Source organism: Cryptomeria japonica, chromosome 5 (assembly GCF_030272615.1).
Source record: "Cryptomeria japonica chromosome 5, Sugi_1.0, whole genome shotgun sequence".
NCBI lineage: Eukaryota > Viridiplantae > Streptophyta > Pinopsida > Cupressales > Cupressaceae > Cryptomeria > Cryptomeria japonica.
In genome coordinates, this window is record NC_081409.1 from 9791207 (window position 1) to 9935385 (window position 144179).

Sequence of the window (144179 nt, forward strand, 5' to 3'; positions counted from 1 at the left end):
TACTCACCAGCTCTCCTGCATCTATTGGCCTCTGATATTGGCGAATGCGAACGAATCTATGAACCATTGCCATCACTGCTGACTGTTGCTGCTTTATCTCGCTCTGCACTTTGATCTCATGGATGTGTGGATGACAATGAGGATGTTTTCCCCTCGTGGTCTATTTTATAGACTGCCCTAGCCCTAGCCCTAGCCCTCATTTCCCGAGTCAGTCTTCTTTATCCCGTGACTCTGTCACTTTCTCCGGTCAATCCTTTCTAGCCATTCTTTCTTATCAAGAGATTGTCTGCGATCTTTTCAGACATTTTCATCCAATCTCTCGAGGGGGCATATCATTCCCATCTTGGGGCAACTTTGTATTAGTTCATATTATCTTCTTTGAAACAACGCGACAAGCCGCATTGTCTCAAAGAGGGGCAAAATGTAGACGCCTAAAATTGTCATGTCTAATTAAATAAATATTTTATTTATTTAATTACTTTAGCCTAATTCTTCTATTAATTAAATAAATCTTTATTTATTTAATTAATTCATTTATCCTCTGCTAGTCTTATTTCTCATTTAAATAAATACATTTATTTATTTAAATTACCCTTTTTGCTAAATTAAATAAATATCTTATTTATTTAATTGATCTCACTTCTTTTATTAATTAAATAAATCTTTATTTATTTAATTAAGTCATTAGCCTTTTCTACCCATGACACATGTCATTCATCTCTTAATTCCTACACTACCTACCCCTTTCATTATTTTATTATTTCCTCTACCTACCCTCTAATCATAGCTGACCTCTTTTACACCTCTCAATCTTATCCCTCCATTTCTTATAGTGTCTTCTATATAAGGAGATGCTTCCTTCATTATCAAACCCTAACTCAATCACACATTCGACTACACTATGCTTGTGATCCTACTTGCAACCACATTCCATTCTTTGTTGAGCTCTTGTGCACATATAAAATCTGAGAGCAAATATATCAAGCAAGAACAATGGAGATAGGAAGAATGGAGATTCAAACCCTATTGGATATGTGATGGTATAATCTTTGTGATTTCATTTGATTTGCATTGTCTTAGGTAATCTTCATATGTTATGGTGGATCTTTGTTGTTGTTATGCTAGGGTTTTGTGGTTGAATCCGTTTAGTCTTTCAACATTGTTGTTATCCATTTTCACCATATACACAAATAATTCTCTGATTCTATATATTTCATCTCTCTGGGTTCGCAATTCTTTTTGTTCATCGTTGCACTCTTCCTGAGTTTGTTGAGTATTAATTCCTTGTGTTGTTAAAGTTCGTACCTTTTTCTCCACTTAAGTTGATGGTGGGACATGTGCTTCTGATTTGATGACTTTCTTGGATCATATCCCAGTCTCGCTTTATCATTGGCAGACTTAGTTTGTAACTGAATAGGTTCAACAATACCTTCTTGACGCTTGCCTAGAGGACCGGTACCTAAATATCCCATGCGTTGAAGCATCTTATAGCTTGGACCATATTGTGTTGGGGAAATCTCACAATGTCGTATTTCTTTGTTTGCACTATCTTCTTTGAAAAGCGATTTGAGAACATCATCCTCTTCTATTTCATCTACAAGAGAAGTAGAGGACTATATAAAGAGACCATCATAAATGACTTTTGGAGTTGAATTTTATGGCTTCATAACCTCTGATGGTTTTCCTGTCTGTCTTGGTGATGGAGAAAGAGATGTTAGCAAGAGCACAGGCTCTATCTTGTAGCCATCCATGCCACTGTTTGTGATTTTCAATTTTTTTTCTAAATCTTTCAGCAAAGATTCTGATCTTTCAGCTGTAGAGGTTGCTCGATTATGAGGAAAAAAAGCATCAACACTCTATGTTAATGCATTGCAGGTATAGCTTGTATCGGCAAAAATACTGACTTCGACTCCATTATAAGGAAATTTCAAGCACTGATGATATGTAGATGGTACTGCTTTCATTTCATGGATCCATGGACTGCCCAGTAAGATGTTGTATGAAAGATGAAGATCAAGGACCTAAAAAATGACATCTCTTTCTATAGGTCCTACCCTGATTGGTACTAGTACCAGACCCTTAGAGGTTCTTTCTTCTTCATCATAAGCCTTGATTATTATTTTCTTTGTTGGATCAATAATGTTTTTAGAAAATCCCAGCTATGTCAATAGATTGTAGGTATAAATATTCAACCCATTGCCTCCATCTATCAAAACATGTTTAACTCGGTGTTTATGGATCATAGCTTTGATGTGTAATGGTTGCTTATGCGGGTGACTCAGTGAGTTATCATCTTCTTCAGAGAAAGTGAGGTAATGAGGTGAAGTCAGGTGACCCACCATAGATTGAAACCGATCCACGTCTAAATCTTTAGGGACACTAGTGGTGAGAAAAGCCTTGTCCAAGATCTCTCTATGAGCAGAAGAGATCTTAAGTAGTTCCAAAATGGAGATTTGAGCATTGGTTCTCTTCAATTGTTTGACAATACTATAACTAGGAGAAGATGATAAAGCCAACTATTTTCATTTGGTCGTCATTGTGTCTATTTGCCTATTTGGTAAATTTGATGTTGTTTGATCAAAAGTTGAGGAACTAGCTCCTTAGAGATTAACCTTCTTTTGAGCGCGAGTCACAACATTAGCAGTTTGTGTTTGATTTTGTTTATCCTAGATTATGATCACATTGCAATATTCATGTTGGGAAGATTCAATCATGTTGATCATGTTATCGTTGCTAGTGTAGGTATAACTGACTCTATCTCATCCCTTGGCTTTTGAGGAATCTCCTTGTTCATAAGTTGGTAAGGGATCTTTAAAGGCCTTATGATCAGCATTAGTCGTGTGGTTTCCAAAAATGATCTTTCCAGCATCAATGAGATCTTGGATTTCATGTCAGAGTTTCATGCAGTTGTTTATGTTATGTCCCTTGTTCCGATGGTAGTCACAGTATTCGTTTTCTCTCTAACATTTGGGTTTAATTTTTGGGTCATATGGTCTAGAATTGTCTGGCAATGTTATCAGATTATTTGCCAATAATGTTTTAAAAGCTGATTCATATGATTCATCTAGAGGAGTAAAATCACGCTTAGGTTTTGAAATCCAAGGCATTTCTTTAAACCATTATGTTGCTTTCTTCGGAGGATTTTCTACTGCAGTTTTAGCTGCCTTGAGTGCTTGTGTGCCACTAGCCAAGTTAAATATTGTGGATTTTGTTTTTGCTTTGACAGTATCTACCACTCCATCATTAACAATGTTTTTGTTGTTATCTTTGCCATATTTCTAGTATTTTCTCTTTTCTTTAGAACTAGAACCCTGTGATGTTTCTTTCCAAAGTGATATATCTCCCTTTTTATAAGCACATCTTCCATTTTGAGGGCATTATCTACCATTTTGTTGAATGAAGGATGTACTTGCATCTGGACACTGTATTTTAATTTAAGGATTAAGTTGTTGACAAAGATATCCATCTTCTCAAGATCTGGAATAGTTCGTGAATATCTAGAGAACATCTTTCTCCATCATTGGAGAAAAGTGAGAAAGGGTTCTCCTGTCTTTTGTTTGGTATTGCAAACCTCTATCATAGTGATTGGGTGATGAATTTTATAGGAGTATTGCTGAAGAAATAGTTGGATTAATTCTTCAAAAGTTTTTATTCCCATAGGTAGACTTGAGAACCATTCCACAGCTTGCCCCCCTAAACTTCTCGGCAAAAGGTGCATGAGATACGTTTGGTCGTGCATGAACTCCATACATAAAACACAAAATTCTCTGATATGATCTTGGGTGTCTGTATTCCCATCATATTTGTCAAACTTAGGCATTTCTACTTTTGATAGAAATGGAGGCGTGTAAAGATTTTTGTCAAATGGGAATGGGCATATTGTGTCCAAAGAATATTGTTTTGGTGATTTATCTTTGTTTTTCAGTTATGTGACCTCAGTTCGTAACGCTTGCATTTTTTTGTTTAGCATTCCCAATGGTGTCTATTCCTCTTTAGTGACTAGGGCCTCCACATTATAACCAGTAGGAAGTTTGGCACCTTGTTTTGCTAATTCTAGAAAATAGTCTTCTTTTTCTCTAGCCATGATGACCTTCATCATTTTTCGGAACTCTTTATCATTTTGACATCTATGTATTTCAACCTCGGGAGGTTTAGTGATTTCAGATTCAGTTGATGAGGACTCATTGTCAGTGGCATGATTGCTGAAGTTGTCATGAGTGTCTTGTTTACTAGCTTGTCTTTCTTGCCTTTCTCTAGACATGGTGGGAGATAGGGGACGACCAAAGATTGGTAGATTGTAAACTGGTATTTGTGATGAGGATGGTTTATTTGGAAAGAGGTTTTCTACAAAGAATGGATTGTCATTTGACGAAAAGGGTGTTTCTTTTCCTATGTCTATTTTGCCGCGAGAACTTCTAGTTTGAACAGGCATTTGCAACCGATGGGACTAAGAGCTAGATGTGTTGCAAAAGTCAAGATCAAATTATAGCTAGTTATTTGTTTAACGTAGTGATTGAGAGAAGTTACTAAGATCTTGTCTGGTTTCAGGAATGATCTATCCTGTATAAGACGTTATCTAAGTTAAATTAGGTTTTGATAAGATGTTGTTTGAACTAGCTTAAAGATGATCGACAAAATCGTGCAACGCAATAGCAGGGGTACACTATCAAGGTTGTTTATGCTTAGGGGGATGGTGACCAGTTTTATGCTCACTGTAGACTGATCTGGGCAGTTTTGACTATTCTGTACTAACAAAATCAGATATTCGTACAACAGGATTTACTAAGCCGGACGATAATTTAACAGTTCTAGGATGACAACAGTTTTGTTTTGTACGAGTTGCTACCTAGTACCGTATGACAGATGGGTATGTCTAGGACAATAAAAGATTCAGTGAAATTACATATTGTACGACGCATGATTTAGCTTCAGACGACAGACTATTGGGTTTCGTATGAGAGAGGATTGAGCTCAAATGACAAATAATCAAACTCGTACGACATAGGATATGGTGCAGGACAATAAATGATCAAATTCGTACGACTATTAACAAGACAGAGACAACAATTCTAAGTTTTTCAATAGCTGAATATGACAACTGAGTATGACCAATTCTAAGATCAACTAATTTTTGACCAGGATAGACTAGTTTCAAATAGAATTTCAACTTAGGGTAGACTAGTTCTGACACGAGCAAAGTTTTTGATCACTAAGTTGTTTCTTGTTTTCTCCAATTTTGGTATTCCACTTTTAGTTTGAGGGATGAAAACACAAAAAACACGCAGTATGAATAGTAACTCCAATCACAACATGCAAACCCTATGGAAGTTGCCTTAGAGAAGAAAACATTTTCTTGTTGGCTTAGGTACACACCCAATAGCTAATCAGAATACGGACGCTGAGTCTCATGCAATGGATTCTCAACGTCATATTAGCCAACTCCAAATGGTAATGGGGGCATGATATGGCAAGTGTCTTGGGAGAGTTACTATCTCTCTTGCACAAATATTATCAACCTTTTGGAGGTGAATCGGGTAGCTTCTAATTTTAATTGGATCTAGTAAGGCGTCTGTTCGACGCGTCGAGGTATAAACTCAATTAAGAGGTCTCCCAGCCTTGAAAACCAAGGTTCAATATACCCAAAGGTACTGAGGAGAGCTATTCCCGAGCACTATCGTTGACTTGATTTTCATCAAATCACATTTATTTTATAGTGTGTTGGAGTACTTGGCGTTTAGCCATTCCCACTTAGGTCGTTCCCCTCACACCGACAGTAATGGCTTTAAGAGTTTTTAAGCTCCTCGGGATGACAGGCCTACTAAAGATGTACAAATCTAAAAAAAAGAAAATGCCTCAAGGGTCTGGATTTCTGATTGTCTAAGAAGACAAGAGCATACTCTCCTACCTCTTAGAATTTACTTAAAACACAAAATACAGATTTGTTCTTTAACCAGATAGCAAGTTAGGTGCCTAAAAAATGAATTTAAAGAATACACAATGTTTGGTTGATTTTCTTTAGACAACCCCTAAAAAACAACATATCAGTAGTCATGTTGTTTTTATTCTTTGATAGGTGTATGTGTGATTGATAAATTCTTTGACAAGCGTTCTACAAGAAACTGGTTAAGCTGTGAAAATATCAGGCAGACAGAAGACGATTCAGGGTTAGCGAAATCAAAATTTGAAAGAAAACCTGAAAAGTGAAACTTGTTTTAACCCAACAAAATACAACATTGTACGACAATTATCATAAAGTGAAACGACAAAAGGATTTTATCGTACGAGCTAGAACTAAGCATAGGACGACAAAAGATAAAATGAGATAATCAGAACAGCATGTCATACGACACTATTTTTTGATCCGTACGACAAATCAGAGGCTTCTAAAGAATGTCGTACGATACAGTAATACCACTTGTATGATATTTCATAGAGATTGTACAGATGAAACCTGGAGGATAAAAAAATGATTTTGAGGCCGAAAAAGTAGTCTTCTACCCCACGGTGGGCGCCAAAAATGTGTGTGTGAAAAGTGGACCTGTATCTATATCTGGAATACACAACACTTCAATTAAGTCATTAGATGCATGGTTAGTAAATCAATAATCAATGAATAATAAACCATTACAAAGCAACCCATTGTCTTCTAGTAGATGTGAGTTTAGATTGCTCTTAGATTGGTAAGCTATCCAGTGACTAGACAACACCTAAACGAAAGATTTTTAAATCTATATGAACATGAATATGAGCTAAATGGATGCAAGATTTAAGCTAGATATGCAAGATTAATCTAACATGATTTAAGCAATATATGAATATTTAAGCTAAATGATTTAAGCAATATGAAATAACTAATATGCAATATCTCAATGCAAATTCTCAATGAACCTAGAGCAAAAACAACATAATAACAATATATTCTCTAGCATTTTTGAATGAGAGATGAGAGCCTAAATTTATAGAAAATTCAGAAAGAAACCAAAGGCTGAGATCAAATGATGATGAGGGGTCAAGATTTTCCAAGAGGAAGCACAATCCAGGTGAATTGATGTGATTGGATGCTTTTCTCAGTTTTAAAGGAAATTGAACTAAAATTAAAATAAAATCAGAAAAAACTGATTTATTCTCTATTTCATTCAATTTTAATATTTAAATGTTTTAATTTCTTTCTTTGAGATTATCTATAAATTTTTAATTTGTTTCTCAAAATTATCTCCAATAGATTTCTTTTTTTCAAATTTTAATTTCTTTTTTTGTCAATTAATTCCTTTTTTGATTTATTTCCTTTTTTGAAGACTTGTGCTCATAATTTTCAATTCCTCTTTCTTGATTTGTTTCCTTTTTTGAAGATTTGATGGCAAATTGATTTATTTAATTAAATATGCAAAAGATATTTAATAAAATAAATAAAATAATTGTTTAAAATGATTTACTTGGAATGATCAATTAATTAAATAAATATTTAATTAATATTGGGTGATTAATTTTTCCATGTGACATTTGATGATTAAATAATTAATTGTGTGCTCAAGATTCATTTAATTGCCTTTGGTTAGGACCTTGGTGACATTGTCGAGATTAGGGGCTCATGGTTCAGATGACCTTTTTAGGGTATTACAGCAGGAAGGCACACTGCCTAAAGCATACTGCTCATTACAAAAGAGTCTCACTGACTACAAAGAGGTTATAACCACCTCAAGATAAATGGACAATAATCCAGAATACTCAACTGCCAGAGATAGCATCTACCATGCCTGATTATAGTTCTGGTTAAGCTCAATACCAGAGGCCTTTGACCTCTTCCTTAAACCCAATTCGATCAGCTATGATCGACCAAATCTCCTTTGCATATGATATTATATTTCACGATCATGAACATAATCTACAATGAGATCTTACATCAATTTATACCAACCCTAAGGCCTAAACCAATTAGGTTGGCCACCTAAAAGATATTACAATAATATCATTACATACATCCATATTACAATGATATGCCATGTCGGCTTAAGACCAAAACAACAATAACCAATCCATAAATCATCTTGGTAACGTGTAGAGAACACATTAACATGATACCAGTCCATAACCTAGATAGGTACCGGACCTAATATGGGTCCACCACGCCAAAGCAATGTCTTCAAATAGTTGAGGCATGATCAAAGAACATCGTCAGCATCCTAAAATCCATCTAGAAGATGCACCAACACCACTTAGCATTCTGCCAATATTTCTCAGTGAAAGCTCTGTCGGTTAAACCTTAAACCCATGTCGGCAAGGGTTTACAAGAGTGTGTGATAGCATCTGATCACCAAGTCAATACCAACTGACCAAAACATGCTCCAGAAACATGTGACACATAAAACCAAACATACTCTATAGATCCAAATATGTCGGAAGTGTCCAACAGATAGCCCTTTATGTCGATAACACTAGATCTTCTACCGGTAATCAAAACCTGTCTGTCGGTAACCAACCATAATAGCTAGTGTTGACATCAATGACAAAACATCAATGCAACACATATCAATTCATCCATAATTCCAATAGAGAGTTCCATGGTAGAGGTATTAAACCCCCAAAGTCGCATCCCCCTAGCACCAAACCTGTGGTCCATGTCACAATCCCAGTAGCCCTGAAAGAGTCGATGGAGCTATAGACTCTTCAAGTGGCCACTGCATTGACTGATGTCATCATTCAACATGGGACATAGTTATCACACCCTCTTGGCCCATATGATGCAGTAGTTGAGCCATCTAGCCTTGGTGAGCCCATTTAGCATGTGTGTCCCAGTTGTTTAGGTATATGCTTTGGGATGGATGTTGAGGCTAGTGTAGATGGTTCCACATCCCATCTGTGTACAATTTGTTGGAGTAGATGTTAGACTACTACTGTAAAGGATGTGGCATTGACTGATGATTTGATGGACATGGTGTTTGGTGGTCACACACAAACACAAGTGTGTTGATTTGAATTGATAATATTATATTAATCAATCACTTAAAACTTGTAAATGTAAATAAATTTTTATTTATATATAGATGTAAATTGATACAAATAATATGCATTTCAAGATGCAGTAGTGGGTGTTAATACACCATCTGATATTACTCCCTCAATTGTTGTAGTTGCATCTTCGACACCTAAGGTATAATTTAGTAACATGTTAAAATAGAATAGTACCTTGAATTCAAAAAAAAAATTATAAGATATACTAACTCTCTTTAATGTATATTTATTTTGTGTTTTATAGGCATTGTCAAGGGATCAAATGTCCTAGATTGATAATGTCACACTTTCAGCCATCAATTTTGGCCTAGAAAGCTATGCAGTATCATATTTTGCACTCCTCTTTTTATGTATTCTTTTGATTGAATATGCAAGTCATTCAAATTTAGATTTGTTAAATTATATTTAATATTATCTACTGATATCTCTTGTGTTAATTTTGTTTATTTTAGGGTACCCCATGTGTGCCTAGGATACCTCCTTGGTGAAAGAAATCCTTGAGGACACCTAAACATCAAAAGGTAATTGAACACATTTTTAATTGAAAAAATTGTTTGAAAAGGTTGAAATTGTCTTAATTGAAACTTGTAGATTGATTATTCTTTTTTGTCTCTTTTATATACAAAGACAATTGGAATTTGTAGAATTGATGAATGCACTTGATACACCAAAGGATCAAGAGAGGGAAGAGGTATGTATCTCTACTTTATTTTCTTGATTTGATGATTATATGCACATGTACATGTGAACTTTAGATAAATCTTATCATTTTTCATACTGGAAATATCCATAGTTTCTTCATCAATGGTGAGACCTCCTAAGTCTACTAAAGAAGCATCTCAGGCTCCGATACACTTTTGTTCTATATATTATAGATTTTTAGTGTTTTTGATCTATATATGTTATTACCTTATATTAATTGTATTTAACCTATAATACTTATCATTGTATTAATTGTATTTAATCATCATTTTTCATATAGGAAATAGCCATAGTTGCTTCATGAATGGTGAGCCCTCCTAAGTCTACCGGAGAAGCATCTTAGGCTCCGGTACACTTTTGTTCTATATATTGTAGATTTTTAGTGTTTTTGATCTATATATGTTATTACCTTATGATGCTCTGCAAAAAGGATAAGAAAATCTGTTTGATGGCAACACACACAAGAACACAAGAAGTAAACATTAGTTTTAGCAACCAAAGATTATTCTAAACAAGCATATCAAGGGAGAAATTGAGCATGAAATAAAAAGCATACAAACATAGAATAGATAAACTATGCTCCTCCAAATGCTAAGAAAGATGCTCATAGTTGCTCCTCCCTTGTCCCTCTCCTCTCCAAGTTCCACATGAGTGTAGCTCTTAGTTGTGCACTGCTATGGAAGTCTTATGGAGATTCAATATTGTGATATGATTGTGAAAGTATGCTAAAGAGGGGAAAATAGATTTGAAGGTCAAATGATCAAAACATAATGAAATAAACATGCTATATGCTAAAATATCATTAAAAGACCATTTCACCTTGCTATTTTACCTTCTCCTTCAGATTGAGCTTGATGAAGTGAAGGCACCCCTTGATAATGCTCCACTTGATGTGCTCCTTTGATTGTTGGATGTGGATGGCTCTCCAATGATGTGCACAACATGAAAGGGATTTCAGGAGGATGATAAGGATGAAAATGATGAAGCTGCCAAGATGATTTCTTGGGTTCAAAAGGGCAGCATAAGCTTACTGGATTTCGAGATGTTTTGAATGAAAGGATGGAGCCCTATTTTATAGGAAGAGGAGAGGAAAACAGATGGCTAGGATGAATTCAAGATGAAGGGCTAAGATTTACTTGTGAGCTCACACAAGGTCCAAGAGAGGGTGTGGAGACCAAGAAATATGCCTTAAAGGCATTTCGTATCTCCACACTCCACAAGATGTATTGGAGGAATAAAAAATTATCCAAAAAAGGATATCATGGGGATTAGAGGAATAAAAAGGAATTAAAAATTCCTTGGGAGAGGGGATGCCTAGAGGAATGTGTGATTTCAAAAATCTTACATTCACCTAGGAAAAGAGCATTTAAAGCTAGTGGCTGGATGAAAAGGACAAAGAGTTGACTTTGTGGCTAATCATGATGATTAACCATTAATGACTCATTAGGAGGGGGATTAGAGGAAATGTTAGGTGGGATTAATATTTGTAGGAGAATTTGACTAGGAGAGAGAATGAGTGGAGGGAATAAAAAATTAGAAGAATAATGTTAAGTGAGTTTAGGAAGTTTCTAGAAGAATGAATTAAGAAGATGATTTGTAGGAATCATGTAGGTTAACTAATTAATTGAAATTAATTAACTAAGAGGAAGATTTGTGAGGATTTGATTTTTTTAGAAGAATAAAGAAAGGGATTGATTTATTAAATAAATCAATCATATGCTATAGTGACAATATTAATTATATTTAATTAATATTGAGAGGAATTTGAATTAACATAATTAATTAATTAATTATGCGAGGAATTAAAAATAATTAAAATAATTATTTTTAAGTGTCTACATTTTGCCCCTCTTTGAAGTGAGGTGTGATGACACATTGATTCAAAGAATAATCTTGTTTTGATGTTGATATTGGTTTGATAGGATGCCCTGGCTCTTGATTGATAGATTATGGTATGGTGATGTCCCCTCGGGAGATCAATTGAGGTATTTGATCTTTGGAGTTTTGCAAAATTGATATCCCGATAGATTTGATTTGATTTGATTGATAAGATCTAGATTCAGTTTGGTTTCAAGAAGAATTCATCCTGTATAAGACAAAGATGATCAAAGTGTCTGGTTTCAGGAAGGATTCATCTTGCATAAGACATGATTGATCACAATATCTAGTTTCAGGAAGGATTCATCCTGTATAAGACATGATTTGAGTGTCTAGTTTCAAGAAGGATACATCTTGTATAAGACATGACTGATCACAACGCCTAGTTTCAAGAAGGATTCATCCTATATAAGACATTATCAGAGTGTCTGGTTTTAGGAAGGATACATCCTGTATAAGACATGACTGATCACAACATCTGGTTTCAGGAAGGATTCATCTTGTATAAGACATAATCAGATCACAATGCCTGGTTTCAGGAAGGATTCATCCTGTATAAGAAATGATTGATCACAACGTCTAGTTTCAGGAAGGATTCATCCTGTATAAGACATGATCAGAGTGTCTGGTTTCAGGAAGGATACATCCTATATAAGACATGACTGATCACAACGTCTGGTTTCAGGAAGGATTCATCCTGTATAAGACATGATCAGATCACAACGTCTGGTTTCAGGAAGGATTCATCCTGTATAAGACATGATCGGATCACAACGTCTGGTTTCATGAAGGATTCATCCTGTATAAGACATGATCGGATCACAACGTCTGGTTTCAGGAAGGATTCATCCTGTATAAGACATGATCAGAGTGTCTGGTTTCAGGAAGGATACATCCTATATAAGACATGAATCAGAATCAGAATTGATTATGTGAGGAAAAAAAATAGAGGAAGAAAAATTAAGGTGGAAGGGATAGATGAGGAACAAATATGAAGCAGTCATGAGGTATTTGGAAAGAAGAGCGAGACCGCGGAGGAAAATGGGGGCAATTGAGAACTCCATGGGATTATTGAGTTTAGGATTTGATGGAATGATGGTGAGATTTTGTGCACAACAAATGTGGAGAGCCAATCTAGTTTGATATTTCCCTGAGTGACTTGCACCATTGATTATAGAAATTAGGATGCCATGAGAAACGCAGGGTGTGGACTGACTCTATAGACAAATGGGAATTTCTTGCACACAACAATGCAAGTGTTAAGAAACACTAATACAGAGTTGTGGGTTCGTGCAAGGAAACCCTCAAACACACCAATACCTCTTGTACACAAGAAGGTAAGTGTTGATAAACACTAGTACTAGGTCGCCGATTTATACAAGAAGGATCCAAAACATGCCATACTATGAAATATGCCCCAATATGCACCTATCATAACATACCTGGATATGGAAGAACCCAGGCAGTCGTAAATAGTGGCAGTCGTAGGGAAAAAGATGCAAGCCTATATGAAAAGATCTAACAAAATCTAACAAGTCTCTTCCTTGCGACCACATGATACCTCTTGCCAAGAGTAGAAATAGGATGGACTTGGGATTGTTTCTCAAGACTTCTTGAAGCTTACACACAGAGGCATAAAATCTCAATTTCAATGGGACATTCCTTGTTCATGACTCAGGCGAAGACTTCATCATCATACGCATGTTTTATTGGGAGGTGAAAAAGAAGGAATGTTGCGCATGGGTGGGTTGGATGGCAGATGATTTGTAGTATCGACATGATAGACAGTGGATCCGGTTATTTACCTTGGCGTCTGCACAGAGGTTTTCACCAAGGTACTTGTCCATAGCACCACCATGTGGTTTTCACTAATGGACGAATTGTTTTTTTCTTTCTTTTTCTAATTTTTTAATTTTTTTGTGTCATAATGTGCCTGTTTGCCAGGTTTTCACCAAAGTGACGATTTTTTCAGGATCTTTTTCTCATTTTTTTTAAATTTTTTTTCTTGATTTTTTTTTTGACAATTTAAGACTTTTTGAGGACTAAGCATAAAATCTTTTGAGGTGCATGATATTCATTAGATCATCCAAAGGATTGCCTTCAGGAGTAGCCAACTGATAAGCTCCTGATCCATATTTTGCTGTGATTACATATGGTCCAAGCCAATTAGGCTCGAACTTGCCTTTCTTTTCTCTTTCTTATAGATTTTTCTGATTTTCCATGAGGACAAGATCACCAACTTGGAATTCTCGGGTGTATATGGTGAAAATAGAAACAACAACAATGTTGGAAGAATAAATGAATTCAACCACAAAACCCTAGCATAACAACAACAAAGATCCACCATAACATATAAAGTTTACCTAAGACAATGCAAATCAAATGAAATCACAAAGATTATACCATCACATATCCAATAGGGTTTGAATCTCCATTCTTCCTATCTCCATTGTTCTTGCTTGATATATTTGCTCTCAGATTTTATATGTGCACAAGAGCTCAACAAAGAATGGAATGTGGTTGCAAGTAGGATCGCAAGCGTAGTGTAGTCGAATGTGTAATTGAGTTAGGGTTTGATAATGAAGGAAGCATCTCCTTATATAGAAGACACTATAAGAAATGGAGGGATAAGATTGAGAGGTGTAAAAGAGGTCAGCTATGATTAGAGGGTAGGTAGAGGAAATAATAAAATAATGAAAGGGGTAGGTAGTGTAGGAATTAAGAGATGAATGACATGTGTCATGGGTAGAAAAGGCTAATGACTTAATTAAATAAATAAATATTTATTTAATTAATAAAAGAAGTGAGATCAATTAAATAAATAAGATATTTATTTAATTTAGCAAAAAGGGTAATTTAAATAAATAAATGTATTTATTTAAATGAGAAATAAGACTAGCAGAGGATAAATGAATTAATTAAATAAATAAAGATTTATTTAATTAATAGAAGAATTAGGCTAAAGTAATTAAATAAATAATAAATTTATTTAATTAGACATGACAATTTTAGGCGTCTAAATTTTGCCCCTCTTTGAGACAATGCGGCTTGTCGCATTGTTTCAAAGAAGATAATATGAACTGATACAAAGTTGCCCCAAGATGGAAATGATATGCCCCCTCGAGAGATTGGATGAAAATGTCTGAAAAGATCGCAGACAATCTCTCGATAAGAAAGAATGGCTAGAAAGGATTGACCGGATAAAGTGACAGAGTCATGGGATAAAGAAGACTGACTCGGGAAATGAGGGCTAGGGCTAGGGCTAGGGAAGTCTATAAAATAGACCATGAGGGGAAAACATCCTCATTGTCATCCACACATCCATGAGATCAAAGTGCAGAGCGAGATAAAGCAGCAACAGTCAGCAGCAATGGCAATGGTTCATAGATTCATTCGCATTCGCCAATATCAGAGGCCAATAGATGTAGGAGAGCCGGTGAGTACCACAAAACCTCCTTGTACTTTGTTGCAATAAATGTTGTCATTAATGCATCTTAGGTAGTGCAATAAATGCACTTTTAGGAAAATGTCAAAAAATGTCCAAAACATGTAGGCGCGTCTGTGCTGGTGCTAGGCGCATCTATGCTGGCTAGGCGTGTCTGTGGTTGTGCCAGGCGCGTTTGTGCCGGAAAAGGTGTCTGTGTAGGATGTGATCGCGTTTGCATTATGCAGGCGCGTTTGTGCTAGGCAGGCACATTTGTGTCTTTTAGGTGCATCTATGCAGGGCATAGGCACGTCTGTGTGTTTCAGGTACGTTTATGTAGTCTCTAAGCGCGTTTATGTCATGAAAGCGCGTTTGTGTCAAAAATGTGCATTTGTGTCTTCTAGGTCAAATCGGCAGTTCTGTGATGAACATACGCTGTCGATTGGATAAGTTGCTGAGAGGATACACTCAAGCAGGTCCTCTAGGGAAGACTAGGATAACAGATAGGGCTAAGATTGACAATTCTGTGATAGAACATACGTTGCCAATTAGGAAACTACTCAAGAGGATTCACTCAAGCAGAGGCCCTAGGATAGGATAAATCAAGGCACTTTGTGATGAACAGTGAGTACCAAGACATAGTACTTTGTGATGAATAGGGAGTACCAATAGGAGCAGCACTTTGTGATGAACAGTGAGTGCAAATGTGAGAAGCACTTTGTGATGAATAGGGAGTGCCAAACATGTAGTACTTTGTGATGAATGGGGAGTACCACTAGGATAGAAGCAACACTTTGTGATGAACAGTGAGTGTCACTAGGATAGAAGCAACACTTTGTGATGAACAATGAGTGTTACTAGGACTGACATGATTGATTTGCTTGACTGCAGGAGTATTTGCCTATGTTGGAGTCACGGGAGAGATTCCCATCGACTCAGAGGTTGTGACCAGAGTTGACATTCGAGGATAGAGATGCCATTGAGGGCATGGGTTTACGCCACATCTTGTATGTGCCTAAGTTTCGAGCGAACATGGGTTTGCTAATTGCATTAGCTGAGAGGTGGCACTCTGAGACATGCACGTTCCATTTACCGATGGGTGAGATGACAGTCACCTTGGAGGATGTCTACAGGATTTTGAGGATACCGATCGATGGGGAGTTAGTACCCTATGTTCGAGATGGAGACGGGGATGCCTTGAGACAAGTATTCTGAGACCCGGGACTGGATATGAGGGCATGACATGTCGCATGGGACACGATGACAGCGACAGGACTAGCACTACTAGCAGTGCTAGGAGGAGTGATCAGTGCATTCCTATGTCCAAATAGGGCGACATGAGGGTTGGCTGTGGGATGGGGAAGCACCTCGGAGACTCTAGTTACACAGCACACCAAATATGCCTGGGCACCGTGCATGCTAGCACACTTGTATTATGAGCTGCATCAGTTTGTATATCATGGATTTGTAGGATTGGGCTGCGGAGTTACATTGCTGCAGGTATGGGCCTATGAGCATCTGCCGGTTACCTGACCAATACATTTCAGGGGCAGGGGTCATGGACGTAGTTTGGTACATCTGTATGATATCATTACCTCACAGCCACAGATTGGCAGATTGGAGTACTGGCGTTGAGTCTTCGATGAGATCGACATTGTGATATGGAGGTCGTACCTTGGGTGCGAGCAGTGGGAGGATGATGCAGTAGAGTTACCATACACCTTCCGGAGCAGATATCTGATTGGGCAGATGCCCTATGTATTGGAGAGGCAGCTAGTGGACAGAGTGGGTAGACAGTTTGGCAGGATTCAGCGGATGCCATGGGGCTCAGGTATGTATGCGCGGACAGTGCACAACCAGGCACATTTTGGGCCACTGCTGTCATATGATCAGGTCATGATGCAGCTAGTGGAGATGGTTCCTTTGCCATGGGATATGTGGCAAGAGATCGAGGATGCAGGGATGGATGCAGAGTATACTACATATTGGGTTGAGCATCCCTTCCCATGACTGATAGACCCCGGAGAGCTGATAGATGGGGATGGCGGAGGAGATGACGATGATGATGGAGATGGTGGGGGTAGAGGTCAACGGAGGAAGTGGGGTGCTATTGGAGAGAGGAGAGTGGTTCCATGAAGAGAGGGTGAGGAGGAGAGATAGGCTCAGGTGGTAAGGGGTCGCGGTGAATTGCCATTATAGGTGCCAGCAACACAGGGTCCTAGACAGGTGTAGGGATAGGGACAAGGATAGAGGCAGGCACAGGTACCGGCACAGGGACAGGCACAGGCACCCATATAGGGGGAGCCACAAGCAGAGGCATAGGGGGTTGAGGCGGAGGAGGATGAGCTGGTTGAGGTGAGGGAGATCTGCCAAGGATAGGCAGATGAGATTTAGGACTTGGAGAGGGAGAGGGATAGATTTAGGAGGCGGCTTAGAGATACTGAGCGGGAGTGAGATCAGGTTATACAGTGCTACATTGAGGCTGAGACAACACTGAGGGCTGGGAGACAAGCGGCAGAGGACACAGGGGCTGGATATGCCTATGTTCTGCGGGAAGGGGAGGAGATCGCTTACTGGCGGGATCTCTATTATGGTGTAGTGCCAGCCAATCAGCTAGCCAGGAGCTTTTGGAGACCATCATGTATAGCGATGGCCACTGGAGGGAGTCAGAAGAGACAGGCATCCAATGGTGGGGTTATGGGTCCTCCACCACCACCAGATAGAGGGGGCAGGAGAGATGATCCTGAGGCAGGTCCTTCCAGGGCTCAAATTCCATCGAGGCTAGGCACCTCTGAGGGAGGGAGTTCATCATCGCCGTAGAGGGTTCCCTATGTATCAGTATTGTACCATTTTTGTATGATGATGTAGACACCTACAGGTGATTGTAGCCATATGATTTTGACATCATAGTATCATGACACTTTATATATATATATGAGATGATTCATCTTTGCGGCAACTATATGCATGTGTACCTATGTGATGAGATGTTTAATGATGTATGTTTTATGTGATGGTTATGATATAGATGCAAATATGTACATGATGAAATGCAATATTTTTGTTCTTTTATGTTTTAAATATTTTGCAAATGTGAATGTGAATGTAGGAAATGAAAATGAATATGATAATGCAAATGATTATTTACATGATGAGAATGTAAAATGTGCTAATATGTGTTGTGTGCAGGATGTGATACAATTGTGATATCTATATGTATGTATGGAATGCTTATATGTGGTAATGCAGGTGAAACTACATGAGATGCAAATATTTTTGGCGTGTCGTTATACTCAGTCATGTGATAGCGAGCTACGCGGACTTGAGAAGGATGATGGAAGTCAATCAAGAAAGGAGGATGAAAGATAGAAGATATGAAAGTGAAAGAGCTTCTTGTGCGTTATCATCATTGAGCTTTATTATGGCAAGTAGGTTATGACAATCGAGACATGTGTTTGACCCAGAAAGTCATTGTACCTGTTTGCATGGAGATAAGACAGTCACAAACAAAGAATGCCCCAGTTCATACTAGACTCACAATGTCCTCATATCCTTGGACAAGTCATGGCATTACTAAGAGACAATCCGTAGATAGCAAAGAAAAATAGGTGACGATACCCCATCCTCACCTTTCTAGTCAAAGACATCCTAGAGATAGAATCTCTAGTCAGAGACATCCTGGAAAAGCTAAAAGACATGCCACCAAAAAGATAAAATCAAAAGAAAACCAAGACTCAACACCAACATCCACTGTCATCCTCAAGTTTAGTGTCTCTTCTCACTTGTATAAGTCTTATTTGATTGTGGTCACAATGTTTACTTTCACAAAAAGGATAGATAGCACTGAACCATATGTTGTCTGAGTCTGTTGAAAGATTTGATTTGTTGAAGCATATTGTTGCTGTTGTGTATCATCTAAAACTGACCGAATCCATGAAACTAGTATGTTATTGTGGAGAAGATGGAACTTTATTGCGGATTGGTGATGCAAGTGCTGTTTTATTGTGGATTGTGCACGAATAGACTGAAGAAAAGTGGAAGAAACTGTACTCCTCGAAACATGTGATGTTCTCAGTTCCACACCCATCACTAGACGTAGGATTTGCCTTAGCCACAAATAGGAGCTAATTTATTATGAATGGAAAGGGGTGAAAAGGGAGGTTTATTATGAATGGCTAACCAATCTTGGGTAGATCAATGACAAGCCATGATGGGAATGGGTAAGTTTATTATGAATGGATAGGATGTGAGTGTGTGCAAAGTGAAAGGATGAAAGTGAATCCTGAAGGAGGGAGGAGCAATGTCTCTACACATGGCACTGGTGACCCAATTTTCACCATGGTACTTTCCCAGGGCACCACCGAAGTGGTTTTCACCGTTGGATGAAATTATTTTTCTTTACTTTTTTTTTTTTTTTTTGAATTTTTTGAAATTTTTGATTTTTTTGTTTTTGGTGTTGAGTTACTTTGAAGAGCTATGTGTAAAACCTGTGAAGGTGCATGTTGTTGATAGGATCCTCCAAAGGTTCACCCTCTGTGGTTGAGAGCTGATATGCACCAGATCTATATGCTGTTGTGATGATGTAAGGACCAAGCCAGTTTGGTTTGAATTTGCCCTTCTTCTCTCTGTCTTGCTGATTCTTAGGATTTTCTCTGAGAACTAAGTCACCCACCTCAAATGTGCAAGGCTTGAATTTATGATTGTAATTGCATTGTTCCTTGACTGAATGATGTGTATCTTGAGTGACTATCTTCCTTGATGAAGGAACTGAGATAGAATTACTAGTGTGTGGACTATGTAGGTGCATATGTGTGTCACCTAAAGAAGTTTGGGCATCCCTGATAACAAAGTCCTTCGAGGAAGTTCCATTAAAGGTCCATGATGTATCACCAAAAGGGGATGGATGTGTGGAACAAGTGGATGAGTTATGAAGGCTTATGACTATGAAAATAAGTGAAAGTAGGATAGCATGATGGAGACTTAGGATCAACAAGTATTCTTTTTGGCTTAAAATTGTAGAACTTTTGCCCCCAGTTATTTTGATATTAGGGGAGATCAACTCTTGTTCCTTTTCTTTAATAGGATTTTTATCCTTGACTTTGATTTTTGTAGAGTCCAATATCTTTTGATTTTGATTTGGACTAAAGAACTTTTCTTTATTTTTGACTTTTAAATTTTTCTTTTCAAAGCTTGATTCTTGATCCCCAATGACTAAGGGCTTTTGTGATTCTTGTTGATCCAAGTTTGGGAGAGGAGTGGAAATGGAATGAGTGGATGAAATGGTAAAGCTATGTGAGTTCTTAAGAGGTTTGGTGATATGGTCAATAGATTCTTTGTCGAAACCACTCTTAGGATTATTGATATCAAGAGATGCTTGCACCACTAGAGGAGATTTGCATTCAAACTTAGTAGCCACAACACTAGGTGGTTCACATCCAATTCTTTGCAAATTGTTTATAGATTGTTCATGTTGACTAAATACCTTAGGAGATAGTGGGAGTTGATCGACATGAAAGATATACTCACCACATCCCATGTCTTTAAATGTGAACTTTTCTTTGAGATCTGTTTGTTTTGATGCCGAAGGTTTCAAGGATTCTGGATCCACATATGTCGAGGATGGAGTTGCTTCTCTATTAACTGGAATTGTTATTTCTGATCTAGGTCACAAATTGTTGCAATATATGAATGGATTTGGGTCATCTTTGATAGTCACTTCAACTCCATTGTGGGGAAACTTGATACATCGATGATATGTAGATGGTACTGCACTCATCTCATGAATCCAAGGACATCCTAGTAATATATTGTATGTGAGATCTAGGTCTAGGACTTGACAAACCACATCCTTTGTAACTGGCCCAACTCTGAGAGGTAAGGTGACTGTGCCTTTAGATGAACGCTCTTCGTCATCATATGCCTTGATGGTAATTTTGTTTGTAGAATTCATAGCTTTATCAGAATATCCCAATTGTTTAATAGTGCTCAATGTACAAATGTTTAGACCTGCTCCTCCATCTATCAGGACTCGTTTTATTTGATGTTTGTGTATGAAGGCTTCAATGTGTAGTGGTGCATTATATGGCTAACTTACAGAGGCATCATTGACTTCTGTGAATGTAAGGGAGTGTGGAATGGAAAGGTATCCCACCATGGCTTGAAACTGGTCCACGTTCAGATCAGTAGGGACAATAGTTTCTTTGAATATTTTATCAAGAATGGCTTTATGTGTGGGGGATATGTGTAGGAGCTCAAGGATGGAGATGAGTGCGGGTGTCTTCCCTAACTGTTCTACAAGGTCATATTCAGGCTTGGTTGATGAGGAAGCGGTGTTTTTGGTTGGAGCACCTTGCAAAGTGGATTTACCTTGAAGGGTTGTAACATGACATTCAGAGGTAGGTTCAGAAGAAGATCCAATTCCTTTTAGAACGATCTTGGGTCTCTGGATAGAATTCTCAGGGGTTTTGTCCTTGATGATAATGGTAGAGACATAATTGTCCATTGAGATGTGATTGATAGTTGAATCATAGTTATAGGATGCTCTGGTATAGTTGGTTTGGTCATCTGTGGCTGTAGCTTTTCCCTTGTCATGCTTTGGGAATGGTTCCTTAAACATCTCATGTTCTTGATTGGATGAGTGTCCTTCAATCTCAATGTCACCTCTATCAATGAGATCTTGTATGATGTTCTTTAGTCGATGACAATTTCCTGTTTTATGACCCTTTCTCTTATGAAATTCACAATAATCATCATCATTCCACCAATTTGGTTTGACCTTTGGCTCATATGGCGGAAAATATGGAATTGTGATTATCTTGTTTGCCACTAGTTTCTTGAAAACTGACTCAAGTGGTTCTCCCAATGGGGTGTACTTCCTTCGTGTTTTGGAAGTTGTTTGAGTATTCACTTGATTATTTGTAGAGCTTGATCCAGAAAAAATGATTTTGTGTCTTACTGTATTGGCATCAACAACACCATCATTAACTGTGTTCTTGTTTTTATTCCAAAATCTTGGCTTGTCTTTTCCTTTAAAGTCATCTTTGTTTTCTTTGAATATCTTAATGACTCCTTGTTCAATTAGGACCTTTTTAGTTGCTAAACCTTTTTCAATGACGTCCTTGAAGGTGGACAAACAAGCTTTCCTTAAGTCATAACCAATGTCTTTGTTAACATTCTAGGTGAATATCTCTACCATTTGTTTTTGTGGAATTTCCCAAGAGCATCTGCTGGCTAGATTTCGTAAAAATGATGAAAAGGATTCTCCATCCTTTTTCTTGGTATTGCACAAAGTAGTGATTGATATATCTGTCTCTATGTTGTAGGAGAAATGTTGGATAAATGCCTCTACTAAGTCACCCCATGACTTAATTCCAGGTGGGAGTTGAGAGAACCATTCCATAGCTTGATCACCTAAGCTTTGTGGGAATAATCTCATCAAATATGTCTCTTCTACTGCTACCTCAATGCAAGCTGTGAAAAACTATCTTATATGTGCCTTAGGATCCCCTTTGCCTCTGTACTTATCAAACTTATGTCTCACAAAGTGTGTAGGAAATGGAGGCATTGGAATGCTCTTGTCAAATGGATAAGGACATATGTCTCTCATTGTGTATGTTGGCTTCGGTGTATTTATGTCCTCCATTTTCTTTTGTAAGTCCCTGATTTGTTGCTCCAAATTGTTCTTAGGTGGAGATCGACTTCTTGGACCATACCCCATGCTTGAGGCACCAATTGGAGGAGGAGCATGTTGCATATATGGATGATATTGATCATACACATGTTCATATTGAGGAGGTCTATAATGATGCTGCGTATATGGACCACTTGGTATAGAGTTATGTTGAGGAATGAAATATCTATTTTGTCCATGTATACCATACTCTACAGGCATGTCATGTTCTAATGTGTTGCCCCCAAATTTGAATGTCATGAGTTTGTTCTAGTGTGTTGTCCCCAAATTTGACACGGGGTTTCCTTGTGTCCAAATTTTGAGCATGCCTTTGAATAGCCAATTGCTTTGGTGGTTGATCCTTAGCATTGGTATGTGATTGAGCATATTTTTCTGCATAAAACTTCCATAATGGTCTGCAAAGGTGAATATCATATGCTTGACCATGTGTGTATGGGACCTCTAGTTTTTGAAACAAAGATGATGGTGATTAAGGCACAAGATGTGGTCCTCTATTGCCTCCACTATTAGGCCTCCTTTGATCCATGTTGGAGTGAGTTTGTTGCAAAGGTCGATTTTCCATTATTTGAGACATGTCAAAATCATGAGGGATCTTGGCTCCACTTTGTGCCATCACTTGTAAGAAGTATTGTCTATCTCTCCTCATTATTTCCTCAACCAATCGATTGAAATGGGGATTCATAATGGTGTCTTCCACTTCTGCTGAATGTACTGAAATGTTGTCCATATTGTCATTGTGTGTATCATTGTTGTTTGTAATTTCCATGTTCTCAACATTCAGAATGTTTCTATAGGCATCCATGTTAGGTAATGTAGTATGATTAGAATTGAAAAAGATATCATTGTCATACTCATAGGAACTCATGTTTGCGGACTCTTGAGCCTCTTTAGCTTCTCTCCTAGATTTTTGGGAACGGGTTTCAACCATGAACTAGGTATTGACCAAGATGTGTGAGACTAGATGAAAAATGGAAAGAGTATGGAAGACCAAGAGTTGGATGGAATGTAAATGAATCTGAAGTGTACTTGCAATGTCCAAAGTGTAAGACCAAGTATGTATGTAGTAGAGTAGGTGTGGCTTCCAAAGAGATGACAGTTTCTCTTGATGAGGTAAGTTGACCTTGACTCTAAGTAAGACCAAATGAGACCCAAAGGTGATAGACCTTGATGAGGGACCACTTAGAAAAATGTTGTATGTATGTAGTGTGTTGACAAAGTAAGATGAGGACAAGCAAGTGACCTTTTGACTCAAGTTTAGACAAATGTGAATGTAATGTAAGGTGTAAAGAAATGATGGACAATGTGAGACCCAAAGATAGGTCGAATGCTAGATGAAACCCTTGAGAAATAACCTAGGAAGCTGAAGAATTCCGAAACTGACTGTGTGTGTTTGCTGGGCTGTAAAAGTTTTTCAATTCTAAACACAGATGTGCCTGTATACTGCACAGACGCAATTTCCTGACACAGACGTGGTTCTGTGTAACACAGACGCAAGTCTGAGATTTTTTAAATGCAATGTTGATTCTGAGAACACAGATGCGTTTCTACCCTTCACAGACGCAGTTATATGACACAGACGCTATTATGTCAGACACAGACACGTTTCTGCAAAATTTGTGCAATTTTTTCCAATCTGTGAAGTTGCTTTGTTGTGACCAAATCTGAATGTTGGACTATTTTTTTTCGTGACAAGATGACACACTGTTGATGAGGACTCAATGTTTGCAAGTGTCTAGACTCAAAAATATGACTCAAAGAAAGTGTGTTGTTTGATGTAAAAATGTTTTGCATACACTTGAAGACACAAAAGACACAATGTTTTGTTGTTTGGTCTCAAATGTTTGAATGTTTAAAATAAGTCAAGCACAATCCTAATGGCTGGCCAAGACAATAGTTGTTGATCCCACATGGGGTTTTACCCCCGAGGCTACGCTATTCAGAGCGGATACTTAGATGCTTGACCCCACTGGCTCCACCCTTGGCACTCACTTCTCGGGGTAGCCAAGCATCAGTCCCCACAAAAACTCCTTGTGGCAAACTTTGTATCTCTACTAAGAACCGTATGTGAGTGGGCCGCTACTAGAGGTCCGACCTCCTGCCCCAACAACTAGAAGGATTTGGGCTTCCAAAACAAAAAGGTGCTAGTAAGGGCATCTGCTTGTGTGGCCATACATGCGGCACTTTTAGCTCTATAAATACAGAAGGCTCCCAACTAGTAGGGGTTACACCCTACAAATGATCAAATAAATTTGATCAAATGGGTTTATGGGGAGACATAGTGTATGTATGAACTAATCAACACACGTTATCCATAGTTTTCACCATGGATACAGTTATTTATAGTGGTTTGAAAGAATATGGCTTTTCTTTTGCTACCACTTGGGTCATTCTCTCCTCACTAGTAGTCCTAATGACCACATGGGGAGACAGGCCCTCTAGAGATTAAACAAAAAGAGCCTATTGCTCAAGACACAAAAGACATTCGTTCAATTTTAGTGCACCAATTGAAGTGTTTGATAATCTATGAAAACAAGGCACACAATAAAGATAAAAAAGAAAACCCTTGTCAAGATCTTGTAATGAAGATTTGTTAGTAGTTTGGATTGTTTCAAATGATCACCCCTTCCTGCAAGCACACAAGTTAGGTAAATTTTAGATCCAAAAGACTTTGTGAAATAGGGGCCTTCAACAATGTATTTTTTTGACCAATTAAAAGATCTGATTCATCATAAAAAAAAGGCCACTTGTAAAATTTGAAGAGATTTCCAAACATGTAAGAAAATCCAAAAAACTTGTTGATTGGCTCCAAAAATTAATTTTTTATGAAAAATCATAAAAAATTCATATAAAATGCAAAATCGATCCAAAAAATCTAAAATTTTTATTGGAGAGTCCTGATGGTCTTCCAAACCTGCAAAAAAAAATTTCTGCAACAACTCCAAGCAGTTTGTGAGATATGAGTAAAATAATGCAAAACCCTAATTTTCAAAGATCTAATTTTTGAGGAATGATTTTGCATCAAATTTAAAATCAAAAAGAACAGATCCTATGTATAATTCTGAGAGATTTCCAAAAATGTAAGAAAATCTAAAAAATTCACTAATTTTCTCTCAAAATTATTTTTTTGTGAAAACTCATAAAAAATTCATATAAAAGGAAAAGTTGATCCAAAAAATTTGAAATTTTTGTTGAATCCTTCTGGTAATTTTCTTGACTAGTACAAAAAATTTGATGCCAAAATTTGAAGCTGTTTGTAAGATCTGATCAAAATAAGGAAAAACCCTAATTTTTAAAGATCCAATTTTTAGGGAAATATTTTGCATCAAAATTAAAATCACAAAGAACAGATCCTATGTATAATTATGAGATATTTCCAAAAATGTAAGAAAATCCAAAAAATTCTCTCATTTTCTCTCAAAATTAATTTTTTATGAAAAATCATAAAAAATACATAGAAAATGAAAATGTGCTCCAACAATTCTGAATTTTGGATTGAGAGCTCCTGATGCTTTCTTCAACCTGCAAAAAAAATTTGGTGCAAAATTTCCAAGCCGTTTGTGAGATATGATCAAATCTCTCCAAGATCTTGATTTTGTGTCCAAAACCCTAGCTGCACAAGGTTATTCTCCAAATTGTTTTACAAAACAACAATATAGGGTTAGAAAAATTTGCAAAAAACACAAATTTAACAAAAATCCATGTCCCACGGGGCGTGCCAAAATGTATATGGTGAAAATAGAAACAACAATGTTGGAAGACTAAATGAATTCAACCACAAAACCCTAGCCTAACAACAACAAAGATCCACCATAACATATGAAGATTACCTAAGACAATGCAAATCAAATGAAATCAAAAAGTTTATACCATCACATATCCAATAGGGTTTGAATCTCCATTCTTCCTATCTCCATTGTTCTTGCTTGATATATTTGCTCTCAGATTTTATATGTGCACAAGAGCTCAACAAAGAACAGAATGTGGTTGCAAGTAGGATCGCAAGCGTAGTGTAGTCGAATGCGTAATTGAGTTAGGGTTTGATAATGAAGGAAGCATCTCCTTATATAGAAGACACTATAATAAATGGAGGGATAATATTGAGAGGTGTAAAAGAGGTCGGCTATGATTAGAGGGTAGGTAGAGGAAATAATAAAATAATGAAAGGGGTAGGTAGTGTAGGAATTAAGAGATGAATGACATGTGTCATGGGTAGAAAAGGCTAATGACTTAATTAAATAAATAAAGATTTATTTAATTAATAGAAGAAGTGGGATCAATTAAATAAATAAGATATTTATTTAATTTAAGAAAAAGGGTAATTTAAATAAATAAATGTATTTATTTAAATGAGAAATAAGACTAGCAGAGGATGAATGAATTAATTAAATAAATAAAGATTTATTTAATTAATAGAAGAATTAGGCTAAAATAATTAAATAAATAAAATATTTATTTAATTAGACATGACAATTTTAGGTGTCTACATCGAGTTTTGACTTTTTTATGATAACTCATGCACAGACGGTTTTGATATACCCGAAGATGATTCAAGGCCTTGAGGCGCCTTTCATCTAACAATTCTAGCTCTTGTAAGTGGGCAATTCTGTATTCTTCCTCTGGTAGGATGTTTTGCAGCAATACCCTTAGAGAGGGGATCTCGATCTCAAGGGGAAGGATGGCTTCGGAACCAAATACTAGGGAATAAGGAGTGGCACCTGTGGGGGTGTGGATGGAGGTGCAGTAGGCCCACAATGCAGGATGGATTTGGAGGTGCCAATCATGGCCTGCTTCATTGACTATCTTTTTGAGGATTTTTATTAGGGTTTTAGTAGAAGCCTTAGCTTGGCCATTGCCTTGGGGGTAATATGGAGTGGAGAAGCAGTGTTGGATGTTGAATTTTTGGCAGAGTTCTTTGACATCCTAGTTCTTAAATTGTTTACCATTATCTGTGATGATAAATTTTGGGATGCCATATCGGCAGATTAGGTGGTTCAGGATGAATTTGGATATTTGCTTGTCGATGGTGAAAGTAAGAGGGATAGCCTCTACCCACTTTGTGAAGTATTCGGTGGTGGTGATAATGAATTTATGTCCATTGGAAGATGAAGGGTGGATTTTTTCAATGAGATCGAGCCCCCACTGCGAGAAGGGCCATGGTTTAATGAATGGCTGCAATTCTTGTGACGATGCATGAATCTTGTTGCCATGTTGCAGGCAAGGGATGCATTTCTTCACATAATTGTATGCATCTTCTTCCATTTTAGGCCAATAGTATCCTGTTCTCAAAAATTTTTTAGCCAATGTGAGTCCACTTGAGTGTGCCACATAGATACCCTCGTGTACTTCGCGTAATGCCCATTCTGCTTCTTGTTTATCTAAACACCTTAGGATGGAACCATCAAAATTCCTTCTGAAAAAAGGTGTCTACAAAGATGGTGTAACGGGCACATCGGCGGATGAAGGTTTGCTGTTGGGTTTTGGTGAGGTGTGGGGGAATGGTGTTGTCTTTGAGGAAAGCGAAGGTTTCTTGGTACCAAGGGGACTTGGGACCAATGAGAACACACACCATTTCAAACTCGGGTAGGTCGTATGCCAGTATAAACAATTGCTCGACCAAGAACTCGCACTTCTGACTGTGTGCTGACATTTGAAGGAGGGAGCAAATGGTGGCCATTGCATCTGCAACCCTGTTGTTTGTTCGTGGAATTTGGTCAAACTTGATTGTCGTGAAATGTTGCTTAAGATCTTCAACCATGGTATGGTAGGGAAGGAGTTTATCATCTTTTGTCTGGTATTCATCATTGACTTTTTTTATGATGAGTTGGGAATCGCCATAGACTTGTAATTCCTTTATTTTCCAGTGGATAGCCAAGCGTAAACCTGTGATGAGGGCCTCATATTCTGCTGTGTTATTGTACATGCAAAGGCTATCTTGTATGATTTGGGGATGCCATCTCCTTGAGGTGTGACCAATAATATTCCTACCCCCGATCCATTTTGAGTGTAGGAGCCATCAAAATACAATTTCCATGTGGAGGATGTGGTAACAGTCATAATGAACTCATCTGGTAATTCTGTGAGAAGAGGATGGTCACCTGGAAGTGGAGCTTCAGCCAACTGATCTGCAATGACTTGTCCTTTGATTGCCTTTTTGTCCATATATTCAATGTCAAACTCGCTTAAGAGCATGACCCATTTGGCGGTTCTGCCAGTGAGAGAAGCTTTGGACAAGAGATATTTAAGTGGATCAATTTTATCAATTAATTTTGTCTTATTATTTAGCATATAGTGTCATAGTTTTTGTGTGCTGAACACTAATGCCAAACATGCTCTTTCAATGGGGGTGTAATTGAGTTCATATCCTACCAACATCCGACTGATGTAGTAAATGGTGTGTTCCTTCCCTTGATCATCTATTTGCACCAATAATGCCCCCAATGCCACTGCAGTAGCACATATATACAAAATAAGGGGTTTTCCAGGAGCAGGAGGCATCAATACGGGAGGTGATACTAGATATTCTTTTAATTTCTCAAAGGCCTTTTGACATAGGCAATCCCATTTAAATTTTGTGTCTTTACGCAACAGGTGTGCAAATAGATGGCACTTGTCTGCTAGTTGTGAAATGAAACGCCTGACAGACTGGAGTTTTCCCTGGAGACTGCGCAGTTGTTTGAGAGTTTTTGGTGGAGGCATTTCCATAATAGCTTTTACCTTTGCAGGATCAACCTCGATGCCTCTGCGGGAAACAATGAATCCCAGTAGTTTTCCCGATGTGACGTCAAACATACACTTTTTGGGATTTAGGTGCAGCTTGTATTTTTCCAATCTTTCGAAGATCTATTTTAGAATGGGGATGTGTTCTTCCCTTGTCTTGGATTTTCCTAGCAGATCATCCACATAGTCCTCCATAATTTTGTGCAAGAGGTCATGAAAAATTGTTGTCATTGTTTGTTGATACGTAGCTCCAGCATTTTTAAGGTCAAAAGGCATGACTCGGTAACAGAAGGTACCCCATGGTGTTGTGAATGCAGTTTTATGTTGATCCTCATTTGCTATCCTGATTTGGTTGTATCCAAAAAACCCATCCATTAGCGATAACATTTCATGTCCTGTTTTAAGGTCCACAATCATGTCTATATTGGGGAGCAGGAAATCATCTTTAGGACAAGCTATATTTAGATCTCGAAAATTTGTGCAGATGCGGATGCCCCCAGCAGGTTTGCCAACAAGTACAATGTTGGAGACCCATTCAGCATAATCTATTGGTTTGATAAATTTTGCGTCTAACAACTTTTGGAGTTCCGCCTTGACCAGGAGTGCAATATTGTGAACCACCAAGGCAGGGTCTAGCCCTAGCATATCGGAATAGGACCGTGCAAAATTGATTTTTACCTCTGTAAGGAAGTTGATGAAGTCTTGTTTCTTGATTTTTGTGAGGGATTTGGAAATGAGCACATTTTTCGGAATGACCTTGGTGCCCATGTTGATGTTGTCTATTTCTTCTATCAACGAATTTGATTTGTCCTGTGGAAGGTAACCAATGGTAGGGAGGTCAAATCCCTAATCATCAAGTGCCTTTTCTAGGTTTTCACTTTCAGATACGCCCTTTGTTTTTATTTCTTGTTCATCCAAAGGCGCCTCAGGGAGGTTTTCATCTAGGGAATCATATCTTTTTCTTTTATTATCTTTTTTATGGCTAAGGGCATTGACTTGACTACCAAAGTATCCCTTTTTGTGTAGTTGAATACCCTCGATTCTGCTACAATCTTCCATATTTTGCATTGTTAGGAGAGAAATGAGAGCATTATCGTCGACGCAGATATCTAAAGTGGGTTTGTCTCGTTGGCCCCAATCAATGAGTTTAGGATGGACAAGATGTAGCTCATGTGAAGTGGGAGGGGTTACAGAGGAGATGGTATTGATGTAAGCATCCAAGAAGATATCTTTCTCATATTCATAAGGCATTTCGTGGAATTCCTCTTCATCAGTGCTTTCGATATCTAAAGAAGGACTAGAAGGGGCACCAGCGATAGTAATCTTAGGCACCAGGGTGTACCCCAAGCCTCTGTTGTATCTATAGAAGATAGGATTTATGGGTGTTTTTCTTCCTTTCTCCTCTGGTCCCAGGCCGTGTCATTTGTAACCCATTTTTTCAACTATGGCAGATGCTTTTGGGTACATTTCTTTGGATATTCTTGTTGGATCTTCATCTTCTTCTTGGTACAACCATGAAGAGATATCTGCTTCGAGGCTCTCGTTATCAAGTGGGCCCCATTGCTGGAAGGTGGTGTTTTGGCATTGCATGACTGGTTTTGGGTAATTTTTTATCTCTTTTGGTTTGCCAAATGACTTAAGAGAGAGAGGGAGGTTGCCTATTAATAAGACGTCCTCCAATTTGTATTCTCCATAGCCATTGTCCAAGATCTTGATTTGATTATCTGGTTGGGATGATGTGGAGGCAACATTTGATGTGTCAAATGGAGGTGTTGGCGAGGGTCTATTTAGTGGGCAATGATACATATGCTTCCCCTCTAATAGTTTGCAATATTGAAAAGGTTGGGGATCACCTTTGATAGTGATCTTTCTTCCATTATAGGGGAATTTGATGCATTGGTGATAGGTGGAGGGTACGGCCTGGAAGGAATGAATCTATGGCCTCCCAAGGAGAATGTTGTAGGGGAGGTCAAGATCTAGTATTTGGCAAGGGGTTTCAATTGTAATGAGGCTCATTTGAAGAGGTAAGGTGACCACGCCCTTTGAAATTCTTTCTGCATCATCATATGCCTTTATTGTGATCCTTCCTGATGTGTCTATTAGATCCTCAGAAAGTCCCAATTGTTTTATTAATTTGTATGTACACAGATTAAGCCCGGATCCACCGTCTATTAGGATACATTTGACCTTGTGCTTGTGGATAAGAGCTTCGATGTGCAAAGGTTTGTTATGGTCTTCATCTACAGGAGCATCTTTGGAGTTACATACAATGTGCTGCTGGGCAGCAAGGTTTCCAATGAAGGCTTGGAATTGGGTGGTGTTGATGTTATCTAGAATGCATGATTGGAGAAGGGCTTGTTCCAAAATTTCTTTATGGACCGGCGAGGTCTTGAGAAGTTCCAAAATGGAGATCTGCGTGGGTGTCTTCCCAAGTTGATCAAGGAGGTCATATCGGCGGGTGGAAGACATGGGTGGGGGGTTTGGTAGGGGAGGAACTCCTTGGATGGTGACTCTTCCTCAGCGTGTAGTTGCATTGTAGTCATTCTGGAAATGGGAGGTGGAAGGCGTGGCACCTTGAATGACTATCTGAGTAGGATTTGGTCTGCTATGGGAAGCAGGAGGATTAACTCCTTGGATGGTTATGACATTGACATTATTGTTTGTAGGTTCAATGTGACCTACCAAAAAATCAAAACCGGTTACGTGATTAGCGTAGTCATAACCCATTATGTTAGATGATGAGCCTTTTCCTATATCATGTTTTGGGAAGGGTTCCTGGTATATTTTGATTTTGTCATTATTGTTACCAGGTTTTGTATTTTCTATCTCATTCTCACCTCTATCAATGAGATCTTGTATGTAGATCTTCAGTTTCATACACTTTCTTGTATCATGTCCCTTGATATGATGGTATTCACAATACTCATTTTCATTATACCATCTTAGTTTAGGTTGATTGGGGTCAAATGGGCGAGTGATTGGAAAAACCACTATACCTGCTTAGACAAGTTTTTGAAACACCACTTCAATAGGCTCAACTAGAGGAGTGAAATCTCTTGGAGTCCTGTTATTCGATCGGGGTGGTCATCCCTGGATTGAGACATTGTTGTGAGGTTTTTGGGATTGATTTTGGTTGTTGAATTGATGATTGTTGGTGGTGGATTTTGGGGGAGCGGCCACGGTTTGGACCCACTTTGCATTAGTTATACCATCATTGACCACATTTTTGTTTTTGGACGAGAATTTTGGCTTGTCGTTATAATAAGAGGAAGAACTTTGTGTTGATTTCTGGTAATGTTTCAAGGTTCCTTCCTCCAACAAGACACGTTCGAGGGCGAGGCCCTTATCTGTCAATTTTCTGAAGGATTTGATACATTGAGATATTAAAGGTCTTGAAAATTCAGGCACCAAGTTCTTTTGGAATAGCTCAATTTGATGTTGTTATGGCATGTCCCACTGGAATTTCTTGATAAGATGTCATCATCTTTGTAGGAAATTGGCGAAGGTTTCTCTGGGCCTTTATTTTGTATTACATAAGTCTATCATAGATACTTCATTACCCATGTTGTATGCATAGTGGGCCACAAATTTTTCTGCCAAGTCTAGAAAAGAGACAATGGAACCTCGTGGTAAAGATGAGAACCATGCCAAGGCATCTCCCATGAGACTCTTGGGAAAGAGTCTGCGAAGATAAAGGTCACTATAGGAGACTTCTTGGCATAAGATGTGGAATTCTCAGACTTTGGTCGCAGGGATCTCCTTTGCCTTCATACTTGGTGAATTTAGGGATCTCAAATCCCAGGGGATATGGTGCAACTGATATAGACGGGTCGTAAGGATAAGGGAAAAACTCTTCGAACGAGTAAGTTTTCCTTTTATTAGTCCTTTGTTTCATATCCTTGATGATATTCTTCATGTCTTGAAATTCCTTGATAAGGTCTTGTTGTGGACTTTGATATTGATGAATTGTATTTGCCCCAAGAATTGGATGAATCAAAGAAGGTGCACCACCACCAATATATTGATATGATGAGGAGGTGGGAACATGGGATGTGATGATCGATGTCGCAGGGGTTTGAGGGATAGTTGGTTGCGGTCCGCCAACTGTTGTGACAGGATTGAATATGGCCCGGATAAAATTTGCAACATTGTTGGGAGGAAGGGAAGTTTGTGGACTAGAAATTTGTGGTTGAATAGAAGAAGGTGGTATAGAAGTTTGTTGGAGAATGGATGAGATCATATTTGATAGTGGTATGGATGGTAAGGAGGAAGAAGGTGGGATGGAGACTACGGTGGGCAGTACCGCGGGTGGCATTGATTGAGCCTGGATGATTGATGGGGCTGCAATTAATTGAGTTTGAATAGTAGGTGCAACACTTTGTGTGGAAACGAGGTCTCCTTGTGGTTGTTGGGTGAGAGCGGATCTATTAAATTCAAGTGGAAGTTGAGCTCCATGTTCAAGGAGAGTTTTCAAAAGTGTAGTAGGATTGTGTTTAATAAACTTATCCATCATCTCTTGGTTATAAGAATCTGCTAGGAAAGTTTGCACTTCCAGACAAAGTTCATCTTGGTTAACCATGTCAAGATTTTGACTTTGATCTTGATCGCTAGGTTGCCCACTTTGTGTATGATCTTGTGTGGGATCTTCATATAGGACACCAATGTCTGGCATGCCATATTGTTGTTCAGCCATCTTTTTCTTTTGGGATCGAGTTGCAACCATACACGATATTTGTGATGAAAAGACTTAGGAAAAATATGATGAAAGGACTTAAGAAATTTGTGATGAAAGGATTTAAGAAAATTGAGGATGAAAGGATTTAAGAAATTTGAGGATGATTGATGAAGAAGGTATGGTAGTGATGGTTTAGAAGAAACTTGATAACTAGGTTGTCTTTGACATGAATATGACTTAATGGAGGATCGATTTGAATGGCAAGTTGTATGAAGGGATATGACCACCCTGATTTGGACGATAATAGGTGTTTCAAAGGACAAACTTGAATGTTAACGTAGAGGATAAACTCTTAGCTTCTCTCTTGGACTTATGAAAAATGGGACAGACAGAGTTTTGACGCAATTTTGGACTTTGTGTGGGTAATGACTTGGAAAATTGTTTGTCTTGACAAATGTTTTTGCAAAGTGTTTGGGGATAGTGATGTGTTTTTAGTTTTCTCTTGGTAAGTATGTATCAAACAAAGCAAACACAATGATCAAATGCATATTATATCAAAGACACTCATGCTCATATACAACATTCTTAAGGCTGGCAAGGACAATAGTCATTGAATCCTAATTGGTTTCCCATCTACGCTTACCTAGAGTGGACACTTAGATGCTTGACCCCACTGGCTCCCCTCCACGGCACTCACTTCTCGGAGCAGCCAAGCATCAATTCCCATGAAAACTCCTCATGGAAAACTTTGTGTCTTTACTAAGGGCCGTAAGAATATGGGTCGCTTCAGAGGTCCGACCTCCTGCACCAATGACTAGAAGGTTTTTGGCCATTATGAACAAGGTGTTTAGTAAGTCTTCCCGTTAGGAGCTACCCTTCGAAGTTGCACAAGCGCAATTGAGGACTATAGCCCAACGAAGCACCAAGAAATTAGTAGTCACGCAAGCGTGATTGAGATCTCTAGGATCCTACTAAGTGCCCAATGTGAGAGTGAACTCTCATATAGCCCCAACCATTAACCCTTTCGTAGTCAATAGCCTATTTATTATAGTGAGTTGGGAACCCCAGGTTCGGGTGTACTCACTTGGGTCGTTCCCCTCTTACCTTCTCAAAGAGCAAGTTGGGAGGGCATGCCTGCTAGAGGTAAACACACAATCAAACAAGAAAAGGTTGGAGGGTCCGGATTTCTGATCATCTGGTAAAATGAGAGCATACTTTCCTATCTTTACGTTTTTCTTAAAGACATGTAAGATAATGGTTCATTCCATTTGAATTAATATCTAGGTGCCTAATTTAAATAAATGCACAATATTTGGTTGAATCAGCTAGGCAACCTGCAAAACCACTTGATTAGTAGTTTGAAAAATGGAGTCTTCAAAAAGCGTCCTGCAAAACAACTTGATTAGTAGTTTGAAAAAATAGTCTCTTCAACAAGCATCCTGCAAAAAACAACAAAATGACAAAAATATTAATTTTTTTGTTTTTTTGGAAATGAATAGAAAAACATGAATAAAAACTTTTTTACTAATGACAAATGTGGATTTGAAGAAAGCTTTGATGGGTAAATGGGGTTTGACTAGGTTTTTGCCGCTTTCCAAGGGATAGGCAAGTAAAAAATGGGGATTTTGAAGGAGAGATGAAGGAATGGGAAAATTTGTCCAAGAGGGACAAAGAAGCAAAAGTTGGAGATGGATAATATGAGAAAAATTTGGAGGTGATTGGATAAAAGGGGAAGGAGTTATGACAAACCCTAAAGATAGAGAAATATGAAATTTTGGGCTTCAAAAAGTGGTTTTTTGGGATAAGGCCTCCAAGGAAGGAAATGTGAAAAATGGCAATGCAGAGAATCTAGTGGAATTTGGAGGAAAATGGAGTCAAGATTTAATAAAGCAGACAGAAACCCTAGATTTAACAGAGTAGATAGAAACCCTAGATTTAACAGAGCAGAAACCTTAAATTTAACAGAATAAAAAAAAATGTCAAAGGTCCGGATTTCTGATTGTCTAGATAGACAAGAGCATAATCTCCTACTTTCACACTTTCTTGCGGTTAGACAAATTATATTTAAACAAGGCAGATAATAGGAAAAAAAAAAGAAATGTAAACTACAGTTAGCGCCTAAAAATTTCAGACAGATTAATAGAGCAGACAGTAGCACTAAATAGATAGAAAAGTGTCAAAGGTCCGGATTTTTTATTGTCTAGATAGACAAGAGCATACTCTCCTATTTTCACACTTTCCTGCGGTCAGAGCATACAGTCGCGCTAAACAGAATAGAAAAGTGAAAGGTCTAGATTTCTGATTGTCTATATAGACAAGAGCATACTCTCCTACTTTCACACAGATTATAATTAAATAGAGCAGATAACAGAGCAAATAACAGATCGAATAACGGGAATTCAAATTCCCACAAAAATGCTCATGCTAATCACAGAGCTATCGTGCTGAAACTGAAACAGAAACAAAAAAGAAGCTGTTGCGTAGAAATACAGAGCCGCTATTCTGGAACCTGCAAAAAAGTTTTTTTTTTGTTTGTTTGTTTGTTTGTTTGTTTGTTTTTTGTTTTTTCTGCAGTCGCGCTATTCTAGAACCTGCGTCCCACAACTCACAAAAATCTAAAAAAATATTAGTTCTTAGGGACGTGGGTCCCACCGGGTGTGCCAAAATGAAGAGGGGAAAACAGATTTGAAGGTCAAATGATCAAAACATAGTGAAATAAACATGCTATATGCTAAAATATCATTAAAAGACCATTTCACCTTGCTATTTTACCTTCTCTTTCGGATTGAGCTTGATGAAATGAAGGCACCCCTTGATAATGCTCCACTTGATGTGCTCCTTTGATTGCTGGATGTGGATGGCTCTCCAATGAGGTGCACAACATGAAAGGGATTTCAAGAGGATGATAAGGATGAAAATGATGAAGCTGCCAAGATGATTTCCTAGGCTCAAAAGGGTAGCATAAGCTTATTGGATTTTGAGATGTTTAGAATGAAGGGATGGAGCCCTATTTTATAGGAAGAGGAGAGGAAAATAGATGGTTAGGATGAATTCGAGATGAAGGGCTAAGATTTACTTGTGAGCTCACACAAGGTCCAAGAGAGGGTGTGGAGACCACGAAATATGCCTTCAAGGCATTTCGTATCTCCACACTCCACAAGATGTATTGGAGGAATTAAAAATTCTCCAAAAAGGGATATCATGGGGATTGGAGGAATAAAAAGAAATTAAAAATTCCTTGGAAGAGGGGATGCCTAGAGGAATGTGTGATTTCGAAAATCTTACATTCACCTAGGAAAAGAGCATTTAAAGTTAGTGGCTGGATGAAAAGGACAAAGAGTTGACTTTGTGGCTAATCATGATGATTAACCATTAATGACTCATTAGGAGGGGGATTAGAGGAAATGTTAGGTGGGATTAATATTTGTAGGAGAATTTGACTAGGATGAATCAAACTTGCCGTGAGCACCTTTGGACTCTTTCCATTTGTCCCATAGTAGCACCTCATATCCTACTAGGAAACCTCTTGGTCGAGCTCGCATGTCAAAAATCCTCTTTACTCGACTCTGATGCTCTGAAATCCTATCCACCAGCAAGTCTCTCTCTTCTTCTAACCTTGTCAGATACATGATTCTTTTCTCCAAAGCATTTTGAAAGAAGGAATTTTCCACTACTGTTTGCAGCTTGGTTGCTGATAATTCTAGTGGCAAAGAAAGTTTCACTCCTACACCATACAAAAGTTCAAAAGGTGCCATCCCAATAGCCCTCTTGGGTGTGGTCCTGTCTGCCCATAAAGCCTCATATAACTTCTTATGCCAATTCTTAGCATTCTCGTCAACTAGCTTCTTCATGATGACTATCAAATTCTTGTTGCTAGATTCGGCCAAACCATTGCCCTGTGGAAAATAATCAGAAGAATGCGAGAGTGAAATTTGATGATCATAGCAAAACACGGTCAACTCCTCAGAGGAGAAATATGATGCATTATCTATCACAATTTTTTGGGGTACCCCAAAATTAACTAGGATGTAATCCATGAGAAAATTACATACAATCTCTGAATTGGACTTTTTGGTGGGAATGGCTTCTACCCACTTTGTAAAGTAGTCAGTAGCTGTCAAAATGTATATGTGACCTGCACTAGAATGAGGGTTTATTGGGCCTATGAAATCAATGCCCCACTGTGTGAAAGGTTCATCCATCACTACAGGCCTTAGAGGTAGTGCTACTAAATGTGGCTTCCCAGAAAACAATTGACATTTTTCGCATTCTTTTACGTGAATATAGGTGTCCTGAAACATGTCGGGCCAATAAAAACAATTTCTTAGAATTTTGAAAGCAGTAACAGATGATGAAAAGTGTCCACCACAAACATCTCCATGATAAGCTTCCAGGAGCTTTTGTTGTTGAGGTTTATCTACACACCTTAAGTACGTTCCATCTAACCCTTTTTTGTATAGAACATCTTGCCAAATTACATACTTTGGAGCCTTTAATTTTAAATTCCTTTGTTCTTTAGTCGACAGATGATTTGGGCAACTACCATAAGTTAAATAGTAGGCCACATCAGAGAACCAAGTATCCTGCAATCCAACAAAAAGAGTTAATGGTAACTCCGCTTTAGTTTCCACCTCATTTTCCGCTATCAACTTGCATAAGCCCTGCCCTTTAATTGTCTTCGTAGGGTGAATATCTAAGTCATACTCTTGAATTTTCATCACCCATGTTGCTCGCTTATTTAGCCCAACTTCCTGTTGAGTCAAAATGCTTTTCACGGCTGAATCTGGAACAAAAACCACAGAGTGAGAATGCAGGATATAATATCAAAACTGTTTCATGGCTTTTACAACAGCATATGCATGTTTCTCCATAGATGAATATTTGAGCTCATGCTTCTTGAGCGGAGTACTCATGAACACTATAGGCATTTCAGCCCCATGTTCATCCAACTGCAACAAAATTCCAGACATAGTATGGTCTGATGCATAACAATATAGAATAAAATCTTTCATGAAATCTGGGTTAACAAGAGTGGGCGCATTTGCAACTGATCCTTTAATTTTCTTGAAATAATTTTTGGCTTCTTCGGCCCACTTGAAAGGATGTTGCTCACTTAGCAAACCAACAATGTGTTTTGTGGTCTCAGCAAATACTGGAACAGATCTCCTTAGGAAATTCACTTGACCAAAGAACGATCTTACTCCAGTCTGACTAGAGGGTAAACTGAGACTTTGAATTGCATTAACCCTATCGGGATCAATCTTGACTCCCTCTTTTGAGACAATATGTCCTAACAATTTGCCCTCAGTGACGCAAAAAACTAATTTCTTAGGATTCAGAGAAATCCCGTGTTCACGACAACGCTCTAATACTGCACTCAAATCCCGGAAATAATCTGTCCTTTTTTTTGAAAACACCATGAGGTCATCCAGATAAACTACAATTATTCTGTCTCGAAAATCCTTGAAAGAGGAATCCATAGCCCTTTGTAAAGTGGCTCCGGCATTTATTAAACCAAAAGGCATGCGGTTGTATTCGAATGTTCCCCATGGAGTGATAAATGTTGTCTTGTGTTGCTCATGTTCTGCTACAGATATCTGGTTATAACCAGAAAAACCATCCAACATCGACATCATCTCCGACCCAGACACTGTCTGTAATATGTGATCCATATTTGGTAAGGCGTAGTTGTCCTTTAGGCTTGCTTGATTCAAATTTTGAAAATCAACACAGATACGAATTTCCCTTTTTTTTTTCTTACGAGTACAATGTTAGCTACCCAGGTGGAATGGTGAATTGGATATATGATTCGGGCCTTAAGCATTTTCTTAACTTCCTTAGAAATTGCATCCACCATGATGGGATTAAAGTTCCTTAATTTTTGCCTAAAAGGAGAGACGCCTGGCTTCAGCGGAATTTGATGTTGACAATGTCCATTTCTAAACTCCTTCAAATCGTCATAAGACCAAGAAAAAACATCAATATACTCCTTAAGCAGTGTACCAAGTGTTCTCTTTTCCTCTGCAGAACAACACCGGCCAATTGTCACTTCTTTTGGATTAGCTTCATCTCCCAAGTTTATTTTCTCACATTTTCCTTTCCCATCATCCTTGGGAACTTTATTACCTATGAATGGGTCATCTCTGGTGAAAAATATCTCTAGAGTCACTAACCCCCTAGGAATTCTATTACCTTTAAGCTGAATAAAGCTATTTGTAGGATCTACCTCTGGGTCTGGACTGAACTCTTTGCAAACACTCTCAGAGCCTTCAAAATATGACTGAGAAAATGATTGAGCACATTCTAGGAAATCTTTGATCTGTGCATCTGCATCAAAAACCTGCCAATGATCTACATTATCGGGAACACTGGGCCTATAGATCATTTCGATCCTATATGAGCTATCTTTAAAATCCGGATGTGGTAATAAAAGTGAGGCAGACATGGCCAATGAATCTACCCTACTATTTTGTTCCCTCGGAATTGCTTCAATCGAGAAGGTGTCAAAGAATTCTATCTCATCCCAAACTCTATTCCTGTAATGCCTCAACCTATCATTCTTAACTATATAAACATTCCTCACCTGCCTAACAATTAACTCTGCATCACCTTTGACTTTAAGCAACTTAATTCCTTTACATTTAGCCTCACTTAATCCCAATAATAGTGCCTCATATTCAATATTATTATTAGTGTTTTTAAAATCCAACTTGAAGGAAAAGGGGAAAATATTACCAGTTGGTGACAGCAAAACCACCCCTGCTCCAGAACCGAAGTTAGCGCAGCTTCCATCAAACTCCATCTGCCATAGTCCACCAAGTTCATTAGTTGTCTTATCCATTTTCTTTTCACCAGGTGCAAGGACAAGATAGTTTCCAAACTCACACTCCTGAAATAGAATCTGGGCTTTCAGGTTATCTGAGGGAAATGCAGTATACTTATTCTTGGGTTCAGGTTCAAGCATGATTTTCTGGTTTCCAAGGGTAATAATAGCTTCAGACCAATCCATTTTGATTTCACCTCCAAGGTCCTTGCAAAACGTCCTACTCAGAAGCATTCCGTAACTCGCCGGAATATCAGCGACCAGTATAGTTAATCTTACTCTTTTGTTTGGGCATGCCACCAGCACTGCCTGGACATCCTTTACCTGACCAATAAGAGGAACCTGTTTTCCATCCATTGAAAAGAATCTTCCAAATGTTTTAGTAAGGGTTAAACCTAAAGATTTAGCCATAGAAGAAGGCATTATATTGTCTGAAGCTCCTGAGTCAATTATGCAATTACTTAACTTTTGACCATTTAGGAGAAGGGAAATATAGAAAGGTTCAGGTTTCGGAATCTCGACCTCATGCCCAGACCTTGTGTCGTGAAAAGCATAGGAATCTACCAGATTAGCTAATGAGCAGGGGATAGATGAAGACCCTTCGGCAGCACCTAAATCACTATTTTCCATACACCCGTGTACTTGAGACTCTGAAAAGGAATCCCCTTTAACGTATTTAACCAGTTTATCCAACTCTTTTGGGTTAAGCTTTAAGTACTCAGTGGTAGGTAGTTGAACAGTTGAGGCCTTACAGAATTCAATGATATCAAAGGAGGAAGAAGAGGAAGAGCTCTTATGATCTTCATGGTTCCTTTACAAAATTTTAACCTCAGGAACCTTTGAAAAACTATTACCTGGGAGATATTTTCTTTTGAAATTGTTTCCAAAAGGGTTCACAAAGGAAGAAGGCTGGGAGGTTCGTTGATTCCTTGTTAGGATCGTACATGAAGAACCTTCAAGAGTTGCCAAAATGTTACTACCCTTTTCTGAATCTGACTCATATTCAAGGTAGAATGTTCCAGAGTCGCTAGGTGCCTCTTGAATTCTTTCTGCTTCAGTGAACTCTCCTAATTCATCCTTTGTGTTTTGCATCTGAACGTGTCTTATCATATCGGGACATGAAACCCCATCATGATCAGTGGTAAGATGAAATGAACACATGACACCTTTGTCAGGAGGTGCTTCTATCTGTAATCTTTGTGGAGCTGCAGGAAGTTGCAATGGTCGTCCATAGTTATATTGATTTGAGGTTCTCCTGCTTATATCCTGATAAGGTTGTGGATAAGAGTTTCCAGGCTTAGGTATTTGCCTCTTTAGAGCAATCATATCATTGACAAGCCGTTGAACAACTAGATTGGTAGAGGACGTAGAAGCCTGAGATTGTCCTTGAGGAATTTGTACATCCTTCCTCCATTTGCCAGCTATTATCAGATCATCTTCAAGCTCTATAGCCTCGTTTTGTGCAGCTTCTAGGTTGGCCGGCCTACTTCTTCTGAGGTGAAATCCTACATCAAGTGGCATGGAATTTATGATGAAACACTGTTGATTATCTGCAGTTGGTCTCTTGGCTTGAGGAATTTTGTGAATAATCTTATTATATCTTGCTACATAATCCTTCATTGGCTCATGAATTTCTTTCTTCATCTGTGTGAGTTGAGCCAGTAGCGTGTGTTCATCATCAACACTTTGGAATATTTTTTCAAAAGCGGTTTTCATCATTTGCCAGTCAGTTATGGATCCTGCTTGCAATTGGCTAAACCATTCTGCTACCCCTTCAGTGAGGGTTTGGGCAAAAAGCCTAACAACCACGTCCTCATATTGAACTGCTAGGATTCCCATTGCTACATTAAAAGAGTTCAAATGCTCTTCAACTGAAATTTTTCCGTCACCTTTATATTTGGGTAAAACATCCTTTGCTCCTTTTGGTAGCGGATTATGGGCTGCGTGAGCAAGAGGTCCAATAGCTCCACCCCAGGGTTGAGCCATAATGAATACTGGATGAATGGTTACAAGAGGTGGAGCTTGAATTCCAGTAAGTGTTAGTGCTTGCCAAGGGGAAGAAGAAGATATAGGAGTAACTCTATCAGGAGATGAAGGTCTTCTTTTGGTCTTCCTTCTAAGAGTAAAACTTGGGGCAAATGACAGATTTTGCAATTCTTCAAAATAGTTATCAATTACTCCTTCTTTCCTTTGTGCTCTAGTATATGGACGAGAACCCAGGATGATTAAAAAAAAGGTTACTTCAATCAAGACTCAATCTCAACAATCTTCCTGCACTCCAAACACTTTTGCATATTGTGGGCTCACGTTTATGACATACTGGTCTATTGAAAAATTTGGTTTTCTCTTTGTTTCGTTTTCCCAGCAGAGTCGCCAAAAATCTATTAGTGAACAGATTTTGCTCTTTGCATTCAAATGATTAATTTTAGGACTCTGTTACCTTCTTTTAAGAACAAATGGTTCACTGAACAGTTGGGTTGGCATTTGTTCAATCACCTCCCTCTGAATTTTTGCCTAGGTACAGCTCCCTATCTAGATTTTTCATAAAGTATGTTTTTGTTTTTATATTTATATCCAAAATGAAAGCTTTTAACCAAAAAGTGTATAAGGCTGCCTATATCATTCTTGGATGAAAGGCTATAACTTTCTTCATATCTCATAAATAACGGAAACTATATTCTTAATTTTCAAAGTATGTAATTATAGTAACTGAAACAAAGTTCAATATACTTCTTCCAAATAAAGACGAACAGATTCAGAGAAAATGAATGCACCCACAAACATGAATCTTTTCCAGAGTAAACAACACATTCAAAGGAAAGAACATTAGAGGCATAATGAAAAACTGCAATGAAATAATCAAATACTGTTTCCTGATCGGATGAACATATGCAAAGACAAGTTATCCATTCGGATTCAAAATTCACAGATCTTTCTTCTCCCCAAAAACAATATCACCAGATTTCATATATATATATCTTTATGTAACCAAAGACATAACGATACATCTGCTAATCTTTTTCCACCATAGATTTCAACCATCTGATTCCTCCTTTGATTAGGAATGAGAAAATACAAAAACAAACACACGTTCAAGTTTCTTTAAAATCAGTTACTAAAAATCTAACCCTTCTACCATCGATTCTACTTAATTTATAGTCTAAACGGGGGGGGTCTCCCTGAAAACTTGACCACTCCCCGATAAAATAGTTACGAAACCAACAGAAAGTATTTTGGGATAGTTGTCCCGAAGTTTTTGCATAACTATGAAAAATGTTTTGTTTTTAAAAAAAAATAAAGAAAACAAGCCCAAAGCGGATGCACTATGTTATATCTCATCATCACCCTCTTCTTCGTCTTCGTGAGCATCATGAGCAGCCGTGAGTTCTTGGATCATTGATTGGCTTGGGACTTTCATTGCATTAAGCTTCGCCTTTGCCACCTCTTTATTCCACCTGTGTTGCACCATTTTCTCTGAGTGCTTCGACAGCTGATCATTCCCAATGAATACCATTGATTCGATCCTAGCCACTTTGGTTATATCCTCCAGCGTGAAACTATTCCTAACTCTGATCTTCTCCATGTTCAACTGGAACGACTTGACTGCTTCCTATGTACTTGCCCCGCAAATTCCTAGTTCCCAGTCATAATCGGGGTTAACCACTTTATTATCTTTGACAATACTGCTCTGCAAATCCTAGAGTTCATAGACGGAGGTTTTCGCATCCGCAATTACCGACTGAAAGGTGAGCACCCACCACATGATAGTCTTCTTAAGCATGAAAAGTTGGCATTCATTAGATACCAGCTTAATTGAATGTTTTGTGAGAAATCTGGTAGTTTCGTACTCTTCGATTTTGGTAAACAAAGGCAGGACATTTTGCCATTTGTGCTCTTCTTTCTCCCATGGTACAAGCTGATTTTGGATTTCGGAAATCAGGCCCTGTACCTCACCACATGACTTCTGGGAGTCGGTAATGTATTTTTCACCATCTTTGATTACTTGTTCAATCCATTTTTCAACCGCTTCAGCGATGCTCTTAGCCCATTGAACTTGATCCATCAGCTTCCTATTTTCTGGAGAAGTTGGGTCAAAATTCTCAGTGGCATGGGATATTGGCATTGCTCCAAGGCAACCGATGCTCTCGATGAACTGAGCCAAAACACTGATATGTCTTTTAAGTTCTCTTTTCTCCCGTCCATCTTTCTCTGACCAGGTAAGCATCTTCTTTGCTGACACTTGGAAAAAATGGTTATCTATATCCCTGCTCATCTTTCCCAATTCTATTTTTGTTATTTCAAAATCATCAGAACCGGCCTCTTTGTTCTCATCCCTCGGTTTGTAAGAAGCAATTTCTGTCGTCCACTTACCAGTTTCCTCGTCATTGTTTAGGTGCGCAGTGGTCTTGAACCTCTTTGGCTTTGGATTCTTCTCAGAGTACTTGGCAACCATCTCCTGAATTGGAATGGTTACAGGAAGAGAGCTCCTTTTCTTTTTCACTGAGGTTGTTAACCATTTAGGAGTCGCAACAGAATGAGAAGTTCCTTCAATCATCTTTGGGGGTAACGTCATTGCTACAGTCACCGTTTGGGATTCTAGAGCACAAGCAACTTCACCATCCAAATCTTCAATTTCAAAGATCTGAGCTTCAAGTACGGCATCTTTGGCTCCCATATCCTTGACCTGATCCATCCTCTTCTGGGTGACACTACGTGATCAAGTATGCTGAGGGGTACTGAAATCCAGAGTTGGGCTAGGTCTGCATCTAGGCTGAGCCGACTTGATTTCCTTACCTGCACGAACAGGAGCACTGTTAGAAGGATGTTTTGGTGAAGACATACTTCTCATAGAAAGAGGCTTGGCATCTGGCTTCATTGCTTTCTTCTTGGCCACCCATGCCACTGTTCTGTCCAGAACTCGTTCGGTTCTTGATTGAATGTCATCATTTTCCTCTTCATCCCAATTAATTGGGGGCATTTCAGTCTCTGTGTGGGCTAAATACCCTAGTTCAAACAGTTCAAGATAATCTTCTTCAAGCCCTTTAATATCTATCTTTATTTGCAGAGAAATAACCTGTTCCAGCACCAGTCTCATATTTTCTCTTTTGAAGACTTCAAGTTCATCTGAACAGTCTTCCCAGAAATCTTCTAACTGTGGCGTGGGAAGATAAGGCATTAAACCAAGGCTCCGAGAAAATCTTTTGTTGTCAAACCCTTTTCTTTTAGCATACAGAGAAAAATTAAAATTTTGAAGGTCCGCTCCTATACTTAGTGCATCAGACATTGAATTACAGGATAACACTCCCAAATGTATTAGAATATGACCTTCCCACTTGTCCTTTGGTTGTACCTTCTTGACCACGGAAGTCAGTTGTCTGCATACTTCTGCTAGGACAAAACAATCAAAACATAAATGCGGAAGCTTGAAGGGTTCCTCTTCAAAGCCTCCCACTCGTACATAATGCATTCCTCTTCAAAGCCTCCCACTCGTATATTACTGATCCATCCTCTTCTGGGCGATACTACCTGATCCATCCTTGACCTGTCTGCATATTTTTGTACCTTTCAGTTCATGACACATATCGCCCAGGAATGCATTATGTACCCTTCTGAAATCTTGTAGGGCATTGTCCTTTTGTAGCATTGGCTAAAACTCATACACCGGAACATTTTGCTCAATGGGCTACTTGGGTATGCCGGTTAACTCCTTAACACAGGCCAGACAATACAAAAGATACGAGGACATGAAGAAATTTTGTTGAAATTGCTTGGCTAGACTCAACTGCTCTTTCATCGAATCAGCAATTAACTCCGCCCAATCCAGATATTGTTTTCCTTCCAGAACTAATTGTACATAGCAATATATCCAATCATCAAAGCTATAAGCTTCGGCAGAACCTCTGGCTCGGTGTAACAGAAGCATTACATCGTGGATATGTGGCAACATGTGGTTCTTGTTAGGATTTTTAGGCAGTCTAGAACCACCTCTCTGAGGGACTTTCAACCAGTACTTCGCCACATTATTCCTATGTCCAGCTCTATCTGCATTGAACTCACTAATTGACTGAGTAGGGGAGAAATTAGAAAACTGATAATCTGGTATTTCGAACACCGAAGCAATCACTTCGCGGTTAATGGCGAGAAGGGTTTCGCCATTATCCCTTTTGATGGTTTCAGATACAGGGTCGTATCTGGCAATACACTCCCGAACAAGCTCTAGACAAGGGATTGCCAGAGGAAAGGCTACAGCTTCTAAAAGTCCACTACTCAAAATCTCTATACAGAAAGACTTATCAACACCCCTGAACACCCTTTCTTTCAAATCTTCAAGGTTCTCACCCTTGAGGTCAGTATCACTAACTATGGCTTCTGTGGACGCCATGCTCAAGAAGTTTCCAAACAAGTGCAGGGTGGACTTCATGATTTCAAAACAAGAAACCCAAACTTCATTGCAATGAAACCAAACCTCTGTATGAGAGAAAATGCAAGGGAAAACACTGGAGAGGATAAGGAAAAACTCACCTTCACAGCTGTATAATTGGACGATGGCTAGCGACAAGAAAAACTCCTATCCAGGGACAATATAAACACAAATCCAGCAGTAAGAGCAAACGCAGAACACAAATGATTTTCATACCTTATAAAGAAAGGTAATAATGCAGACACATTAAATGAAATGATTTCACAATTTCATTCAGAACGCGGCAAATTGATAGATTAGACCCCCGCACGCAATGCATGGCGGCGTACTTTAAGAAACTACCAATTCCCGCAATGTTCACTTACTTCAAAAAAACCAAAGAACAACATCACTTTACAATATGGTTCTGCCTCTCTGTATTTAGCAATAAATGCACTTCTCGAAACATTAGAAACTGTGGGACCCACCAACATTGAACCTGTGTGAACATCTTGAACCAACTTCTTGAGTGTTCAAGTAGTTCAAGATGTACGCCGCGTCAAACTGTTGACCACTTTGCCGTGTTGAACACGTTGAACATATTTGAACCCTTTGAACTTAGTTCAACAAGTTCAACACAAATATTATGTCACCGAACAAGAAAAACTTTATTAAAGAGCCGCTGCAAAAACTTAGAGAAAATGTCAGTACGAAGAACCTTTTCTGAACACTTCGGAACCTATTGAACCTAAATGAACATCTTGAACCTAGTTCAGAACGGTTCGACATGTTCAAGGAGTACAATGAATTATCCGAACTTGAATGAAAATGACTAGAGAAGGACTTGAGGCCACATTTAAAGACTCGAACCAAGGTAATATGGTATGAACTAGGAATCCAACATAAAAAAGGAAATTATGACCCATTCTCAGCATGAAGAATAAATGACACGGTAACAAAATTATACCTGTAATACCGTAAAATTGGTCATTTAAACCATGGGACCCCAATCTCGACAATATCACCAATGTCCTAACCAAATGCAATTAAATCAATCTTGAGCACATTATTAGTTCATTAATCATCAAATATCACATGACAAGTGAATTACTCAATATTAATTAAATATTTATTTAATTAATTGAATCATTCCAAGAAAATCATTTTGATCAATTATCCTATTTAATTTATTAAATATCCTAGCATATATAATTAATTAATAAATTTGCCATGTAATCATGCAAAAAAGGAATTAATTTATTACAAAAGAGGAATTAATCACAAAGCAAGAGTTAAATTGAAAATAAAATAAAATAATTAAATTGAGAGAGAAGTAAAACTTGAGATATTATATCTTTCTTCTAAATTGAGATTAACTTGAAATCAGAAAAACAATTAAAAGGAATTTAATCGCTTTCTCTAAAATTGGAACTCCAAGCTTTTGAAAAAAAGAAGTTCAGTTGCATTGAAAAGACTCTTTTCTTGAATAAATAAAAGAATTATCTATTTTTATCACAAATGCATGGAATTAATTATTTATTATTTCTAATCCAACTTGAACTTCTTATTTGAATGCATTTCAATTAAACTATAATTAGAGTCTATCTCAAGGTTAACTGAACCCGATTTCTCAACTATTTCAATTAATTCTAAATTGTGATTTTTCTTGATCTCTCTTGTGAATTTCTATAAATTCAACCTTCAGCTCTCATTCAAATCACCCCAGAGATACTTGAGAAACACCTTGGAGATTATTATTATGCTGATTTTGCTCTGGAATCATTGGAGATATTGTGCTTGCTTTTTTGAGATCATTGCATCTTAGTTTAGCTTCTTTTTTTTTATTTAGTTTATTTCATTATTACTTGAATCCATATTTCTTGAATCACTATTGCTTGAATTATTCATCCATCTTGCATCCATATAGTTTAATATCATGCTCATATAGATTAAATCCTTCGTCTTGGTGTAGTCTAGTCACTGGTATTGCTTATAAAAGTCTGAGAGCAATCTTATACTCACATCTTTTAGAAGGAAATTAGTCACTTTGTTATGGTTAATTATTTATTGATTATTGATTTACTAACCATACATGTAATGACTTAATTGAAGTGTTGTGCCTGTAGCTAACATTTATTTACATATGAAAAGAAACAAAAACAAACATTCATATTCACTTGCATTTACATACATCTATACTGGAAAAAAAATGCATACATATAGAATAAAGCATATAGAAGACATCTCATAATCGATTGAAACAAGTACTATGAAGTCCAACTAGATCTCGTATATATATAATCATCAGTATCTCAGGGTACAAATAATGTCAACTGACATGTACAAACTCCCATCAGAGCAAGAATCGTAAGGGCTACAAAAAATGGGTGTGTCTAAAAAAAATCGCAAAGCTACAAAAAGAATATCTAGCTCTCGGCCTCTCCCTCATCACCTGGTGGAGGAGATGGAGCTTGCTGGCCCGGATTCTGATGAGGTGCTTGAGCTCCCTAAGATTGAACCATGTACTGAGAATAAGGTACAACCTATTGTGCTACTGGAACTGCTATGCTATAAGCCGCAACATAATACGCTGCCCAACTAGTCTGATGAAGTACCTCCCGCCGCAAAGCATATGTCTCTGCCCTCCTCTCTGCTCTCATCTTTGAGACCTGACAATATCTCTTTGCTCTAAGCTCTGCTAGCTGTCAGTCTCGCTCTGCTAGCTGTGTCTGTGCCACTGTCAGTTGTGACTGTAAACTCACTAGGCGTTCTCTCATCGACCGCATTGTGTCAGCCCCCTCATCTCTCGCAGGATCTCTGCCTCCATCTCCACCTCTAGCTCTACTCTTCTCCTCTCACCTCTGCCTGACCTGTCTCAGAGCTACTCACTCCTCCTCACCTCCACCCTCTGGTACCCTTTCTCCACTCAGTCTAACACCAACAGCCCCTAGGGATCTATCCTCTCCTCTCTGCTTCTGCCTACCACCAGCTGGCATCCTGCTGCTGCTAGCACCAGGATCACCACCTACCCGCCTCAGAGCCTCATCTCTCTGTCCTATCTCTTTCCCTATATATGTCCCTACACAGGGGCATCATCCTTAATCTCCTCTATGCAAGGTGCCTGCTCTGCTGGATCTGTAAATCTCAAGAATGGATGCTGCTGAAACCAATCCCTATACTAGGGCAATATCCCCGCATCTGCAACATCATCCATATAGTCCCATCTGAGCTTTTGTAACCCAGTCAGCTCCTACATGCCTAAGGCATATGATAGCATAGGCCCCCATCCCTGCCTCTCCTCATCTGCATAACGCGCATATGCAGTAAACTCCTGCGAGATCCCCTAAGGTCTACCATACTGTCTCATCACTCGAGTAACAACAAACCAGTCGACAACTATCTATGATCTTCCTATGAGAGGCTGTGTAATGAAAAGGTCTCTACGTACAACTCTCCAATCATCCCAAGGCTCCAGAACCCTATACGGTCTCGATATGATGACTATCAAGTTGTCTAGCTATCACCTCCAATAATCTGTCTTGCCCAGATGGGGCTGAGTAACATAACCTGAATATCTATAAGTAATGGGTTGACCAGGATCCCTGCCCTCATCGACAATCGACCTGGAAACTGGGAGATTCTCCCAAGCCCATACCTATAAAATCAAAACTCCTATAGCCATACTCTTCCCCTCCCCATAGACAATCTCATGCATCTCGTGACACATGTGTGCCAGAATACATGAACCCCATCCTAATCTTTGGGGGTGCTCAATAAGTCTGTCCAACATCCTACCCCATCCACACAAAAACCCCTGATGTCCCCTGTCTGGCATCAGAAAGTAGCCAATAAAACCTGCAAAGATGAAAGCCAGTGGAAAGTCCTCACTGTACCTGGTCATCATCACGTCCCAACTAATAGAACATGTCAGAATATCAGGATCCCTGAAAAACCTATCTAACAGCTAGTAACCCAGGAAGATGCACTGCATCATAATCAACCTTCCCTCTAGCAAAAGGGATACAGAGAATCCTATAAACGTCCTCAAAAGTGATCGTCATCTCTCCAACTGAAAAATGGAACGTTTTATGCTCTGAATGAAACCTCTCAACTAATTTGGTGAGCATGCCATAATTCACATTTATATCAGGTAACTGTAAAAGGTGAGTCAATCTGCACAAAACAATATGTGCCTGATCAATATTAGATAGCTCGCGAACTAATGTCATGGTCGGTGGATATACACATCGGAATAACACATGGGGCAATCGAACCTGCAAAAAAATCAAACAACAGACCATCAGGAAACATTTCAAATTAGCCTATGAGAGAAGCAAAACATCACACAAATCCAACTACATCAACTTTAAAATCAAAATTTCAAGTTTGCACCTTTAAAAATGCTCACTGTGTTTTAAACAACATAACATAATCGAGGCAGCAATTTGTACGAGTCAGGAATAGGCCTAGTACGACAAAAGACTCTAATACGACACAAGATTATCTATAGGATGACAAAATGGGCTATTTTGAAGGTTCTTGTATGACACAAGGGTAGTTTCAATATGACAAAACTAGTGGACTTAAACGATAAAACAAACTTAATCAGATTGTCATATGAGACAGGATCCTATCTCGCACAACAAAATGAAAACGTCTAACTTCTACGTGCCAAAAATTGAAAAAATCAACAAAAAAATTCAAAATTGAAATGATTAATAGGCTTAAGATTGATCACTTACTGTTGGCTCATAGTTCTGAGGCCGATTATGTCGTCTCTGGCGCTCGAATCGATGATTCTGGATGGGAACCACCATTTTCTTCGCACAAGGATTTTTGAATTTTCAAACTTGGGAGAGTTAAAATGATTAGAAAAATGACACTTTTACCCCTTATATAGTCAAAACCCTAATTTTTCAACTTGCTCTGATGGACATGAAAATTGTACCCTTAGCTAATTTGCCCGTCCTGATTCCATTTTCAGGATCGAAATTGAAATATGAGATCATTTTCCTAGTCAATTTCACAATTTGGACCACTTAGAGCTTTTTCATTAGATGCTCATTCTCGCATCAATTTGCGCTCGTCAATCAACGTTGAATCTCAATTCAATTCTACATATCAACTTTGTGCTCAATTTCTCATCAATCAATGCTAAATTTCCAAAAATTCCTCTGAATCAATTTGTGCTCAAATAATTATCATCGATAAATAATTGTGTTAGTGTAAATAATTATTCATCTTCGATATTATTACACCTTACTTAAGTTTACTTAGGTACATGCATTTCATAGTAGTTTGGGTATGAGACACTTGGGTGTTTGTGCCACATTGGGATAGTGTATGTAGAAGAATTTCCACCTTTTATGGTGTGATCTTGTTGTTACACTCCACATTCAGTGGGTGATCCACCTCATGTGGACTATTATATTGTTTCTCCTACCTACCAACACCTATTTCCTACCTACCCTTGTTTCTTATTGAGCCACATGTCATGTTTCTGTGCTCACATATCCATATAGCCTTCCCTATATAAGGAGGCTCATATTCATTGTATGGAACAAACGATTGATGATCCAGTTGATCAGTATTTTCTCTTGATAGAATATAGTTTATTTCTATCATATATTTTGTCTCGCTTATTTATTCTTTCTATGGCCTCTTGATCTTGGAAAAATCTCACATGGTATCAGATCCATTAGAGTGTCATTGGTTTGCTAATTGAGAGAAATTTGATGTTATTTGGGGTTGTGTATTTTGGAGTTTTCTATTGCAAGTTATTATTGAAGCTTGATGGGTCAATTCTGAGGTTACCGTTGGATTGAGGAGGTCCAAGAAAGTCATTTTTGCCTTTTGTTTCATCCAAATTAGACTTCGGAGGCCAAATCTAGAGGCATTTGAAGTTTGACGCTGCAACGGAAATTTTTCCAGAAATTATAATTTTGCAGGCAATTTTCAAATAATGATATCTCACTCATCCGGACTCAGTTTTTCAAGTAATTTTTTTTGTTTTGGGGTAGAATTTAGTAACCTATACAATGATGCAATATTTGTCTGATTTTCGGATACAGGTGTTTCAAAAATTGTGAAATCCTAATTTTTACAACTTTGGAGGCTTCGTTTGGGCTCATATGGACTCCTTTCCAGGTGCCATTTTTTTTGGAAGTGCATATGTTTTCATCTACTTTCATAATCTGCCATCTATTTGCAGTGATTTTAAGTAGAAATTGTACTTTCTATATTTGACCATTTTCGGCATATTTGGTACTTGCATTTTGCTTGGATCTCAGTTTAGATCACTAGTAGTATTTGTTGAAGTCTCTTAGATCTCATTTTGAGAAGTTGTAAATTGAAATCAGAAGTCCACTTTGCCTTGTTTTGCAAGTGGCCCATTGTATACGCACTAAGTATAAAATGCCAAAATCACCATTTTGGGTGGATTTCTTGATTGAGTATATTGGGGGGTGTCTTGTGTGATTGCGTCTCTCTCTATCTTGTGTTTTTTCATTTTGGTGCTATGGGTGCTATGGTCAAGTTGATGAGATTAAGGGCTACAAGCTTGATAGTGAACTCACAACTTTGGATCCCAAGGATTTTGATACAATCCAAGATTATGTCACAAAAGCAACTGAGCTAAGAGCAAAGCTAAAGGATTATGGAATTGACAAAAAGGATGCTCAATTGGTTTATAACTTGTTGGAAAAGCTTCCTTTAGAGTATGCAGCTTTTGTATTTAGCTTTCACACCCATAGGTTAGCTCAAGGTTCCTTATACACTTCTCCCTCATTTGATTCATTCACGGAGATGTTGATACTTGAGCAATCTAAGTTGACCATGATGGGGATTCTCAAATCTTCAAAGTCACAAGCTTTGGTGGCTAACAAAGGGAATCAAAGTAATCAAGAAAAAGGCAAGAATTAAAAGCAACCTAAGTCTAAACCACAACAATATAGAGCACAATCTTCCTCTCCACAACAAGGTGATTCACCATTCTCACCTAAGAGGAAATCATATAAGGACAATCTTTTTTGCAGATATTGCAAGAAGTCGGGACATGATGAACATCTTTGTTATAAGAAGGATATTGATGAGTTGAAGAATCTTCTTGAGAAGAATAGAATCAACCTACCTTCTAGAATGTCTACATTGGCTTCTTCTTCCAAGGATAAAGGAAAGGATCACTCTTTTCGGACAGATAAAGGAAAGGGACAAGCTCTTTGTGATACTACAAGTCATGATTCAGGGAGATGACTTCTAGATTCAGGGGCTTCTCATCATATGGCATCTTCGCAGTCTATGTTTTCTACATTTGAGCCTTGCCACATGCCACAAATTTTGATGGGCAATCATAAATACATGGATGTGATTGGGAAAGGATCTATTGCCATTGGGGATAACTCCTTCAATGATGTGTTGTGTGTACCCCACTTGACAAATAATCTTATTTCCATCTATCAAATCACACATGGGGCAACTAGGAAAACTGTGGAGTTCACACCTGATTCAGTTATCATTAGAGACTTGGAGAGTGGAGATATCATTGCGACTAGGGTGGTTGATCATGCATCTCGGTTGTACTCTTTCAGATTTTGGTCCTATTGATGATGTTGGTTCTTCCTATGTTGATGATTCATATTTTGAGAACTTTGGGCATTTGAACTTGGGGATTCTCACATGTGACCCCGTTCTTGAGCCTTGCATTTCATCTCCTTATATTGATATCACACCACCTATTGCACATGATGATGTAGCTAGGGCAACAGTTTTGCCTTCTTATGATTCAGTGCAGCAGGATATTTCATGTCTTCCAGTTTCAGTTGATTGGGATGCCTACTTGACATAAATTGCAGATTTGTTTGTGGACTCCTACATTGCAGATTTGTGAGACACCATTGATGACATTCATCTTCTCTTTGATGAAGATGATCCTTCTTTGATTGTTGCGAGGGATCACTCTGACCCTCTTGTGCATTCTCTACATGATCAATCTTTAGAGGTTGACATGATTGTGGATACTTTTGTACAACACTTGGAGGAGGTCTCTTTATCTTTTGAGGAGACATATGAGTCTTTGGATATTGTTCTACATTCATCTCCACTAGATCTTAGAGTGCCTTTTTTAGCAGTGTGGCACAGTTTACCACCTTTGGAGGGGGTACCTTTCAGCATTGACATGGGGACACTTGAGCAATTTTCAAAGATTCCTTTCATCATGAGTATTTTTGCTTCATCTTCCCTTCATGGTTGGGGAGACTTCATGGATACACCTTTGGTTTTGTTTCTTCCTAAGGGGAGGAATGTGGTTCGACGTTCATGGAGTAGTTTCTTCATTCATCTTCAAGCTTTTATCATAGGTGTAGATTCTACATTGAGGGGGGGCTTCGTAGTCTCTCTTCTTCTTCTCTCATATGGGTGGGACTTTTTCCTCACATGGGGTTTTGTCCTTCACATACTTCTATGAGAGTTCTTTGTATCCATTTTTCATCTCTCTTTTGGGGGAGGGTTTTTTTCCATTGGGTTTTTCTCTCTTTCCTCGCTTTGTGAGAGATTTCCTTGCATTGTTTTGCATGCATTTGCATTTGTACATGGGTACCTAACATGGCTTAGTAGTCAGGACCCATCTTGCATTGCTTAGTTGCATTGTAGACTTAAGTGCATTCCCCTAAGTTGCACTTAAGGGGGGGTGTTGGTGTAAATAATTATTCATCTTCGATATTATTACACCTTACTTAAGTTTACCTAGGTACATGCATTTCATAGTAGTTTGGGTATGAGACACTTGGGTATGAGACACTTGGGTGTTTGTGCCACATTGGGATAGTGTATGTAGAAGAATTTCCACCTTTTATGGTGTGATCTTGTTGTTACACTCCACATTCATTGGGTGATCCACCTCATGTGGACTATTATATTGTTTCTCCTACCTACCAACACCTATTTCCTACCTACTCTTGTTTCTTATTGAGCCACATGTCATGTTTGTGTGCTCACATATCCATATAGCCTTGCCTATATAAGGAGGCTCATATTCATTGTATAGAATGAACGATTGATGATCCAGTTGATCAATATTTTCTCTTGATAGAATACAGTTTATTTCTATCATATATTTTGTCTCTCTTATTTATGCTTTCCATTGCCTCTTGATCTTGGAAAAATCTCACAAATTGCCTAATCATCACGTGCCCTCGTTATCTTTCGATTTCTCTCCCGAGGGGCATACTCATGACCTCATGACCTCACATCTTTAAAGTCGAGGAAATTTTCAAATATTCATCAAAGTCAAGCAAAAAATCTTTTCAACTAAAGAAAATCAATTTCTTATCGCTAAGGGGCATCTCAGCTTCATCGCTTCACATCAAGTTGAGATCTCTCAATCATCCAAATCGAATCAATCGCTAAGGGCATATCAGTTTCATCGCTTCAAATCAAGCTGATATTGTCTTCATCTAAATCAGTCTCTTAACGTTAAACAGTTTCATCGCTTTTCAGCAAGCTGATTATTCATTTAAACTCAATCAAGGGTTTAAAGAGTATCTTCGATCACACACTCAATCTAAGAAGGTGTTCAGTTTTATCGCATCAAATCAAGTTGGACAGTTTATCTTCACTCATCATATCTTGATCCATCAAGTTCAAGATCGATTTTATCTTCTCTTGCTGTGTCTAGATCAATCAAGTTCTAGATCAGTAAGATCTGCTTCTTGATCAATCAAGTTCCAGTTCGGTATCTTTGCTCTCTATCGTTCCTAGTTCAATCAAGTTCGGCATCGGTATCGTTTTAATCAACTTTGTTCAGCTTCATCGCTTCAAATCAAGCTAAACACCTTTCTCTTCATCTAGTTCATGATCAATCAAGTTTAGAACTGGAATCTCCTAGACATCAACTATTCTTTGAACCAACACGTTGTTCGTACATTAATTCAAAGAGGGGAAAATGTAATACCCTAAAATTGGTCATTTAAACCATGGGCCCCTAATCTCAAAAATATCATCAAGGTCCTAACCAAAGGCAATTAAATCAATCTTGAGCACATTATTAATTCATTAATCATCAAATATCACATGGCAAGTGAATTACTCAATATTAATTAAATATTTATTTAATTAATTGAATCATTCCAAGAAAATAATTTTGATCAATTATCCTATTTAATTTATTAAATATCCTAGCATATTTAATTAATTATTAAATTTGTCATGTAATCATGCAAAAAAGGAATTAATTTATTACAAAAGAGGAATTAATCACAAAGCAAAAGTTAAATTGAAAATAAAATAAAAGAATTAAATTGAGAGAGAAATAAAACTTGAGATATTATATCTTTCTTCTAAATTGAGATTAACTTGAAATCAGAAAAACAATTAAAAGGAATTTAATCGCTTTCTCTAAAATTGGAACTCCAAGCTTTTGAAAAAAAGAAGTTTAGTTGCATTGAAAAGACTCTTTTCTTGAATAAATAAAAGAATTATCTATTTTTATCACAAATGCATGAAATTAGTTAATTATTATTTCTAATGCAACTTGAACTTCTTATTTGAATGCATTTCAATAAAACTTTAATTGGAATCTATCTCAAGGTTAACTGAACCCGATTTCTCAATTATTTCAATTAATTCTAAATTGTGCTTTTTCTTGATCTCTCTTGTGAATTTCTATAAATTCAGCGTTCAGCTCTCAATCAAATCACCATAGAGATACTTGAGAAACACCTTGGAGATTATTATAATATTGATTTTTCTTTAGAGTCATTGGAGATATTGTGCTTGCTTTTTTGAGATTATTGCATCTTAGTTTAGCTTTTTCTATATTTAGTTTATTTCATTATTACTTGAATCCATATTGCTTGAATAACTATTGCTTGAATTATTCATCCATCTTGCATCCATATAGTTTGATATCATGCTCATATAGATTAAATCCTTCATCTTGGTGTAGTCTAGTCATTGGTATTACTTATAAAAATTTGAGAGCAATCTTATACTTGCATCTTTTAGAAGACAATTAGCCGCTTTGTTATTGTTTATTATTTATTGATTATTGATTTACTAACCATAAATGTAATGACATAATTGAAGTGTTGTACCTGTAGCTATCAAACTTCTTTTCACTTTTTCACACATACAATACCCCATATAAAAGACTTAACAATTGTCATCACGGAATATGAAGCATTGCAACTGTGGAATATGATTTGATAAGCTTTTTCAAATATTGAACTACCCCTAGAAAACTCCATGTCTCAATCACAATAAAAGTCTTGGATCACTTCAAAATAGCTTCCACTTTTACTAAATTCCTAACAATAGCTAGATCCTTGTCTAATAAATTTTGATCTAAGATTTATACAACTATTTGGTGTATTTCGTGATTACCCTTTTGTAAAGTTAAATGAATATTTTCCTATCTAATCAGAAATATGAATATAAACAACAAAAATCCATTTTCTATAATCATGGGTTAAACTAGCTATTTTATTTACTCTATATATCTCTATTCTGATTTTTTCAAAAAATCTTGTACTTTTGGATTTCTGATTTTTTCCCCAAACGATTTTTGTTTCTATAATATAAAGCATTGCAATTGTGGAATATTATTTGATAATATTTCTAAAATATTGAATTAACCCTACAAAACTTCTTGCCTCAATTACAATAAAATTCAATGGTAATGATCAAATTCGATCCATGGTAATGATCACTGGATGTTTTTTATTCCTTTCCTTTATATTTGTCAATGTGAGTGGTGTAGGAGCACCCTCATGCTTGCAATGGTAAAATTTTGGTTTTTGCCTTGTTTTGTGTTGTTTCATCTAAATAAGGTCATTTGGGACCATTAATGATCATTTGGAGTCATTTGTGAAAGTTTGGGGTCATTTGGATAAAAGATGTAAAAGTTGCTTAGTTGTTGTCAAAGTTGTCAAAGTTTGGTGTTGGATGATGGAAACCACTTGCGTGGTCATAAATAGGCATCTTCAACATGACCCAAGGGTTGAAAATCTTTGTATTGAAGTTTTGAATAAAGTATGATAGGCAAAAATTGTCAGATTTATGCAATGCAAGGTTGCAAGATAGGCTAAATTTGATTTTGTTCGTCGTGGGCACGAACTAGAAACACGAGCACATCTGGGTGGGCAAGTTTATGGTAAGAATGCTCCTTTTGTGCATCTCATCTCCCTGGAATGTCTAGAACCATACCCTATCGTCGCGATCTCTCAAGTGCCCTAAGTCCAAAAAATTGTCAAACTTTGATGGACTATTTCTCGCAATCAAAGACACATACAATTAATATTTTTGAACCTATAGGGTCATGTGACGCCCATCTACAATGGCCTATCTTAGTTTTTGAAGACTCAGAGTCATTTTCACATGGTAGCATTTTTTCAGTTGGTGCAAAAATCGTCAAATGCATGTAATGCAAGGTTGCAAGATAGGATAAATTTGTTGCCATTCATCATGGGCACAAACCACTAGCACGAGCATGTCCTAGTGGGAAGTTTTACGGTAGGAATGCTCCTAATGTTTCTCCCATCTTGCTAGAATGTCCAGAGCCATACTGACTCTACTGACGCAGTCTCTCAAGTGCCCTAAGTCCAAACAATTGTCAAACTTTGACGGACTGTTTCTCGCAATCCAGGATGCATACGATTCATCTGTTTGAACCTATAGGGTCATGTGAGGCCCATCGACAATGACTCATAATGGCCAAAAAGAAGCATATGGCCACCTAGGTGCACCTGCACCACATACTCATGTACGGAAGGCATACACATGTATTCAAAGATAGTCATAAATTAGGTCATGTACTCATAAATAGTCATACAAAATTTCAAGTATAATAAAAAATACAAAATGAATCACAAAATTCCATTTATGCACAAATTTAAATATACAAAAAATTGCATATATAAAAATTTACATATAGAGAAATTTACATATATTCAAAAATTTGCCTCTAAATATGGACAAATTAGCTCTTGGGTATTTAAATATACAAAAAAATTATTTACAAATCAGCTCATGGGTATTTATATATAATTTGGCATTTAAATATGCAAAATCCAGCTTATGACCATCTAAATATACATCAGCTCATGATCATTTATATATCCAAAATTTTGCCTCTAAATATGCACCAATGAGCTCATGGGTATTTATGTATACAAAAAATGAATATAGAACAATTCGTCGATGATATATACAAAATTCTCAAAATCCTTCTACCCTGAACCATAGAATCATTGTAATAATCCAACAATTGAACGCTTGTATATGACCCAAAATCAATCAAGTGAGCCTTTTGGATCGACTCTAATTTGTATTGTGTCAAGTATTGCCTCATGGTTAGATTCACAAACTTTTCCATAAATTCTTGTTATGAGGTCTACCAAGATACTTGCGATTTATCACGTAGTTTCAAAGAAAGAAAAATAGGTGTGAAGAAATATGCCCCATAAATATTAATTTAATGGGTGGTATGCCCACTCGAGAGATGGGTTGAGTTTTTTTTTTAAATCGCGTGATCTCTCGAAAAAGAACGAGAATTGGCGGGGAGGTAGAAGAGAAGAATTTAGCAATAACGATGAAAGAATAGAAGAAATCGGAGATAAAACGGAGAAATGGGAGGTACTAGAAGTTCATGGGGACCACGACGGTGAGTGGGGTAAAATTAGGGTTAGGGCGAAGGGTATATATGGTGGTGAAGGGGTTAAAACAGGGTCATTCGCATCCATCTCCACAGTGATTCAAAGCTCTGATTGTGACTTTGGTGAAAGAACGAGCAATAGTCAGGATGCCAGTACCGATAGCAGATCATCAACTAGAGTGGGTCCGTCGATTCCATTGGCCAGATGAATATGGACCAGTGCTATGCCAATTTGAATTTTTGTTTTTTGTGCATTTTTTATGTCTTTTTTCCAGTGTCCAAGTTGAGTCAAGACAATAGCACTAAAACTGTGTTTTAGCACTGTTGTCACTTTAACTAGCACTTTTGTGCCGCTATAGCGCTATTGTGTAGTGGTTTTAGCGATTTTGCAAGGTTTAGCACATTCGTACAGTTATTTTAGTGCGATTGTAGTTTTAGCACGATAGCACGATCGAGTCAGTCTTGTAGCGCTATTGCCCGAAAATGGTGTTGTTGTGTAGTGGTTTTAGCGCGATTGGTTTTGTAGCGCTAACGTGTAGTTGTTGTTGGCATATGTGCAGAGTTGCATGACATGATGATATTGTATGTTGTCATTGATGTCAATATGTCGAAGTATGAACTGGTATATTGAAGTAAGTGGTCTGGCAAGTGAACTAGTATGATGGTACAAGTGAAGCGGTATGGTGAAGTGTGAAGTGGTATGATGAAGTGTGAACCGGTATGATGGAATGAATTGGTATATGCAGAAAGTGAACCAGTAAATGGAAAGTTTGTATCGGGGTTTTTGGTTGATGCATTCTAAGTCTGTGTGATTCGATTGATGATATCCTGTGATGAGTTAGCATTGAAATGAAGAAGAGATCATGTTTCCACGTCAGCCTTGTGCACGTGAAGAATCTTCTTGAGGATCTTGCATGAAGAAGGTTGATTCTATCCACCTCAGGAATGTACAAAATATCAGTAAATGGTGGAGAGCGCGTGATGGGTTATCAGCTTCCAGAAGTGGTGAAGAATAGATGATGGAGAATGTCTTGAGATTTGTTCAAGATTGTTTTACTCTATGCAATGTGATTAAACGGTCAAGATTGAACCGACTGTATTGATAACCTAGATGCTTAGTGTTTAGGGTTTATGCTACCGACCTAATTGTTGTCTATAAGGTCGATGATGTTTTGCATTGTGAAATTGTTGGCAAATGTTATATGTGTATCCAAGTGAAGAGATACTTGATTCTTGCCAGACCGATGTAGTGAGTATAGATCTGCAGAGTGTGATTGCAGATGTAAAGGAACTAAAGTGGATCTGCCTTGGCATTAAGTGTTGTTATCAGATCAGTGTATTACCTATTTTGAAAAATCCCTTTACCGGGTAGCTTTAACAGGCTTTGTGTAAATCGTCTAATAGGGTGACTCAAAATCATTGAGTTCTTCAAATCCTCTTGCGAGGTAACCTTTAACAAGGTTCTAACCTTTAACCAGGTATTTAGCCATCCCTTAACCGGGTGATCCCTAGCAGGATCGGTTCCTAGCAAAACCTGTTGTAAAAGTCCTTAACCAGACTAGGCTCCTAACAGAGTGGACTTCAGAAGAGTTCAAAGAACAACTTTTGGGTATTCATCCCCATCGTGGTTTTTCTCAGTTGGGTTTCCATGTGAAATATTAGTGTGTTATGTGTGATGCTTTTTCATGTGATGTCTTAGTGTTTTTTGTTAAGTGGTAAAGCATGCTGATCCAGTGGCCATTATATTTTTGATGATGTATTACTTGCTTATGCATATGGGTGAAGTGGAAATGAGTTATTAGGTTTTGTGAAGATCTAAGTGTTACCGTTTTATGTGTTTCACAGTCTCACTGTGTTTTACCGGTAGTGCCCTGATTTAGATCGATGATGTTGTTTACCAGTTAGTGCAGTCTTTACAGTCAAAGTGGTTTAAGGAAGTTTTTGTCTATACTGATTCACCCCCCCCCTCTCAGTATCTGTTGATCATTTATTGTTCATCATTATTCATCAATTGGTATCAGAGCATCCTCAAGGTCCTCTATGTTATATGATTAACCGCTTGAGGGAAAGATCCTATTCTAATGATGAAGAGGGAAGGTCCTAAGTTCAACAAAGATAACTTTAAGATATGGAAGGACAAAATGAAGATATACATTAAAAACATGGGTGGTCAACATTGGAACTATGTTGAGAATACTTATGTTGTCCCTACCGGCACTCTCACTGATGATCAAAGAAGAGAAATTCAGGAGAATGGGCAAGTCATGGAAGCTCTTATCAGCAGTCTATCTGATGTTGAGTTTATAGATGTTCAGGAGAAAGACAATCCCAAATATGTATGGGATACTCTGGAGTCTATCTATGGTGGTGATGAGCATGTGAAGCAAGCTAAGGAAGAAAGCCTTAGGGGAAAGTTTGAAGACATGTAGATGGTTGAAGGAGAGACCATTCAACAATATGGGATAAGGATTAAAACTGTTGTTGGAGACATCAAGAGTGTAGGAGGTACAATGGATGATTCCACCATTGTTAGCAAAGTTTTGAGAACCTTATTACCCGTCTATGCAATAAGGGTTGCCGCTATTCAGGAGTTGAGATCTATTGACAAGACAAAGGTATTGCTAGATTCTATTATTGCTAAGTTGACTAGATATGAGCTAAATAGTTATGATGGTAGTGTTCAGAAGACTAATTCAGCCTTTAGAGCATCTGTTGCACTATCTAGAAAGGGAAAAGAAGCTAGTACCAGCTATGAATCTAGACAAAGTAGAGATATGGATGATGAGGAGATCCTGATGGAGTTTGAAGCTCTTCTTGCCAAGACACTTCCTAAGGGAACTGGAAAATACAAAGGTAAGATCCCTTTGAAATGTTTTTCTTGCAATAGGATAGGACACATTACTGTAAATTGTCCTAACAGTGATAATAAGGACAAACCGGAGAGGTTCAAAAAGTTCAAAGGAGGAAATAGGAGAAACCGTCTTGTTGCAGTTGATGAAGGTGTCACTGATGATGAATCAGAAGATGAAGAAATCGAAGACATAGTGTTTGTAGTCGTTAAGGAAGATGTGTCAGACAAGAAGGCTCTTGTCTCCCGCTTTGATAATTCAAATGAGTGGATTATTGACAATGGTTGTTCTCACCACATGATTGATGACTAGAGAAAGTTTTTGTCTCTAGAAGAGTATGATGGAGGTGTAGTCCGATTTGGTAATGATGCACCTTGTATGGTAAAAGGAAAAGGGTCCATTTCTCTAAATGGAAAAAGAAGTGTTGATAATGTGTATTGGGTAGAAGGTCTAAGGCATAACCTTTTGAGTGTTTCTCAGCTGAATGATAAAGGGCTCACTCTGGAATTTAAAGATGGAGTATGCAAAATAAAAGGAAAGAGTGGTGAACTGATGGCCACCGGTATGCAGACCAAAGGTAACTTATTTTAGTTAAATACAAATATCAGTCAATGTCTAATGGCTAAGTTTGATGATAGTTGGATATGGCATAAGAGACTCTGCCATTTGAATTTTGATAACATTGTGAAGGCCAGTAAGATCAAGTTAGTTAGAGGATTGCATGTGCTGAACAAACTAGAGAATCCTTTGTGTAGAGAATGTCAACTAGGGAAAATGTCTTCCTCAACCTTCAAAGGTAAATCTTTCACAACAGATAATTTACTTGATCTTGTGCATACTAATTTGTGTGGTCCTATGAAAACTAGGAGTGTTCAAGGAGATAGGTACTTTATGATTCTTACTGATGATTGCTCAAGAATGATCTGGGTCACATTCCTGAAAGACAAGTCTGAAACTTTTGGAAATTTCAAAGCCTTCAGAGAACTAGTTGAAAAGGAAAGTAGTAAGAGGATCAAATGCTTTAGAACCGATCAAGGAGACAAGTTCACCTCTGGAGAATTCAATAAGTACTATGAAGAAAATGGCATCAAGAGGAAACTGTTTGACCCTCGGACTCCACAGCAGAATGGTCTAGCAGAAAGAAACAACCAGACTGTAGTTGAAGCAACCAAAACTATGTTGATTCAAGGAAAGGTTGCTCACACTTTCTAGAGAGAAGCGGCGAGCACTGCAGTCAACACTATGAACCAGGTACTCATCAAGTAAGGTAAGGATGAAACTCCTTATGAGTATTGGACTAGTAAAAATCCAGTGGTAAGCTACTTTAGAGTGTTTGGCAGCAAATGTTATATCAAGAGGAGTGAACACCAGAGCGAGTTTGATGCAAAATGTGATGAGGGAATATTCCTAGGGTATTCCACCAAGAGCAAAGATCTTAAGTGTTTTAACGATAGGACTCAGAGAATTATTAAAAGTATCAATGTTAGAGTTGATGAAACCTGTGAGAAACCTGAGGAAATTGATAGTGAGCAAGCAGTAGATGAACCGATTGTAACCTTTTGGGAACTAGTTGCAAAACAACCACGTAACAGTAATAGTACTCCTACATCGGTAGATGCTGATGAAGATGAAGATGAGGATGAAGAGGAAAAGGAAGAGGAATCAGTCAAGACCATTCCTAGGTATGTAAAACTGCATCATGATCCAAATAAGATTACAGGAGATAAGGATGCAAGAATTCTTATAGGAAGAAAGGTCAGAGAAAATTCTTGCATGATTTCTGAATTTGAGCCTAAAACATTTAAAGAGGCACACAAAGATGAAGACTAGATTAAGGCTATGGAAGAAGAACTTGACCAGATAGAAAAGAATGGTACATGGTCTTTGGTACCCAGACCTGAGCATAAAAATGTTATTGGCACCAAATGGGTTTTTAGAAACAAGTTGAATGAAGATGGCACAATGGTAAGAAACAAAGCCAGATTGGTATGTAAGGGATATGCTCAAGAAGAAGGAGAAGACTATGGAGAAACCTTTGCTCCAGTAGCTAGATTGGAAGGAGTTCGAATGCTTCTTGCGTATGCAGCCTTCAAGAGATTCAAAGTGTATCAGATGGATGTGAAATCCGCATTCCTGAATGGAATACTTGAAGAGGAAGTGTATATAGAGCAACCAGATGGGTTTTCCCTATCAGAAGACAGTGATATGGTATGTAGGCTACATAAAGCCTTGTATGGATTGAAGCAAGCACCTAGAGCATGGTATGAACGTTTACACTCACATATTGTGAAGATTGGATTTGAAAGAACAAGTGAAGACATCAATATCTATCTGAAGTCAGAAGGAGATCAGATTCTGATCTGTGAAGTGTTTGTTGATGACATAATTTTTGGTGGAGATGACAAGATGAGTCATGCATTTGTAGATGAGATGAAGAAGGAATTTGAAATGTCACTAATTGGAGAGATTAAGTTCTTCATTGGACTACAGATTCAACAAATGAAAGATGGTATCTTTATCACTCAATCCAAGTATGTCAAAGAGGTTTTGAAGACCTTTGGCATGGAAGACAACAAACCGGTTGGTACACCGATGATGACTGGTTGTAAATTGTCAAAAGAATATGACTCAGTGTTGGTGAATGAGAAAGATTACCGATCAATGATTGGTAAGTTGCACTATGTAGTACATAGCAGACCGGGCATTGCACATGTAGTGGGCATTGTTGCACATTTCCAGAAAAGTCCAAGAGAATCCCACTTGGTAGCAGTCAAGCAGATTATTAGATATCTAAAGGGAACTATAGATTATGGATTGTGGTATCCATACAGTAATGATTTCAATCTCAAAGTGTTACTAGTGTCGGTTGGGCTGGTAATGTGGATAACCAAAAGAGCACAATAGGTGGTGTATTCTTTCTCGGTGGTAGATTAGTCTCATGGATGAGGAAAAAGAAGAGTTGTATCTCTCAATCCACAGTAGAAGAAGAATATGTAGCAGCATTTATGAACTGTACTCAGACAATTTGGATGAAGCGTGTATTAAGTGGTTTCAAAGTCCCTGTATCTTAACCGGTGAGTATATTTTGTGACAACACAAGTGCAATTAATATTTCCAAGAATCCGGTGTTGCATGCTAGAACCAAGCACTTTGAGCTCAAGTATCATTTCTTGAGGGACAAAGTTCAGAACAAAGAGGTTGTATTGGAACATGTTTCCAGTAAGGAGTAGTTAGCAAACATTTTCACCAAGCCTCTATTGAAGGCTACATTTACCTATTTAAGAGGTGAATTAGGGGTGCTACCCCTTCAAGAGGTGAACTAAAGGTATGTGATCCACATCAATCAGGTATAGCAGTGTCAAATCTTTTCAGGACTAATGTGTTGAAGGATGCTACTCCTCAGGGGGAGCAACATAGTGGAACATGGATGTTTGAGCCTCCATTTTGGCATTGTTGTCAAAGGGGGAGAAAATGAGAAGTAGAAAAAATATCTACAATATTGGCTACACATAATATGGAAGAGATTGGGAGAAGATGTGAAGCAGAGAGATATCTTTGTATATTGCCATGTATATTGCCATCAATGCCAAAGGGGGAGATTGTTGGCATATGTGCAGAGTTGGATGACATGATGATATTGTATGTTGTCATTGATGTCAATATGCCAAAGTATGAACCAGTATATTGAAGTAAGCGATCTGGCAAGTGAACCGGTATGATGGTACAAGTGAAGTGGTATGATGAAGTGTGAAGCAGTATGATGAAGTGTGAACCGGTATGATGGAATGAACTGGTATATGGAAAGTTTGTATTGGGGTTTCTGGTTGATGCATTCTAAGTCTGTGTGATTCGACCGATGACATCCTGTGATGAGTTAGCATTGAAATGAAGAAGAGATCGTGTTACCATGTCAACCTTGTGCACGTGAAGAATCTTCTTGAGGATCTTGCATGAAGAAGTTTGATTCTATCCACCTCGAGAATGTGCAAAATCTCAATAAATGGTGGAGAGTGCATGATGGGTTATCAGCTTCTAGAAGTCATGAAGAATGGACGATGGAGACATCTTGAGATTTGTTCAAGATTGTTTTACTTTATGCAATGTGATTAAATGACCAGGATTGAACTGACTGTATTGATAACCTAGATGCTTAGGGTTTAGGGTTTATACTACCGACCTAATTGTTGTCTATAAGGTCGATGATGTTTTGCATTGTGAAGTTGTTGGCAAATGTTATGTGTGTATCCAAGTGAAGAGATACTTGATTCTTACTAGACCGGTGCAGTGAGTAGAGATCTGTAGAGTGTGATTGCAGATATAAAGGAACTAAAGTGGATCTGCCTTGGCATTAAGTGTTGTTATCAGATCAGTGTATTACCTGTTGACTTCTAACCATTTCAGCAGTTGGAAAATCCCTTTACCGAGTAGCTTTAATGGGCTTTGTGTAAATCCTTTAACAGGGTGACTCAAAATCATTGAGTTCTTCAAATCCTCTTGCGAGGTAACCTTTAACAGGGTTCTAACCTTTAACCGGGTATTTAGCCATCCCTTAACTGGGTGATCCCTAGGAGGATCGGTTCCTAGCAGAACCTATTGTAAAAGTCCTTAACCGAACTAGGCTCCTAACAGAGTGGACTTCAGAAGAGTTCAAAGAACAACTTGTGGGTATTCATCCCCACTGTGGTTTTTCCCAGTTGGGTTTCCACTTGAAAAATCAGTGTGTTATGTGTGATGCTTTTTCATGTTATGTCTTAGTGTTTTCTGTTAAGTGGTAAAGTATGCTGATCCAGTGGTCATTATATTTCTGATGATGTATTACTTTCTTATGCATATGGGTGAAGTGGAAATGAGTTATTAGGTTTTCTGAAGATCTAAGTGTTACTGGTTTATGTGTTTCACAGTCTCACTGTGTTTTACCGGTAGTGCCCTGATTTAGATCAGTGATGTTGTTTACCAGTTAGTGTAGTCTTTGCAGTCAAAGTGGTTTAAGGAATTTTTTGTCTATATTGATTCACCCCCCCCCCCTCTCAGTATCTGTTGAGTATTTATTGTTCATCATTATACATCAATTTTAGCATGATTGTTAGCAGAATAGCGCTATTGTCTAAAAAATAGATGCCCCAGTGTTAGAAAAATAATCTCCTAATGCCGATGGTGGATGGATGGATAGGTTAGTTGTTTTCAACCATAGTAGCCCCATTGAGACTAGGTCATTATGATAAATGCCTGTTGTAGTCTAGGTGTGCCATGATTGCTTACCTGTTGAGACTTGAAGATACTTGATCAGAGTATTTGTTGATAGTCTAGGTTTAAACTTAAGAAAGTTTGAAAAAAAACAACTGATGATGATGCGGATGCGTGATGATTTGTAGGAGGATCTTCTCATCTTACAGATGCGCCAGAGGCATCCAGCCACATAGTAGTTGAGAGATCGGTTGATGGAGGCCAAGATTGATTGCATTGTAGCGACAGGCCTTTATGATGTGATGTACATGCTTGTGATTGAGATGAATCGCGGCCTAATGATAGCATTAGTGGAGTAGTGGCACAACGAGACTTGCACATTCCATCTAGCTATGGGGGAGATGACCATGACACTAGAGGATGTGTGGCAGATCTTAAACATCCCTATTCGAGGGGATCTTGTGACATATGATCGAGCATGGGGGACAACAACTGTGCAGCAGATTTTTGATGAGGATGTGTTTATTCATGATGGCTCGGTAGCGTGGTAGGAGATAGCTGAATTATATGAGCCACTTCCAGCTATACTATCAGGGATTGTTGGGGCCCTTCTATGCCCAGATCAATGATCACATGGATTGGTCGTGGGTTGGGGCCAAGTTATAAAGAAGATGGTGACTGAGGGGACCCACTTTGCATGGGGACCGTGCCTTCTGGCACATTTATATCGGGATCTACATGAGGTGGTGTACCGAGAGATGAGTTCGCTAGGAGTTGGGATCACTCTTTTGCATATCTAGGCATGGGAGAACCTACCCATGACACGACCTGTTAGTCTGAGATTTAGGGTAGTGGATTAGCCCTATGTGTATATGTATGGTGGTATGATGAGTCAGCCCCACCTGGGGAAGTTAGAGTGGTGGCGACAGGCATTAGATGATCTAGATATAGTGATATGGAAGCCCTATATTGAGTGTGAGCCCTGGGATGATGATGCAAAGGCCTTGCCTTATGTATTTATGACATGGTACTTGATTGTTAAGACATCCTACAATGTGGAGAGACAAGTACCTGACAAAGTGATGAGGCAGTTTGGTCGGAGGCAGGGATTGTCGAGTGGATCAGGGGAGTATGCACGGGTGGTATGGGAGAGATTCTAGTGGGGGCTAGTGTTATTGTATGATCAGGCCTTAGCAGAGTTTCAAACTTTACACACGAGACCATGGCATATGAGGTCGGGGGTTGTAGATGCAGGGGTTACAAATGAGTACACACAATACATTATTGCACATCCTATTCCACATATATCGAATCCAGCAGAGATGGTTCTAGATTTTGAGGATGATAGGAGAAAGAGATAGAGGAGGAGAGGAGGTAGAGGACCTATATTAAATGGATGAGGTAGAGGTGACGGAGGAGGAGGAGGAGGTGGAGGGGGTGGTGGTGGTGGATTTGGAGGTGGAGGTGGTGGGGGAGGATGATTATAGTGGAGAGGGAGAGGCGGGCAGTCGTTGCGACTGTCACAGGGGCCTTTGATGCAGGGAGGAGTTAGATTAGGTGGCAAGGATATGGGGGAGGGAGAGGCACCTATGGATACGGGAGAGGGAGATACTAGTGGAGGAGATATGCGAGAGCATATGCTAGTATATATGCAAACTCAACTTACAATAGTCGAGGCAAGGGTGGAGAAGATGGAGGCAAAGGTCGCATCTAGAGATGTTCAGCTGTTTGCACGAGAGTCAGAGTTGACTATAGTGCTGCGAGAGAGAGATGATGTGGTGGAGAGATTGATGGAGTTGCAGGAGAGAGTACGAGTTGGGGTAGGAGCACAGGGTCCTACTATGGAGGTGATGAGGGAGATACAGAGAGCGTAGGCAGAGATAGAGTATTGGCAGGGTTTATATGAGTAGGTGGTGCTATCCAGTTAGTGAGCACTGAGCTATTCACAGATGCGTCAGGCAAGATCAGAGTGGTCTTAGAGGATGCAGAGCCGTGGTGGTGTGATGGGTCCTCCACAAGGAGATAATGCAGGATGCAGGGGGTAGTGGGGGAGCAGGTGGTGATGGTGGTTCAGCATCTAGCCAGAGTGTCATTTGAGAGAGCTTTATGTATTTTATTATATTATCATTTTGGACTATGACTTGGATGGCTCTTGCTAACTGACATTTTTGACATCACTGTACTCTGATACATGTATTTTTTTGCGAGATGATATATGATGTGATATATGAGGAGATCCCATATTTTGTGATGATATGCATGTTGATGATATGCATGTTGATGATATGCATGGATTTACACAGGATGATGAGTTTATGATTTAGGCTTAGATAGATGTTTTTACTTGCTAGATGTATATGATGATGAGATGATTTCTATATGCATGTTTATGAATGTGATGCTAACATGTGGATGCAGGTTTAATATGTGTATGATTCGTTGTTGTAATGCTTTATGTATGGAATGCCATGATGATGATGTATGCATAATGAAATGATGCTAACTATGAAATAGATAGCACTTGTGTTTATGTTGATGAAATGATGATATGCAGCTATGTTTGATATGCTGAAAATGCAATGAATTGAATGGGTTATGTAAATGTGTATAGATGGTAAAAAATGAAAGCAAAATGGATAAACAAATGTAAAGTACAAATGTTTATGTGGTGGTTTCTAAATGAATGCACTTGTAAAATGAATAACCAAATGTTGAGACAAATGTTTATGTTATGTTTCTAAATGAATTAAAATATGACTAAGTGAAATGATAATGCAACTAAGGGGTAAGGAATAACTGCACCTTAATGCAAAAAGGATAATGAATGCATCTTTGAATGAATCTAGATGAATGCATTGTAAACAAACTTAAATGATGATGAATGTTGTTGAATGGTGTAAGGATGCTAATCTAAGTAAGTGATAATGAATTCAACGAAATGATATTAAATGCACTTAAATGAATAACTAAAATGGATGTAATGAACCTATATGTAAGTAAATGATAATGAGCTAGATGCATTTAAATGTAACTAAATGTAATGATAATGATGATATCATGCGTTCATGATAGATGAATGAAAGTTGGTAAGAATGCACTGATAATGTATCAGAGAACTTTGTCATGATTGTATCCAAGACCGATTGTTTATTTAAAAACTTCTCATTTTTAACTTGTTCACACTTGCATAAAAAAACATAAATATGAATAATGAATGGGCGATATGCAATGAAATGCAATATAAATAGATGAGATGAAATGACGATCCATATTGATTTATTGTTCATCATTGAGCAATGGTAGTATCAATCTTGGATGAGGCAGTAGGAACCAAGTTTGGAGCATTGTACTTGCAAGCAAGCAGCATAAATAAAGAATATGGACCCTCCATAATGGTTCATGTTCATATGGTCGAGGTATACGTTGTAGTCAGCAAGCCATAGTGATCCATGACTATATTTTGCATAAGATCACATAGCTTAGTTAACTTCCCACGTAGACACCATTAGTACATGCCTGAGAACTTCATTGGAATAATTCGCAGATAATAAACAAAATGATACTTAAGAACCATCTCAGCCACTCTAATCACTTGTGGATATCCCGGAGTAGCATAGGAACCTGATATAAATGAATAAATAACTTATCAAACTGACCAAGTACTTGATAGCTTAAACAAAATTTTCTTGTCAAAGAAAATGTTATCATGTCTTTGTTTTGGGTAAGGAAGGATGCATCCTTGTTAAGACAGTTGTGCGTACCTGTGTTGATTGTTTGGTTGATTTGATAAGTGATCATCATTTTGAGTAGCTTAAAATGTTTGTTTGATGTGTGTTTCAATGCATATGTACAATGGATTTTTTATTTGTTGCCATGTTTTTGATTGATTTTTGATGTTTTATGATGTTTTTGGATTTTGTGAGTGTTTTTGAATGTTTTTGGTATTTTGTGAGACAATTTTGAATGTTTATGAATTTTGTGAGACAATTTTTGAATGTTTTTGGTATTTTGTGAGATAGTTTTGAATGAAGAACTCAATGAATCATAAGTAATGTAGAATCCACTTCCATCAATAGGTTTAAGAGCGTTGCCCCCAGTTTAGACATGACTATGAAAAGCGGGATGCAAGATGCATGAAGTACTATCCTTGATTGCAGATAAATAACAAGCCATGGTTTGAATGATGGATGAGTGAATGCAATGAATGTGATTGCAATAAGTCTGAAAGACAATGGAGCCATAGATTTTATGAGTGGCGCCTGTTTGCCAAGTTTTCACCATCGCACTTACCCAAGGTACCATCGGAGTGGTTGTTCACCGTTTGGGTGCATGATTTTTCTTTACTATTTTGATTTTTTTGTATTTTCTTCAGGACATTTATCTGAATATTTTTGGTGTTTTTCCGATATGAATTGGAGTCAGATGCTTTGTATAGCTTATGTATGAAACCGTTTGAGGTGCATGTTGTTGATCGGATCCGCTAGCGGTTCACCTTCTGAAGTAGCCAAGTGATATGCCCCGGACCCAAATACAATAGTGATAACATATGGACCCAACCAGTTTGATCCAAACTTGCCCTAATGTTCTCTATTTGGTTGGTTACAAGGATTCTCTCTAAGAACAAGATCACCTACCTCAAATGTACGAGGTCTAACTTGATGATTATAGCTTTTGCTCATGCGCTGCTGATAGGCCTTGAGGTGGTTGTATGCAACTTGTCACCTTTCATCAAGTAGGTCCAAGTCTTGAAGACGTGATACTCGGTATGCTTCATCATCTATTAGATTATGCAAGGAAACCCGTAGAGATGGTATCTCGACCTCAATAGGAAGGATGGCTTATGTGCCATAGACCAGTGAGTAGGGAGTTGCGCCTGTATAAAGTACAACTCATTGCAATGAGTTGTACTTTATGTGTTAACAGGTAGTGCCTTAGTTTAGTGGCTGCTAAGATTACTGCTAGGCAAGCTTTCTCAATAGGTGTGTAATTGAGTTCATAGTCGACCAGTGTGTGAGAAATGTAGTATACAACACACTATTTCCCTTCTACATTATGTTCTGCTAGTTGAACACCCAATGTCGTATTTGTTGTTGAGATATAGAGAAATAGAAGTCTACTTGGATCAGGTGGGATTAGCAATGGTGTATTCATGAGATAGTCCTTAAGCATCTGGAATGCTTGCTAGCATCTGGCATCCCATTGAAAGCGGATGTTTTTGTGTAATAGGTGTGTAAAAGGGTGACACTTATCTGCTAGTTGTGCAATGAATCTTCAGATGGATTGAAGTCACCCTTGTAGTGTCCTTAGTTGACTGATGTTCCTTGGACGTGGCATGTCCATGATTGCTTTGACCTTTGTTGGGTCGACCTCAATGCCTTTGCTTGAGACAATGTATCCTAGAAGCTTCCCTGAGGTTACTCCAAAGACACATTTCTTTGGGTTGAGTTGAACATGATATTGTTCCAGTATGTCAAAGATTGTCTCTAATATTTCTAGATGACCTTCTCTTGTTAATGATTTTTCTCTTTGATAGGTTTCCCTTGCATTCTTTAGACCAAAAGGCATTACATTCCAATAGTATGTTCCCCATGGACATGTGAAGTCTATCTTATGTTGATCCTTTGGTGTGATCTTTATTTGGTTGTACCCTAAAAATCCATCCATAAGAGAAAGCATGGCATGTCCTGCTGTTAGATCCACGATCATGTCAATATTTGGTAGGGGGAAGTCATCTTGAGGACATGCCTTGTTTAGATCTTTGAAGTTAGTACAGATGGGGATGCCCCCATTTGGTTTGCCGATAGGTACAATGTTGGAATCCAATCTGTATAATCAATTGGTCTAATAAAACCAACATCTAGGAGTTTCTTAAGTTCTACTTTGACGAGTACCGCAATCAAGGGGTGCATCTTGTGAAGCTTCTATTTGGCTGGCTTACCTCCTTCTGCTATGGTGAGGTGATACATGACTAAATTAGGATCAAGGCCAGGCATGTCTGCATATGACCATGCAAAGTTGATCTGATGCTTCTGGAAGAATTCAACAAACTTAGGTTTTTCCTCTGGAGTTAAAAGAGATGCCAGATGTATGTGGTGAGGAGTTTCAGGAGTCCCCACATTGAATTCTTTTGTCTCCTCAATAAGAATCGTTGATCATTCTTGATTTGCATTAGAGGGGAGAATGTCAAACCTTTCATCCATAGGCGCCTCAGAGAGGTTTTCACCGTTGGATACGCTCTTTCTTTTTACTTTTTTGGGATCAAACAGTGCCACAATGTGGTTTTCACTGGAAGATCCATGTTTTATTGTAATATTTTTGCAGCTAAAAGGTTTGGCATCCGCCCCGAAGTATGTTGCGCTATTAAGTTCAATGGTAAATCCATCTTTGTGATCTTTGCTTGGTATGTTATCTCGTAGTTCCAAAACATTAATGATCGCCTCATCGTTTTGGAATTGGTCAAGGCATGGGGGATTAGGTTGGTTCCATTCGATGAGTTCAGGATGGATAATGGGCATTACCTCATCAATCAGGTTAAGTTCATAAGATGTGTTAGTGAGGGTTAAGACGTTGTGGTGAAGGTCATTGATGGTACTCTCCCTATCAGAATCAGGCATAGGATGTGAGGTAGGTTCTATGGAAGGTGTTTCCAATTCAGGAACCCAAGAGGTTTTAATCTGTCCTTCTCCGTAAATAGGGATTTTTTTGTGAGGTGGAGATGGTAATGCGTCTTCCTCATCTGAAGTATTGAGCTGTACGGAATCAAATTCCCACTCATGTGAGTCAGTCTCTGAGTTGCTTTCCAACATTTGATTACTATACCAAATCGGGATATCCTTTAAGTTAAACACTGCAGGTGTGACCGACTGATGTACCTTTGGAGATGGAATGGTTGGTGCTGCAGGGAAGATTATTGGGATCAGTGAATCTAGTACTAGGAGTATCAGCAATGTTGAATCTATTGTTTTTTATGGAATGATCAATGTTGTCGATACTGCTAGGGGTTCTAATACTGATAATGGTGTTGTTGATGCAGTTGTTGTTGTTGATGGAGTTGTTGTTGTGATTGGTGGGATGATTGGTACTCTAGATGGTATTGTTGGGATTCTGAGCCTTATTGGGGTAGTTGGTGCGGTTCTTGGTGTTGTTGTTATAATCAGGGGTGGCCTCTTTAGAGTTTTAGGCTGATATAGAGGTTTGTTGGGTTTCCTTTGAATCTGAGCTTAGGAAGAGTCTCCTTTTTAGAGCCTAATCCAGTGTTATCTTTAGGCTTTAATTCAAGCTACAATGATTCATGTCGTCCTTGCTTGTGAGGTCCCAAAGCACTCTGACCATCATAACCCATTCTTTTCATAATGGTAAGGCCTTTGCCATATTGATCCATGGGAAGCTTAGCTTGTGGGATTTGTGTGGTGATAGGGTTTTTATAGATCCATTATGCTAAGTCCTCATCTCTGGTCTCCTCTTCCTGACTCTTTCCAAGGATAAAAGATGCCAAAGTGCATGTTGGCTTGACCAGTGGTGCTTGAAGTAACCTTTGAGTCTTACCATGAGTTCTAGGGGAAGTGGGTAGTTTCCCAACACAAAAGAGTTGGCTTAGATTGTACTCCCCAGGACCTTCCTCTGCTATTTTCATCTTTAGCTTCTCTTGCTTTGGCATAGTGGTGTTTGAACTGGAAATAGAGGTTGGACTTACATAGAATGTGGATGGGATAGCTTCTCTATTGTTGGGAATGGTAATCTCTGGCTGATGGTTGATAATGTTACAATATGCAGATGGATTTGCATCGCCCAGGATTGTAATTTCTACACCGTTATGAGGAAACTTGATACATTGTTGATATGTGGATTGAACGGCTTGCATGGCATGTGTAGTGTCCTAAAATTGTGACACTTGCAATTTCGACTGCATTTGGGTCTTCACGATGGCGGCGCAATGTTGAACCTAAATGGAGACCCCGAAACCTGCTTGCGACATCAAAAACTACATCTTTCTGCACCTTGGCCTGATCCTCCTTGCACCCTGCTATCCCGGGAGGTGGGACCATGGCACCAAGTGCCCTGGTCCTTCAGGACCATGGCACCCAGCACCCTGGTCCCTGGCCCTATTTTGGGCCCGGTCTCTTGTTGGGCATCAGGTCTTCAAGTTTGCAATTTGGAAAATGATGTTCCTAGGTTGGCCTAAGGTCGGAAAAATCAGTCTCCTAACCCTAATTGACAAGTATATAAATTACATTTCCCCTCCCAAAAAGGGTGGTAGGAAAAGAGGAGAAAAACATATGTGTGCAAGACGCGGAAGCGATAGGCAAACATTCAAACATTCAAGCATTCAAGCATCCCTTCAAGCAATTGAGCATTCTAGGTCTCCATTCAAGGCTAGTTGTTGCATTCAAGACAAGGATTCAACCATTGAAGAGGAGATCACCTACAACATACAACATACAACATCATTACACCTTTGCATGTAAGAATACAAACATTCTTACAACAAGGTATCAGTACTTGATTACATTACAAACATTTAAATTTACAACATTCTCATTTCTTGGTTAATTCCAAAACTGGGGTTTGACCTGAAGGCAAACCCCTAATCCCTAACCCCCTAATCGTCCTCTCTTTTCTGTGTGTAGGTTGCAGGTACACGGCTGTAATTGAAGATCTGGAATCTTTGTGCAGAGACAAACCGATCCCCCTTCGTTTCGCGGATTTTTCGGAGGACCGTCTGCACTCTGGGTGCCATCGTCCTGTCAACTTTTGCTCAAACTTGCAGGACAGCATCGTCTCGACATTTTACTACTAATTTCAGGTTTTTAGCTTCATCCCATGTCCCAATCTCCGTCTACAAGCGAATCTTTCTTACTTTTACATACATTCCTAGTTCAATCCTTCTATCTACATTCTTTACAAAAGAGGGTATCCTTGTTGTCTCAACCCTTGAAACTCATTTAGAATCCAGTCTTGCATTGTGTGGGATTGGATCTTGTGGGTTTCAACCCCTCTTTTGAATGTAAAGTCTCTCCTAAGTGAAAACTGTCAATCCTAGTGACCTCCTTTCTCTCTCCATGGAGTGGGGGAACACCTATGTCGTGCCCAAACTTTAGGGCACAAAAACGGAACAAAATTTTTTTTTCTGACATCAAGAACTCGCAATATATCCTAATAATAATATTAACTTTATTAGAGTTTTGTCTTATCTAGGGTGAGAATAAAATTGTTTACTAAGGTTGGGTTAATTAACCAACTCGAACGAGCGACTAGTTTAGTGAAGATTAAATTAGTATCACGGATTATTGGCTAGCTCAATTACCTAACTCAAGTTGTCGCTAATTAAAAACAAAGGTTAATTGGTTATCTTCGTGAGTTTAATCATTCCCATTCATATAATGAGAATACCAATAATTAATTGATGCTCATGCAAAATTTATTATTTAAATCCAACCGATGAGGGTTCGAATTTCTATAAGGTCATTTGCCCACTAAGACTGACAAAAGCTAAAGCCAATTCTAATTTTTTTCTAACCCCTTAATTATGATGATTTAATTAAATTCGGCCCAAACTGGTCACCAAGGGCTTATGGTCCATAAAATTAATTCTACAATTTCTCCTTTTAAATTTTCCTAACGTCCAAATATATAGGGGAAAGTCCATTGATTAATTAAATATATTAATGGATTTAACGTATAGTTTATCCAACGATATTAATCCTTTCCTTTTAAACCCCTTGAATTAACTATATTAAAATTTAAATTTTCTAAAGAACAAAAAAAACATATAATAATTCCATCATAAAAATAACCCTATTTATTAATTAAAATTAAATTTTTATTTTTTTTAAACACCCTAAATCTCCCATCTCAAATTTTAAATTCCCTAACATAAAGACATCCTTAATTTTTAAAATGCTATCCCTAATTAAAACTACATTTTAATGCTCCCATATATATATATATATATATATATATATATATATATATATAAAATCCCTAAAATGCTAACCCTAACCCGAAATTGGGTTAGGGTTGCATTTCTATATAATCCCACTTGTTTTATTTTTCTTATTATTTTATGCCCTAACCCGAAATGGGTTAGGGTTTATTAAACTACATTTTTTTTTTGAATTGGGGGGAAAGTGTGTGATTGCAGGTACGGAGGCGAAATAGGGTACGGCAGAGGGTTTCGAAGCGGGGAGAAAGGAGGAAGTGTGCAGGGGAGGGGTTTTCCGTGCGCTGTTGTGCATACACACAGTGGCGGCAGCATTGCCCACTGTGTGTACACATAGTGGCGGACGGCATAACCGCCGCCCACTGTGTATACACACAGTGTCAGGCGCTGCTCACTGTGCGAAGCACAGTGGCGGGCGCCGCTCACTGTGCGTAGCACAGTGGCGGCCGCGACCGCTCCACTGTGTTACACACAGTGCGGTGCCCTTCGGCGCCACCCACTGTGTGTAGCACAGTGGCTCGGCCGTGGCCCGCGGCTCGGTGCCCATGTCTTCCCACATTTTTTTTTTAAATCTTTTAATATTTCGGGGGTTTAAATTTTATATGATGTGTTTTTTCTTTTTTTAAAAAAAATCAAATATATATATATATATATATATATATTTATATATATATATATATGGTGCACATCATCATATATGAATATGTAAATATATATATATATATATATATATATTTGTGTATATATATTTATATATACATATAAACACTGTTATGATCAGAACATAACATATATGTATATATATTTTCCAAAGGCTTCCACAGAGTATGTTTTCAGATGCAGGAATATATAAATATAGTTAGGATTAGGAAGCCTGTTCTGCAATATTTTTAGCACAACAGCATGCAATCTTTTGTATATTTTCGTTGTACAGGAATTACACAAGGACAAAACATGTTTCCTTCTCTCTTTTTTTGTTGCAGGGATAAACACCTAAAGGAATTTATATATATATATATATATATATATATATATATATATATATATATATATATATATATATATATATATATATATATATATATATATATATATATAAGTGTATATATATTTTTCAATATATATATATATATATACCTATATATTTACAGTTATATTCAACTAAATGTTAAGAAAATAGGGTTGGAAACCCTTATAATGTTTTGAGATTCTAACATCTTACATTCTGATCTTAGTCTCTTAACAGCATACGACTGAGTCTTATTTTTCTTCTCTCTCTTTTTTTTAACAGCCTTACAACATGTTTTCTACAGCGATGTATAAATGCTAGGTCTTTTATTTTCAGCTGTGCCTAAATAGAGTAAAAAAAGTAACAAAATAACAGTAAATGAACCTTGCAAGAATTTACTCCACATAATGCATCCCCCCTTTTTTTTTTTCTTTCTTAACTTATATTTGCAGAAATAAACATGACAACAGAATTCTTTTTTTTTTTGAGACAGAATTTGATACAATTTACAGCAACCTAATAAATGTTCAGAACTTAAATAAAAATGTATTTTGCCTACAGAATATTTGAATACTAGGGTACACATTTACAATGGGTGAAAGTAACCCCAACTAGTCTCTCATTCTTAATGATGAGGACTTGAACAAATTAAAAAAAAAAAAAAATTTCTTTAAATAGAAACAAAAGAATCAACTTAAGCCCTTTATTTACATTGTATTCCTTTGTTTTGCAACAATTCATAAATTACATTTTTTTTTGCTTTCCTGCATCTAAATAGAAATCTGAATCTGAATAAAGATCTGCAACCAAACAAATCTGTAACTCCTAGATCTTTTTCCCAGCAACCTGCATATAAAACTTTAGGACTGTGACCATGGGATGTTCACCTCCCAGCCTAGGCTTACCAGAAGCCACCCCCGAGCTAGGAGAATCAAGACCTAGACGGGGTTACAACCAAGCAATACAACAAGCAAAAGGGAAAGAAAATAACACAATAGAGACACCCTTTCCCAAGCTGAAACTCCATCACAAAATGTGATGCCTTATTAGGGTGGAAGTGGACCAAGTACCCTAGGGGAGAAATCTGCTAAATAAAACTTACAGCCAACTCATGGCACCCATGAATGCATAACCAGAATTCATCCTTAATCCCTACACCCTTATGACCCCCAAAAAGGCAACCATGCCATATTTGCACCCCTTATGACCCCCAAGTAGAAATAACACAAAAGAAAGCAGCAAGGGTCTCATGGACAGACCCTTGAGATCACTCTCAAAATGAGAGCCTCTCACCCTAAGGGTTGTCAAGCTCCTTCCACCCCCAAGACCAATCTTTCCTCCCAAGGAAAGGATGGTCTTGAAACACTCCCCAAACACAACATTACATAAAACAGATATAAACAAGAAACACATAAATTTTACAAATACAACACAATAAACAGTTACAGCAATTTGCATTCAAACATTCTATAACATTTCTACATTTACATAAGAGGGGAAAGGATAACACCAACCTTGATCTGCCAAGGGAAATCTATGGGAAGGCTTGATGAAGAGCTGCCCAATCCTCAATCTTTTTCTGCAATTCCTTAGCCCCCCCAAATTTGCTATCCTAAAACTGATTCTTTTTAAAATTTTCCAAGAATCTCCAAGGATGGAGAGTGGGTGATTAGCTCACTAAGCTTCCATTCTTAGCCTAAGAAGGCCTCTCTCACTCCTTCCAACCTCTTGGATAGAGTGAGGGATCCCCCATTGGATTGGTCTTCCCTAGGTCTTACACACTCCCTAACCTAGGTGTCTAGAGAAGGGAAATGGAATGGGGAAGATGGATTACTCCCTTCAAGAAGGTTCTCCTACCAAGGAGGGCACTCCTATAGATGGAATTCGTCCATCTTGGGAAAAGCACTTTTTTGGGTGGTTAAACAAGTGCTAAGGGAAAGACACATGGCCAATTTTGGCCTTCACCCATAGCTACCCCATGAGGCCTAATAGAAATGCTCTAAAATTGACTCTAGGAGTTGATTTGACCTTCAGAAAGTCCACCTGAAGTTAACCTACGGGTCAACTCTGAGTTGACCTTCCTTGTGGCTCACTAACCTAGATTTCTTGGTTCCTTCAAGGATAATTAGGAGATATAACAATTAACAAAAATAAAACTTTCCAAAAAAGTGACAAGACAAATTGCCAACACAACATACTACATAGGTGTCAAGTGACACTACAAAATAATTTCACATCACAATACACACATGGCAATTGTCCCTTACACAATTTAAACAATCCAATAAATACCATTTACACTCATGCAAACATTTACGAATAAAATACAGTACATACGGGGTGTTGTCTCTCCAAATAGACAACCCCTGGTTTTACTAACGCACATTGGCCTAGGCTTGATTCTCCTTAATATTTCCATGATCACATGGATAATTTCCTGCACATCTCAATTAAAGCATTAGTACTTCCCAAATAACCTCATATAATATATAACACATAATCAAAATACAATACATTCATTCTGCAAAGGCTCGTCATTATAAAATATGATTTATCACAAATCAAAGCAATTTATTATAATCCTCAAAATTTGATCCATCTACAAGATATGCAAACATTTTTCTAACATTATAACAAATTTTGAAATTCAGATAATAACCTGTATCATCACAATATTACCCTAATCTAGAATCATATAATATTCTATAATCCACAAGGCATAGAAATGCAGCATCCATATATATCCATGTTACCAAAATCATGGGACCATATAAAGTTCTCTATCCATAGTGTGTCAAAACTAGCATCTAAAATAGTTCCAAGATGAAAATAGCTGAAGAGATAGGATGGATCGGGGTAGGGCGTCACACCCTCCCCCTCTAGGCATGAACGTCCTCCTGGAGTTCATCAAAAAGATGAGGGTACTGTGATCTCATACGTGCTGCATCCTCCCATGAAGCTGTGACCTCATCATAGCAATCCCACTGGACCCTAACCTGGTCGAGCTCTCGACCTTGAAGGGCCAACGTCCGGCAAGCCAAAATGCGAATGGGCTCCAAGGTTAGCTGCCCGTCCAACTCCACCTGCAAGGCATCCCAATCTAAAATATGAGACTCATCATAGATATATTTTCTCAAAACTGACACATGAAATACATCGTGGATGCGTGATAGGCTAGGTGGCAAGGCTAGGTGATAAGCAACTGGTCCTATCCTCTCAAGGATCTTGAAAGGTCCGACAAAGTGAGGTGCGAGCTTAGAACCCTTTCCATAGCGGATCGGACTCTTATGCGGTCGCACTCTCAGGAAAACTCTGTCCCCAACCATGTAACTCCGGTCTATCCTCTTTGCAGCTGCATATTTCTTCTGCCTATCCTGTGCCTCTCTAAGACGCTGTCTAATCAGGATTACATGCTGCTCCATATCACGGACCATCTCAGGGCCTATGGCCACTCTATCCTCAATACGGTCCCAACTCAAAGGTGTCCTGCATGGTCTGCCATACAAAGCCTGAAAAGGTGGCATCCCCAAAGAAGTGTGATGCCCATTATTATAGGCAAATTCTACTAAATGCAGGTACTCCTCCCATCGGGTCTGATGATCCATGACGTACATGCGGAGCATATCCTCTAACACCTGGTTAACCCGCTATGTCTGTCCATCTGTCTCTGGATGATAGGCTGTGCTGAAGTTGAGCTTGGTGCCCAATGCTGCCTGTAATGCCTTCCAAAAGGAAGAAGTAAAGAGAGTGTTGGGTCTCAAATCAACAGATTGGATAGGTTCTAAAGAAATGCCAACTCCTATGATCAAACCCTCCAATTGACTTGGCCAACATATAGAGTGAACCTGTTTGGTTGCTAACTCTCTCACTTTAGGCTCTGCAGGACCTAGGCGGGTATACCTATTCACTGAATGTCTCCAATAACCAGTGCTTTTATAGCAGATGTATTATCCTAATCTGATATCTCCTGATCTTGAAATGGCATGAGTTCCTTGAATGGAGATATAGCAGATGAGTTCAAGATTGTTGTTGTAATAACCGTTTGCTTTATATTTCTTAATTACTTCTGTTGCTGTTAAAATAATCAATTATGAATTAAATGATGAGTATAACTTGTAATTTAGCCAGTGCCTTCTTCGTTGTTTGGGTTACAGAGTCATTACATTTTTCTTCAGGACTTATGGTGCGAACCTGTGAGACAGTTTTTTAATTCATCCCTTTATGAACCTGTCAGTTATTATTTCTTCTGGAACCAAATGAATGCTTATATTATATGCTGATTGAGTGAATTTAACCCTACCTTTAAGGGACCAGTCAATTAAGCTTTGCAAGGAACGATCACAATCCGCAAGCAAAACTTTTGTTACAACATTATGATATAAAGCATAGATTTGATCTTAAGAACATGAATAACCTTATCTTATCAGACAATATCACAGACGATTGCCAAAAGAAAGTGAAATGATCCACAACATATATGCAGAGAAATAGTTGATCAAAATTTGTATTCCATTATAGTTTGTATACAGAAGACTTACAGGCTGTCATCTATCGCTATCTTCATCTTATCTAATCACTATCCCCTTACATTACAAAAATCATTCTCATATATATATGAGGATGAAGGCTTTTCACGAAGAGACGCGACTTTTCACAATGCTAATCGTTAATTTGAATATTTCTAAACTTAAGCAAAAAGAGATTTAGGAGCCCCAAATGATGGATGTAATCATCGTCTTTGAAGGTTTTGATTCGAGGAGTTTGTTTCTTCAATTCATCTCCCAGCGACAGATACTTGAATATTATCTGGTTGACAGTAGGGGCCATATCCTTACTTCGATCTATCTCTGACAAGGCCCAATCCTTGACGCTGGCGAGCTCTTTTCGCAAATCCTCCAGGGATATCACTTCTCCTTTCCTTTTTTTGTCTCTTGGGCTTCTCTTCAGGGTTCAGCTCTTTTCCTTTCCTACTCTTTTTAGAAGAAGAAGACGAAGGTTCCATAATTACAGTAAATACGAGAGACAACACTTACTTGGAGGAATGCTCAGCTCTTCTGGTTATCATTCGCAAGTCTCCGCAAGTTCTTCGCAATTCTCAGTCTTTTAGCATCGATCTGGTTCTTACGAAAATTCACTCAGTTCAACTGTAATCGTATGGGCAACTTGTGCACAGTTAATGTTCTGCATCTACAACGGCTACTCAAGTGTTTAAACTTAATTGCAGATGTGACACTCTTCAATTGGGCCTTTAACTCTTTCGCGGGAAGTACAGTTCGCTCAAAGTGCTCATATTTCAAGTTATCGATGAAACCCTTGTCTTCGGCCGAGTGTTTAAATCTTCCATCGAAAGCTCATTTTCTTCGATACTATTGTTTCGGTGAATAGCTCATGTCGAGAAGCCGCTTTTAAGACTCATCGAAATCATTCTTTCATCGATAGACCCCTTTTTCGATAAGTCACTTGCAATTTCCATCGAAATCATTCTTTCGATGAGTTTCTCTCTTCGGTGAAGGCCTATGTATGTTCATCGATATCCCTTTTTCATCGATATCCTTTTTTATCGATGAAACGACTTTGCCTTTGTTCGAAATCATGTTCATCGATGAAAACTTGCATTTAGATGAATGCTTTATGAGTCTCTTCGGTAATGATATTCCCTCGAAATCACTTTTTCCCTTTTTGCCTTTTGTTTTCACCTTTTCGATGAAACTTAGAGTATCGATGAGTGATTTTCTACATTCATCGAAAGTAACTTTTTGCCGAAAATACCTTTGCTTAGTGCTTTACATACCTTGTTTCGATGAAAATATTCTTTCGATGAAACATCTTTTGAAGTGCTCGATACAGTTTGCTGGCCGAAACATCTTTTAGTCTTCACGCCTATGGGAATATACATTTTTTTTTATATTTTTTATTTTCAAATATAGTGTTCAACAGCGGCTCTAACTGAGGATGGAGGCATATTGAATATGTCTTCAAGAATTCAGAATCTCTAGTTAGCGCAGATTTATGATGGTATTTACAATGGAAATGGATCCTAATCCACTGTACATGTGATACAGGATGTTCAAGAAAAGAAGCTTTTTAAGAATTGCCCATGCATCGGCAATTCTTGGACCTTTCCTGTTGCGTTTTGAAGCAAATAGGAATCCTCCCCTTTTTTGTCTATAATCACATATGGGCCGATCCATAGGGCTTCAAATTTACCATGCTTGCCTTTGTCTTGACTCCTGGCATTCCACATTAAAACCCAATCACCTACACAAAATTTTCTGTTTGATGTCCTCTTGTCATATAATCTCTTCATTTGATTTTGAATCCTGATATTCTGCTTTTGAGCTTCTGCCCTGACTTCATCAAGTTCTACCAACTACATTATTCATTCTTGTGATGGATCTTCAACATCTATCTCTTCTTGAATCATAAATCTGTGTACAGGTAAGAGGTTATCCAAAGGTAGTCTGGCCCTTTTGCCATAAACCAGTTCAAATGGAGACTTTCCTGTAGATTTTTTCACAGTTATCCTGTCTGCCCATAGTGCAAGATTCAACTTCGAATCCCATGCTTTTTTGTTCTGTCCCAGCATCTTTTTAATGATCTTTAGGATATTCTTGTTGCTTGATTCAGCTTGCCCATTCCCCTGGGGGTGGTAAGGAGAAGAATGTGATATCTTAATGCCATATTCTTCACAAAAAGTGTTGAATTCCTCTGATCTGAAGGACATGCCATTATCTGAGATGATCCTTGCAGGAACACCGAATCTAGTAATAATGTTCTCCATTAAGAATTTTATCACCACCTTACTAGTGGCCTGTCTAGTAGGTATTGCCTCCACCCATTTGGTAAAATAGTCTGTAGCAACCAATATCCATCTGTGTCGTCCACTGGACCTTTCTGATATTTCCCCTATAAAGTCTATTCCCCACTGTTGAAATGGTTCCTCAGCCAACATTGGTCTCAGTGGGAGTGATCCTTGATACTTTGTTTTATTTGAAAACTTCTGACAAACTTCACACTTTCTGACATATCTATAAGAATCATTGAAGACACATGGCTAATAATATCCAGCTCTCAATATTTTATGTGTTGTAGTCTTAGCCGAGAAATGGCCACCACAAACCCCATCATGCATTTCATGAAGAACTTTATCTGCCTGGTAGTTGTCTAAACATAATAACAATATCCCATCTCTATTTTTCCAATATAATTCCCCATTGATAATTACATATCTTGCTGATTTTAGCTTCAGAGCTCTCTTCTGATTATCAGTCATGCCATCTGGACATTTCAAATGCTTGAGATAGTATATGATATCGGTGTACCATGTTGTTCTTTCAATACTGAAGTTAGCTTCTTCCCATCCAACCTGATTCAGACCAGACTCCTCAATTTTAGTTCCTGTCATGAGTTTGGCCAGCCCTTGTCCTTTGATAACCTGTGAAATTTTGAGTTCAATGTTAAATTCTTGTATCTGATTGATCCATTTGCATCTTTTGCCCGTGACCTCAGTCTGTCTGAAGATATCTTTTACTGCTGCATTCGGGACATAAGCTATAACTTCAGCCCCCACTAAGTATGGTCTAAATTGTTTCACTGCTTTGACCAAAGCATAGGCTTGCTTTTCATTCAGTTCATATTTTACTTCTGAAGGGCTCAAAGACTTGCTAAAGTATGCAATGGGCTGCTCATACCCTTCTGAATTTTTCTGTAACAACACTGCTACTATAGTGTGACAAGAGGCGAATGAGAATATCATAAATGGTTTACCAAAATTTGGGGAAATTAGTACTGGTGCCTCAGAAATTGCTCTTTTGATTGTCACAAAAGAATCAATTGCCTCTTCAGTCCAGTCAATTTGGGCCTCTTTCTTCAACATCCTTACTATAGGTTTTATTATGTCTGCAAAATTCAAAATGAACCTTCTCACAAAATTAATTTGTCCCAAGAATGATTGAATGGCTTTGATAGTTCGAGGGATGGGAACCTCATTGATAGCTGCTACTCTTTCAGGGTCAATTCTCACCCCCTCCTTGGATACTATGTGTCCAAGTAGTTTTCCCTCTTCAACACCAAAGTGGCATTTCTTGGGATTCAAGGAAATTCCATATTCTAAGGCTCTTTTAAATATCTTCTCAAGGTGTTCACAGTGATCATCAGCTTTCTTTGAGTATGCAGTCAGATCATCTTGGTATACCACCATGATTACATCAATCAATTCTGCAAAAGCCACATCCATTGCCCTTTGAAAATTAGCTCTAGCATTGGTCAATCCAAATGGCATTCATGCATAAACATAAGTGCCCCATGGGGTTGTGAAGGCTATCTTATATTTCTTAGTTTCTCTAACTTTCACCTGATTGTAACCTGAAAATCCATCCATCATAGACAACAGCTCACACCCTGTTACCCTCTACAGCATGTTATCCATATTTGGCAATGGATAGTTATCCTTTAGAGATGATATATTCAAATTTCTAAAGTCTACACATAATCTAATATCCCCATTTTTCTTCCTGACTGGTACCAAGTTAGAAACCCATGTGGAATATCTGCATGGCTCAATTATTCCTGCGTCTTTCATCTTTATAATTTCTTCCCTCATTTTTGGTAACAATGTAGGATTAATAGGTCTCTGCTTTTGCCCGAATGGCTTAGCTTCTGGTTTAAGTGGTATCTCATGTTGAAAGAGATCTTCCCTGTAAGCTTTGAGATCTTCATAAGACCATGCAAACACATGTTTGTATCTTTTTAGCAATATTATCAGTTGTTGCCTCATAGTAGGAGTTAATTTTTTTCCAATAAAAACATTTTTGGGGGCTTCTTTGCTTCCTAGATTGATTTGTTCAATATCATTCTCTTTAACAGCTGACCCTTTGGTTTCAATCACATCTTGAGCATTAAAAGTTCTTTCTAATGCTACTAGGCCTCTTGGTAATTTATTTGATTTTAGTTGTATAATTTCATGTCCAAATAAAGTTTCCTTACCTTCAGTTTTCTCCACAAAGTCATTAAAATTTATAGCTTGAGTCTGATAATGATCAACACACTGTAAGAAGTTCAACAGATCTGCATCATCTTGTAACACTTGCCAATTATACAAGTTGTCAGGAACAGATGGTCTTACTTTCACTTCCACTTCAGATATCCTAGTTAGTGTTATATCATTGCCTTTTAATGCAATATTTGCTAAAAAATCTGCCATGATGTTTTTTGACCTATCTATCCAGGTTATCTGAAAAGCATCAAAAAGCTCCATGGTATCCCACACAGCATTCCTGTATTGTTTCAGTCTTAAGTGTTTTGAGGCATATCTTTCCTTTACTTGTGAGACTATTAATTCTGAATCACCAAAGACACTTAGCAATTTGATCCCATGTTTGACTGCTATGTTAAGACCAGTGAGTAGAGCTTCATATTCAGCAATGTTATTTGTACATTCAAATAACAACTTGAAAGAATATTTGTAAGTTTCCCCTGTGGGTGAGATAAAAAGGATTCCAGCCCCACTCCCTTCTTTGCTACAAGACCCATCAAAGAACATTTTCCATATCTGACCATCCTTTTCAGTTAGACATGACTCAATGGGGATCCACTCTTTAAATTTAGGTTTTGTCAACTGTACCTGGAAGTTGTCCATATCAGTTTGTAAAAAACATACTTGGTTCATTGTTTCTTCCATGTCTTCTATGATATATGTGGACCGAGGTTCCCTGTCAATTTTTATTTCCTGTCCATTTATTGGAATTGTAGCATATGACAAATCCAGCTGCACATATCCACCAATCATATTCGACCATTGTCTAGACAATAACATCCCATAATTTGGAGGAACATCTACCACTGTGATATCTATTTTATATGATGCTTCTGGACAGGCTGCTAATCTGAACTCTACATCTTTCATGATACCAACCACTGGGACTGATCTATTGTCCATGGCATAGCATTTCCCAAAGGTAGTATCAACTTCCAATCCTAGTTCTTTCATCACCCCAACAGGCATGACATTTATGGCTACCCCTGAATCAATCATACAATTCTTCACCCTTTTGTTGTTTATCACCAAAGTGAGATAAAATGGGTCTACTTGTGTTGGGTTTTTAGTTATAGTGGACCCTAAGTATATAACTGGAGCCATTTGTTCATTGTTGTCACTTGTTGGGACCTCTTGTTTCTGTTCATTAGTCTTTTCTTCTTGGACACCTGAAATCATCTCCAAAGTTTTTTCTCTATACTCAGGAAACCTCATTATTTCCATCAATGGAACAAAAACTTTTAATTGTGTTAATGCAATTGAGATATCAAATGAGGTAGAGTGTTGTGATGAAGGGAGTTTTACTGTTTCTTCCTTTTGAACATTAGGACCCTTCTTATTATTCTTTGGTACAACCTCCTTAGTCATAGCTCCTTTGTTTATTCGCTTGAGTGTCTCATCAGTTTCTTTCATAAAAAGACTAGTAGGTTTACCTTGCTCTGGATTCACCACCCTATTCCTTAAATCATAAGTCCTTTTTGCTTGTGCAACGGCATAAGCTGTAATTCTTCTTTTTTCTTCTTCAGTAGGGATTCTGAGCTTAACACTTTCATTTTTGCTGGTGGTCACAGGTAAGACAGAGCATTGATCAATATTCATGGAATCTGACCTTCCTTCCTGACTAAATGATATCATATTAACAGTTGAATCATCCACATGTTCTTCGTAGCTATCCTCCTCCTCTTGCAATTCTTTTGCTACTGCACACAAAGAAGAAGCGTGTGGCATATTGCAAGCATAACACCACATGTCATCGTCTTGAGTATAATTTACTATTCTTTTTAAAGGATCTGGGATTTGTTGATTATCTCTGTGGTTCCTGTCTACTGGTTTTCCATCCTTCCATGTGGTGTTATAAGGCATGTCATGTAGTCTAGGTCTCTCAGGATGGTAGTATTGCTGCTTCTCTGTTTTGTTTACTCTTACAGATAAATCTTTCAGGACATTTAAAACTTTGTCAAGCTTATCTTCATCTCTATTAGCCTTGGGTGCTCTAGGATTGTATAACCTTGCATCCTCTCTCTTTCCCACTTTACCAGCAGCCTTTCTGTTGTTTTCTATAACAATGGCATCTTTCATAACATCCCGGAGGTCTCTAGGATTTCTGGTTCTCGGCTCATAGTTTGTTTTACTGTCATAAGCATTGATATAATACAGAATGCTCACCTCAGGTACTGATTTCATCCTATTGGGGATTTTGTTTAAAACCCTGTTAAATCTTTTGTTAAAATCTATCACTGATTCATTTTGCTCCTTCTTTATACTAATGATTTCGTGCAAAGCAAACTCAGGGCTGTTATGGTCTCCATACTGCTCAAGGAACAAATCTTTGAATCCTGCAAGATCTCTAATGGATGCGTCAGGCAACGTCCTAAACCAATCTCTTGCATCTTCTATTAATGATTGCATAAACAACCTGATCTTGACATCTTCATATGGTAACCCAAAATCCTCAATTACTGCATCAAAGGCTTTACAATGAGCCTCACCTGAAACTGCATTACTTCCTGTGAACCTTGGTATCGCTGTCTTGATTTCATTTGGGATAGGATATGGGTACACTATCATTCCTGAAAAATCAAACTGCCTCATTTGCTCCATATTTATTAGTCCATGCCCTCCATGAGGATTCCCAAAGTTTTGGTTCACATTACCATATAAGGGTATTTGGTTTTGATAAGGAAGAGGGTATTGATTCTGGTGTTGATATTGAAACTGATTAGGGGGTGGATGTTGGTTATAAAATTGACCAGGAGGTGGGTACTGATTATGAGTATGTGAACTTTGCTGGACTGGTGGTGCACTTGATTGCACATGATCATCCCTTTTGCTACCAAACAAGGGATTCTCATAAGCTTTGAAATCATTACCCTTTGTTTTACCCACTCCTTGAGCATATGTTTTCTTGTAGTTGTTTACATCTTTATTAAAGTCATCCTCACCAACATTTATGCCCAACTTAGCACACAGCTCCAAACATTCCTGAGTCCTTCCTGAATCTCTCATCTCAGCAGCTGCCTCCATCATTTGTCTAGTTAAATCTGTAAATCTATCTGCAGGGTCTGCCATACTTGATCCTGATGGAGGTGGTGTGTATTGTCTGGACCGTGCTTCGTGATTTTCAAAACCAGGGGGAATTTGGCACCGCCCCTTTTGAGCTTTATATGCTGCAACCAAATCCTCATTCACCGGGCTTGAAGTTGTTGTTCTATCTTGTTCTCTTAAGGGCGAATGTTGGCTACTTTCATGTTTATACTGGTTGTATCTTTCTCTCATGGAATCATTCATGGGTTCTTTATTTTTGTTCTTTCGTTGAGAGAAATCTAATTGGGATAAAGATTGTCCTTTTGTAACTGATCTTGTTCCGTGCATTGATATTCTTATTTCAGAGTTGCCACCTCTTTCCTAGAGGATATGTGTTATTTGGCTTTTTGTTTTTTGAGTTCTTTCCCACAGCAGAGTCTTAATTCTTCCTCCCCAGCAGAGTTGCCAATCTGTTGGGTCTCAAATCAATAGATTGGATAGGTTCTAAAGAAATGCCAACTCCTATGATCAAACCCTCCAATTGACTTGGCCAACATATAGAGTGAACATGTTTGGTTGCTAACTCTCTCACTTTAGGCTCTGCAGGACCTAGGCGGGTATACCTATTCACTGAATGTCTCCAATAACCAGTGCTTTTTATAGCAGATATATTATCCTAATCTGATATCTCCTGATCTTGAAATGGCATGAGTTCCTTGAATGGAGATATAGCAGATGAGTTCAAGATTGTTGTTGTAATAACCGTTTGCTTTATATTTCTTAATTACTTTTGTTGCTATTAAAATAATCAATTATGAATGAAATGATGAGTATAACTTGTAATTTAGCCAGTGCCTTCTTCGTTGTTTGGGTTACAGAGTCATTACATTTTTCTTTAGGACTTATGGTGCGAACCTGTGAGACAGTTTTTTAATTCATCCCTTTATGAACCTGTCAGTTATTATTTCTTCTGGAACCAAATGAATGCTTATATTATATGCTGATTGAGTGAATTTAACCCTACCTTTAAGGGACCAGTCAATTAAGCTTTGCAAGGAACGATCACAATCCGCAAGCAAAAATTTTGTTACAACATTATGATATAAAGCATAGATTTGATCTTAAGAACATGAATAACCTTATCTTATCAGACAATATCACAGACGATTGCCAAAAGAAAGTGAAATGATCCACAACATATATGCAGAGAAATAGTTGATCAAAATTTGTATTCCATTATAGTTTGTATACAGAAGACTTACAGGCTGTCATCTATCGCTATCTTCATCTTATCTAATCACTATCCCCTTACATTACAAAAATCATTCTCATATATATATGAGGATGAAGGCTTTTCACGAAGAGACACGACTTTTCACAATGCTAATCGTTAATTTGAATATTTCTAAACTTAAGCAAAAAGAGATTTAGGAGCCCCAAATGATGGATGTAATCATCGTCTTTGAAGGTTTTGATTCGAGGAGTTTGTTTCTTCAATTCATCTCCCAGCGACAGATACTTGAATATTATCTGGTTGACAGTAGGGGCCATATCCTTACTTCGATCTATCTCTGACAAGGCCCAATCCTTGACGCTGGCGAGCTCTTTTCGCAAATCCTCCAGGGATATCACTTCTCCTTTCCTTTTTTTGTCTCTTGGGCTTCTCTTTAGAGTTCAGCTCTTTTCCTTTCCTACTCTTTTTAGAAGAAGAAGACGAAGGTTCCATAATTACAGTAAATACGAGAGACAACACTTACTTGGAGGAATGCTCAGCTCTTCTGGTTATCGTTCGCAAGTCTCCGCAAGTTCTTCGCAATTCTCAGTCTTTTAGGATCGATCTGGTTCTTACGAAAATTCACTCAGTTCAACTGTAATCGTATGGGCAACTTGTGCACAGTTAATGTTCTGCATCTACAACGGCTACTCAAGTGTTTAAACTTAATTGCAGATGTGACACTCTTCAATTGGGCCTTTAACTCTTTCGTGGGAAGTACAGTTCGCTCAAAGTGCTCATATTTCAAGTTATCGATGAAACCCTTGTCTTCGGCCGAGTGTTTAAATCTTCCATCGAAAGCTCATTTTCTTCGATACTATTGTTTCGGTGAATAGCTCATGTCGAGAAGCCGCTTTTAAGACTCATCAAAATCATTCTTTCATCGATAGACCCCTTTTTCGATAAGTCACTTGCAATTTCCATCGAAATCATTCTTTCGATGAGTTTCTCTCTTCGGTGAAGGCCTATGTATGTTCATCGATATCCCTTTTTCATCGATATCCTTTTTTATCGATGAAACGACTTTGCCTTTGTTCGAAATCATGTTCATCGATGAAAACTTGCATTTAGATGAATGCTTTATGAGTCTCTTCGGTAATGATATTCCCTCGAAATCACTTTTTCCCTTTTTGCCTTTTGTTTTCACCTTTTCGATGAAACTTAGAGTATCGATGAGTGATTTTCTACATTCATCGAAAGTAACTTTTTGCTGAAAATACCTTTGCTTAGTGCTTTACATACCTCGTTTCGATGAAACATCTTTTAGTCTTCACGCCTATGGGAATATACATTTTTTTTTATATTTTTTATTTTCAAATATAGTGCTCAACAGAGAGAATCCCTATCAGAAATAATCTTGTGTGGAACACCATGAAGCCTGACAATGTCTTGCAAGAACACTTGTGCCACAGCTGGAGCTGTGAAGGTAGTCTGGACTGGTGAGAAGTGGGCTACTTTGGTCAATATGTCAACTGTCACCAAGATTGCATCATGGCGACGAGATGACATAGGAAGACCAATGATGAAGTCCATGGATATAGTATCCCACTTCCACTCTGGTATAGCATGGGACTGGAGTAACCCACCTGGATGGCGGTGCTCCGCCTTGACTCTGTGACACTCCAGGCATCGGGCTACAATCTTGGCTATAAGCTGCCGCATTCCTGGCCAATGATATAACTCCCTCAAGTCAGCATGCATCTTCTTAACCCCGGGATGCGCTGCATAAGGAGCTCTATGAGCCTCCATGATAATGAAATCTCACAAACCCCCAGGAGAGGGTACATAGACGCGCCCTCTATGGTGTAATAAACCATCGGACTCTAAAGAGTAGTCCACAAACTTCCCTTCCAGGGCCTCCTGATCACGGATCCTCTGACAAACCTCTAAATACCAATCATCCTCTGGCAATCACTGCAAAATACAGTCTCTCAAATCTGTGCTCATGGATATGGTGTAAACCTCATGTCGTCTCCTACTTAGGGCATCTGCGACCACATTCTCCTTTCCTTTGATGTAGTGAACATCAAAATCATACTCACAAAGGAACTCCATCCATCTCCTCTGACGTGCATTTAGGTTAGGCTGGGTGAAGATGTATTGCAAACTCTGATGGTCTGAATGAAGCTCGAAGTGATGACCTAAAAGGAAGTGTCTCCACCTCACAAGTGCATGTACAACCGCTGCAAGCTCTAGGTCATGCGTAGGGTAGTTAAGCTCATGAGTCTTAAGTTTTCTAGACTCGTATGCTATAACCCTACCCTCCTGCATAAGAACTGCTCCCAATCCATCTAAGGAAGCATCTGTGCATACCATGAAGTCGGCCGTGGGGTCTGGCACAATAAGAATAGGTGCACTAGTAAGTGCCCTTTTTAGATCCTGAAAATCCCTCTCACACTTCTCTGTCCACTCGAATGTCTTCCCTTTTCGCTAGAGGGATGTGATGGGGTGTGCAACTCTGGAAAATCCCTCAACAAAGCGTCTGTAGTATCCTGCTAAACCCATGAAGCTCCTGACCTCTGTCACACTGGTAGGTGCCAGCCAATCCATAATGGCTCTGACCTTTGATGGGTCAACTGAGATCCCATCACCGGATATAACATGCCCTAGGTACTTGACCTTTGATCTAAAGAAAGCACACTTCGACAAACTACCGAACAACTGGTTGTCCCTCAAACACTGCAAAACCTGCTTCAAATGCTCCTCATGCTCCTTCTCATTCCAGGAATAGATCAATATGTCGTCGAGGAACACAATCACAAATCGGTCAAGGAAGGTGTGGAATACCCCATTCATGAGACTCATGAATACAGCTGGAGCATTCGTAAGACCAAATGGGACCACAGTGAACTCGTAGTGGACATATCTGGTGCGAAACGCGGTCTTGTGGATATCACTTTCCACAATCCTCAACTGATGATATCCTGAATTCGGGTCTATTTTGGAAAACACTTTAGCACCCTGAAGCTGATCAAACAAGTCATCGATCCTCGGCAAGGGATAACAGTTCTTGATGGTTACTTTATTCAGTTGCCTATAATCCATGCATAACCAAAGGGATCCATCTTTCTTCTTCACAAAGATGACTGGTGCACCCCAAGGGGAGACACTAGGATGGATGTGACCCTTCTCTTAGAGTTCCTCTAGCTGCATCTTGAGCTCATTAAGCTCATGAGTGGTCATCCTATAAGGTGCTCTCGAAACCGGCTCGGCTCCCGGTACCAAATCTATGTGGAAGTCAATCTCTCTACTGGGTGGCATACCGGGTAGCTCATCAGGAAACACATCTGCAAATGCCTCAAGGATGGGATGATCATCTATGGAAGGCTCCTTCTCATTTTCTTCCTCTCGGTCACTGATTGTGATAGCAAACAACTGGCATCCCTTCCGCATGCTCTGCTTAAGCTGCATAGCGGATATCATACGAAGAGACACGGGTCTCTGAATCCCAGTGATTACTATGGGAGCACCATGATCATCCTCACACTCGACCTTTTTCAAGCGACAATCCATCTTGGCTCTGTGGGCGTAAAGCCAATCCATGTCAAGTACGACACCATAAGATCCGAGTGGCGTAACTCTAAGGTCTACTAAGGTGGTGGTATTACCAATCTGGAGCGGACATCCCCTAACCTCTGAATCCACTGACACTCTAGCCCCTGAAGCTAACTCCACTTCCCAGCTGACACTTTGCCTTACTGCCACTAGCCCGCAACGCTTCACAACCAATGGAGATATAAAGGAGTCAGTCGCTCCTGAGTCAAATAATATAGAAATACTACTACCTCTGACCTTACTTGCAGCCTCGATGACTGTGGCCTAGTGCTCTGCCTGGCGGTTGTCAACCGTTGCGAAGACCCTATGGGACTTGCCCATGTCCCCAACTGTAGGCTCTGATGTTGCCATCCTTTGATTCCCTATCATCTGTCCCTGTGGACACTCTCTCGCCATGTGCCCCATGGCTCCACATGTGAAGCAAGCACCGCGTGCCTGAAACTGTGCGCCCCTGAGGCCTAGAAAAAGGATGCCCACCTGTCCGGCTAGAACCACTGTACCCACCCCTGGAGGACTGTTGAGCCCGTGCCAGGGGTGTGTATGTACCCTGTGCTCTCTGGTCACGCCTGGGACCCTGTGACTACCACTGCTTAGGCCTGGAGCCCTGCTGTCCCTGAGGTGGCCTCTGTCTCTGACTCTGCTGTGACTGTTGTGGAGGAGGGGGTTTATAGGACCCCGAAACATTTCTATGGTTGCCCTTCCAATGGGGTTTCTGAAACCCGAAAGGCTGAGGAGCTGGGTTTCGGTTCTGGAACCGATCCCTCGTGTCCTATGGCCTAATCTGAATCTCCTCGGCTATAAGGGCCTTCTCTACGGCAACTTGAAGGCTTCCGGGAGCGGCCATCCTCACTGGTCCTGCTATCCCAGCATTAAGTCCCCTAACAAATTAGTTGACGAGTAGCTTATCGTCCTTCAGGTAATCTACATAAGGTAGGAGCTCAATAAACTTACTCTCGTACTGGGTCACTGAGAGACCCTTCTGCTGAAGGTCGTGGAACTCATCGATCCGACGCTGCCTAAAGTGCTCGGACAAGTACCTCTCTCTGAACCTCTCTGTGAAGATTTCCCATGTGATGGTATCTGCAGTGAGTCCACACTTTAATTCCTCCTGCTTCCACCATGTGGAGGTTGTCGATCTCAGAAGGTGGACTGCAACTCGTGCCTTCAGATTGCTTTCATAAGATCGCAATGCGAAGCACCGATCTAGGCTCAAAAGCCATGCCTCAGCCTCTACTCCGTCAGTAGTTCCTCCAAAAGATGGTGGCTGGAGGCGCAAAACCTCTCTAATCAAGTCTCCTGGTTCCTGACGTGCTCTCTCAAAATACACAGGTGCTGCTACTGGAGGTGGTTCGGGCAGGTGAACGGACTCCGGCTCATTCTCTGCCTCACCCTCTATGGAATTAGGAGGTGGACTCCTACTCCGTTCCCTCTCTACTGACCTATGACTCCCTGAGTTCTGATTGTCTGCATGACGGTCCACTGCTGGAAGCCTATCCTGCACGATCCCGATCAAGTTCTGAAGAGCTAGCAAGATGTCTTGGTTAGGGTCAACCGGCGGTTCGGGAGGTGCTTTCGGGTTCCCTTCTGGAACCAGTTCCTCCCTAGCAACATCCTCGCGTGCCATACGTGTACCCTTAGGACCCCTTCCGCGCTTGCGAGCTTGTCGCGTAGTCGGAGGCATCCTAATGAGAAAATAAATAAAATAAATAAATAATTAAATAATTTAATTTTCACATATTTATATATATATATATATATTTTTTTTTTTGGGAAATATTTGATTAATTTAGATAATTAAAGTGAAACGTAATGGAGAAAGGTTCCTAGTGTCGGAAACCTTGCTCTGATACCAAAATGTCATGCCCAAACTTTAGGGTACAAAAACGGAACAAAATTTTTTTTTCTGACATCAAGAACTCGCAATATATCCTAATAATAATATTAACTTTATTAGAGTTTTGTCTTATCTAGGGTGAGAATAAAATTGTTTACTAAGGTTGGGTTAATTAACCAACTCGAACGAGCGACTAGTTTAGTGAAGATTAAATTAGTATCACGGATTATTGGCTAGCTCAATTACCTAACTCAAGTTGTCGCTAATTAAAAACAAAGGTTAATTGGTTATCTTCGTGAGTTTAATCGTTCCCATTCATATAATGAGAATACCAATAATTAATTGATGCTCATGCAAAATTTATTATTTAAATCCAACCGATGAGGGTTCGAATTTCTATAAGGTCATTTGCCCACTAAGACCAACAAAAGCTAAAGCCAATTCTAATTTTTTTCTAACCCCTTAATTATGATGATTTAATTAAATTCGGCCCAAACTGGTCACCAAGGGCTTATGGTCCATAAAATTAATTCTACAATTTCTCCTTTTAAATTTTTCTAACGTCCAAATATATAGGGGAAAGTCCATTGATTAATTAAATATATTAATGGATTTAACGTATAGTTTATCCAACGATATTAATCCTTTCCTTTTAAACCCCTTGAATTAACTATATTAAAATTTAAATTTTCTAAAGAATAAAAAAAACATATAATAATTCCATCATAAAAATAACCCTATTTATTAATTAAAATTAAATTTTTATTTTTTTTAAACACCCATTTAAATCTCCCATCTCAAATTTTAAATTCCCTAACATAAAGACATCCTTAATTTTTAAAATGCTATCCCTAATTAAAACTACATTTTAATGCTCCCATATATATATATATATATAAAATCCCTAAAATGCTAACCCTAACCCGAAATTGGGTTAGGGTTGCATTTCTATATAATCCCACTTGTTTTATTTTTCTTATTATTTTATGCCCTAACCCGAAATGGGTTAGGGTTTATTAAACTACTTTTTTTTTTTGAATTGGGGGGAAAGTGTGTGATTGCAGGTACGGAGGCGAAATAGGGTACGGCGGAGGGTTTCGAAGCGGGGAGAAAGGAGGAAGTGCACGGGGGGGGGGGGGGGGTTTTCCGGGTGCCGCTGTGCGTACACACAGTGGCGGACGGCATAACCGCTGCCCACTGTGTATGCACACAGTGGCGGGCGCCGCTCACTGTGCGTAGCACAATGGCGGCCGCGACCGCTCCACTGTGTTACACACAGTGCGGTGCCCTTCAGCGTCGCCCACTGTGTGTAGCATAGTGGCTCGGCCGTGGCCGTCCACTGTGTTACACACAGTGGCCCGCGGCTCGGTGCCCGTGTCTTCCCACATTTTTTTTTAAAAATCTTTTAATATTTCAAGGGTTTAAATTTTATATGATGTGTTTTTTCTTTTTTTTTTTTAAATCAAATATATATATATATATATATGTATATTTATATATATATATATATGGTGCACATCATCATATATGAATATGTAAATATATATATATATATATATATTTGTATATATATATTTATATATACATATAAACACTGTTATGATCAGAACATAACATATATGTATATATATTTTTCAAAGGCTTCCACAGATTATGTTTTCAGATGCAGGAATATATAAATATAGTTAGGATTAGGAAGTCTGTTCTCCAATATTTTTAGCACAGCAGCATGCAATCTTTTGTATATTTTCGTTGTACAGGAATTACACAAGGACAAAACATGTTTCCTTCTCTTTTTTTTTGTTGCAGGGATAAACACCTAAAGGAATTTATATATATATATCTATATATATATAAGTGTATATATATTTTTCAATATATATATATACCTATATATTTACAGTTATATTCAACTAAATGTTAAGAAAATAGGGTTGGAAACCCTTATAATGTTTTGAGATTCTAACATCTTACATTCTGATCTTAGTCTCTTAATAGCATACGACTGAGTCTTATTTTTCTTCTCTCTCTTTTTTTTTACAGTCTTACAACATGTTTTCTACAGCGATGTCTAAATGCTAGGTCTTTTATTTTCAGCTGTGCCTAAATAGAGTAAAAAAAGTAACAAAATAACAGTAAATGAACCTTGCAAGAATTTACTCCACATAATGCATCCCCCCCCTTTTTTTTTTCTTTCTTAACTTATATTTGCAGAAATAAACATGACAACAGAATTCTTTTTTTTTTTGAGACAGAATTTGATACAATTTACAGCAACCTAATAAATGTTCAGAACTTAAATAAAAAGGTATTTTGCCTACAGAATATTTGAATACTAGGGTACACATTTACAATGGGTGAAAGTAACCCCAACTAGTCTCTCATTCTTAATGATGAGGCCTTGAACAAATAAAAAAAAAAAAATACATTTCTTTAAATAGAAACAAAAGAATCAACTTAAGCCCTTTATTTACATTGTATTCCTTTGTTTTGCAACAATTCATAAATTACATTTTTTTTTGCTTTCCTGCATCTAAATAGAAATCTGAATCTGAATAAAGATCTGCAACCAAACAAATCTGCAACTCCTAGATCTTTTTCCCAGCAACCTGCATATAAAACTTTAGGATTATGACCATGGGATGCTCACCTCCCAGCCTAGGCTTACCAGAAGCCACCCCCGAGCTAGGAGAATCAAGACCTAGACGGGGTTACAACCAAGCAATACAACAAGCAAAAGGGAAAGAAAATAACACAATAGAGACACCCTTTCCCAAGTTGAAACTCCATCACAAAATGTGATGCCTTATTAGGGTGGAAGTGGATCAAATACCCTAGGGGAGAAATCTGCTAAATAAAACTTACAGCCAACTCATGGCACCCATGAATGCATAACCAGAATTCATCCTTAATCCCTACACCCTTATGACCCCCAAAAAGGCAACCATGTCATATTTGCACCCCTTATGACCCCCAAGTAGAAATAACACAAAAGAAAGTAGCAAGGGTCTCATGGACAGACCCTTGAGATCACTCTCAAAATGAGAGCCTCTCACCCTAAGGGCTGTCAAGCTCCTTCCACCCCCAAGACCAATCTTTCTTCCCAAGGAAAGGATGGTCTTGAAACACTCCCCAAACACAACATTACATAAAACAGATATAAACAAGAAACACATAAATTTTACAAATACAACACAATAAACAGTTACAGCAATTTGCATTCAAACATTCTATAACATTTCTACATTTACATAAGAGGGGAAAGGATAACACCAACCTTGATCTGCCAAGGGAAATCTATGGGAAGGCTTGATGAAGAGCTGCCCAATCCTCAATCTTTTTCTGCAATTCCTTAGCCCCCCCCCAAATCTGCTATCCTAAAACTGATTCTTTTTAAAATTTTCCAAGAATCTCCAAGGATGGAGAGTGGGTGATTAGCTCACTAAGCTTCCATTCTTAGCCTAAGAATGCCTCTCTCACTCCTTCCAACCTCTTGGATAGAGTGAGGGATCCCCCATTGGCTTGGTCTTCCCTAGGTCTTACACACTCCCTAACCTAGGTGTCTAGAGAAGGGAAATGGAATGGAGAAGAGGGATTACTCCCTTCAAGAAGGTTCTCCTACCAAGGAGGGCACTCCTATAGATGGAATTCGTCCATCTTGGGAAAAGCACTTTTTTGGGTGGTTAAACAAGTGCTAAGGGAAAGACACATGGCCAATTTTGGCCTTCACCCATAGCTACCCCATGAGGCCTAATAGAAATGCTCTAAAATTGACTCTAGGAGTTGATATGACCTTCAAAAAGTCCACCTGAAGTTAACCTATGGGTCAACTCTGAGTTGACCTTCCTTGTGGCTCACTAACCTAGATTTCTTGGTTCCTTCAAGGATAATTAGGAGATATAACAATTAACAAAAATAAAACTTTCCAAAAAGGTGACAAGACAAATTGCCAACACAACATACTACATAGGTGTCAAGTGACACTACAAAATAATTCCACATCACAATACACACATGGAAATTGTCCCTTACACAATTTAAACAATCCAATAAATACCATTTACACTCATGCAACATTTTACATTTACGAATAAAATACAGTACATACGGGGTGTTGTCTCTCCAAATAGACAACCCCTGGTTTTACTAACGCACATTGGCCTAGGCTTGATTCTCCATAATATTTCCATGGTCACATGGATAATTTCCTGCACATCTCAATTAAAGCATTAGTACTTCCCAAATAACCTCATATAATATATAACACATAATTAGAATACAATACATTCATTCTGCAAAGGCTCATCATTATAAAATATGATTTATCACAAATCAAAGCAATTTATTATAATCCTCAAAATTTGATCCATCTACAAGATATGCAAACATTTTTCTAACATTATAACAAATTCTGAAATTCAGATAATAACCTGTATCATCACAATATTACCCTAATCTAGAATCATATAATATTCTATAATCCACAAGGCATAGAAATGAAGCATCCATATATATCCGTGTTACCAAAATCATGGGACCATATAAAGTTCTCTATCCATAGTGTGTCAAAACTAGCATCTAAAATAGTTCCAAATTGAAAATAGCTGAAGAGATAGGATGGATCGGGGTAGGGCCTCACAACCTAGGCTTCGATTTTCCGATTTACTTTTTGGTGAACCCGACGTGAACATCCTAATTCTGATTATTCATGGTTAGATCTGAAATTTTTTGCTTCCTTAATTACATTTCCATGTTTGATCTTTTGCAAATTTTAGAGGTTAATTGCATAAAAACCCTAAATTCTCTTTTTAGTAATTGAGCTTGTGAAATGTTTAATTGTTAATGCTTGTTTCAGATCTACCCTTCTATTGCAAATTGTCAAATCATATTTGTGCTTTAATTCTGAAAATTAAGTGGTTAAGTGTCAAAACCCTAATTTTTAAAACCCTCTTGATTCGACCTTTGACTGATGATTTCACTGATCAAAACACCTCCAAATCGGCTGTAACTTTGGATTCTACAACAAAATCATAATATCTCTCATCCCTGAAAATTTTGAAACAAGTTGCGAGGACCGTGTGCACCCCGAGCACCATCGTCCCCGACATTTTTTCTGAAATTTCGGGAGCTAGATCTTACTGTATTTTTCTGCTAGAATCCAGAATCTTGGCTGATTTCATCAACTCTAACACTTTCAAAATTAAAGTCAAAGTTGGTCTAGTGATTGCTTGGATTAAGGCTTATAATCATTCAAAAATTGTTGAAATTAAAATTTTGTGTTAAAATTGTGTTTCTTACTGTCCTAAATCTGAAAAGTGTGTTGGCATTCATTCGAAATTTCAGTGCTTTATTCAAATTCTTGCAGTTTGTGATTTTTGAAATTAAGTGTTTAATTGCAGCAACCTTGATTTCCACTTTCAAAATTGAATTTTGCATGAAATTGAGTCAACTTTTAAATTTCAAAGCTTGCATTGCTTTTAGTATTCCCTCTAAAATCATAAAATTCAAAATTTCAGTTTCCCTCTCTTTTTCAAAATTAAAATTTTGCATTTTTCAACAATCTTGGTAGGGTTCAATTTTGAGATTGCAACTTTAATTTGGCCTATCTACAGATCGTAAAATCACTCAATTTTTTCAGATTAGCTTTAAAATCATCATAACTTGCATCCCTGAAAATTTTGAAAAAAGTTGCGAGGACCGTGTGCACTCCGTTGGCCACCGTCCCCAACATTTTTTCTGAAATTTTGGGAGATTGTCATGATTGCATTTAACAGCTTAAATCTAGGAGATTGGCTGATTTTATTGAAATTCGCTACCTCTAAATTCAAAAATAAATTCAAAATTCAAGATTTCAATTTTCAAGATAACAATTAAAATTAAGTGCCACCCCCTTGGCCCTAATTTTCAATTGTGCCTACCTTTCTTGGAAGTTGTGTTTCCCTCTTCTTTCACAAAGTTCAAATTGGATGATCATTATCTCATTGTTCAATTTTGTCAACTTTATTTTCAAAATTCAAAATCTTCTCTTTCTCTCTCTAGTGCATGAGTTTTACAACAATAAGCCCTACTTACACTATTCCCGTTAGACGAAGCCTTAGAATTAAGTCTTTCCAAGGTTTAATTACCGAGGAAATGGAACCTAATTTGAATGGCCATTTTAACAAGGACATGGATAATTCCTCTAATCCTCTTAATGATGAAGAAGCTCTCCATGAGGTTCCTGTAGAACAACTTTCGAAATTGGATAACCAATTTGATGATTTTCAGCAATGAATGTCTCGAGAATACCCCGATAGTCAAGCTCTTTCATTAATTGAGGGTCTAAAATGTATGGTTCAAAGTGATAAGAATGGAATTGATATTCTGCGTAGTATTGCACACATTGTGGATTCGAATGTGATGCCTATGAAGAGTTGTGCTGAAACTTTAGGTTATACACAACCTCCTACTCAAGTCAATCATTCTACCCCTTTGACAACTTCTATTGCTAGTATACCTACTTTTACATCAAACATAATGACTACTTCAATACAAAACATTCCACCTATGATCACCAGTCATGGGGGCAATCCTTCTTCTTCAATCAACCCTCTTCCTTCATTCAATCCGACTTCCTCATTCATTCCTTCAATGAGTGTCCCTATTACATCTCCACAAATGAACATGACACAGGGGGGCAATTCATTTAACCATTCCATTCCTCCTTGTAGTGTCCCTTCTTTCCAATCATCTCCTATGACTAACTATCATAGTGTCCCACCACCTTACTCTCAATCAATACCTTCTTTCAATAACATAATACCTCCATCACAATCTAACACGTCTAATATGAACTCTTCGACTAAAGCGACCATTAACAATCTTGCACAAACTGTCTCTTCTTTACAACAACAAATTGCCTCTATGAATCAATCTAAGTTTAGTGTGCCCACATTTGATGTTGCGAGCCCACTTTCTCTTGACATTGTTCGAGCTATCCCCCCTAAGCATGTTGAAATCCCGCAGTTGGAGCTTTATAATGGTAAAGGTGATCCTCTAACACATGTTAAGACATTTCAAACAATATGTACCGATTTTGCTCATGACCAAAGGTTGCTTGCAAAACTGTTTACTAGAACATTAAGAGATAAGGCTCTACAATGGTATTGTTTGTTGCCTTCCTATTCTATTACTTCTTTCCAACAACTTGCAAATGCTTTTATTCAACAATTTCAAAACAATATAAGTCCTAAAGTTACTTTGATTGATTTATTGCATTGTAAACAAGGTGTTAAAGAAAAAGTGACTGATTTCATTGGTAGATATAAGCATTTATGTGCTCAAATTTCTTTTCCAGTACCTGACAATGATATTCAAAGAATCTTTATTTCTAATTTACAAAAAGATATTAGAGAAAAACTTTTGTTTTCTAAGTTTACTTCTTTCCAACAGTTGTGCACAACTCTTCACAATTATCAACTGACTGTGAGTCAAATGGAACAAGCAAATCCTATGGCTCCGAGTGATAAGGGTGATAGTAGTCAACAACCACTTGGAAAGTTTAAACCAAATAGAGAGTTCATTAAGTTCAATGAAAACATCATCAACAACAACGTGAATGCAGCATCAGGTGTGCCTCCTATTTCTAAGTTTTTCAAGAAAGAAAGAAAGTTTACTCCTTTGAATGAATCATTGCATAGTATTATGAATAATTTATTGGAACAAAATGTGCTTATTCTCCCTCCTATAAAGCAAATAGATCCTGCAAAGATTAATTCACCCTATTTTGATAACAAATCTTTTTGTCAATTTCATTGTCAACCTGGGCATGATACTGAAAAATGTTTTGCTTTAAAGGGTAAAATTCAAGATTTGATTGATAATAATACTATCTCTATTTCAGGTGTGAATGATAAAGGCAACACATCTGTAGCTCTTCCTAACCAAAATCTTAAGATTTTTACTGATCCATTACCTTCTCATACCTCTAATGTGATTGAGACTAATGATTCCTCTTTCTCACCTGATAGTCTTGTGTCTATGACTCCGAATGTGATTAACTTTGTAGAGCAGTAGAAAATCCCTAAAGAACCTTCCATCACATTTGATTCCAGTGAAACTATCAGGGCACCTGATGGTCCTGTATATATAGTTGCAAAAGTCAAGAATACACCTTGCCATGGAGTGCTTATCGATCCTTCTTGTATGGTTAATGTCATTACTGAAGAATTTCTTTTTACTTTGCAATTGAATCAAGTGATCTATGACAAAATAAATGTGGTTGTGAAATTACTTGATGCATTTTCTTCTCCTGCAATTGGTTCTATTACATTACCTATTGAGGTCCATAACAAAACCCTTGATGTCAACTTTGCTATTATTCCATCATCCGAACAATTTCGTGTGAAGCTAGGCTATCCTTGGCTATCTTCCATGAAAGCTATTGCTTCTCTTATTCACAAGTGCTTGAAATTTCCCCATAATGGTGAAGTTGTTATTTTCAATCATAGTCTCTTTAAACCAGCTGAAAGAACTTCTACCGTTCCTATTGATTATTTTTGGCCTAAACAATTTCAATCTATTCCACTACGAAGTGATCATCTTTTCAAATCTTATCAAAAGTGGAAAAAAGATATGATCCTATCTCTAAGTGAACCTAGAACACCCAAACTTGATATTCCTATCATTCTTGAGAAGGAAGTTCTTCCTTTAAAAGATAAAACTAATGTCTTTCCTCAAGAAGATTCCCAACCCATCCCTATGGATGTGACTATGCCTATGTCTAATAAACTTTCTAAAGGTAGACCTATACCTCCTCGTCATGATGGACTTGGTCTCCTTCCTAAACCAGATATTCCTCCTTTATATGGAGCAGTTCCTCCTCCTTCCTCTTATAGAGAGAAGAGACCTTCCTCTTCTCCTATTGTCCAACCTAAGAGACCACAACCTAAACACCCAAGTGATAAGGATGAGAAAATTCCTCCTCCTCAATCCTCTCAACTTCCTACTAAGACTAGACGGAATCATTCTATGCATGAACGCCGATGAAAGCGTTGTCTTAGAGCTCGTGTAGCTATTTCCCAGACTTTGCAATCCCCAAAGACACCTTCAGCTAGTATTATTCCATTTTCTCCTCAGTCGAAAATTGAGCCAAAATCTCCTAAACATAAGTGTGAGGCCTCACCTCGACTCAGTCTGACATTCTGTTGATTTTATATTTTAGACTATTATGGATACTTTATTTGGATGCATTTTGAGACTTAGAACTTATATGATTTCAGGATTTGGATAACATTGCTATGAATTGATGATTTACTTACATGCTTTTTGAGATAGAACACTACATGATTATTAGATAGAATGATATTGCAATGATAGATGTCGATATTGAATTTGCAGGACTTTCTTCTGAATATAGAACTATGATGTATGTGTAGTTTATGTGAATTGGGATGAAAATTGCTTATGTGAAATTGCTTGGTAAAAGTTGTATTTGATCTGTGCAGATGAAAATTGTATGCAAGTAATGATCTGCAATGTTATATTATTGAATTATATTATAATTGGATATTTGGAAGTACTAATGTGTATATTGAGATGCGCAGGAAATTTACCATGTGACCATGGAAAATTACGGAGAATCAAACCTAGACTTATGTATGTTCGTAAAGCCAGGGTTTGTCTATTTGGAGAGACAACACCCCGTTTGTGTTGTATTTTATTCGTAACAGTATATGTTGCATGAGTGTTAAGTGTTAATTAAATTTTAATGTGTAAAAACCTCAAGAGACAATTTCATGTTTTATTTTTGTAAAAGTATTTTATTAGTGTCACTTGACACGTGTGTATTTAAATTTAAATATTTTATTTTGTCTTGGTGGGAAAGTGTTTAATTATAATTAATCTTAAATAAAATAATGTGTTGTCAAAAATATTTTGGGAATATAATATTTGGAGTGGTCAACTTATGTTTGACCCGAAAATAAACATCAGAGGGGTTTAAAATGGGTTAAATGAACACCTAGGGGTAGTTTAATAGGGTTTCCTAATGCCCATAAGGTATACCTAGGGGTTAGGGGTAATTTTAGGCAAGTTTCTACTTTATAATGATCTTTTTAACGCTTTAAAAATTGGCTTTTTTTGAGTTGAGCGAAAATTGAAAATTGAAGTTAAATCAAATCAAGATTTTTCCTCTTGGAAGGAGAGTCTTTTTGCATTTTTGCTTTATTTCTTCTTTTTGGTTTTTTTTAGAATCCTGTGAGAACTCAAAGAGTGAGCTTCTTAAGAAAGATTTTTGGGAATAGCAAGGTAATCACCCACTCTCCATTTTTGGAGACAGAAGAAAATTTAGAAGAAAAATAATGTTATGGAATAGAGGAATTTGAATAAGGGTAGAAGGAAAAAGATTTGTGGATTGGGCAGCTCTTCATCAGATATCATAATAACCTTTGGGCAGATTAAGGTTGGTTTCAATTTTTACTTATAATATCTTCTTCTTGTTCATGTCTGGAAGTTGTTGGTGTAAGAAATCTGTATTCTTGAAAGTTTATGTTTGAAAATCTTTTGGTATTTTGTTTTATGAATTGATGTGTTTTGGGAGTTTTCTCAAGATCTCTTACTCTTGGGAGAGAAGAGGATCTTGAGGGTGGTAGCAGTGACAGCCCTCGAGTGAGAGACTCTCTTTTGAGAGCGATCACAAGGGATCTTTGTGTGACCCTTGCTGCATGGCCTGTTTGTGCAATGGGGGTCATAAGGAGGGATATAAGGCTAGAATGCCTTTGGGGGGCATAAGGAATAAGGGGTTGAGAATTCTTGATATTTTTATTGTGCCATGAGGTGGCTTCTTGTTTATTTCATACTTGCAGTTCTCCTCAGGGTATTTGGTCCACTACCACCCTTTGAAAATGTTCATCACCAAAGTGTGGTGCTGTGAAAGCCAAGTTGGGAATGTGTCTGAAAAGAATCTGTATGCATTGCTTTCTATGTGTTTGCCTGTTTGCTACCCGTCTAGGATTTGGTTCTCCGAGCTCGGGGGTGGCTACCAGTTAGCCTAGGCTGGGAGGTGAGCACTCCGTGGTCGTATTTGTGTTTTCTATTATGCAGGAAAATCAGAGGAAAGAGAATAGGAACCATGAAAGAGATACAGAAGATTGTTATTGAAGATACTTGAGATCAGTTGTAGATGTTTGTTTAAAGTTGTTATAGAAATATGCCTCATTCATAGAAAAGAGAAGCAAGTTGTATTTTGTGAAAGTAGACTTGAAGTTTTATTGTTGTGACTATTCAGAGAAAACATTCTGTAAATTGGTAGAATATTTAGAAATGTTTAAAAAAAAAGAAAAGCTTGTTATTTCTACTTCTGGTTTATTTGAAAAAGAAAAGTTAATTTGTGTTGCATGCAAAAGCTTCTTGTATTATGGAAAGAAATAAAAGAATTGTTTTCATTTAGATTTTACCTGTATTTTTAATTGAGGCAAATTAGAAGTTTATTTATGCTGGAAGCTTTTAAGTATTTTAAATGGAAAAAGTTGTTTTATGTGAATAATTTATTAGAAGAAAAAAATCAATGAATTTCTTTATTTCCAGAAAAAGTATAATGTATCTTTGAATAGTACTCTAAATTGTATTATAGTTAGCATTGATTTATAAGCTTATTTTATAGATGTATTTAAATAAATAAATAAATATATATATATATATAGATATATATATATATATATATATTTATATTTTTGATTAAACTTAATGTTTTTCCCTTTATTATATTAGTTTAAAATTTTCCATGTAAAATTATCTTTTAAAAAAAATATATATATATAAATTTTATATTGAATTAAATTCCATCTTTTTAACTATGAATATAAAAGTTATGTGTATTTAAATATATACATATATATATATATATAAATATATATATTTATATATATATATATATTTTTTTATATATTATATTTTTAAAAAAAAATTAAAAAAAATAAAATAATGCATTGGGTCCCCGCGGACTCCACTGTGTGTACGCACAGTGGACGACCGCGCGGGGCCCACTGTGTGCACACACAGTGGAGCCGCTTGTGGCTCCCACTGTGTGGCCACACAGTGGAGCCGCCAGTGGCGCCCACTGTGTGGGCACACAGTGGTGCCGCGACGCCCACTGTGCGCTCACATAGTGGCGCGCGCGGCCAAGTTCGTTTTCCCCTCCTCCGTGACCTACGATGAATTGGTTTCATGGCCGCCAAGGGCTTCGGCCCAGCCAAAAAGAGATTGACTATTAAAAAAATATAAATGGTTTAGAACCCTAGCCGAATGGGGCTAGGGCAAGTTGTTATAAAAATAAATAAATAATATAAGTAGATTAGATAACATTTAAGTGGGGAGATTAAAACCCTAATTAGGGTTGGGGGGAAATAAGAAACAATATTTAGGAAGATATAATGGTTTGTAAATATAGAATTAAAAGATTTGCCATTATGCAAAATATATAATATATATATATATATGTATCCATATATATATATGGGTATATATATATATGTAAATATATGAATTTTTGAGGATTTCGAATTAGTAATTAAATTATAAATATATAAATATATGCGTATTCAAATATGTATATATGTATATATTTATATAATCTTGATTTTAATTTGGGATAAATTATAAAGAGAAATATAAAAGAATTGAAAAGACTATATAGTCTTATGGGAGAATAAACTAAATTTTTCACTCCTATATCCTTTAGTTTGATTAATTTAATAAACCTATTGACTAGATATCTCTTGGAGATAGAATTAAATCAGTAGGTTCTCCGCAATTAAAATTTAACAATTTATCGATGCTTAGTTCGTTTTCAGAATTAGCTCAAATTTAATAATGGAAATTTCATTAACGTTTGACGCAAGAGTGAACGTGTTAATTTAGTCTGTTTTAAAAAAAAAATTGTTCCGTTTTTGCCCTAAATTTTGGGCATGACATTTTGGTATCAGAGCAAGGTTTCCACACTAGGAGCCTTACTCACTTATGTTTCGCCTTAGAATATTTTTAAAAAAAAAATTATTATTTTGTTAATGGAAATTTGAATTTAAATAAATTTAATTCTAAAAGAAATAAATTAATTGTTTTGTCTTATTTTCTCTTAGGATGCCTCCGTTGGCACGACAAGCTCGCAAGCGCGGACGGGGTCCTAGATGTGAGCGCATAGCACGCGATGAGGAAGAGAGGGAGGCATTGGTTCCAGAGGAGAACCCAGAAGCACCTCCCGAACAGCCAAATGAACCTAACCGAGACCTCTTAGCAGCCATTCAGAATCTTATTGGCATTGTTCAGGAAAGGATTCCAGCAGAGAACCCTCAGGCTAGGAGTCATGACTCTGGGAGTCATAGGTCTGTTGATAGGGAATGAAGCAGGAGCCCAGCTCCGATTCCTATAGAGAGTCAGGGTGGTAATGAGCCAGAGTCAGTGCATATGCCAGGACCACCTCCAGCGGTGGAACCAGTTTATTTTGAGAGAGGTCGTCGAGATCCAGGGGATCTCATCAGGGAGGTCATGCGCCTCCAACCACCATCCTTCGGAGGTTCTATAGATGGAGTAGGCCGAGGCATGGCTTCTGAGTCTAGAGAGGTGCTTTGCGTTGCGTTCATATGAGAGCAACTTGAAAGCACGTGTTGCAGTTCATCTTCTGAGAGGGACAGCCTCCACCTGGTGGAGACAGGAAGAGTACAAATGCGGATTAGTCCCTGATACACTCACTTGGGAGATATTCACAGAGAGGTTCCGTGAGAGGTACCTATCAAAGCACTTCAGGCAGCATCGTATAGACGAATTTCATGATCTCCAACAAAAAGGCTTGTCAGTAACCCAGTATGAGAGTAAATTCTTTGAGTTGTTGCCATATGTAGATTATCTAAAGGATGAGAAACTTCTTGTAAACCGCTTCATCAGGGGATTGAATGCCGGTATAGCCGGGCCTGTTAGGATGTCCGCTCCAGAGAGCCTTCAGGTTGCTGTTGAGAAGGCACTGATTGCCGAGGAAATTCAGGTTAGACCATAGGACAATAGGGATCGGTATCAGAACCGAAATCCTGCACCTCAGACTTATGGATTCCAGAAACCACATTGGAAGGGGAACAACCGAAATTCTCAGGGGTTCTCCAAACCCCCTCCTCCAAAATAGACACCACAGAACCAGAGGCAGAATCCTCCACAGTATCCGCAGGGCTCCAAGCCCAAGCAGTGGTAGACTCAGGGACAGAAACATGATCAGAGAGCACAGGGGCAGTACACACAGCCGACGGGGACTCAGCAGTCCTCTAGGGGTGGGTACAAGGATCCAGTAGGACAGGAGGTCAGTCATTCTCTAGGCCTTAGGGTGCCCAGTTCCAGGCACAGGGTGCTTGCTTTACATGTGGAGCCATGGGGCATTTGGCGAGGGATTGCCCTCAGGGATAGGTAGTAGGGAGTCAGCGGATGGCTGCTTCAGAGCTGACAGTTGGTGATATGGGCAGGTCCCATAGAGTATTCGCAGCGGTTGACAACCGCCAGGCCAATCATCAGGCCATGATTATTGAATCTTCAGGTATTATCAGAGGTAACAATGTATCTATTTTGTTTGATTCAGGAGCTACTGACTCCTTTATATCTCCATCGGTTGTGGAGCGTTGCGGGCTAGTGGTAACTAGGTAGGATGTCAGTTGGGAAGTGGAATTAGCTTCAGGGGCTAGAGTGTCAGTGGAATCAGAGGTTAGGGCATGTCAGTTGCAGATTGGCAAGATCACCACTTTAGTAGACCTTAGAGTGACTCCACTTGGATCTTATGGAATCGTACTTGGCATGGATTGGCTTTATGCCCATAGAGCCAAGATGGATTGCCGCCGAAAAAGGATCGAGTGTGAGGATGATCATGGTTCGCCCATAGTTATCACCGGGATTCAGAGGCCCGTGTCTCTTCGTATGATCTCCGCAATGCAGCTTAAGCGGAGCATGCGGAAGGGATGTCAGCTTTTTGCTATCACGATCAGTGACAGAGGGGAAGAGGAGGAAATAGAAACATCGCTCGATGACCATCCTATCCTTAAGGGATATTCAGATGTATTTCCTTCAGAGCTACCAGGAATGCCTCCCCGCAGAGAGATTGATTTTCATATAGACCTTGTACCAGGAGCCGAGCCAGTTTCCAGAGCACCTTATAGAATGACCACAAATGAGCTTAATGAACTTAAAATTCAGCTTGAGGAACTTCTTAAGAAGGGTCATATCCGTCCTAGCGTATCCCCGTGGGGTGCACCAGTCATCTTCGTTAAGAAGAAGGATGGATCTCTACGATTGTGTATGGATTATCGGCAGCTAAATAAAGTAACCATCAAGAACCGATATCCTTTGCCCAGGATTGATGATTTGTTTGACCAGCTTCAGGGTGCCAAAGTTTTTTCCAAAATAGATCTGAAGTCAGGATACCATCAGTTGAGAATAGTGGAAAGTGATATCCACAAGACCGCATTTCGCACTAGATATGGTCACTATGAATTTACCGTAGTCCCCTTTGGACTTACGAATACCCCATCAGTTTTTATGAGCCTCATGAATGGGGTGTTCCGTACCTTCCTAGATCGTTTTGTTATTGTGTTCCTAGATGATATACTAATATATTCTCGGAATGAGAAGGAGCATGAGGAGCACCTGAAACAGGTATTGCAGTGCTTGCGGGATAACCAGTTGTTTGGCAGCCTATCGAAGTGTGCTTTCTTTCGGTCTAAGGTTAAGTACCTTGGACACGTTATTTCCGGTGATGGGATCTCAGTTGACCCATCAAAGATTAGGGCTATTATGGATTGGCCAGCGCCTACCAGTGTGACGAAGGTCAGGAGTTTCATGGGTTTAGTAGGATACTACCGATGTTTTGTCGAGGGTTTCTCTAGAGTCGCACACCCTATTACCTCTCTTCAGCGTAAAGGGAAGAAATTTGAGTGGACAGAGAAGTGCGAGAAGGCCTTTCAGGAACTCAAGAAGGCACTTACTAGCGCTCCTATCCTTGTTGTACCAGATCCTTCAGCTGACTTCCCTAGAGGGTTTAGGGGCAGTTCTTATGCAGGATGGTAGGGCCATAGCTTTCGAGTCTAGGAAACTTAAGACTCATGAACTTAATTATCCCACTCACGACCTTGAGCTCGCGGCAGTAGTGCATGCACTTGTGAGGTGGAGACACTTCCTTTTAGGTCATCACTTTGAGTTGCATTCAGATCATCAGAGTCTTCAGTACATCTTCACTCAGCCGAACCTTAATGCACGTCAGAGGAGATGGATGGAGTTCTTGTGCGAATATGATTTTGACATTCACTACATCAAGGGAAAGGAAAATGTAGTTGCAGATGCCTTGAGTAGGAGACGTCATGAGGTTTACACCATATCCATGGGCACAGACTTGAGAGACCGTATACTTCGGCACTTGTCAGAGGATGGATGGTATGCAGAGGTTTGTCAGGTATTACATTCTCAGGTTACTCTAGAAGGGAAATATGAGGATTATTCTTCGGAGTCCGATGGACTGTTATGCCACAGAGGGCGCATTTATGTACCTTCCTCCGGAGGGTTGTGAGAGTTCATTGTCACGGAAGCTCATAGAGCTCCTTATGCAGCGCATCCCGGGGTTAAGAAGTTGCATGCTGACTTGAGGCAGTTGTATCATTGGCCGGGAATGTGGCAGCTCATTGCTGAGATAGTAGCTCGGTGTCTCGAGTGTCAGAGGGTAAAGGTGGAGCACCGCCATCTAGGTGGGTTGCTTCAGTCTCATGCTATACCAGAGTGGAAGTGGGATACTATATCCATGGATTTCATCATTGGTCTTCCTATGTCTTCTCGTCGCCATGATGCTATCTTGGTGACAGTTGACAAGTTGACCAAAGTAGCTCACTTTTCACCAGTTCGTACTACATTCACAGCTCCAGCAGTAGCACAGGTGTTCTTGCGAGACATTGTTAGACTTCATGGCGTACCCCGCAAGATTATTTTTGATAGGGATTCTCTTTTCACTTCTACCTTTTGGAAGTCATTACAGGCAGCTATGGGCACTAAGCTCAATTTCAGTACAGCCTATCACCCGGAGACAGAGAGGGTCAATCAGGTGTTAGAGGATATGCTTCGTATGTACGTCATGGATCATCAGACCCGATGGGAGGAGTATCTTCCCTTAGTGGAGTTTGCCTATAACAATGGGCATCACACTTCTTTGGGGATGCCACCCTATCAGGCATTATACGGCAGGCCTTGCAGGACGCCCTTGAGTTGGGATCGCATAGAGGATAGAGTTGCTATTGGTCCTGAGTTAGTTCCGGATATGGAGCAGCAGGTGGATTTGATTAGGCAGCGTCTCAGAGAGGCTCAAGATAGACAGAAGAAGTATGCCGATGCAAAGAGGGTTGATCATAGTTACTTGGTTGGAGACAGAGTTTTCCTGAGAGTGCGACCGCATAAGAGTCCAATCCGTTACGGAAAGGGTTCTAAGCTCGCACCTCGCTTTGTAGGACCTTTTGAGATTTTGGAGAGGATAGGCCCAGTTGCCTACCGTTTAGCTTTGCCACCTAGCCTGTCACGCATCCACGATGTGTTTCATGTTTCAGTTTTGAGAAAGTATATCTATGATGAGTCTCACCTTTTAGATTGGGATGCCTTGCAGGTCGAGTCGGACGGGCAGCTAGCTTTGGAGCCCATTCGCATTTTGGCATGCCGGACATTGGCCCTTCGAGGTCGAGAGCTGGACCAGGTTAGGGTCCAGTGGGATTGTTATGATGAGGTTACGGCTTCATGGGAGGACGCAGCACGTATGAGATCAGAGTACCCTCACCTCTTTGATGAACTCCAGGAGAAGTTCATGCCTAGAGGGGGAGGATGTGAGGCCTCACCTCGACTCAGTCTGACATTCAGTGGATTTTATATTTTAGACTATTATGGATACTTTATTTGGATGCATTTTGAGACTTAGAACTTATATGATTTCAGGATTTGGATAACATTGCTATGATTTGATGATTTACTTACATGCTTTTTGAGATAGAACACTACATGATTATTAGATAGAATGATATTGCAATGATAGATGTCGATATTGAATTTGCAGGACTTTATTCTGAATATAGAACTATGATGTATGTGTAGTTTATGTGAATTGGGATGAAAATTGCTTATGTGAAATTGCTTGGTAAAAGTTGTATTTGATCTGTGCAGATGAAAATTGTATGCAAGTAATGATGTGCATTGTTATATTATTGAATTATATTATAATTGGATATTTGGAAGTACTAATGTGTATATTGAGATGCGCAGGAAATTTACCATGTGACCATGGAAAATTATGGAGAATCAAACCTAGACTTATGTATGTTCGTAAAGCCAGGGTTTGTCTATTTGGTGAGACAACACCCCGTTTGTGTTGTATTTTATTCGTAACAGTATATGCTGCATAAGTGTTAAGTGTTAATTAAATTTTAATGTGTAAAAACCTCAAGAGATAATTTCATGTTTTATTTTTGTAAAAGTATTTTATTAGTGTCACTTGACACGTGTGTATTTAAATTTAAATATTTTATTTTGTCTCTTGGTGGGAAAGTGTTTAATTATAATTAATCTTAAATAAAATAATGTGTTGTCAAAAATATTTTGGGAATATAATATTTGGAGTGGTCAACTTATGTTTGACCCGAAAATAAACAACAGAAGGGTTTAAAATGGGTTAAATGAACACCTAGGGGTAGTTTAATAGGGTTTCCTAATGCCCATAAGGTATACCTAGGGGTTAGGGGTAATTTTAGGCAAGTTTCTACTTTATAATGATCTTTTTAACGCTTTAAAAATTGGCTTTTTTGAGTTGAGCGAAAATTGAAAATTGAAGTTAAATCAAATCAAGATTTTTCCTCTTGGAAGGAGAGTCTTTCTGCATTTTTGCTTTCTTTCTTCTTTTTGGTTTTTTTTAGAATCCTGTGAGAACTTAGAGAGTGAGCTTCTTAAGAAAGATTTTTGGGAATAGCAGGGTAATCACCCACTCTCCATTTTTGGAGACAGAAGAAAATTTAGAAGAAAAATAATGTTATGGAATAGAGGAATTTGAATAAGGGTAGAAGGAAAAAGATTTGTGGATTGGGCAGCTCTTCATCAGATATCATAATAACCTTTGGGCAGATTAAGGTTGGTTTCAATTTTTACTTATAATATCTTCTTCTTGTTCATGTCTGGAAGTTGTTGGTGTAAGAAATCTGTATTCTTGAAAGTTTATGTTTGAAAATCTTTTGGTATTTTGTTTTATGAATTGATGTGTTTTGGGAGTTTTCTCAAGATCTCTTACTCTTGGGAGAGAAGAGGATCTTGAGGGTGGTAGCAGTGACAGCCCTCAAGTGAGAGACTCTCTTTTGAGAGCGATCACAAGGGATCTTTGTGTGACCCTTGCTGCATGGCCTGTTTGTGCAATGGGGGTCATAAGGAGGGATATAAAACTAGAATGCCTTTGGGGGGCATAAGGAATAAGGGGTTGAGAATTCTTGATATTTTTATTGTGCCATGAGGTGGCTTCTTGTTTATTTCATACTTGCAGTTCTCCTCAGGGTATTTGGTCCACTACCACCCTTTGAAAATGTTCATCACCAAAGTGTGGTGCTGTGAAAGCCAAGTTGGGAATGTGTCTGAAAAGAATCTGTATGCATTGCTTTCTATGTGTTTGTCTGTTTGTTACCCGTCTAGGATTTGGTTCTCCGAGCTCGGGGGTGGCTACCAGTTAGCCTAGGCTGGGAGGTGAGCACTCCGTGGTCATATTTGTGTTTTCTATTATGCAGGAAAATCAGAGGAAAGAGAATAGGAACCATGAAAGAGATACAGAAGATTGTTATTGAAGATACTTGAGATCAGTTGCAGATGTTTGTTTAAAGTTGTTATAGAAATATGCCTCATTCATAGAAAAGAGAAGCAAGTTGTATTTTGTGAAAGTAGACTTGAAGTTTTATTGTTGTGACTATTCAGAGAAAACATTCTGTAAATTGGTAGAATATTTAGAAATGTTTTAAAAAAAAGAAAAGCTTGTTATTTCTACTTCTGGTTTATTTGAAAAAGAAAAGTTAATTTGTGCTGCATGCAAAAGCTTCTTGTATTATGGAAAGAAATAAAAGAATTGTTTTCATTTAGATTTTATCTGTATTTTTAATTGAGGCAAATTAGAAGTTTATTTATGCTGGAAGCTTTTAAGTATTTTAAATGGAAAAAGTTGTTTTATGTGAATAATTTATTAGAAGAAAAAAATCAATGAATTTCTTTATTTCCAGAAAAAGTATAATGTATCTTTGAATAGTACTCTAAATTGTATATATATATATATATATATATATATATATATATATATATATATATATATATTTGATTAAACTTAATGTTTTTCCCTTTATTATATTAGTTTAAAATTTTGCATGTAAAATTCTCTTTTAAAAAAAATATATATATATAAATTTTATATTGAATTAAATTCTATCTTTTTAACTATGAATATAAAAGTTATGTGTATTTAAATATATACATATATATATATAAATATATATTTATATATATATATATATATATTTATATATTATATTTAAAAAAAAAAATTAAAAAAAAAAAATAATGCATTAGGTCCCCGCGGACTCCACTGTGTGTACGCACAGTGGACGACCGCGCGGCGCCCACTATGTGCACACACAGTGGAGCCGCTTGCGGCTCCCACTGTGTGGGCACACAGTGGACGGCCACGGCCGCCACTGTGTGGCCACACAGTGCAGCCGCTAGCAGCGCCCACTGTGTGGGCACACAGTGGTGCCGCGGCGCCCACTGTGCGCTCACACAGTGGCGCGCGCGGCCAAGTTCGTTTTCCCCTCCTCCGTGACCTGCGATGAATTGGTTTCATGGCCGCCAAGGGCTTCGGCCCAGCCAAAAAGAGATTGACTATTAAAAAAATATAAATGGTTTAGAACCCTAGCCGAATAGGGCTAGGGCAAGTTGTTATAAAAATAAATAAATAATATAAGTAGATTAGATAACATTTAAGTGGGGAGATTAAAACCCTAATTAGGGTTGGGGGGAAATAAGAAACAATATTTAGGAAGATATAATGGTTTGTAAATATAGAATTAAAAGATTTGCCATTATTCAAAATATATAATATATATATATATATATATATATGTATCCATATATATATATGGGTATATATATATATGTATCCATATATATATATGGGTATATAAATATATGTAAATATATGAATTTTTGAGGATTTTGAATTAGTAATTAAATTATAAATATATAAATATATGCATATTCAAATATGTATATATGTATATATTTATATAATCCTAATTTTAATTTGGGATAAATTATAAAGAGAAATATAAAAGAATTGAAAAGACTATATAGTCTTATGGGAGAATAAACTAAATTTTTCACTCCTATATCCTTTAGTTTGATTAATTTAATAAACCTATTGACTAGATATCTCTTGGAGATAGAATTAAATCAGTAGGTTCTCCGCAATTAAAATTTAACAATTTATCGATGCTTAGTTCATTTTCAGAATTAGCTCGAATTTAATAATGGAAATTTCATTAACGTTTGACGCAAGAGTGAACTTGTTAATTAATTTAGTCTGTTTTAAAAAAAAAATTGTTTCGTTTTTGCCCTAAATTTTGGGCATGACAATAAGATGCATGATGGTTTTGATCCTGTGCGAGTTAAAGATCCTATTTTTATAAATCTTGATGATGATATAGATGAAAATGTTATTCATGATGAAAATGTTACTCCTCTTTCTTCTGATAGTGAATATGAATATGTTGATGTTGATAACCATTTATCTAACGCATTTTCTAAAGCACTTATCCTAGCTCCTAGACAAGAACAACGTGGCTTGGAACATGAACATAGCCCTTGTTTGGATCTTGTGATAGCTCCATCTACTGTGTTGGATGTTCCTCCTCTAGCGTGTTTCCTGCCTTCCCGAAATATTGATCAGCAAGATCGGGGGGTGGATGACATGCTAGACTAGTTCATTAGCATAGCAGACTCTCTCCTCCTCTCTTGATCTCTTTTGTTACTTCTTCTATGTGTTATTCTCATTCTTCTATTTGTTGTCCTTAGTGTTGTCTACTTGAGGACGATGCAAAGCATTGAGATCTCTTTTGGTCTCTCTCATGTTGACTCAAAAGACACATGTGTTCCCTCCTTCTAGGTGACCTTCCTTGAATTAGGGAATGAAGAACAATTATGCATACATACATATGATATACATTAATTATCATACAGCATACTAACCCCAAGGAAAGCGAAGTCACCTCATGCTTTGTGTTTTGTGTCTATTATCCTTGGGTTTATCTCACACTTGGGAGCTAAATCTTTGTGATAACATGCTCCTTTCCTTTCTCATTTCTTATGTGTATCACTACCTTAAAGCAATCACCCCTGATGAGACGTGTGTGATTGCTTTAACATAGGGGGCATACACTCTGTTCATATCTCTTCAAGATACTTGAAAATTTCTTGGTGAACTTAGCTTTGCCTTGAAAAATTTTGGTATGTTTCTTGCATGACTCATAGTGAGGGAACCTTACTACTGACAGTCATGGTTCTCCCTCATGATCTTCTCTTTTACTTTGTCAATCGAAGTCATAAGATCCTTAGTCCACTGGTGGCTTGGTGTATCTTGCCTCCTTGATGTGGTGAAAGTCTTTCAATGTTGTTTCCTTGTACTTTACCGGAAGTATGGGTGTATGCTTATACTCCCGCTAAAGTGGGGGCTAAATGTAGCATCCTAAAATTGTGACACTTGCAATTTCGACTGCATTTGGGTCTTCACGATGGCGGCGCAACGTTGAACCTGAATGGAGACCCCGAAACCTGCTTGCGACATCAAAAACTGCATCTTTCTACACCTTGGCCTGATCCTCCTTGCACCCTGTTGTCCCGGGAGGTGGGACCATGGCGCCAAGCACCGTGGTCCTTCAGGACCATGGTGCCCAGCACCCTGGTCCCTGGCCCTATTTTGGGCCCGGCCTCTTGTTGGACATCGGGTCTTCGAGTTTGCAATTTGGAAAATGATGTTCCTAGGTCGGCCTAAGGTCGGAAAAATCAGTCTCCTAACCCTAATTGACAAGTATATAAATTACATTTCCCCTCCCAGAAAAGGTGGTAGGAAAAGAGGAGAAAAACATATGTGTGCAAGATGCGGAAGTGATAGGAAAACATTCAAACATTCAAGCATTCAAGCATCCCTTCAAGCAATTGAGCATTCTAGGTCTCCATTCAAGGCTAGGTGTTGCATTCAAGACAAGGATTCAACCATTGAAGAGGAGATCACCTACAACATACAACATACAAAATCATTACACCTTCGCATGTAAGAATACAAACATTCTTACAACAAGGTATCAGTACTTGATTACATTACAAACATTTACATTTACAACATTCTCATTTCTTGGTTAATTCCAAAACCGGGGTTTGACCTGAAGGCAAACCCCTAATCCCTAACCCCCCAATCATCCTCTCTTTTCTGTGTGTAGGTTGTAGGTACGTGGCTATAATTGAAGATCTGGAATCCTTGTGCAGAGACGAACCGATCCCCCTTCGTTTCGTGGATTTTTCGGAGGACCGTGTGCACTCCGGGCTCCATCGTCCCGTCAACTTTTGCTCAAACTTACAAGACAGCATCGTCTTGACATTTTACTGCTAATTTTAGGTCTGTAGCTTCATCCCGTGTCCCAATCTCCGTCTACAAGCGAATCTTTCTTACTTTTACATACATTCCTAGTTCAATCCTTCTATCTACATTCTTTACAAAAGAGGGTATCCTTGTTGTCTCAACCCTTGAAACTCATTTAGAATCCAGTCTTGCATTGTGTGGGATTGGATCTTGTGGGTTTCAACCCCTCTTTTGAATATAAAGTCTCTCCTAAGTGAAAACCGTCAATCCTAGTGACCTCCTTTCTCTCTCCATGGAGTGGGGGAACACCTAGGGTTCGATTTTCCGCTTTACAGCGTGTATCCAAGGTCTTCCTAACAACAAATTATACGACAAAGGAAGGTCTAGAACTTGACATATGATGTGTTTCACCACTGGGCCCACTCGGATTGGTAACACAACTACTCCTTTGAAGAACGCTCTACATCATCATAGGCTTTTATGGTTATCTTTTTGCGGGGGTCCACTAATTCAACTGCATATCCCAATGTTGTGACCAATTGTAATGTACAAATATTTAGGCCTACTCCATTGTTGATCAAGACTCGCTTGATCTTGTGTTGGTTGATAATTCCTTCAATATGGAGTGAGGTATTATGAGGTTGTTGGAAGGATGTATTGTCACTTTCAGAGAAAGTGAGACATGGTGATGACCTCAGATTACCAACCATAGCTTGAAATTGATCTGTATTTAGATTGGCAGGGACTGATGCCTCTTGGAGAGCTTGATCCAAGATTGTTTTATGAGATGGGGATAGGCACAAAATCTCTAAGATGGATATAAGTGCGGGTGTCTTATCTAATTGTTCCACAACGTTATACTGCTTTGGGATGGATGTTGTGCCTTGTGGAGTTTCTTTAATGGTGATCTTGCTACGATGTGTAACAACATTGTAGGTAGGGCTTGGATCTTTGATGATAATGGTTGCAATTTGTTCATTGGCATCATATAGGTGATTCACAGTGTAATTATAGATGGCTTGCGAATAATCATTGGTATATGTGTGTCATCCTAAAGTGGAAGGACCCCTTTGATCTTGTGATGGAAGTGGATTTTTAAACATGAGATGGTCATTATTTGAGGTTTTTGGGTCATGTCCTTCAATTTCAATCTCTCCTCAGTCAATAAGATCCTGAACAAGATCTTTCAATCTATGACAGTTACTTGTTTTATGCCCTTTCCCTTGATGGAATTCACAATGTTCATTATCCCTCCACCATGGAGGTTTGACCTGAGGTTCGTGATTAGATGTCTTTGGTAAGGTCACCAGATTTAAAGAGACCAATTGTCGTAACACTGTTTCAATAAGTTCCCCTAAGGGAGTGTATGTACGTTTTATTTTATAATTTTGCTATCATTGTCTCGATTCCTCTTGTGGTGCATTGTGTCATTGATTTGGCGGGGGGCAACTGTGTTATTCTTAGGAGTGGATTTTTTTCCCACAAATCGGACCACAGATTGTGCACTCTTGATATTCCTTGCATCTATAACTCTATCATTGACAATATTTTTGTTTTTATTCCAGAAGTTGGGTTTATCACTGTTGAAGCACGGGTGAGGGCCATCTTTTGGTTCATTGTATATCTTGATAAGCCCCTTTTTTATGAGGGCTCGTTCACATTTTAATCCTTGAGTGATCATGTCATTAAAAGACTCTGTGCTTTTCATGTCTAGATGGAATTCCATTTCTTTGTTCAAGTTGGAAATAAATATTTCCACTAGCTCTCGTTCAGGTAGCTGAAGAGAACGTCTACTAGATATTTGTCACCATCATTGCAGGAAAGTTGAAAATAGCTCCCCTAGTTTTTGCTTGGTGTTACACAAATCTAGCATTGTGACATTGCGATATATGTTGTGTGAATAATGTGCAATAAACTTTTGGACCAGTTCTTCGAATGTCCTAATGCCGCCTATTAGTCGGGAAAACCATTGCGTCGTTGTCCCTCCCAAACTCTGAGGAAAGAGGCACATTAGATATGTGTCTTCATATGCCACTTCTAGGCAAGCTGAGTGAAATTCCCTGACATGATCTCGAGGGTCTCCTTTTCCCCAATACTTTTCAAACTTAGGTGTTTCAAACCCTCGTGGAAAATCTGGCATATGTAGATTCCTATCGAAGGGATAGGGAGAAATATCATTAAGTGAAAACTGGGTAGTTTTCACACCACTGTGGAGTTGTTGGGCTAGATTCTCGACTTGTTGCCTCAACATGTCAAAGTCATTAGGAGGAGGAGGAGGTGGGGGATTTCCTTGATGAAGTTCATATCTGAAGTTATCTCGACCTCTTCCACCCTCATTATGACTATGGTGTTTCGATGCTTGCCGTAATTGTGCAGTATCAAAATCAGAGGGTAGTTTGGCTCCCTCTTGGGCAAGTCTTAAAAAGTGAGCATCGACATTGTTCTTGAGGATTTCATCAATAATTAGATTGAAGAGGGGGTTGTGTTGTGCCCTTTCTATTGCTTCAAGAGTGGGAGTACTAGGATTTTCATCATTTGCATTTCCTCCAAGGGCTTCTTGGAATTCATTGAGATTTTCCTCCTCTTCCTCTTCAATTTCTGGTTGTCTAGACCTTGATTTGGTTTGAGCCATTTTGTTTGAAATTTGTTGTTGAAGTTTGGTGAAAATGATTATGAGTTGGTGATGGAATGAGAGATAAATTTTTGGTGAAGTGTTTTGCATATGGATCTCTAGCACTAAAGGTTTGATGTTACCAAAGTCCTTCTATGAATTACTTCTTGTGTGTGTTGACAATGTTTGATATGATAAGGTATAGATAGGTCTGAGGTGTGTTACAAACCAAGCTATCTAGTAATGAGAGGATGCACTCATAGACTAGTTTTAACCTATGTAGAAATGCCTCCTAGGATGAGTTTATCCAAGATGTAGAGACACTCTAAAAAGTGATGTGTTGTTTTGATTCAAGCAATTACTAAAAAGAACTTAGGACAAAAGACCTCTTTATGTTTTGAGAGTTGGAATGAATTGATGATGTATGAATGTGAGAATGGATGGAATGTTAACTTCGATAAAAAAAACTTTGTTATAAATGGGACAAATTCTTCCTCTTCTTTGTCGGGGGTGGGTGGTTCTTCCCGAGCTGTGTTATATGTTATACAAGTGTTTGGAAAGAAGGCAAGTTTGATTTTGCCTCCCTTGTTTTTATGATAACTCAAAGCTTTGTATTGAGTAAAAGCTCTCTTGTTCAAAGATTCTTGATCAAACTCGTTGGATTTTCCTTGAAGATATAGACGCATATAACGCAAGAAGGCTCTGTGTGAGACAAAAAATTGTCTATTGAGATAGAAAAATTTCGTTCTTTTGATGAAAGCCTTTGATCTCAATGGTCTTTTCTTCAGATTGATATGTTGATGAAGATTCTTTCTTCTCAAAATGTGAAGGATGGTCATATAGTTTGATACTTTGTTTTTGCACTTTGTTTTGATTTTTGCCAAATGTTGGTGTTGAAAATTTTGTTGGATGAATACTTATTTTTGAATTGGTTTTGATTTTCTTTGACAAGAAAATAGAGCAAGCACACAAACACAATAATGTTGCCTCAAAAGACACAAATAAGTGTGGGTCTAAATCAACCCAATCTTTGAACTCTTTGACCCCTTTTCAAATGTTTTTGTGTATGTTTTTCCAAAATCCTGAAGTCAGCTCAATTTATCACTGGTCTGACACAAAACAAAGACACTTCAAACACATTTTATCCCTAAGGTCAAATGGCCAATTGCAATAATTTCAGCCCACATCCTGATATTTCTTCAACTTTGGTACTACATACCTTAAGAATCTCGTCATAGCAGGTAAGGATGTGATATACTAAGTCTTGTGTTGATCCCTATGATGGGGGAGTCACCACTTTTATCAAGCTACAAGTAGCCTTTCAAAAATCTATGTTTCTACTCAAGGAAATATGTATGGTGAGTATCTTGGGAGCAAAACCATCTATGCTCTTGCACTGAGTTTATCATAAATATCCTCAATCAATAGAACGGGTGGGTTTCTATATAAAAAGATGTCTAGTAATGTTCGATGTTTTTGGACATAAGTTCATTCTGTAGTGACTCACTTAAGAGCCTTGTAACTTGTGGTGGGGCCCATATGTCCTTTCAGCAAGTTACACTATAGGAATAACTATGCCCGAGGCTACAACTTTCACTCACACCTGATTTCTATAGCGGCTCGAAGGATTTACCGCGCGAGGTTGTTCCCAAGAGTGATGTGTCTCTTGGCAAGCCTCTCTTAAAAAGAAAATTTTTGAGTGTTACTAACACTTTTCTCTTGCACCTAAGACCATGAAAGCCAAGGGAGAGGATAGTGTGTGTTAGAAGTAGGACCACTCGACAAAATTTTCACAAGTGTGCCAATCACCAAAAACACTTGTTCTTTTTAACTGATTTTTAGTGCAATGTGATCTAACTATTTGGAGATGTTGCTCCAACAATCATGGTGTAATTTTTAACTTCAAAGGCAAAATGTTTTGTAAACTAGGAACTTTGAAATCCTGGTCAACTAAATTGAAAACACGTTCTTGCTTTGAAGTAAATCGCTTTGAGAACAACTTTGACGAATTGGGGGTTCTTTTTACCTTGCACAAATGAAGTGTTGATTGTGATTTTTTAAAGTTAATGCAAGAAATGAAATTTACTTTGTTGATTTTAAGCACCAAAAATGAAGTTTGAAGTTGATTTCAAGCACCAAAATGAAGTCTTGTTTCCTAATTGGCAAGAAAATCAAAGTTTGTCTTGTTGATTTTAAGAACCAAAAATGAAGTTTGAAGTTGATTTTAAGCACCAAAAAAAAATGAAGTTTGAAGTTGCCTAACTTGCAAGAAAAGCAAAGTTTGTCTTGTTGATTTTAAGCACCAAAAATGAAGTTTGAAGTTGATTTTAACTTAAGAAAAGAAGGTGAATTTATTTATCCTAACTTAAAAGACAAAGTTAGCAAAATAAATTAATTGACTTCCTAAGCTTAATTTCTAAAATCCTTAAAAAATGGGGTTAGTCCAAACCTGCACAAAAATCAACTGGTTAGTAAAATCCAAATGTTTGGTGGGCTTCCACAAGACTATTTTTTTTTGTTTTTCGGTTACAAGAATTTATTTTTTAACAACTCTCTGTTACAATAGCGCTGCTCTGTGTGAAAACATAAGCGCTATTTAACACGAAAGCGCTAAATAACCAGCGAAAGCACTAAAAGAAAAGAAAATGCACTAAAAAAAGAGACAAAACCACTAAAAGAACTCTGTTAGATAGAATTAATTCTGTCAAACAGAGAGCCAAAAGCACTAAAAGAAGATGTGATAGCGCTATTTAAGGGTCAATAGCGCCAGTTCAGAAAAAATAGCGCTATTATTAGGAACAATAGAGCTAAAGTGCCCTATTTCAAAAGTGCTAAAGCGTGAACAAAAGCGCTAAAGCACGACCTGTGTGTCAATTAAAACATGCAAAAAAAGTTAGTAGTTTTTGGAAAAATCAGATCAGAAGGTTGCGTGTTCGATTCACGTCGGGTTCACCAAATGATGCTCTAAAAAAAGGATTAGAAAATATGTTTGATGGCAACACACACAAGAACACAAGTAGAAAACATTAGTGTTAGCATCCAAAGATTATTCTAAATAGACATATCAAGAGAGATATTGAGCGTGAAATAAAAAGCATACAAACATAGAATAGATAAACTATGCTCCTCCAAATGCTAAGCAAGATGCTCATAGTTGCTCCTCCCTTGTTCCTCTCCTCTCCAAGTTCCACATGAGTGTATCTCTTAGCTGTGCACTGCTATGGAAGTCTTATGGAGATTCAAGATTGTGATATGATTGTGAAAGTATGCAAATGTGAACAAGCTAAAACAAGATATTATCTAATTATCTAATATTAATTTTAGCCCAAAAAGATAGATGTAGATGATTATACTAAAGGCTCTCTAAATTTCACTATAAATTAGATGCATACAAGATTTCTGGATCTAGATTGTGAAGAAATGAGCTCTATTTATAGGAAAAATGGAGCAATGGATGGCTGAGATTGAGTAATCTAAGCAAGGGCCAGGATTGTAGGGCTTAAGATCCATGTGAGGACTTTCAACCCAATCCCAGGATGACAAATGTCAACAAGAGATGGGTTGAGAGGAGAGGGAATAAGCATTAAATGCTTGACATGACTTGAGGGTTAACTTGGGAGGTAAGGTTAATATTGAGTTGAAAGAATAAAACCATTATCCAATAAATAATGTCTTTATCCAATGGATAAACTCTTGTGTAAGAGTTAGTGAGGTTAACCATGGTCAAAGCAATAAATTCTTGAAGAGACACATGGGTTAAATGAGGGTTGAGTTAGAGGTAAAATCTCTAACCATGTGGGTGAGTTGAGTTAACCATTATTGGTTATGTAAGAGTCATTAATGGTCATGTAAGAGCCATTAGTGGTTTGGAAGACTTTAGGGGTTAGCTTGTTGAACACATAAAGCATTAAATGTTTTTCAAAGACTTTGGGTTCTTTGAGAAGTGACTTCAAGTTGCTTAGGAATGTGATAATATTTAGGAAATGGGATTAGGGTAATTAGGAATGATTAGAAAGTGGTTAGAAGGGTCTAGAAGGGGATTTAAGATTGCAAGTGGATTTGGTGGGTGAGGGAAAATAGGATTTTAAATTAAAATAAAATTAATTTATTTCAACTTGTGGTTGCAACTTGCATTTGTAGGAAAATGCAAGTGGGGGGGTTTAATGATGTAAATAAGTGTTTTAATTATTTATTTAAAAGAGGAAAGGGGTTGAAATTAAATAAATAGGATTTATTCATTTAATTGATTGTGAATTTGGTTTAATAAATAAATTAAAATAAATTGAATAATTTATTTAATTAATTGGAGAATGTTTGAAGATGAATTAATTAAATGTTAATTTAATTAACAGTGGGCTAGTGGGTTTATTAATCAAATAAATAGCAAATATTCATTTAATTAAAATGGACAGATTTATGTGACTACACCTTATATTAATTGTATTTAACCTACAATAGGCCCCTTCGTGGTTTGGCCATAACGTGGATCTTCTCAAGTTCTATTTTAAGAGAACTCCTAAGTCTGACAAGGCAATGAGAGAAAAGACAGTAGATCCTAGATCAACAGATGAGGTAATCTACAATTCAATTGCAAAGAAATTATAGTTGAATGTATAGTTATGTTGATAATTGTGAACTATTTTGTACAAAAGGATTCTAACTTGGCTTTTGAATTGTGATTGTGCAGCCATCTACAAAGCCACATATTGCATCAAAGAGGCTCGATTTTGATGATCCACCACAACTATAGGATCATATAGTGTTAGTTGTGGTCATCGAGGGACCAATACATCTAGATATATTCTATATTTTTATTGTATATCGATTTGGGCATGACATATGCCATATTTTTGTAAAAAAATTATTGACTTGGCATATATGCCATTTTTTGTATACATACACAATTATTGTGCATTTTTATATATTTATGTTAATATTCGATCCAATAAATATGCATTGTGTTCATTATTGTGCATTTTGATATATATAAATTATTTATAATTGATATAGTTAATATTTGCTCAAACAAAGAAATACAATTCATTATGTGAGTAATATATCTAAAGCGCTCAACAAAATAAGTTTGAATGACAACAAAGAAGCTTACAAAATTGTAATAAAAGAGCCTCCAACACACAATCTTTAAAATTTATCTCTACCTAAAATAGTAGTTGCAAGATAGGTATTCCCAAAACCAGTGGCTTGCATATCAATTACTTCAGCTAAACAAATGCCTTTTGTTGAATTATACCTCATATAAAAGACAAAAATTGTCATCACGGAATATGAAGCATTGCAACTGTAGAATATGATTTGATAAGCTTTTTCAGATATTGAACTACCCTAGAAAAATCCATGTCTCAATCACAATAAAAGTCTTGGATCACTTCAAAATAGCTTCCACTTTTACTAAATTCCTAACAATAGCTAGATCCTTGTCAGATAAATTTTGATCTTAGCTACTCCATAGACTTGGCTAATCTTTGATCTCATATTTATACAACTATTTGGTGTATTTTGAGATTACCCTTTTGTAAATTTAAATGAATATTTTCCTATGTAATCATCAATATGAATATAAACAACAAAAATCCATTTTCTATAATCATGGGTTAAACTAGCTATTTTATTTACTCTATATATCTCTATGCTGATTTTTTCAAAAAATATTGTACTTTTGGATTTCTGATTTTTTCCCCAAACGATTTTTGTTTCTATAATATAATGCATTGCAATTGTGGAATATTATTTGATAATATTTCTAAAATATTGAATTAACCCTACAAAACTTCTTGCCTCAATCACAATGAAATTCAATGGTAATGATCACTGGATATTTTTTATTCATTTCCTTTATATTTGTCAATGTGAGTGGTGCAGGAGCACCCTCATTCTTGCAATGGTCAAATTTGGGTTTTTGCCTTGTTTTGTGTTGTTTCATCTAAATAAGGTCATTTGGGACCATTAATGATCATTTGGAGTCATTTGTGAAAGTTTGGGGTCATTTGGATAAAAGATGTAAAAGTTTCTTAGTTGTTGTCAAAGTTTGGTGTTGGATGATGGAAATCACTTGTGTGGTCATAAATAGGCATCTTCAACATGACCCAAGGGTTGAAAATCTTTGTATTGAAGTTTTGAATAAAGTAGGATAGGCAAAAACTGTCAGATGCATGCAATGCAAGGTTGCAAGATAGGCTAAATTTGATTTTGTTCATCGTGGCCACGAACGAACAACACGAGCACATCTGGGTGGGCAGGTTTATGGTAGGCATGCTCCTTTTGTGCCTCTTATCTCCCTAGAACATCGAGAACCATACCCTATCATCGCGATCTCTCAAGTGCCCTAAGTCCAAAAAATTTTCAAACTTTGACGGACTATTTCTCGCAATCAAAGGTGCATACGATTGATATTTTTTAACCTATAGGGTCATGTGAGGCTCGTCTACAATAGCCTATCTTAGTTTTTGAAGACTCGGAGTCATTTTCACATGGTAGCATTTTTTTAGTTGGTGCAAAAATCGTCAAATGCATGTAATGCAAGGTTGCAAGATATGATAAATTTGTTTCCATTCGTCATGGGCATAAACTAGTAGCACGAGCGTGTCCTAGTGGGAAGGTTTATGGTAGGCATGCTCCTAATGTGCCTCCCATATTGCTAGAACATCCAGAGCCATACCCTACTGATGAAGTCTCTCAAGTGCCCTAAGTCCAAACAATTGTCAAACTTTGACGGACTGTTTCTCGCAATCCAGGATGCATACGATTGATCTGTTTGAACCTATAGAGTCATGTGAGGCCCGTCTACCATGACTCATAATGGCCAAAAAGAAGCATATGGCCACCTAGGTGCACCTGCACCACATACTCATGTATGGTAGGCATACACATGTATTCATAAATAGTCATAAATAAGGTCATGTACTCATAAATAGTCATACAAAATTTCAAGTATAATCAAAAATACAAAATGCATCACAAAATTCCATTTATGCACAAATTTACATATACAAAAAATTGCATATATAGAAAATTACATATACATAAATTTACATATATTAAAAAATTTGCCTCTAAATATGGACAAACTAGCTCTTGGCTATTTAAATATACAAAAAAAATATTTACAAATCAGCTCATGGGCATTTATATATAATTTGGCATTTAAATATGCAAAATCTAGCTTATGACCGTCTAAATATACATCAGCTCATGGTCATTTATATATACAAAATTTTGCCTCTAAATATGAGCAAATGAACTCATGTGCATTTATATATACAAAAAATGAATATAGAACAATTTGTCGATGATATATACAAAATTCTCAAAATCCTTCTACTCTGAACCATAGAAACATTGTAATGCTCCAACAATTGAATGCTTGTAGATGACCCAAAATCAATCAAGTGAGCCTTTTGGATCGACTCTAATCTGTATTGTGTCAAGTATTGCCTCATGGTCAGATTCACAAACTTTTCCATAAATTCTTCTTATGAGGTCTACCAAGATACTTAAGCAATTAAATATTTGTTGCAACAACAAGGTCGGAGAAATGAAGAATATGTCTATGTGTTTCAAAGTCCTCAAACAACCAAACATCAAAATTATTGATAGGGTATCTCCTAAGCCATGTGCCTATTATGACAACAGATCCAGTTGGGTACTCAATACCCGCTCTATCAATGATTGTGGTTGTCAATTTTCTTTTAGGCTCAATACAACGTCACAAAAAGTAAGTTGTTCCTTCTTCATTGTTCTCTTCTGCGACAACTGCGTACACATGACCTGCATTTTATAGAATGATAATTACCAAAAATAATGTGTGATGTAACAAAATGAGTGAAATAAATTCCTGCAAAAAAATTAACCAAAAAAATCACCTGGTTTCACAAGGTCAGATACATGATCGAAATCCACTGATGTTTCTATCTGGTTCAATTGCACTACTTAGGGAACTTGATATGTATCAATGGGAACCACTAGTCTACAAGACCATTTGTCAACCCACTCTTGTGATTCACATTCTTCCCACAAAAATACATACATGAAGAGAAAAAACATACAATCTGTCTATTATAAATTACTAGTGTACTTGCATTTGAACTTCTAATTGAGTGCATGTCACTCTATCCTACAACTGTACAACAAGCTTGATAGTTTTCACTGTAAGATTCACTGATCAACCAAAAATATCTATGAACCATTGACGTACCTATATTACCTAGTCCCATTGTAGAGTTACACCATTGCACAATTGTTATTGCATCTATCAACTCGGCACCACCTTCATACTTTAATTCTTCTCTAGCTAGGGCTCTTTTTACGCATGCTCTTGTTCCATCGTGCTCTCCCTTTCCATGTCCATCCTTAGTGAAATTCCAAAAATATTCTACACCACTTCTCACATGCATCCTAGTCAACCGATAGATCATCCTTGCATTCTTGAATTGTGAGGTGCAATTATCTGACTATATTATATGTTGGTTGTATTGTATGTTTCTTTCCCTTAAATTATCATAGAAAAATTTAAAGCATCCTTGCACAAACTCTGACAAATGAGTACAATCATCACTTATGTATAAGTGATACTCTCTTACAAACTTTCTATCCTCCACTGTGATATCATCTGCATGCATAAATTCTATGTGTACCGAAATAGAAACTTGTATAGAATGGTAATACATATATTGCACTTCATTTTGAGGTTGTAGTGTATAATTTTTAAAAAAATCAACGATGGAGACAATGGTACAAAGAGGAAATGTGTCCTTACATAACTTGAATTGCTCATCTAACCACCAAGCTCTATGTGTATGCATTGTGTACTCATAAATTAGTTTATCTTGAAACATTTTCATAAATTCAGCAACACATATATCATTTTTCACTAACTCACATATCTTCAATTCTTTTCCATCTTTAACCCCATATGTGACTATCTTGTATTTTCCAAAAGAAACTAGTTTCTTACCAATTTCATATGTGCTCTCCAAATCTAAACATCTTGGTAAATGTTGCAAACCACCACATGTAGCACAAGAACCTTTCAAACACATCGTCTTATAATAAATGCAACCATCATCTCTTTTACATAGCACACTTGAAATAAATTCTCTTGGTGACTTAGGAGGTGCTTGTATATTGCATTCCTACAAAACATCGTTAGTGTGCAAAGTACAACATATATGATGATAAATATCATAGTGCACAGAAAATCCAATATGCATCCTACAACAACAGATGGTACGTACATGATTAATCTTAACATAAAAAGGTTTTGCCATTTCAAAAAATCTTTGACTAATTCTTATTTGAGGAAACTTTTGAAGGAATCTTTCATAAAATTTTGTTGTCATATTCAAATAGTGCTTGGTATGTGGCTGACGATTTCTACATCCAATTCGCCTTCTAACAACATCTCTTTGGTTCGGCAAAACCCTTGTGTTGTCATGCCAAAAAAAATCAATTAATGTTCTTAATGCATCAACAACAACCTTGTCTTTGCATGGTAGTCTACCCGAGAATGCCCAAAGAGAATTATTGTTCGGATCCTCTATTTTCTCCTACCTCTAATGCTTTACATAATGTTGTCCTTATGTTTAATGACTTACTTGTTTTTCTTAACAAATGATCTTTCTTTATTTTCTTGCTCATTATGGTTGATGTAATAACATGTCGAGTAACATTAGAATCTTTAGTACGTGATTTTGAACCAATAGCTTGATATGCATCAAATAAATTTCTCACAATAGTACTTTCATTATTACTTTGGGATGATCTTAGGCCTAGAAATTTCATTGTCTCTCTAAAATTCAAATTTTTAATCATTTCAACAATTAATTGGCATCTTGATGTTTGATTTAAGTTTTCAAAATAGTGTTGCCATATTCTTTTAACCATTCTTCTACAAGTTTGTTCATTTATTTTATCAGGCATTGGCTTCAAAATATTCTCATCGATGTCAATTAGATACTTTGGTTTCCTACGAATAATTCTAGGAGGTGTTAACATTGGTGCATTACGTGCATTAGGTACATTAATCACATCAAATTGAGCTGGTGTATGTTCATCATTTGATTAATTATTAATTGTGGTCTCTTCTTCAATTGCATTAGGTTCATTTAGTAAATCAAATGTTGTTGGTGCATCTTCATCATTTGTTTAATTATTGATTGTGATTTCTTCTTCAATTGCATTAGGTTCATTCGATACATCTAATTGAGATGTTGTGGATGACATACCTTCTTTTCCCATTGTTCTTAGTTCACGTAATTTATTCATACGTTTCCTTTGTCTTTCCTTTTCATCCTCTCATTGTTCAGTTGTTCCTCGCTTGTTCTTTCCCATCATTAATAATGGTTGTCCTAAATTGAATCATTTTGCACATATATGTTACAAAAACTTATACAATTAAATGACCATAAAAATGAGTATTATCATTATTTTTAATAATCAAAACTATTAAACAATCACAATAAAATTGACCAAACTAATTAGAACAACAATTCAATAATTTGAAATCACACAAAATAAAATTTTCACTTACTTTGATATATAAAACTGTCACAGAATCACAGTATTAGTTGTAGTGGGGCCTTCAATGACTTCAAAAATGCCTTTTGTGGTTGTTGAGGTCGTTGACCAAATAAAAATATGTGCAAGAAACATATACGGGTTATGTTTGGTGAGCCTGTATGTGTAAATAGTCCCTAAAAATACCCCAACAGGTCAACGTTCATAATTCCCATAACATGTGTGTGCTTCTTATGTTAAAAAATCATACGTGTTACTTATAGTAAAGAAAGGGTCAAAGGAAAAGGGAGAGAGAGAGAGGGGGGGGAGGGGGGGGGGAGGGGGAGAGAGGGAGATAGAGAAAGAGTGGGGAGGAGGGAGGGAGATAGAGGGGGGAGGGAGTTTATAGCACCCAAAAGGAAAAACGAAATGATCTTCCTATGTAAGGCTATCACGTAGGCTTAGACTCCCCATTATTATGCATTTTTGTCCCCACAAACCTCAGTAGTACTGCCCAAATATATCTAAATTTGTCAAAATACAAGCAACTTGGCTAATGAATAAAGCCCAACAATCAATTTTAGCAAAACACCTCAAAACAAGTAAATCTACAAGACCTCACTAAGTCATGCCGTTCAGACTACTCTTCAAACTGGTATCACAGGCACCTTTCAGGAAGACATCATCATGTTACACTGATAGGAGATCCTATTGTTATAAAAGAACTTGCACTATCATTGGAAAGAGACATACCTATAAACAGATAGACAAACTGTATCGACATGATAACCCTTGTCGAAGTAAGCATGAAGCAATCAACCCGATTTCATATGTCATGTCGATACACATCCATAGGTGGAAGACTATCGGGAAGATTTTGGTCGATGATTTTGACATCGATAGGAGTTATAAAGCTGGTGTGAGATCTCAAAAGTCAGCCCAACTATGAAAGTCATCTTGATGGAACTACATGAAGGCATATTGGGTTGATTCACCCTAATGCAAATAATGAGACGAACCAAGTAAATCGGCAAGAGCAATACTATCGAAATGAAACCATGAAAGATAGGATGACTAAGTAAGTCACCCCAATAGAGGAAGATGTCAAATGCATCGGCAGGAGATCCGTTTGTCACCCAGAAAAGGTAAAATGAAAGATTGTCTTCGTTGGCCAAAATTGCTCAAATTGGGAAGAAACATTTAAAGTCAGCCTGACTCCAAGGGTCATACCTGTAGACACTGAAAATTGTCCGAAGTCTTCGACGACACTTTTCACTAACCTTTTTTCGTCTACAGTGATTAAATATTTTTAATAATTTAATTAGTACTAATATTCTTCTTCTAGTTTCCTATAATTAAATAATTCTTAATTATTTAATTATTGTTCTTCTCAACCATTAATTAAATAATCTTCATCATTTAATTAATGTTAATCATTGTCTCTTTCTAATCAAATAATCTTTATCTTAATCAGCTAAACCTAACTATTCTTCTTTGATTAAATAATTTGCTTAATTATTTAATCCATATATTCTAAGCTAATTATTTCTCCATTATTTAATCCCCTTCTCCAAATTATTCAAATTAAATAATTTTTTAATTTATTTAATTACCATGTGTCAATGAAATAAATAAATTTTATTTATTTATTTATGACCCCACTTATCTCTTCCACTTTCTAATTTTTATCTCCCTTATCTCTCCAGCCTGCTAATTTGGTATTTATGAAAAGATAATTAAAGATTTTATTATTTATTTTCATAATATCTTCTCATTTTCTTTCTTCTATCTTCATCCTTCCCCAAATGGCAGCTCTATTGTGCACTCAATCTCATCCATTGATTATTTTCAATCTCAAACCAATCTTAGCCATCCAATCAATCCCAATTTTTCTATAAATTGAGCTCTCATTGCTCATTTTCAACAACCACATTTTCAGTAACCTTATGCTACAATTTTCATCTCTCATTTCACTTTATCTTCACTTGCATTTGCATTTTGTAGGTGAGATCCACATCAAATTTGAAGGTGAAAGAAGGACAATGGAATCACATGGAGGAGATTTTACACTTTGGTTTGCATTTTGTTTTTAGAATATTGTCTTCATGCTTTCATTGATTGAATTAGGAGTTTTTATCATAGCTAATTAGGTTTGTGGTTGCTTAATTATGTGCTTTTGATTCTCATTTCTAAATTCCTAGTTATATTTTTTGGTGAACCCAACGTGAACATGCAAAGTCTAAAAATTCTTTGAATCTATTTACATGCAAGTTTTATGTGCTAATCCATTGTTGCATGTAGGTTTTTTTCACTAATCTATTGTTGCATGCAGGTTTTTTTCACTAATCTATTGTTGCATGTAGGTTTTTGCACTAATCCATTGTTGCATGCAAGTTTTTTGAACTAATTTGTTGTTGCATGTAGGTTTTATGAAGATATTTTGTTACATGTGGCTATTATGGAGTCTAAACAATGATTCATGCAGGATTTATTAACATGCAATGGAAAATAATTTTTCACATAGCCTAATTAGGAGGTTTCAATGAACAACAGTTTTTCACATAGTCTAATTAGGAGGTTTTAATGAACAACAATTTTTCACATAGCCTAATTAGGAAGTTTTAATGAACAACAATTTTTCACATAGCCTAATTAGGAGGTTTGAATGAATCCTACAATTCTCACACAGTCTTAATTAGGATTTGGATCAAAGAATAATAAATTTCACATTTCATGCATGCAAAGGGTTTTAAAAATGAACAACAAATTGCATTTAATCATGGTTTAAATTGATCAAATCCTTTTCAGATTAAGGTAGAATTAACCTCATCTAGTTTAAACTAGGATGCAAATGGGTCAATGAACTCATATCATGCAAATTTTGAAGCAAGACTGTTTGTCGTAGTGTAGAGAAAAAATCATTTTTTTAAAGGATAAAGAACACCATGTTTGCTACATCTTATTTTATTTTGTGTGTGTGTTTTTACCTTTAGAGGGCATGCCTCCTTATTTGCCTGTCACTTTGTACAAGCATTAGTGAGAGGGAATGACCCAAGTGGTAACAAGCTAAGGCCAAGCTCTTCCGAACCACTATAAATAAATACATTTGTGATGAAAGTTGCAAGTGACAGGTGTCGATGTGTCATATCAACCTAAGTCTCCCTCTGTGTCCCTGTGGCACATAAAAACCTATAGAGCTTAACCTTTGCAAGCTGGGAGGCCTCCTTAACGGAGTGAAACTCTGCATGTATGGCCACCCGAATAGATGCCTTGACTAAAAACTCTTTTTTTAAGAAGTCAAAAACCTTCTAGTTATTGGTACAAGAGGTCAGACCTCTGATGACGTCTCACGTCCTCACGGTTCTTAGTAGAGATACAAAGTTTGCCATGGGGATTTTTCATGGGGACTGATGCTTGGCTGCCCTAGAGAAGTGAGTGCCATGGACTATGGGGTCAAGCATCTAAGTATCTGCTTTAAGAAAGAGTAGTTGGGTAAGCCCAAGTGAGATCCAACAACTATGTCATTGCCATCCATAGGATTCATTGTTGAAGGTGCATCATTGTCTTGTGTCAAGGTCCAACAAACATTTTGTCTTTCATGCTTGTCAAAAGTTGAATAAAAAATAATTCTCGCAAGTGGTCATAAACAACCTTGGTTTTCATCAAAAAAGAAAAAACAAAGTTTCCAAAAAGTTCAAACAAGTTTCATATCAAAAAAAGTTCAAACAAGAATTCACATTTTGTCCAAGTTTTCATCCAACAGTTGAACATGGCTTGTCAAAACATTAGATATCCTTGTTTCAACATTTATGTCACTTAGGGTTATCCTTTGCATAGTCCAACCTTAGGTCTTAGGTCCCATAGACATTGCCTTTCATTTTAGCATCCTCATTTTGCACTTAGGTTTAAAATCATTTCCCTAAGTCTTCATTGTATTATCATCATCCTAAACTAGGTTTTGGCTTAGCTTATACCCTAGGTTATATCATTACATAGTCCAAACCCTTTCTTGCCTTAGGTTGACATTGTCATACATTTGCATTTACATCCCTAAGCTTACATCATTAGGTCATAGCATATCATTGCTCCAAATCATATCATAGCATAACATTGGGTCATATCATAACCCTACGTCATATCTCTGGATCATAATCATAACTTTGGTCCATATCATAACATAAGGTTGCATTTATAGCCTTAGGTCATGTCACATTTTTGAGTCATGTCTCTATACACATAAAAATGGCTATGAACAACTAAATAAATATTTAATATTTATTTAATAATTAGTCTTCTATTAAATAGTTAATTTGAAAAGATTAATTTATTTAATTCATTTCATGTCCTTCTATTAATTAAATTAATTGAAATATTTTATTAATTAATTCATTTATCCTTTTCTTCTAATCAAATAATAAAATTTCTAATATTGATTTATTCCTCTAATCAATTAATTAAATATCTAATATTTAATTATTCTTTTAATCAATCAATTAAATATGTAATATTTAATGGTTATTCTTTTATCCTATAGTCTCAAATATTAAATAATTTCTTAATTATTTAATCCCTTTTCCAACTCACCTTCCATCTCCACTTCATCTTTCCTTTGCCAACTCATTCATCATGTGGCTAAATTAATTCAACAAAATTAAAATAAATAAAACATTTATTAGCCACTTATCTCCAACTTCCAAAATAAATGAATTATTGTGTATGTACACATATTTCCTAACCTTCTTCTATATTCTCTCCAACATCCCTATATCTTAGGAAGGACTTGAGTTCACTTGTCCTCTCATGCCTAAATCTTCTCCAACCATCCCTAGATTCCCTCAGTCTGCAACTCAGTCAAGGTGAGATGAGTGACACTTGTCTTCTCCTTCCCTCTTTCTCTCAACCTTCACCTTTGCTCACAACCATCCAAATTTGCAGATCTGATCATGACCGTTGATCTCAGACACATCATCTTATCCTCTCAAAAGTCTATAAAAGTAGGAGTTTGAGTTGAGAAAGATTTAGTCTTCAAGTTAAAAATTTGAGTAAACTTATGCATCCGTGAGTTTTTATCTTGAAGAAATTTAGCAATTTAGCATAATCATTTAGCTTTAAATCATTTGCACTGCATATCATAGTATCAGTTAACTATCAGTCTATTCTTCATATGCCATCTTGGAAGCTACCAGTGCTTGTCTGAGAGAAAATCATCTGCAACCAGGAACAATGGAGTTAGGACACAATGAGACTTAAATCATGAAGGTAATAATGTTTTTAATTTTATATTCATTTCATGTAGTTTCATTGGTTGAGTTTGGATTCCCTATAGCATTTCCTTTGTATTTTGTGAAACTAATATGCTGCAGGTAGTATTCTGAAGATAAAATTCAAGTCAACACATTTTGGCGCCCACTGTGGGGTAGGAGCCTCACATATATCTTTCTAATATCCTGTCTAGTTCTCGTAAACACAATTTTAACGCATTTGTAATCCAGATTCACGCCTGTGTGAATTCTGACAATGCTTTCATTTAATAGATTAGCGCTTTTTATCTCAGGTTAGCGCATTTCACATTTAGGTTAGTGTTTTTGTCTGCAAATCAACACATTTAATCCTTAGATTAGCGCTTTTTTCTTGCAAGTTAACGCATGTGTCATTTAGGTTAGTGCTTTTGTCTGCGAATCCATGCATTTAGTCTGTAGAGCAGTGTTTTCATATCGCAGGTTCATGCTTTTGTCACCTAGGTGAGGGATTTTGAGGTGGAAGACAACGCATTTTCTAGGGTAACTCTTTTATTCGCAGCTAACAAACTTTTTCTGTAGGTTCGAATGTCCAAGAACTAAAAATTTCAAACTACTAACATATATGTGTGCAGGATTATTTTAAAGCAAATTTCATGCATTTCCTCACATAGTTAATTGGAATTTTTATTTTGGAAAGTAACACATCATATCTTACTTATTTAGCTTAACTAAGGGGACAAATTGGCAGCATGCAACTTGCATTTTGAGTGACTTCTTTAAAGTAGTTGCACATAGATTGTAGAAGGCTAAAATAAACTTGTGTATTATGTGCTTGATGAAGTAGTAGGTAAGTATGCTCTCACCCTCATATGGTGATCATAAAAGCAGACCTACTTTCTTTTATGTGTAATCTTTAGAGGGGTTACCTTCCTGAGCTACCTTGAGGGGGCCACTAAGAGGGGAACGACCCAAGTGGAAACAGGCTAATACGGAGTCCTTTCGATCCACTCTAAATAAATTGTGTTTGTGACGAAAGTTATAAACAACATGTGATGATAAGTTCATATCAACACTATGTTTCCCCATAAACTCTATGGAGTGTAACCTCTATAGGCTAGGAACCTTCTGTATTTACAGAGTTGAAATTTTCACATGTATGGCCACATGACTAGAAGCCTTTACTAAAAACCACTTGTGCTAGTTGCGAAAATCCTTCTAATTGTTGGCATAGGAGATCGAACCTCTGAAGCGGCTCACACACATACGATTTTTAGTAGAGATATAAAGTTTTCCATGGGGAGTTTTCATGGAAACTGGTGCTTGGCTGCCCTAGAGAAGTGAGTGCCAAGGGTGGAGCCAGTGGGTTCAAGCATCTAAATATCCTCTCTGAATAGCATAGCCTCGGGGGAAACCCCATGTGAGATTCAACAATTATTGTCTTAGCTTGCCATAGGATTCATGCTTGCTTGTGCATTTTGTTTTCCAAACATTGTGTCTTCTATGTCTATAACGTGCTTAGAATCGTCAAAAATTGAAGAAAATCATCATCTAAAAATGAGCAAAAATCTAACAACTTGCTAAAAAATTCAAAAAATCCTTGTAGCATAGTCAAAATAGCGCTTTTAAGGTACAAAACTATGCATTTATTATGCAAAATAACACATTTGAACAATAGTACAATGCTTTTGTGTCACATGTTCACACATTTGATCAGTGGATTAACGCTTTTAGAAAAAAAATTTGCTTTTAGTGTCACAGAGCAGTGCTTTCAAGCAACAAAGTAGCGCATTTGTCCAATAAGTTAGCATTTTTGACCAAAAAGTTAGCACAAATGCTTTCTCGCATCTGAGATAGATCATATTAGACCAAAATTTCAAAGTCAGTATCAAAAATACTTCTTGAGTAGAGTTGTCTTTAAACTATCACGGATCTTCAAACTAGTTCGATAATTGGATTACCAATCCAACAGACTATTTCTAAAAAGTTTCCATAAGCATAAAACATTCAACAAGCTAGTGATTCAACCATCTTAAGTGCAAAAATCATACATCATTATCAGTTTCTCATTAGGATATATCAAATCCTCTATCATGAAACTTGATCAATCCACCCTTTGTTCATTATCTTGGATATATCGTTCCTATTTTGAACCTAGGTTTTATCAAAATCAAAATTGCACTCACATTGGAATCAAGCAAACCTGTAAACTACCATATGCTTATATGACTTTTAAATATCGCCTCAAGAAAAGAAAACCCAGTTATAAAGCTACTCAGAAGAGGATAAGATTCTTGTACATCAATCACAAGATCTTGTTAAAACATAGGACATTCCTACACCATTTTCGTCACTATTTACATGGCTATGGGCCAGAATTTGATGGAAAAATTTTGCAAGGACATGCTTTTCAACAAAGAGATGCTTTATCACAATGAACCAACAACAGTGGTAAAATCAATAAAGCCTACCTTTCTAAATCAATAATCACCTATTGAGTTGTTTTTAGAAGATCAAAACTTGAGAAAATTTTCAAAGCAATCCCATGCCAGTTTGGACTAGAGCTCAATACGAGCAATTAAGAAAACAACAAAAACAAATGGAAGAAGATAATTCAACGATCCAAACTTTTGAGTATATGGTTGTTGATGAAGAAGTGATCAATAACACCATCAGAGACCTTGAGCAAAATTTCAAAGCTGATAGACTAATGGAAAAGTTATTAGCGAAGCAAAAAGAAAAATATCTTTTAATGTTGGCAAAATCAAGAGCTAAAATGCCACAAGACTTTAACATAGAAGGCTTGAAACAAGATGCAAAGATGAGTAATACCCAAAACACAGATGATCCAAATAACGAGGATATAAATAAAAAAGGCCATGAGGAAACAAGGGGAGATAAAACAAGAAAAGAACATGATGATACAAGAAGAGAGCATAATGATAGAAGAACTTATGAGGACACAAGAAGAATCTGTATGGATAATCCTTTTTTAACTCTCACTCAAAAAATGCAAATCTTACAACAAATACAAGATATGCAGAATGGAACGAGTTCCAAGAAGTATTCGTTGGAAGATATCTGCCCATATCCTTTTGACAAAATTTTAAATATGATACCATTTCCACAGCATTGCAAAATCCCTAAATATGATAAATACGATGGGAGATCTGATCCTCAAGATCACATTAGGGAATTTTTTACTATGAGTATGGAATTTGCACATGATGAAACTTACTCGATGCGTCTATTCCCTAGGAGTTTAATTGGACAGTCAATGGAATGGTTCTCAAGACTACCATCTAGAATCAAATCTTTTGAAGAACTTGTGAATAGATTTATTTCACAATACTCCAACAATGTAAGAAATGAGATAACAATGTTGGATTTATGCAATGTTAAGAAAAAGAATGGTGAATCTTTCATGATCTTCTTACAGCGATGGAAACGAATGTTTAATAGGTATCCAAGAGATGT